This window comes from Rhipicephalus microplus, chromosome 5, assembly GCF_043290135.1.
Source record: "Rhipicephalus microplus isolate Deutch F79 chromosome 5, USDA_Rmic, whole genome shotgun sequence".
Taxonomy (NCBI): domain Eukaryota; kingdom Metazoa; phylum Arthropoda; class Arachnida; order Ixodida; family Ixodidae; genus Rhipicephalus; species Rhipicephalus microplus.
Window position 1 is genome coordinate 170,561,521 of NC_134704.1, and position 132,537 is coordinate 170,694,057.

The window sequence follows — 132,537 nt, forward strand, 5'->3', positions numbered from 1 at the left end:
GATGACAAATCAGCATTTGTTTATTTAGCGAGAATATTTGTCCGAAGTTTCACGGTGGTGATGGCGAAGTGTGATTGTGGGCTAGTTTTTTGTTTGTTTGTTTAGATTGTTTGGAGTACAAAGCAGAGTGAGCGTGTGCCGCTGAAGTGCAGCGAAGAAATTGAACAGATTTCTGCGTTGTTTTTTGTTAGCATCCGTTTTTAACGGGGCCCGCTCGTGCTGCACATCAATTTTAGTTTTAATTATAACATATATGGGGACGGGGCCTTTTAGCTATAAGCATCAACCGTATGTAAGACATATGCTTGGGCATGTCGGTAGTTCATTACCTTTTTTTTTCTGATTGCACAAAAAGACCGAAAACGGAAAACAAGGGCGTGGTGCCCATGTCGTTATTTTCGGTTCTTTTTCGTTTTGTGCGGTAACACTACCGTGATAACTCGGGTGATACATCGGGTGACAACACAGCATATCGTTTCGCGTTAGGTGCGCCTCGCGAAGTTTGCCTACTTGTTAATATATTCAATCTCGTTAAATTTGTCTTCACCGGTATTTTCCTTCACCCGCAACGTAGCGTCACACGGCCGACAGCCGTGCCTATGTAGCGGATCGAGCACTGTAGCTGGACTTTTGTTTGAACAGACCTTTAGTCTGTGTGTGTGGTCGAATTGCCTACTTGAACAGCGCAAACGCTTGTTTGAACATAAATGCTAACGTTCGAGCACATTTTATTCAGATTGTTTCCATCATGTGTAACTTTCAAAATATTCTCGTTATTCTGAATTTTATTGCCATCGTTTCGCTTTGGCGCTTAACTTCGCTAAGTACTTCAGATGTTAAGGTATTTTCGCTATGTGAAGCGTAGTATTAGTTTTTTTTTTGTTGCACAAAAACACTTTATTGTTATACATACTGCACGGTATCTAAGCATGTGTTGCAGCCAAAATATGAGACTGGGCAGCATATTTATCTGGGAACACAACACGCACAGCCACTGAACAGCCTACGCTGCATAGGGAAGGAGTTAGGCTTTCTCACCCTGACAGCATGATTGAAACAAATGGCCCTAACTTAGCAGTATGCAATGGTCATTGAGTGAAGGTAACAGGGTCACTTTATTAGACAATTCCCAGCCAATTTTGCGGCTATGGCAAATGTGTTCGAAAAAAAAGCGTGCTGATTTGATTCACTGAAAACAGTGAACTGCTTGAATATTTCGGAGAGAAAAAAGTTTTTGGTCACGTGGTTGCCTTTCAAACTTTCCAGACTGTTTTTTGAGTGTTGTCTGTGAAAAAAAATATTTCACAAGTACCGCACCTTTTTTATACCAATTTTGGTACACGTTAAGTAAAGGGGCTTAGGTAAGGTGTTTGAAACTCAGCAATATTACAAATTGTCGGCCACATACTTCTGCGAGAATTCAGCCAAAGTGCGTTATGTTTGCATTTTCTCATTGCTATACTGCACTTTGTATGAATATCTGAGCTGTGACTACTTACTTCACTGAAAAGATATTTTGATGAAAAATTATTTTTATACATCTTAGGCTATTAACCTCTACGAGAAAAGATCACTCATTTCATAGAGTTGTCATTTCTGTCCATATTAAGACGCAATTTGCACCATGTGGTGGTCCAATTAAAAATCACCTATTGCCTAAATTGAAAGCAAATAAACAGTTCTTTGTATGTGACAAGTTTCATCATTACAATTTCTATTTCAAGGAGTAAATTATCTTTTGAATTTTTCCATCAACGGCAATGGGGACCTTCTAGGCGTCGGCTGCTGTATGACCAAATGGCGAATGGGGAACTTGGAACTTCAAAAATCATTTAGGGGCACAGCTCTTAAGGCGGTGGGTCATTCCCTCCTCTGTAGTCGTACTAGTATCATGTCGCCACTGGATGAGTTGCACATTAGATAGCGTTCGTGGTTTTCACAGCATATACACGGACAAAAAGATGATTAGCGGGCGAATAGTTCGTCCATACATTTGTGCTTTCGTCCGTTCGTCTGTGCACCCATCCATCCGGGCTTCCGTGGGTCGGTCTGTCCGTGAGTCCGTCCGTCTTTCTGTTTGTCCATACTGGCGTCGGACTGTCTGTCCATCCGTTTGTGCGTCCGGATGAACGAACGCTACGCCCCATCCATCATTATTCACTCCGTGAATATGCTGTGATCTTTTTCTCAAAACATAAATTGCTATGACAAAATTTTGCACATGAAAAGAACTGTTTATTTGCTTCGATTTAGGTACAAAGTCCATTTCTATTCAACCACCATATGGTGCAAGTTGCGTCTCATTATAGACCAAAAAATTATTTTGTGAAATTTGCGTTTTTTTTCGTAAAGTTTGACAGCTTGAGAGGTGTAAATTATTTTTTACTCCAAATATGCCTCATGTGGATTAAGCATTTACTCCTCAGATATTCATTCAATTCAAAGTGCAGTATTGATATAGAAAATGCAGATATAACACATTTCGGCTAAATTATTTGAAGCGTATGTGGCCGAAAAGTGGTAATAATATTACTGAGCTTCAAATACTATACGCAAGCACTTCACTTAACTTGTAGACCAAATTTGGCAGCGAATAAGAAATACTTATGAAATAATTTTTTTCACAAACATACAGACGAGATTCCAGGAAGTTCAGGAGGCAGCCACGTGACCAATAAACTATTTGTCTACGAAATATTTTAGCAGTTTTCTTTTTAATGCAGTAAATCCAGTGTGATATTTTTTTCGAATATATTTGCGGTGGTCACCAAAATGGCTGGGACGTCTGACGTGGAATTACCCGACAGCCAGTTCTTCCATTAAATAATCGTGTCAATGTGAGCCAGTTTAAGAACACTAGTATCATTCGCATTTTAATACGTAACTATACAGTACTTACTTTTACAAGTTACCTGCACTGAATACCTTCTCAATGCGCGTACCGTCGTGTATGCTCAGTGGCATTGTGCTTTTGTGCAATACAGATAAAATATGTATAGGTTGTTGTGCGTCGTACTGTATTCCTTTTAATAAACTAATCGAATGAGCACCATGGTAGATCTGCAGAAGTACACATGCAGCTGTGTTGATGCATACTTAGGCATAGAACTTGACATTCACTCAGATTGGTCGTTGCGTGCAGCTAATGGAACATTATCAACTTGGAGCAGCACCTTTTCTTTTGCCTGCGCGAGCAAGCTGAAAGAGTAAAGTAAGGTTCATATCTACGGCACGAAAGGTATAATGATTTTGCCACAGTGCGCTTGTCATGGCATTTATTGCTCAGCACACCTTTTTTAGCATTTCTCACTGCAGTGGAGCCCGATGCCACTGAATGTGCTTGCTATGCACTCATTTTATACTTACACATAAGAAAGCAGTTAGTTATGCATGGTGCACACTGTATGTTGCACTCTTTGTGAAATTTCAGTCATTGTTCCTTGTGTATTTATTTTAGATTTCCGGGATTGAATTTCCTGTACAGAAAGAACAGCTTCGCCCCACTTCTCTCGAAGGCACCAGTCATCTCAGCAGCTGAAGTTGATTGTGCAAGCAGCAGTGACTTTTGCAGTTAGAAGTATACCAGCACTGGCATTGCATTAAACAACCCCAATTACACTACCTTTTTGAATAATCTCTTTTTTGATGTCGAAACTTATACTGCGAGATGTAATAGGTTGTAAATGTGATTCCAGGATCTCGCTTACTCTTTCTACGTGTTTTTTCTATTGTATAGGTCTCAATTAAACGCCATACGTCTCAGTCGTTTGCCCAACTAGCGCAAATGTTTTGAAAGTTGTGGAGATTCATTGTATTGAAAACAATGAATATTTAGTATAGAGAGAAAGAAACTTGGTCCCGTGACATATTTCAAAATTTATCAGAATGCCTGTTTGTCCTGTTTGTCAGATTTGCAGTTTTTCTATAATAAAGGTAGATGTTAACATATGGGCTTACTTGTTCTTTGCTTCGGCGTTATGTTTGGTTGGACCTTACGCTACAGGTTACTGCTTGCACTATTGTGTGTGTGTGTGTGTGTGTGTGTGTGTGTGTGGTGCCTTCCGCGTCTTTGTCGTTTACGGCCCAGTCAACGTACATATATATACACTGGTCTCGTGCAGCTCATTCAAGACCATGGCACCTTATTTTATCAGCTGCATGCATGCAGGTATAAGTGCAGTGGGTGACACCAGTATCTTCCTTCTTCCTTGTCAGCCAGAGAGAAGGTTCATATATGCTTCTCCCTGAGAACAATTGAGGCTTGGGCCAGTTGGTGATGCATATTAGATGGAATGAAGTGCTATGAATGGCTCTCCTCAACACACAAGCCTAAGCGTCACCTCCTGTGTCTCTGCTTTTGTTGCCCGTTAATTGCGCTTCAATTGATCAAGTATGCTCATCCAAATAACTGCCATCGTTTCAAGGTGGTTTTCAGTGTACACCCCACTCGCATGGGTGTAGCTTCATCCAACACCCATAGTTTAGGGGTGTTCATAAACACCTAATAAAGTAGGGTGTAATGTTTCTTTACACCCCACAGTTTCAGGATGTTTCTAAACACCTTTTTGTTTAGGGGGTTCCTAGACCCCCTAAAATGGTGTTGCCCATGGGACAAAACAAATACACCCTATGAGTGTAAAAAATTTTAAAGTGTGTTTTTCATTTTTTAGAGTGTGCTTTGATTTTAGAGTGTGCTTTTGATTTGACACAGACATTCTCACTTCTCTCACATTGCTATACGACCCAACGCCTCATTGTGCTGTAGCAAAAGTAAACTTTTCATTGTTTTACTGGAAAAATTACTAAATCTGTTTTGTTCGTTCATCTGCAGCTTGAGACAAGCAAAAAGCGAACGGAAACATTGCAACAGCGCGCGATGCGAGCGCGTCATTATGTAGGAGCACCGCGGCTCGCATCGAAGAGTCCTTGTGGTGACGTCATCCACCAGGCAGCGCCACTTCGAAATTTTGGGGCTAATATGGCAGGCAGATTGGCACCCGGCATGACATCGCCGGCATGGCACGACGAAACAAACGTTGGCGCGCTCAAGCGCCGGGTCACGTCAATTAGTATTGGCGCTTTGAGTGTGGTATGTAGACTTCTTGATTGATATGTGGGGTTTACCCTTTAAAAACCACCATATGATTATGAGAGACGCCGTAGTAGAGGGCTCTGGAGATTTCGACCACCTAGGGTTCTTCACGTGCACCCAAATCTGAGCACACGGGCCTACAACATTTCCGCCTCCATCAGAAATGCAGCCGCCGCAGCCGGGATTCAATCCCGCGACCTGCGGGTCAGCAGCCGAGAACTTTAGCCACTAAAACACCGCAGCGGAGAATGTGGTATGTAGTCATGTTCCTAAGTCGCACGCATCTCATGATCATCGTGCTTACACCAGTGTCGTACCTTCAGCATCCATTCACGTCCCGTAATACCAAACTTGGTATATGCGAAGCTAGCGAAACGACCACGAGCGCATCATGAGTGTGGAATGTAGTCATGTTTTTACATGCCACACATGTCATGATTTGCATGTTAGCGTCTGTTGCATTTGTTCAACATGCAGTCATGTCATACCATACCAGTTTCGCAACAAGTGAACAAAAGCACCAGAAGAGCAGAAAGACAATAAAATAAATCATGACATTCATGACATACACATCTTGATTTTGATGTTATGACTTTTTTATGCTCATCATACAGTCATATTATGGCATAGAAGCTTTGGTATCGATGCCATTATTAAAACGGCCAGGACAGCTAAAAGTCATAGATGGCTAGATAGATAGATAGTTAGATACATACGCTCAAAGTCGGCGAAGTTCGCTAAAAAATGCTTGGCATTTATTATAATAAACGCAGCCAGCCAGCGAAGGCGATGAAGAAGTACATCGCATTTGGTTATGGTGACGATGGTTTCTGCCTCAATTTTCCGCGCCAGTTACCATCAGTGCGTTCACATAATTTGGTGCCGAATACATACATGCGGACAAACCTTCCTTTTACGCACAGCGCACAGGTCTTCTACCCTCACTTCGCATCGCGGGCGGTGAGGACTCGACTAATGGATGTGAAGACCGGCGTTGCCCGACGTCAGCCAAGTGTAGTGATCTCAGAATTGATCAACTCAAAGGCAAGCGATCTGCACGACGCACGCAGAACACGAAGATTATTCACGAAGTGCGACTTTTACTTGACCCCACTGGCATCTACATCATGAATCTCACAGCCGTAAAGCTACAACTCTTCGCTAGCAATGATTAGCTGTCACAGATTAACGAGCACTCTTATCAGTATATTCCGGCAGGACGCACAGAAAAGGAGTACAAAACTGTAGCGCAATACCAAGATGAAGCGGTCAGCATGCTCGGCGAGATAGGTTGCAGATTTTCACAAAGAGAACGAGCACGGTCGTGCCATACACAAGCGGCCAGCGGTGAAAGTACGGCAGCAATGGCTCTGAACTACGAGGCTCTCACAATATTTATGACACTCCGGATGCCGCGGCTACCGATCACAACATTCTTAGGCGACATCGCACAGTGGACAGGCTCCTAGAAGCACTTTCAAATGCTGACTCACCTTAATAACGACTGACTAAACTATACCACCAAATTATAATCCACTAAATTATACCACCTCAAGAATCCACTAAATTATGCCACTTCAAAAGTTTCTTGTCTGGTGACGCTGCAACAGTGCTAGCGCGTCTGCCCACGACGAAGCCTGCTACACTCTAAGGCAAAATTACCCGAAAAAGAAGTAACAAAGCCCAATGGGCGCGCCCGAATAACGAATAGACCGTCGAGGAGCAACCATAGAGGGAAGTGGGGACCGCGAAACCAAGAGACGAACCGCCCAGGCATTGCAGGCAGCGCGAAAAGCGTTGCCAAGGTGACCAGGCCTCCCTATTCTCCTATGCTGGCTCAGTCTTACCCCGTAATTTGCCGGCAACGGTTCGCGTTGCGTCGCGCCCAGAGTGCTCGACCACGGCCGCCTGGAATCGACGATCTGAGAATTACGACTTGGTGCTTGTGTGTACGCTTGGATGAGCGTGGGCTGCTGCTTTTGCGTTTCGCTGCACCCATGAAGTGTGGAGCAAGTCTCCACACGTCACCACGCCACGCTATACATTTCTGGCTTCAAGATAGTCACGACCAACACATGCCAGCAACAATTGGGAAGGCTAATATGGCGGCCGAGAAAACAACAGGCCTATAGGATATATACTTCAGTCCGACTCGGGGAAGAAGACAGCGCTGGATTCTAAAGCAAGTAGGTTATTATTTTTTATTCTACTCTACTTATCGCGTGTGCGATACAGATCGCGCTTGCCGGCAACGGACTCGGTGCTGTAGTATATCACACGCACGAAATGCATCGCGAAGGTCAGCTTCAGCGTCTGCAGTTTGCCTGGGCTTTGCGACCGCCAGGAAATCGGCCGCCATTCCCGTCGGCCTCCCGTATGCTCGCTCGTCAAGTACTCGCCTGTCTTCGCCGCCGCGATGAGCTCCGGGCTGACGATATTCGGCTAAGACCTTGTCGATGTGATGGGAGTCATCGAAAACACGTTGCGGGTTCTCGGAACGAGCTTGGTTGTAGTATGTTGCTGGCTCTAAGTGCACCAGCGCGGGCAGGCGCGGCTTTCGCTAGCGTCGGAACTCAGTGAAAAATTGGTCGCCATTACAGTTCACTATCCCGTCAGTCGGTCGCAAGCAGCTCGGCCCCGTCCATTGGCCGCGGCGGCGGACCTGCGTTTGCGTGCTGCACTCGCTCGAGTTTGTGGAAAAGGGCCGCATTACTGTCGATTTCTTCGGCGCTAGCTCCAAACCAGCTCGGCGCTGTTTGTGGCGGCAGCCATGCGTACGCTCGCTCTCCTGTTTGACGTTCGCTGGCGGTAAACAGTCCGCGTGCAGAGCCGTGCTTGGTCTAGCGTTCGCTTGCTCGAGCTGAACGCCGTCGCTCACTTAGGACTCGCCAACTTGTTGGCGCCACAGTGGTTCGCGGAGTTGTGACTGCGGCCGCCGCACCTAAGCTGTGGCACTACGGGGATCAAAATGAGTCTTTGACGATGTGTGTCATCACGGTGAAATTATTTGCATGTCATATCTCACGTATGTTTTCATTCCTCCTTGTACGTATTTCTCATATGCAGTTGTATTCATCTTCCGTCACATGTGACTATTTTACATACTTATTCTGCAGCAGTAGGCACACACCGTGCTGAAGACTGTGTGCTGGCACCTGCGATGCCCGTCATCCATCTCTCTCGTCAGAGCAGCTTGAGAAAGACTGTGCGAAAAGTGTAGATAGTTATTTGTGCGTTATATTTAACGCTTGTTTTATATTAACGTGCACGTACTTGTCATAAGCGTGAATTTTCATCTTCTGTCACGTGTCTAACTATTTTCACTATATAATTGTACGTGCAGCCGTGGGAACACAACAGGCAGAAGGCTGCGTGCACTGGCGTCTGTAATGCCTGTCAACTATCGCTTCCGTCGGAGGAGCTCCCCAAGGAGTGAACAAGATTTGACAACGAGACTGGACTTGTTGGCTTCACAATGAATTCACTTAAAAGAATGTAGAATCTTCATGTGTATGTAGAAAAAAAAAGGATTTCTATATCTCACTATTGTATTTCGTTGTTGCCGTGACTGCGAGAGCAGTTACACATAGGTGGCTAACAGCTTTGTCGCGTGTTCTTTTTTGCGCATTTTGTTGCTTACTGCACAGAAAAATAGGCGAAAAAAAGTATTAGGCCTGGCAGCAAATAAACAAAAAACAATGTTTGAACTGGGGACAAAAAGTTCATCCGATTGGAGTATTTGAGTGGATTGACTAAGTGTCCGGCAAGGTGCAACTGTGAGGACTAACGGTTGCCCGGTAAAGTGTAAATGTGGGGATTAACAGTTGTAAATGTGGGGATTAGCAGCTTAGGAGCGGTAGCTAGGCCACAACTCCACGAACCACCGTGCCGCCAACAAGTCGGCGAATCCTAAGCGAGCGGCGTCGTTCAGCTCGAGCAAGCGAACGCGAGACCAAACACGGCGCTGCAAGCGGAGTGTCTGCCACCAGCGAACTTCGAACAGGAGAGCGAGCATGCGATTGACCGCCGCCACGAACAGCGCCGAGCTGGTTTGGAGCTAGCTCCGAATAAATCGACGGTAATGCAGCCTTTTTCCACAAACTCGAGTGAGTGGAGCCGGCAAACACGAGTCCGGCGCCGCAGCCCGCGGATGGTGCCGCGCTGCCTGCGACCGACTGACGGGAAAGTCAATTGTAATGGTGACCAATTTTCAGTGAGTTTCGACGCTAGCGAAAGCTCCGCCAGCCCGTGTTGGTGCACTTACACCGCGCGATATACTAGAACCAAGCTCTTCACGAGATATCACAACGTGTTTTCGACGACTCTCAACACAGCGACGAGGTCATAGCCCAATATCGTAAGCCCGGAGCCCATCGCGGCGGTGAAGACAGGCGAGCGCTCGAGCGAGCGTACGGGAGGCCGACGGCAATGGTGGCCATTATCCAAGCGGTCGCAAAGCACAGGCGAACTGCAGACGCCGAAGGTGACCTTCGCGATGCATTTCGTGTTTGCGATATACAACACGACTGAGCCCATTGCCGGCAAGCGTGATCCATATCGCACAAGCGACAAGATGAATAGAATAAAGAATGATAACCTACTTGCCTTAGAATTCAGCACTTTTTGCTGCCCTGAGTCCAACTGAAGTATTTATCTGATAGGCCTGTTGTCTTCTCGGCCGCCGTATTGGCCTTCCCAACTGTTGCTGTCGTGTGTTGGTCGTGACTATCTTGAAGCCAGAGATATACAGCATGGCGTGGTGACGTGTCGAGACTTGCTCCAGACTTCATGGGTTCAGCGAAACGCAAAAATAGCAGCCAACGCTCATCCAAGCCTACACACAAGCACCACGTCCTAATTCTTGGATCGTCGAGTCCAGGCGGCCGTGGTCGAGCACTCCGAGCGCGACGCAACGCGAGTCGTCGCCGGCAAAATACGGGGAAAGATGGAGCCAGCAGAGGAGGAGAAGGAGGGGGGTCACCTTGACAACGCTTTTCGCGCTGCCTGCAATCTCCGCGCGTTTCATCCCTTTAGAGCGTGTTTGAAGACTAAATGGTTTCGCGTGGCACGCTTCCCTCTGTGGTTGCTCCTTAACAGTCTATTCGTTTATCACGCGCTCCTAATGGGCTCCATAACTCCTTTTTTTGGGTAATTTTGCCTCAGAGTATGGCGCATGTATCACGGGAGCATTGGCCTTGAGATTTGATTGTAATACTTATACGGTGAGATTTCTAGTTTACATTGTACTTACATTGCACATTGTACAAGTACATTGTACTTGCAGCACATAAGTTATGAACGTCATGACTGTTGTGCAGGAACGCAGTCGCTACAGGCGTGATTCCAACAGTCGCGATGACATCACGTACAAGGTGATGCATTATGGGAGAGTATGACAGCGGCTCAGTGCAACAACAAGTTCTATGCGTACGCAGTTCTTGCTGCTTGTGTTGCTCTTCCGTCGAACGAATGGTTCGCTTTGCGACATTTCGCTGCGTGGAAATCGATGGCAGCGGACAATGAAACAGTAGCGCTCACACTTACAGCACAGCATCTTTGCACAAATGTTCCTTTACCAGTGAATTCTTGTGTGCATGTGCATTTAACTGCTGCTTGATATGTCAAGTTTGAGGTCCTAAAACCATTACGCCTATAACTGCTATTCTGCAGAGAAACATGCAGCGATATTGGCAGCGTAAAAGGGACTCATGCCCTCATTTAAAAATAATATCTTTCCAAAAGGAACGCTGATGGTGCCAAGCAATGGCGTTGTGCTCAGATTGAACGGTGCTAACGTGGCTGCTGCGGTGGGCGCTGAAAGATTCGTTTGAAGCAATGACTGGCGTAGTTCTTGTGGTTTCGTCATGGTGGACTCGGACATTGGACCGGAGCTGCACGCGTTTCGCCTTTACTACAACGGCCTTTTGATCTGTGAAGTGCACGCTGAAAGGTTCTTGTAGACATTTGACATTGAAGTTGGCAAAGACCAGATCGATGCACGTTCTTCTTATCCTGGTGGCTAGTTTCCGTTCCGCTGACACGCACTTCAGAGAGTTCACGTCACTCATGTAATCGATGAGCCATTCTCCTCCTTCTCCGCTGACGTCAAGGTTGAAATCTTCCGCCACTATAAAAAGCGTGCGTCGACACGCCTTGCTGCAATCAGTCAGCGCCTCCTCCTGATAGCGCTGAACCACTTGCTTCGACAGATGGGAAGTACAGCACGAAAATCGCGACGTCGCCAATGCGCACGGCAACGTGCTCAGAGAAAGAGCGTCTTCCAAAGGTTCCTGATCATTCGTCCAGGTCGAAGTTCGATGCGCGTAGTGCACGCCTACTCCGATCGTAAACAGCGACTCCTCCAACATTACGAGTGGTGAATGGGGTGAAGCGAAAGAGATGGCACGCAGCGAGTGGTGATAGGCTAGGAAGAGAGTGACGGCAACGCAAGCGCACTGAGAGAGAAAACGTGACCTACTTGGCACCGCCCCAACACTTGCGACCAGAGAAGCATGGTGCGGAAGGAGGACAGGGTTACAGAGGCTAATCAAAGAGCTGCTTCGCATCTAAACATTTTATGCCTCGAAATAGAAACTCTTCGGAATTGTACGCAACATGGCTCTTCGGGTGTATAGCCTTGTTTTTGAACCTGCTAATGCGTCATCGTGTGAGCTTTCCGAGCTCTTCGGACAGGTATCGTGCGGGCGGTGGTGGTGGTCGCTCCACGGCAGCGCGCCGTTGCGGCGCTGGAGGCGGCATCAAGAAATGTCAGCACAGTCACTTCACCACAGTGGTACAGCGCCATCAGCACTAACTCTTGCCAGAAAAATTTGGCGAATTTCACAAACTTTTGGAATCGATGTTATGCGAGGCGTACTAAAGAAAGGTGACTCTGTCGTAATATTTTATTGGCAGAAACGTAACAAAATGACACTAAAGATATGTATAAATGCTTTACGCACGGGCTTATGTTTACTGTTGCGTAACAATGGAACACCAATATGGATATTAGCCACGCAAGAAGCCGTAAGCTGAATGTACCGCTTGGGCCGACGAGGGTACGGGACACTGCAAGATAAATGAGGTTCAGTGAATGGCGCTTTACTACAGCTGCCGTGAACCCGACGTGACACCAGTATGGTAAGAGCACGTATGTACTGTTTATAAGATTGGATAGCCAGCTGTGCAACTACAATTGATGTTTCACGAACATTACAGCCTACTTGAAAAGCAGTTCCGAGACCTGGCGTGTCTATGTGGGTATAATGCTTGATTGCCACGCAAAATGCTAGGTTTTGATTCCTGTTGGTAGAGAAAACTCTTCATTTAAAAATTTGGCAGATCTCACGTACTTGGGAATCGACGTCATGCGAAGCATGCGGAGGCGAAGTGACCGTGGTGAAATGTTTCTATTCAGCGACACGTCATGAAATGATGCTAAATATATGTACAAACGTTGCACGCATAGGCATATGTTGAAGAGTTGCAGACGTCTATATAAACACCTGTTTGCACTTTCACAACGATAACAACTGGAACATGCATATTAGCAACACCAGAAGCTGATACGAAGCGCTGATGCTCTTGAAGATTCTGGCCCTGGACACTGCAACATAAATCAATTTCACGGAATGGCACCTAACCACAATTGACATTAACCCGACGTCAAGGCTGTATCAAAGGCATACATTTGTACTGTTTATAAAATTGGGTAGGCTGTACTGCAACCACTATTGACTTTTCACAGGATTAGCGTCTATTTGAAAAGTAGTTTTCATAAGGCGTAGCTCTGTGGTAGAATTTCTCATTGCCACACAGAATTCTTTGGTTCAATTCCAACTGGAACCGTTATATTTATTATATGATTTCGTTGGGTCGACGCTGCCGAACTCGGGTATTGCTTAACTCTCACGTGTTAAAATTGCCCACGTGTTTTTTCGTCGTTCTTTGGTAGATACTAAGTATGAATCATCTGTGGCACATACCCTCATACCAGTGGCACATACGCGCCCGTGAGTATGTGCCACAGTCTGGCGAGAATCGTATGAAAACGTACGTGACGGGTATAGTGACAATATTCATGTCTTGACCAGTAATTGATTGATTTGTGGGGTTTAACGTCCCAAAACCACCATATGATTATGAGAGACGCCGTAGTGGAGGGCTGTGGAAATTTTGACCACCTGGGGTTCTTTAACGTGCACCGAAATCTGAGCACACGGGTCTCGACATTTCCGCCTCCATCGGAAATGCAGCCGCCGCAGCCGGGATTTGAACCCGCGACCTGCGGGTCAGCAGCCGAGTACCTTAGCCACTAGACCACCGCGGCGGGGCATGCCTTGACCAGTGCGTCATATTCGTCAAGCCATCTTACCTCCCATGTTAATTTTGGTTCATGCTAAGTTAGGTACGTGACCACAAAAGCACCCAAACGTAAGCGGCTTGACAGCTAGCTAGCTAGCTAGCTAGCTAGATAGATAGATAGATAGATAGATAGATAGATAGATAGATAGATCATAGATAGATAGATAGATAGATAGATAGATAGATAGATAGATAGATAGATAGATAGATAGATAGATAGATAGATAGATAGATAGATAGATAGATAGATAGATAGATAGATAGATAGATAGATAGACCTAAAGTCACCGAAGTTTATTAAAAAGTGCTTCGCATTTTTAAAGCAGATAATTTAGTCGCTATATACAAATCCCTGGCTTGCTGCTTCACGTGGGGAGGAGAAGAGGGCAAGAAAAAAGCTGGGCGTTAAGAAAAAAAATAGAATAAAAATTTAAAAAAAAACGGCCACCTTTTTAGCCGTTTGATGAGGACGCGTGTTGATAGTTTCTCTGTGGTTTCATTGTGCAGTAAACGTTAGTCTAGCTGACCGATAGTCTCTAAGTACGCCAACAAAAGTTTCATAGCCCGCCTTTGTAGCATGGGACAGGCTAAATGTCCCTATACACAATCAAGGAAAAAAGTTCTTTTGATTAAAGAACTCATGAAATGATCATACAGCACGCATACGTTCTACACTCAAGCAAGATGTGTTTCAAAGTTTCAGTAGAGCCACAGTTTTTGGAGTATCGACTAGATGATTCATCTAAATGGTGCCGTAAACAGTTTACATAGGCTGCAGTGTTAACAATGGCATAGCGTTTTCAGATATCTAGAAATTATCAATGAGAGTCTTGTTCCAAGAGAAGGGTTAACTGAGTGAAAGAAGGCATATACATGCGTCGGGTGGTTCCAGATTTTCTTATTTTCTTCGAACGCAAGTTTTTACCATCTAAAAGCATCAGATTTGGTTAAATAACTTCATCTGTAGATATGATGTGGAATAACTTTGAACTTTGCGTGCTTCTTCATTTGCTTTTTAATTGGCCAGAATGCCAGAATGAGCCGGTATCTAATGAAATTGGATATATTTTCCTGCCGAAATGCTCAGGTGGCGTAGGCATGCCATGTTTATTGAAACGGGGTGATAATTTGTTTTCTTCAAGAGAACAAATGTATGTAGTGCTCCCTTGGAGTCGGTGAAAACTGCCCATTGCTCTGGCGTTTGCTTGAGCTGTCAAGGACAGCTTCTCTAGAGCCATGAAGTTTTACTGCTATCGAGGATGTCATCCGCTGCAGCCGAAAAGATAGCTTTCGTCTTACTTCGGTTCAATGGCCAAAGAAATGAATGTCATAGACTGCGCTGCGGCAGACGTCTGTTTTCTCCTTACCCGAGCACTACTCTCAGCATTCACATATTTACAACGATGCCTTAACACTCAAGAGACTTCCGCTTATGGACTTTATATCATGTTGGGACCATAATATTTATTTATGCGTTTAGGGGGTCAACGTTGCCTATGCCAGTTTTTACAGACAAAAATTGTCAGGGCCAACCTAGTGGAGTCTATAACACCCACCAAAACCCAAACTGAAACGAAACACCTCCACAACAAAAAACGAAAGTATATTTCTAAAGAACAGACTTTATGTGTATTCAACCATCTGCGAGCTCATTATATTATCACCCGTGCCATCCATCTGTCCGTCCAACCATCTGTCCATCCGCCCATCTTTCTTTACGTCCTTCTGTGCGTCCGTTCGTCCGTGCCTTCGTGCGTACGATCACCTGTGCGCCCGTATTTGTGTACCTCCGACCATCTGTCAGTCCTTTATACTAGTATTTTATACTAGTTCACGATTTCAACGTAGATATTCTGGACCTTAGGACTTTAAGCTTTGCAGGCTGGGCATCGGTCACTTTGTGAAGATCTACTAATGTTTCCTAATGCTCTCAAAATAAAAGAATTATGTCTATTGTAACCCTTCAATAATTTACATATATTTTCGATCACCCTCAGTGCATTGCGTCTAACAACAGCTGACCTTAACTCGACTTCATGGCTGTATCGCAGGATTACATAAGTTGTTTGTAAAATTGGATAGCCATCACTGCATCCCCAATTGATGCTACGCGAACGCTACGGTCTGTTTGAATAGTAGTTGCGAGACCTGGCATAGCTATGTGGTAGAATACTGTCTTGCCGCGGAGAATGCTAGGGTGTGATTCCAGCTGGAACCCTGACATTTTTCTTTGCGTTGACCAGGTCAACCCTACCAATGTCGGCTTCTTCTTAACGTTCACGCGTTCAAAGTATGTGTGTTATCGCCCTTCCTTGGTGTATATGAAGTGTCAGTCTACGATGGCTCATTCCTGCATACCATTGGCACATACTCGATCATGGATATGTGCCACTGTCAGGTCTAAAGCGTTTGACGACGCATGCGACGGAATTTTGACGTTCATGCAAGGACCAGCGTGTCCTATTTATCTAACCAGATTACTCTCCCATACAAGCTTTCGTTTACTCTAAGTTAAGGCGGGCGATCACGATAGCATGCAGACGTAGGCGGATAGATAGATAGATAGATAGATAGATAGATAGATAGATAGATAGATAGATAGATAGATAGATAGATAGATAGACAGATAGATAGATAGATAGATAGATAGATAGATAGATAGATAGATAGATAGATAGATAGATAGATAGATAGATAGATAGATAGATAGATAGATAGATAGATAGATAGATAGATAGATAGATAGATAGATAGATAGATCCCAAAAAGGCTTACACTACGCGAAAATTGCTTCGCATATACAAGACGGTAAATGGGCAGCATCTAACTTACGTCTCATATCTGGTCTGACCAGTTTGAAAACGGAAACGAACAACAACAACGAAAAAACTGAACGTGTCTTCCAGGTATCTATGCCATCCGACGTTAGTACTGCTACGGGGCCTTGGCACTGCCTCTGTGATTCCGAGCCGGTAGCTGCATCTAGAGGGAAGGACCTCCGTCTTATTGGGCAGTCTAAGTTGTAATTTTAGAACTGCACCGTTGCGCATCACAGTGACTTTGTTATCTAATGCACCGTAGAAAGCGCTAGAAATAGCTGCGCGATTTTGAAATAAAAAATTCTACGGGAAGCGAAAGTTGAGTTAGTTGGTGGTTCATGCTTGGATTGATAAATACAGTGCAATTAAATAAACAAATACTTAAGAACAGCTTTGTTGTCTGTTTTTCAGCCTTTTTCTATTTTGTTGCGCTGTTTTTACATGTAGGCCTACTACGGCATATTTTAGGGGCGTGGTGCCACACTAATATTATAGATGACGTTTCGTTAGCCTTAGTTTTTATCAAACATAATTGGAGCATTTCGTGACGCCTTTAAGTTTGGTACCTTTAGGTACTGGTTATCAATTGTTGCTGCCCAAATAACAACACTTTTATATTAAAACACATGAGAGCTTTGATCCACAACTTCTTCGGTGGTGGACGAGATTGGGCGGGGGGGTGCATAATAAGAAATAAGTTTCGTAATAGCGCTGTGGTGCTCTTGAAATGGTAAATAACTAAAGAGAGGTGAATAGGAATCATTTCAAAAGTGGACTCATATTCTCCATAAACATATTCTCCTGAGCTCATTCACTGTCACGTTTATGAAAACCTTGTGTAGTCTGGCTCGCTATCCCTTAAGCTCACTGAAATCATAGCAACAATCAGTCGGCCTCAGCGTATCACAAGGTTTCCACAGCAGTACTCACTTAGGCTGAAATTCATTACACGTTTCTCAAAGACACACTTTCGAACTCAGACACGAAACTTTTCTTTAACCACACTCACCCAGACTTGGCCCCGCCAAAATTTTCGCCTACCGAACTCACTAAGCCTACGCTTATGAATATTTTTGTCTGCCGGGCTCACTCGTATTAAAATCAAAAATACTTTCACCAGTCTGACTAATTTAGACTCAGGCTGATGAAAATTATTCTCGAGTGGACTCAGTCGGCGCGACAATCGCAATACTTCAACTGGACTCACTCGGACTCCTCCTGACAGCTCGATCTCATTGAGCCTAGGTGAGTCGACTCAAGTGCGAGTTTGCAGATCTATACTAATCAGTGCGCCCACGTTTTTACGTGATGCTGATGCTGATGACCTCGCATAGATAGCGCGAGCCCACAGAGGGGGATGGGTCAAGAACCAGGCGGCAGGATACTTAAATAAAACGAAAATGAAATGCAAGCCAATCTCAAAAATTAGTTTAGAGATAATACTGCCAATAAAAAAATATTTGCTGAGCAAGCGGTCACATTATCTCTTCTTCCTGATAGACATCGCTACGATTTATAAACCAAAGATCTGAAAAGGTAAGGGTTCACTAGCACGATAATCGTTTATTTGCAATGACGTAATCAAACACAGTGGAGCATATATCCCTGTGGCAGTAACCAAATGAAGTGCCGCCAAGTGATAAAAGTACTGGTAGATATACTTGTATTCCTAGCTTTTGTAATGGGGCTACTAAAAATCTTTTTTCTCTGATAAGAGTTACGACGACAGAATAACAAGAATTGTTCAATTGTTTCATTTTCGTTACAAAAAATGCACAGCGGTGACGCCTTGAGTCGAGCTTTGTTAAGGTAATAATTTGGTTGCGTAACTGTACAGTGCAATCTCGTATAACTGACCTTTAACTAGTGAGATACACACCACTGTTTATTACAGCAATACCTTAAATGCTCGAAATCATTAACTTTATTCAAATTACCTATTACCCATTGCAAACAAGCATTTCGGAACGTTATCGCTGTCACGTAAGCCGTATCTGGCAAAGCTGGGATGGTCGGCTCACTCAGGAATACTGCTGCTAAAGAGTCCATCATTTTGTTTAAATATAATCCCCGGTGGCCTGGTACCCATAGCAAATGAAGTATTTTTACGTTTTTTCGGTACTAAATGTCGAAACGTATTCATCAGCTCTGTCCTAATGTCATCAATTTTCGACATCGTCTTTTCGTGTACCTAAAGGAAACAGACTAATTGTAGCTGCATTCGAGAACTTACAAATGTCGTGAGAGAAAAGTTTGATAAAGTGCAGTTAAAATCATTATGTTGCAAAGACGTTTTTTTTTGTCATTTATAATAGTGCTATTCACTTTCCAATACCACGGCAAATGGGTATGCAAGGTGGACATATAGGTACGAAAAACAGAAACAGGAGTCTAGTGCCGTGACCAAAAAAAGTTATAGAATTATCCTTTATTATTGTCACTCAATATCTAAAATGAGTATGAAAATCTAATACAGAAAGTAGCAATTAATATACAAGTACAGAAGGAATCTATATATATTAAAGAAAATATACATAAAATGGCATCCTCCACAATCAAGCGAGCAGACAACGGGAAAACACCCTGTGAGTGCACTTGGCCACTGATGTGCTTTCAATGCTATGGAAAGCGATCTAGGGCAGGGCGTGTTACTGAATTAGGTAGACGGTACTTTTCATTTTTTAGACAAGGTGTGACAATGAATTCGTATTTGTAACGAAGTGATCCAGACAGTTCGACTTCATGGCAGAACATAGACAAAAAAAGAAGAATGCATGAGAAAATAATCTTTTATTATTTATTTATTTATTTGTCATGCTGTTAACCCCCCCCCCCCTTGATAGTGGTTACAGGGAGGGTGAATAATTGAGTTGCACAATATAAGTATTTGAAGAGGAATTGTAAGAGGAACTGAGTAACATATAGCATATTTATATGAGAAACACAGTTACATGGTATTTCACTCAATACATTTACAACATGATATCTATGGCCGATGAAACATTTGTAAGAAAACACATACATGAACACTCATAACTATACATTTTCAAAAAAAATGCCTATCAAGATCAACCTCAAAATCACTTAAAGTTCTGTTTTGCACCATATAATTCGGCAACTCATTCCACATAATAATAGCATCGGGAAAGAAGGAAAATCGGAAGATATCTGTACGAGCATGTATTGGTTGTAAGAATGTAGTACATGTTGTTCTTGGAAACCTTTTGTAAGAATGCTTCAAATAATTATCCCTGTTTATTTCACCTCGGCATGCAGGCTCTGAAAAGAAGTTTCAACCTCTGTTTACGCCTTCTTGATTCTAGCGATTCTAATTTACATGCTTTTAACATTTCAGTAACAGAATCTCTTCTTCGATATATGGAGCAGATAAAGCGAGCTGACATCCTCTGAATGCATTCTAATTTATTTTTAATATCTTTTGGTGTGGACTCCACACAGCGCTAGCGTATTCCAATCTCGGACGGACATACGTTTTGTAGGCAAGCAGCTTGACATGTTCTGTCGCTCGTCCTAACTTCCTTCGCAGGAAGCACAATTTTGACATGCTGATTGACAGATGTTATTAACATGAGGACGCCAGCTTAACTTGTCTGTTATAGTTACACCCAAGTATTTAAAATTACCGACTTTCACCAGCATATTATTCACCAGCATATTCATCAGCATATGCAAACGAATGCACTTTCTTTTTTTTTCTAATACGTGTGTAAGTGGATTTTGTAATGTTAATTTCCATACCCTATTAAAAACACCTTAAGTTTAGGGAACAAACGGGGGTTAAGGATATCATAGCTGAAATCAAGAAGAAATGGACGTGGGCTGGGCATGTAGCACGTAGAAAGGATAACTGCTGGTCGTTAAGGGTAACTAACTGGATTCCCAGAGAAGGCAAGCGGGTTAGGGGAGACAGAAGGTTAGGTGGGCAGATGAGATTAAGAAGTTTGCGGGTATAAATTGGCAGCAGCAAGCACAGGACCGGGTTAACTGGCGGAACATGGGAGAGGCCTTTGTCCTGCAGTGGACGTAATCAGGCTGATGATGATGATGATGATTATGATGATGATGATGATGATGAAGTTTAGGCTTTGTAAGCACTTATTGATACTCACATAATATTCTCTGCATAATACCGGACAATAAATCAGGCAGTCATTTGCAAATTGCTTCATTTTTACTGGTGGTTGGACAACTCATTAAATATCATCTATGTATAAAGGGAAGAGTAGGGGCCCCAATACAGATCCTTGAGGCACTCCCGAATACACCTCCCGATTTTCCGACATAGCATCTCCCACTCTAACTGCTTGTTGTCGATTGCCTAAATAAGCTCTGATCCAACTGAGAACATTCTCACTAATACCGACATTGCGAAGCTTGAATAGCAGCTTACGGTGTGAAACTCTGTCGAACGCCTTCTAAAAATCGATACATATAACATCGATTTGCATACAGGCATTCACAGCGATACACAAGTCATGTATAGTTTCAATCAGTTGTGTGACTGTTGAAAAGCCACCACGAAATCCATGCTGAAAGGGGCAGAATAATTCTTTTTGTTCTAAAAATTGCCTAATATTTTTGCCACTATATGTTCCAGTGTTTTACAGCATACCAACGTGAATGAGACAGGTGTATATTTGTTCAATGATGTTCTATCAACACCTTTCGAAATTGGGACAATAGTTATTCTACGCCAATCTTGAGGTAACTAGTGGCATTTTAAAGATTTCTCGGAAATAATCACTAGGTAGTACGACAGCCACTCCGCAAATCGTCGCAAAAATTGATTCGATATACCGCCAGGTCCACATCATGTTTTGGTATCTAAAAGAAGTAGTCGATTGAATATACCTTTTTGGTTAATATTTATATCATCTTCCTGAAGTTTCACCTTAGTATCTGATTTAATTTCCTCGTTGAGTCTTTCAGCTATATCTGACGTTTCTGTGATTACTTCATTTCCATCTACAATAAGATCAATTCCCTCAGCCAAAACTTACGAGGCGAGTTCTTTAGAAAGTTAGTGAGTGTGTTATTGAAAAATTTTTCTTTGGATTGCGATATCTCGGCTTTCAAGTTTTTCTTAGCACATGATTATTCTGTCGAGGCACTATAAGTTCTGCGCAGTCTTTTTAGTTTACGCTTCATGTGAATTATTTTCTTACTTATCCATGGATTTCTTTGTTTCGTCTTTTTAACGTGTATGGGTATGTAGTTGTCTGAACAGTAACCTAAAATTTTCTTAAAATGTTTCTAGAGCTGTTCAACGGACTCAAGTTTTGATGACTTCTGAAATTCGCCAAACGGCCCTGCCGCGGTGGTCCAGTGGATAAGGTACTCGGCTGCTGACCCACAGGACGTGGGATCGAATCCCGGCTGCGGCAGCTGCATTTCCTATGGAGGCGGAAATGTTGTAGGTTCGTGTGCTCAGATTTGGGTGCACGTAAAGAACCCCAGGTGGTCGAAATTTCCGAAGTCCTCCACTACGGCGTCTCTCATAATCATATGGTGGTTTTGGGACGTTAAACCCTACATATCAATCAATCAATCAATCAATCAAATTCGCCTAGAGACATTTTTAAAAAATCGAGGATTGCCGTATCATGAGCACGATCGTAATCTTTATTATGTGCATAGACATGACGCTTTGCTCGAAAGCCGTTATCAAAAAATACGTAAACTGCAACCATTCTGTGGTCTGATATGGTATGATATGTCAACTGATACGGCATAATCAGTCACTCTACTCGATATGAAAACCAAGTCTAACAATGACTGTGACGTAGGGGTAACACGTGTATAATCTTTTACGATTTGAGTGAGGTTATGGGAAAACATCAGCTCTAATATTCTATCAGCACTACGGGTTTCTGCATGACCAGTTTGAAGGCTTACTCAATTTATATACGCTAAATTAAAGTCACCAGCCATTATCAGCCTTTTTTTTTCCATTTACATGATCACACAAAAACATATTTAATTCTTCTAAAAACTCGGGTGGACTTCCAGGTGGTCTGTAGACGGCTGCAATTAGATGCGTATGATTAGCGCAATTCACCTTGCACCACACTGTTTCTGGCAACTGGCAATGTACTGTTGTTGCCGCTATGTTGTTTTTAATTATCATCGCCACACCGGCATCTCGGGTGTCCCTGTCCCACCGGAAAATCTTGTATCCTGGCGGTAGGATGCAGTTATCCGTTATAGCATTATTCAACCATGTCTCCGTTAAGACAGAAACATGGGGGCTGTGTGTAATCAACAAGATTTTTAAATCTGTTACTTTATTTACAATGCTTCGCGCATTCAGTGAAAGAATTCTCAGCTATGAACGTGCCGTCTCAGATGATTTTGTGCCACTTCTATCTCTCAGTTTTGACACACTCAAGCTGCTAAGAGCGGGAGGTGCAGTGCTGTGGTTACGTTAGTTTTTATCTTTTTGTTGCTTGTGAAGCGGGGTACATTGAATACGAATATTTCGTGCCTGATGCTACCGATAAAACTCGCCGTTCACTTTAAGCTTATCATGAATCAACTTTACTTTTGCTCCCTTTACCCTTTCGATTTCGCAGCTTTGCCATACCTTTTTCCTAGCGTAGACAGTTTCCTTTACGTAATCATTGCTGACACTAATAGTAGTCCCCTTCAATTTTTTACAGTTTTTTAGCACACTTTCTCTTTCGCGTTGATCGTAAAAATTGATGATGACCAGTCTTGAGCTATTTGGTTTTTGCTTGCCGAGCTGGTGAATTTGGTCAACTGATTTTACTCTAATACACAATTTTGCATCAAAAAGTTATGAACAACAGTTTCCATCAGGTCTGACCTGGTTTCACCAGCAACTTCCGGTAGGCCGAAAACGAGTAGATTATTACGTCTACTCCTGTTTCCATAATCAATTAACTTCTGTTCTTGTTGCCTAACTATCGCTTTCCGACTGCTGATTCACTCACTCATTTCTTCAATAACTTTAAAATAGTCCGTCAACTTTTCAGTTTTAGTATTTAAATCGGATATTTCTTTCCACATAGCATCTATCTTGGTTTCGGATGCTACCTGTTTTTCTAAGATTTGCTCCAACATATAAGCAGTCCTTGGCCCCGAATTTTCCTCAACATCACCAGACTTTAAAACATCAACACCGCAGACCAGCAATCAATGACACAAGCAATACAAATGCGAGGGCACGGCAATCACAAACAAAAATCGATTGTCACTATTATAGCATGCTGTGTTAGAGAGGTAACGAACCTGCATAAACAGCAATGCCGACTGAGACATGTTGCCTGCAGGCCATGTGCCGTGCCCTCTGAGGGTTCCTCAGTTGTGCTGCTCCTTTTCTAGGCGAGGTGTTAATGACGTCACTGATGATAGACGAGCCGTCCAGGTGCTTCTCTCAGAGTCCTGATAGTTTTCGTCGAAAGGCAGCCAATTTGTGCCACCAGTTAACACCGATCATGGTTGATCCGCCCACTTGATGCTCACAGTTACCTGATGAGACTCGTGTGAATATAGCCAGTTTGTGCCGCTCGTAGTTGTCGCTCCTATAATGCATGAAAATGCCGGCATAAACAGCAATGCCGACTTAGACATGTTGCCTGCAGGCCATGTGCCGTGCCCTCTATTATGTGTAAATGTTGGTTGCGCGCGACGATGCTGCATAGATGTTCTGTAATCTGTCATTTGTATAATTGTTGTGAGGTAGCCGGGAGAGAAATTCAAGTTTAGTTCAATGTGCTAGCTATGTTTTCTGAAAGGAGAAATGCCTCACATCAGCCCTGGTATTAGCGCGTAGCTCCCCGTAAAGGCATTGGAGGCGAGCTTGTTGAGTAACAGCTTGTCGGCATATGAGGTGCTCTGGCTCTCAACGGTCCCTGTAGTATATTCTGTGTTTGCTCTTCTATAGTACCAGTGATTTTTGTCTTCATTGTACTGTCAGTGTTTCTTTGCGTGCCTTATCCTGTAAAAATGAGCGCGTTACTTAACTGGGCTGAAAAGTTTCTTTTGCGATTGTACGTCTGTACCTCACTTGTCGTTAAGTCAGTGTTGAAAGTCATTGTGCCACATAAGCTTTGGTCCCCCAAAACACGCGAATAGATGTGGCGTAGTCACAATACAACCATTAAAAATTACGTTTTTGAATAGCCTATTGTTTTAAACGTGTTATGTGTCATATCTAAATTATATTATTACTCGCCCGTTTGAGCTATTCATGGCCTAGTCGCCCATTTGAGCTACGTTTGAGCTTGGGTCTGGTTCCTTTAAATATATTTAAATAAACACCTGTCGCATTTTATTGTAACATGTGTGATCATTACTACTGATTCGTGTTAGATTGTGAACGCTAGAATTAAAAACTAATGCAGAAAGTTTTGACTAATGACTGAAAGGAGCACTTTCGGTCTGCTTCAACTTAGATTTGGTTAATTTTAGAATAAACGAAAACACATGTGTTTTCAGTTTTCTCAGTTGCTGCATTGTGCATATAAATGGTGATGTGTCCTCACACTTGACCTTTTCGTTTAGTTTGAGATAGGAGCAATATTTGAAACTTGTCTTTTATATACGCACAAGGACGAACGAGGAGTGCATCCCACGTAATTTGTAAATTTGAAAAGAAAGCAAATAGGTCCATGTCGGTATTGCATTTGTAACTTCAAATCGCACGGAGTAAAACATACAGAACATCTGCACTGAAGCAGGCTGACACACTGTCACCTTTGATTTGGGACAGAAACAGTTTGATGAGCCAGAAGACACAGCTTGTATGCTAGAGATGTATGGTCGCACGATTAATTTATGTCAAATCATAAAATAGAACACACAGTTCGCGATAATTACTGGTTTTTAGAACTAAATACTTACAACACAACGACCACTTAAAAAGTCCACATGCGAATTTCGACCCCGTTTTAGCCTTGTTCGTAGTTTTTCTCAGTGAGCATACCTAAATTACAAATCACCAAGCCACTCATTAACACACGTTTCGTAATGCAGCACTGCGTTCATTGCGCATTTAGCTGATGTCAGAAAGCCAGGCCACTCCTCTGCGCAATGGTCGTGCCCCACTTAGAAGTATGAGTAAATTGAGGCAAGTGGCATATGCACAACACTTTGTATGGGCCTCACGTGGTGGCGCCAGCCGAGGAGGCGAAGCTTCCTCTTACTGTCAGGACCCCCCTGCGCAACTTGAAGGAAGCCCGCGCTGCTCTCGTTAAGGCTTTCTTCTCTTTCCTGCTGGCGCGGCCCACAAGGCGAGCGTGACCCGCGCCCGCACAAGGCGCCGGGCGCTGCACGAGGCCCCGCGGAGAACCGAGCCGACCGCGGAAAAGATCGGCGCCCGCTGGTTTTGCCTGGTTCCGAGGACGTGGTCCTCGCCGTCACAGTAGCAGAGGGCTTGTTTACAGAAGCGTTTGATTTGTGCGCCCAGTGCTTGCAGTGTGCGCAGTATTCAAGAAAGTGGCGAGCTACTTGATGACACCTCCGCTTCGAGAACGTACGTTTGGTTGAATCTACAGGGAATGGAGGACGTGCGATTTCGCTGTAAAGTTCACGCGTCGTTTTGACGGCGGATGCTGTGAGCTGAGTGGCACTTTCAGGTGCGAAGGCATAGACCAAGGCGGTACGATTCAAGGCCTTGGACACACGGCTTACGACATCGCTTCCGGCTGCCTATACCGGACAATAAGTGTGTTGTGTCGTGATTCATTGTACTTGGCATTCGTAAAGACAATATTCAGGCTCTTTGAATGTGTTCGAGCTCTCCAGCGCTGCATCTTATTTTAGGAGCGTTAAAGTTGGTGATAGGGCTGTGACTTGCAGAGGAAGCTGATTTCTTCAGTGGCCGGTAATCGGGCCGCACTGGATGATAAACGCGCGTGATATAGTTATGGTGCTACCATCTGCATGTCTCTCTTGACAACACCGGTTTTGTGACGAGTCTTCCATGCTACAGTAAATACGGTAAGTGACCATAGTGCTCATAAACTTTTTAATTTTCATAACTTTACCTTTTGCTCGTAAATTTTGTTCGACTGCTTTTAAAAATCGATGCCTCTCCAGAGCGGAAGCTTTCGTCTATCGAAGCGCAAATTATTCGCGGCACCTGCTGCTAAAATGTAAGTGTTCCTGCTTCTTTCTTTTGTAGTAACAAGATTTCACATCTAAGGAACAAACTTTCAATGGAGATATTTTGTACATGAACAAGAAGAATTAAAAACGTGCTGTATTAGGCATACGTTGACTGACAAAAAATTAAGAGAAAGGCCAGTACGGCGAAAGAACAACATCGCAAAAGTCATACCACACTTAGCGTTTGCATGGACAAAGTAGACTAAACCAGGAAATTAGAACGACGTATTTAATTAGAGGGATGATGACCTTGTGGTGAAAGTTCTGTGAAAAAGTGCCGTTCTTTGTGTTTTAAATCATTGTACCACACTCCTCCAGCAGACTCAGAATATTCGCGCAGAAAGTATGCACCATATGCTCTTGTGCACCACTGGTGATTTTCTGAGAAAACAGTGGCTCAAATACTTGCCGACGTTCTGTGAACCATTTCCAGGAACGAACTAGGAATATCCCTGGATTTTGACAAAAAGGATGTTTGATAAAATATTTGGTGTTCAAGTCTCAGTATGTCGTGCATAAGGAATCTTTGTGTGGGCAACATTTTTATGAAAGAACAATGCTTCATCAGGGTTCACTGGTGCACCAGTCAGCGACACTTCATTGAAATACCCCGTCATACCTCACGTGTAATTGATATTCACATTTCTAGGATAGGTGCGCATAACGAGGCGTAATTGAGACAGGGTATTCATACAAACAGTGCTGCCAAGCCAATAGTAAACGTTCTAGCACACTCAGGCCACAAAGCGACTGGTTTTACATTGTCTCAACTGGTCTATTTGGTCCAAAGCGACTGTCTTCAGCAAGTCGCACAGTGGCTGTTCTTGCAATCTTTTTAGTGATACATACAACGCCTATAGTTTTTCGATTTGTGTGTTCTAGAAGAAAAATGGTAAACAACTAGAAGCTAAGAGGTTAACCAGACAAATCGAAGCCGGCTTGCTACCCTTCTCGGGGGAAGAGTATCCTAGAATATTCATTACCTATGTCGTCACATGGCCTCAATAGCTGCTGGTGTGAATTTCCTTTTAACCACTTCCCACAGTAGGCTTCGAACAACCATGCAAAAAAGCCTCTATGCAACGTACGCCAGAGATTAAAACAAGGGCTGGTCCGTTGCTTTGCAGCAGCTTCCCGGCACTGACTCGATAGAACAGGGGAAATGGCTGAAGAGATCACCGCGACAGCTCCGCCACCACGGCCGTCATTAAGAGTGACAGTGGATGTTGTGGGTCCCTCTCTGGGCTGCACCTGGCGTACGTGGATGGGTGGATTGGTGAGGCGCTTGGTGGACATAGTGGTGGACGCGACATGCGGTGCCGTGCATGCCTGCCGGCGCCAGCCCGGTCGCGGCACACTGCCTCCCGTCACCGAACCCCTCCTCCTCAAGCCGGCCTCGGAACTGGCGCGCCTAATTGCCACCGGAAAGGTGCGTTAGCAATGAACATATTGGCGTAAACCCGCCTGTGGGTGTTTCCACATTCTGTTCGTTATTTATAAATTATCACTGTTACTACGCCCTAGCGCGTACTTGGCAATAGTCGGTCACACAGAACCTCAACATGCTTCAATGTTTTTGAAACATTTACAAGTGTATTTTTTCTTTAATCTTGAAACACCCGTAGAAAATATGCACTCATAAAGCTGGATCCGCTTTTGAAGGAGGACATTGTTACAAATATGAGAATCACAACTAGATTACTCAAACTTTTCTCTCACGAATCTTTTGTTTGGTTTGATGCACAGAATTTCGTTTACTAGCTCAAGGGACTCTTTGCACGAGACATCTAAATGTCGAGTGACTTTTGTAAGTACTAACTGCTTCCACAGAAAATAAAAGCCACTGAAGGGGAGTAAAAACGAGTGGTTAATTTTGTGTCTTTGATCAAACCTCTTACATCATGTAGTTAGTTTTTTGGTGATACGCTTACAGTGTTACACAAATAATTGCGCTGACCTTATAATTTTGTGTGCTTCGACAGACCCTCCTCTTTTTTTTTTGTCAGCCTTCTTGCGTTCCGCATGTTGAGTGTGGTTTTGGAGTTGCCCCGAAGGATACGTAACAAGTGCTTTGTGCTTTTAGAAAATGCGCATTAACTCCTTTATGGTGAGCAGGCACTGGTGGGACTCAGCGGATGGTGGTTGTAGTGACGGTTTCTTGCGAGTCAGTGTATGAATCCACTGAATGTGATCAAAGTCCGTTTCCTTTGCTCTAACGTATTACTAAAATTAGGTGTGTTTTCACTGTTGACGCATTATTTATGGTGGCCATCACACTCCGGTTGTGCTAATGGTATTTTTTTATTTCATCAGAAACATTTAGAGTACATTGTTTTTTTGTAGTTTGTGTACCATTCGTCATATGCAATAGAACTGTCTGTATGCTACGGGATGATAATATTTACAGCCCTGAAACTTTTCAATGACATGAGCACTATTGAATCGACATTTCATAGATTCTGGAAGGATATTCACACGGCTTTGCGTGGAACGCTCTCATGAGTCTTGACCATTGCTTTGATTTTAATTTCCCATTATTTATTTTTTCTCTCTATTTCAACGCCCTCTTCCCCAATCTCAAGTGCATGGTAGCACACCAAATATACTACCTCCTCGTGAGCTTGCCGGCCTTCCGTTTCTTTTTTATGTGTTTCTCTCTTTTTTTCTGTTTTCTTTCATGCTGGTCACAGCGACTAAAACTCTTACGGCTGTTATCCCTTTCCGCGAGCTGCGCCTTGCATCTACACATGATATGGTCTATACCTTTGATACACAGTCAGCCTAAACCACGGTTGACGTGGTCACGGTTATGTGTAACTGAGGTTCGCTTATGTTACACCGTACGTAAAAGCTCGGTAATGTTCCTAACTAAGGTTATAGAAACCGAGCTTGTCAATGGCGTTTAAGTGGTTTATTGCGAAAATAGCGGCGTCTATGGAGGATGTGCTGGCGGCCATAACCAAGGATATTTTGGCGCTGCGTAACATCGGTGAACCATGGTTGGCGTTAACTGTGGTTCAACGTGGTTAACCATGGTTGGTCAGAACTGTGGTTAGCTTTCCTGTGTAAAGCGGGCATTAAATAGACAGGTCTCCAAGACGCGAACAGGGGAGGACGTTATGAAGCGTACGTGCCAAGCGGTTGTGATTCTCGAATGTATCGTAGCTTGCGTCCAAAACCCAACGCTTTCAACCAAGGATCAGCCCAATCGCAGTGGTCTAGTGGCTAAGGTATACTCCGCTGCTGACCCGCAGGTCGCGGGATCGAATCTCACCTGCGGTGGCTGCATTTCCGATGGAGGCAGAAATGCTGTAGGCCCGTGTGCTCAGACTTGGGTTCACGTTAACGAAACCCAGGTGGTGAAAATTTCCGGAGCCCTCTACTAAGGCGTCTCTCATAATCTTATGGCGGTTTTTGGACGTTACACACCACATATCAATCTATCAATCAACCAAGGATGAGATTATCAGCGACCGAAAACCATTCTAGCCACGACGATTGTACTGCCAGTGGTTTGTTTTGTTTTGTTTTCTCGGCGTTGAGTCAATCAATCAGAAGTTGAATATTTACTGACATGACTCTGGCGTATTTCGTTCGCACTACCATGCGACAGTAATAACTCTCTGACAGAATGTGGTTGATGAAAGGCCTCTGTGGGTATGCTTCGTAAAAGCTATATTTCACGCAAAAACGTTGTACTTTGAAATTCAAGTGTTGTACCCATAGCACACGTTTTCACGTGAGAATTCGCCTTCGCTCAATATTTGTCCTAGAAATTCAAAACATTTTACTACTCCACTTTTACTAGCCGCTGTTTTCCAACCGAAGTTCTCATAATCACCTAACCTCTGATATTACTCCATAATGCGATTACCAATAATGACAATAAATGGTGCTCTCTGCATCGCCCAGAGGAAAAATGCCTGAAACGCATTATATCTCCCTCAGAGCACCACCTGCCTGCTGAATTCGGACCACGTACGGAGAGTGGAATGAAGTGGGGCCCACCACATAGCCGGCATACACGAAAATGCGTGCCACTGCCCTCATTTCATGCCCTCGTGCATGGATACCAGTAGCATTTTTGTTCTTCTTTTTGTAATTTCATGCTTTTAAATGATCTTCTGGGCGAGGCCCACCGACTTCCTACAGGCGGTACCACTAAAGTGAGAGTAGTGGCTGTCCGTGTTGGTGTTATCAAGAGTTCGATTACGGGCGACGGATGTTTATCAATAAGCGTGTGCTAAATATCAATAAGGGAGTGCACCCGAGCTGATAATCTCCTTGCTTTGGCTCCAAACACCTCTCAGCAGCACGAAAATGTTGATGGTATCGAAAAGAAAATCATTTCTTTGTCCAGGTGTACAAGAGGCGACTTATTATTTCTGTAATGCCCAAAAACCTCACAGCATATAAACGAAGTGAATGATGACGAGAGGACGAAGCTCCAGGAGAGTTATAACCCCTGTACAATCTATCTATCTATCTATCTATCTATCTATCTATCTATCTATCTATCTATCTATCTATCTATCTATCTATCTATCTATCTATCTATCTATCTATCTATCTATCTATCTATCTGTCTGTCTGTCTGTCTGTCTGTCTGTCTGTCTGTCTGTCTGTCTGTCTATCTATCTATCTATCTATCTATCTATCTATCTATCTATCTATCTATCTATCTATCTATCTATCTCTTTTATAACGAAGTGCACTCCATTATCAGGAGAGAGAGAAAGCCGGTAGCGAGCGCGTTTCTTTGCTCTTGAGGCGCCGAAGCGAACCAGTGTGCCACGAGCGCACCCGCGATCATCGCTCTCCTCCTATTCTTGCGACTGGAGCGCTTGGAGCGGCCGGCGCTCCCGTGCGCGTGCAAGCCAGGAGAACGGATATCGCAGGAAGAAGGATCGACTCTACGGTGCTTCGTCCCTGATACTTTGAAATTGTGGCATTCTTTTATTTCCTCTTATCTCTTTCCAAGTCCATTTTTAGTGAGCAGACGTTTTGATTATACTGGGCTCTTTGCTCAATCTTATAATGATATCACAAAATAGCGGTTGCCTAACAATGAAATGAGCCCTTTTAATAAACTCTTTTCTTTGGCTAAAGAACTTATTCGTTTGTTTCACGAATATTTGCCTTAATTACAACAGTATCTTCACATATGATAAAGGGGTTTGCATTTTCAAAAATAGTCTAGAGCAGCGCACAAGCATCAAAAGTTGTCTGCGTTTCGTTCAAGTATTCTATTGAATATCTGAGATTAGGATACTGTCCAGACCTGCCTAAGAAAGTTATAAGGATATATCATGCTTTTGCGCATGGTGATGCTGGAGCCAGCGAAGTGACCAACGCATACGTCTGAACGTCAAGTGCTCTGTAGAATAGTCGACAAGTTTCCTACGTTTACTGTTCTGTTAGAAATGCGTATTTGCAGAAAAAAAACTTTAGAGATGCGGAGCATCTTATACTCGCGCCTTGTAGTGCGCCGTCCGCGCCGTCCGCACCGCTTCTCGAACATTCGACAGCTGACGCGCGCGCATGCGCCGTCGCGCCGTCGCCCACTCTTCCACCATCTGTGCATCCCTTCCTCCTCTACACACCGCGCGCGCTTCACTCCTCCACCATCTGTGCACCCTTCCTCCTCTACACACCGCGTTCGACATCTACAATTCTCCTGATTCTCCAGTGGACGCGCATGTGGCGTCGCGCTTCGAGAACATTCAACAGCTGACAGTGCATGCGCCGTCGTGCTGTATATATACTCAAGGTCGGCGCTCCCTCGCTCAGTTGCCGCTCGTCGGTTGGTTTGTACGGCGCGTCGACGTCCAAGGTCGCGGTGAAATGAATTCCAACGAATCCACAAACACAATGATCGACGTCCCTTCGACCAGCGCCGCCCTTTCGCATACGTGTGTACGTGTTCACTCATTTAACACCTCCTCCTACTACCACGTTAACCAATTTAGCCAACGACCCAAGTAAGTCGCAATTTAACACCCCATTTCACAACCACGTTAACCAATTTAGCCATCGACTCAAGTAAGTCGCACTTTAACACCCCGTTAACCAATTATATGGTCCGCATCCTCCTCAGTGTTCCCCCGAGGGAAGCTGCGGGCAATTTTTTTCTTATTGTGCCACTGCTTTTGGTGGTGATGGTGGTGGTGGTCGTGGTGACGATGATAATGATTATAATATAGTTGGCCGGAAGATCAAGACTTGCAAGTTTTGCAGGCTGTTGCCCCTTCTGGTTTTAACTTTTCAGATTACATTAAACGAATGAAATTGAATGAATGTACTTTGAAAAGCGAAGTGTTGGCACGCTATTCAGACATCACGTGAAGTACAACCCAATAATGCATATATACTTTTTTGGGTGACGCTCCTTATGATCAAGGGCAGTCCAGCGTCCCTCCGGCGAAGCCAGCGCAGCATATACACAAACAGACAGATGGGTGGACGGACGGATGGACGGATGGACGGACGGACGGACGGACAGACAGACAAACAGACTGACAGACAGACAGACAGACAGACAGACAGACAGACAGACAGACAGACGGACGGACAGACAGACAGACAGACAGACAGACAGACAGACAGACAGACAGACAGACAGACAGACAGACAGGCAGGCAGGCAGGCAGGCAGGCAGGCAGGCAGGCAGGCAGACGTCCGTACGCTTCGCCCCACTCATCTTCGTTCACTCCGAGGATATGCTGTGATTTTTTTATATGCTAAGCAGCTTTGTCTAGCATGTGTAACGCTGTCCCTCCCTGAGCGCCCGTACTGTTAAACTTGTACACAGGACGCACGAGTTTGTAGAGCATGAAAGTTACTTTCACTGCATATCCGAGTGGAGGACATTATTTTTACTGTATTCAGAAGCAGAGGCATGGCTGTATTAGGAGTGGCATAAACTGGGCCAAGTTTCTCGGGCTATGGCATTGATCGTGGGCAGCAAAGCGAGGCCATTCCACCAACATGCCTTTGACAACAACCTAGATAAATACTTGAGGGTTCCGATCTATTGTTAACAGGACAGTGCCGAATACTGGAAAGGGCAGGCGAAACATTAACAGGAAAAAGCGTTGAAATGGAACGATGCCTCCTGATTCATTTTTCAAAGAGTCACCGTTTGCAATCTGTTTTCTATCACCAAGGTATGATACGTGTTGCAGGTACTTGATTACTCACGCATGGTGGTGCGGAAATTCCACAAAATATTTTCCACGTTTGTCTGGGCGTCAGAGTGGGAATGGTGCAGCTGTACCAACTTGTTTTGGCGGGTAAAGGACAGGGGGCTCGGTTTGGGCCACCTCTTTTTACGTCAGCTAGTAAATCGGTCGGCCCACCATGGTGGTCTAAAGGCTAAGAAACTCGGCTGCTGACCCGCAGGTCACGGGATCAAATCCCAGCAGTGGCGGCTGCATTTCCGATGGAGGCGGAAGTGTTGTAAGGCCAGTGTACTCAGATTTGGGTGCACGTTAGAGAACCCCAGGTGGTCAAAACTTCTGGAGTCCTTCACTACGGCGCTCTCATAACCAAATGGTGGTTTTGGGACGTTAAACATGACAAATCAATCAACCAATTAGTAAATCAGTCTTTGCTTTTCATAGACGTAACAGATCGATTCTTACGCCTAATTATTCCATTAGGTCTGGGGAGGCAGCTTCCGGAATTTGTTGTCTTGACGGAAGATGACTGTGAGGCATCGGGGTTTTTTTCAAAGAAAGTGTCTAGTGTGAAATTTATGTGTGTACGCTTTTCTGGAAAGTTTCTATTCAGCGTAAAATGGAAATATCTTTATTTTGCTTTAATTGACATTGTTTTTTCGGTGCTGCTGTACCGGTCCTTGTGCCGTGGAGCTCCGAGAAGCAGTGTGTTAAAGAGAGTTACAAAGATGCGTGTGTGCAGCCTGGCGCGACAACGTGTTTTCTTAAATTGCACTCGTGCGCCTTTCCAGTGAAAGCCTTTAGAGAAAGCGAGCTTTTTTGTTATGGGGAAGCAACCTGTCATTTACTAATCTCTGGAAATCATTGATCATGATTTTCGCATTGTTGGGAGGGTATCTATATTTTGGATAGGTCGCAGACACCTACGAAGAAAGAACTTCCACTAAAACCGTAAGTAATTCGGTTTCTAAGCGTTGAAAAAGAAAATAGGGTGCCTTTTCACACTGTTATGCTACTGGGTCTCCACTTTTTACTGAGATCGAGAACGGCAGACTAACTCTTTGACAAAGACGCGCGACCTGCGTAAGCCTACTTTCGCGAAAGTGTCATTGGCTTTTTAAAATACATAAAGCTACCCCAGAACCACCCAGCAGGCTCTCAAGGGTATAGTCGCCTGTTACTTTAACCAATTTTTAGTGCGATGATACCAGCACAACGTTCGTCGACTTAACAGTCACCACGCGTACTCTGTTCTTGGTGTGAAGTTATACTGTGAGTGTTGTTGAAGTAATATGTTTATTATCGATGCCAGGCAACAAATAAAAAATAGACCTGGTCGTGCAGTAAGACACAAGGTTGCCACACAATTCGACTCTCACTCAGGCCTTGACATTAGTATTAAACGAGAAGCATTTCTTGGCGAACTTAGGTGACTTTGAGTGTATATATTTATCAATCTAGCGGCTACGATTTCCAGCTCTCCTGGCTTTTTCGATAATGGTATCAATACAAAACTTGGTATGGCGTAACATTACTGTATGAAGAACATATTTGACTAGTCATAACATGAAACTCATGAAAATTATGTCATGAATGTCATAATTCACAATTCACGGTCCTGCAGCGCTTGCGGTGGTTTCGTTCACATGTCATGTTGAAAAACTGGTATAAGTTGACACAATTTAACGGTGAACACAAGCGACAGACCCTAACATGAAAATTATGACATGCGTGTAATCTAACAACATGACTAAATGCCACACTCATGATGCGCTCGCGGCCGTTTCGCTAGCGACACATATACCCGATTCGGTATTACGGTACGTGAATAGATCACGAGGGTATGTGACTGGTGCAAACATGCTAATCACGAGATGCGTGTCATGTAACAACATGACCAAATGCCATGCTCATGATGCGCTAGCGGCCATTTTGCTAGGTTTATTTATACCAAATTTGGTATAACGAGATGTGAATTGATGACGAAGGTATGATACTGGTGCAAACAGAATAAATATGAGATGCGTGTCATGTAACAACTTGATTACATGCTACGCTAAAGATGCACTCACGGCCGTTTCTCTAGCTTCACATGTATCAAACTCGGTATTACGCAACGCGAACGAACGACACAGGTAAATGACAACTCCAAACATGATGATGACGACACGCTTGTCATGTAACAACATGAGTACATGCCACACTCTTGGTGCGCACACGGCCATTTCGCTAGCTTCACAGGCCAAATTAGGTATTACGTGACGTCAATGGATGACAAAGGTATGTGACTGATCGAAACATAATAATCATGAGATGCGTGTCATGTGAGAACATGTATACATGCCACAGTCAAGGCGTCAATGCATTTCGACGTGACTTGGCGCGCGTGCTCATCAGCGTTCATTTCGTCGCGTCACGCCGGCGTTGCCGCGCCAGGCGCCGGTTCTGCCATATACTCGCAGGCGCGTGCCCCGCTGCGTTGCTTTGACACATGCGCGTTTCAGCGCGTCCAGCGACTCTCCGTCACGAAAAGAGGGAGACGCAGTGTTGTCTGGGTAACGCATAGGCACGAAATTTCGCGCCGGTTGCCTTCAAGCAGCGCCGACGGACGCTGGTCGTTCCTTTCGCGCCTGGCATCAATATATAGAGTGCTCGCGTTTCGCTAACGTAGCGTTGCTATACCCAGTGTGCGCACGCATCAATGCTTCATTGGAATATATTCTTACACGACATCGGCAACGAAAGAGCATCATAGACGACGAAGACGATGAAAGTGACCGTGCTCGTGTCGTTGTTGCTGGTGTACCTCCATCTTGGCTGCAGCTGCCTCTGACTCTCCCTGCATAATTTGTAAATATATTTATTTCATTCATTCTCTGACCACCGTGACATTTGGTGGAGGTGCTGGGTACAACATGATATAACGGAGCTCCGCAGTGGCTGACGCTTGGATTTTTCCACCATGGCAAACCAGGGACCCACTCCCGCTGAGGTGACTACAACAACTGTTGTTCTTCCGCAGCTAGAAGATCCTGGCACGTTCTGTAGCACGGATGATGACATCGAAGAATGGTTGCCGTTGTACAGGCGTACAAGTAAGAATTACCGCTGGGATGAAACTTTTATGTTAGCTAATATCCTGTTCTACTTGAAAGGAACAGCAAAAGTTTGGTTCGAGAACCACGAAGATGAAATAGGAAGCTGGGATGCGTGCAAAGAAAAGATGCGCGCCCTTTTCAGCAAGTCTGTGGGTGTAAAGGCAGCGGCCAAGAAGGAGTTGGCATCTCGTGCGCAAACGTCATCAGAGTCTTACGTGACTTACATATAGGACGTGCTTGCCCTTTGCCGAAAAGCAGACAATTGTATGGAAGAAACCAAGAACGTTGCTCACATATTTAAAGACATTGCAGATGATGCATTCAACCTTCTCATATGCGAGAACTGCGACCCGGTCGATGTCATCATTGAGGAGTGCCAGCATTTTGAGGCCGCAAAAAGTCCACGTATCACCCAAAATTTCACTCGACTACTAAACACAGCAGCAACCTGGTCGTGCGAAGACGGGCCTGCACTACAGACGCCGCTAACTGCACAGCACGTGACCAAGATCATCAGACGTGAACTTGAATCTCTGTCTCCTGCGTCCACGTGCTCCCATTCCTGTGACTCTAGCCCCAGATGGTGCCACTGGCACTTGCCATTGTGCGACAAGAGCCTTTTAATGCTGAACTGGCCTCCGAATGCACTACAGCTCCCTCTCAGCTGATCGACCGTCGTCGACCCCCTGCTTTGTATGCCCAAAGCGAAAACCTTCCGGCGCGCCCTCACAATCCAGCCAAGTGGAGGACTGCTGACGATCGCCCAATTTGTTTCAACTGCCACCGTATGGGACACGTGGCCCTCCATTGTAACACTCGGTGGTATTGGCATCAGGCATCCTAAGGGTACACCCATCGGCCAAAGAGGGATCGTGAACGCTTTCAAACTTACCGGGAGTTACCTCAGGCCACCACTGAAGATGTTCCTTCTATGCCGCCATATCGTCGTCGCTCTCCATCTCCGCATGCTTACCAGTCCCGTTCACCGCTTTCCAGTCACCCATCGTCTCGCTCGCCCCAATTTCGCCGACCACCTGCCGCGGGAAAACTATATGATGCAGCTCCCGGAGGTCATGCTGCATCGACCACTTGCCCACCAAATTTTCCGAGCAAGCTGCCGACTCGATGCAGCCTTATTGACGTTGAAGTGGATGACGAACCCGTTGCTGCACTTGTGAACACAGGGGCTTATATATCAGTGATGAATTCAGAAATTCGTTGATGCCTTAGGAAAGTTTTAACGCCACCCACAGTGCCACTCATCCAGGTCGCACACGGCAGAGCGTTTTCTGTGCTTGGAATGTACTCCGCGCGTATAAGTGTGGCTGATCGCTCCGTAACAGCACTAGTTGCTGTGCTCGAGAAATGTTACCATGAACTTATCCTCGGCATGGACTTTTTATTCGCCCACTCTACCCTTATTGATTGTGGAACCGGTATGCTTCAACTTGATTTAAAGTGTTACCATGGCGACCCAACACCAGCTTAACTCCACCTGTGTTCTGCAGATCACTTTCCCCGAGAACCTCAAGCCGTTACTTACGTGAACCTGAGATCTGTCTCTCCCGTTCCCGATGGTGGCTACATGTTGACACCTATTGCTGACGTTCTGCTGGCCAAAAATGTTGCCGTGCCTAACACACTTTTGACAGTCACGGGAAATAGAGCATCTTTTTCGATCCTAAGGTTCAGCTGGTGCGCTCAAGTTATCCCAAATGGTATGACTTTGGCAAAACTTTTTTCTATAGATGCTGCCATTTCGGCGTTCGTTGCCGAATCTTTTTCGTCCTGTTCTCCGTTCTCATCCTCGAAGAGCGCCACGGATGTCACCATCGACAAGATGATCGCTCCGGACCTTCTTTCAGCACAGACAGCTCACATCCGGCACCTGCTGAAATCCTACCGCGACATCTTTGATTTTGATTACCACCCTTTGGGTCAGACATCCTTTGTAACTCATAGGATTAACACTGGAGACGCCAGCCCCATCCGACAACGTCCTTAACGCGTGTCTAATGCTGAGCGACAAGTTATCCTGCACGAAGTTGACGAAATGCTCACAAAAGACGTCATCGAACCTTCCTGCAGTCCATGGGCGTCGCCAGTCCTGCTAGTCAAGAAGAAGGATGGCAGCTGGCACTTCTGCGTAGACTACCGTCACTTAAACAAAGTAACACGTAAGGACGTGTATCCACTGCCGCAGATTGACGATACAGATCTCGACTGCCTACATGAGTCTGCCTACTTTTCATCTATTGACTTGCGATCAGGATACTGGTAGATTTCTGTCAATCATTGAGACCGTGAGAAAACCACAATCATAACACCGGATGGACTTTTCCAGTTCAAGGTTATGCCATTCGAATTGTGTGATGCGCCAGCTACATTTGAAAGGATGACGGACTCTCCCCTGCGTGGATACAAATGGACGACGTGCCTGTGCTATCTTGAGGACGTCATCGTATTTTCACCTACATTTGAAAGCCACCTTAGCCGCCTAACGGCTGTTCTTGAGGTTTTCCGGACAGCAGGACTTCAGCTCAACTCTTCCAAATGTCGCTTTGGCCGTCGGAAAATCACTGTGCTGGGCCACCTTGTCAGTGCTTTTTTGACAACTCGAAACAAAATTCGAGTTGTCAAAAATTTTCCCGTACCACGTTCCGAAAAAGATGAACGGAGTTTTATCGGCCTTTGTTACTTTCGACGTTCCGCGAAAAATTTTGCTGACATTGCCCGACCACTTACGGAGCTACTGAAGAAGGACTTGCCTTATTATTGGTGTACTGACCAAGCACCTGCCTTCAGCGCCCTTAAAACATTACTTACTTCCCCACCCATCTTGGCCCATTTCGACCTGTCAGCCCATACTGAAGTTCGTACCAATCCCAGCGGACATAGAATTGGTGCTGTTCTCGCCCAGCGGCAACGAGGACAGGATCGCGTCATTGCTTGTGCCAGTCGCCTCCTTTCTCCTTCAGAGAGAAAGTTTTTCATTACAGAGCGTGAGTGCCTCGCACTAGTCTGGGCAGTCGGAAAATTTTGACCATACTTGTTTGGCCACTACTTTTCGGTAATTACAGATGACCGTGCCTTGTGCTGGCTGTCGTCCCGTAAAGATCCAACTGGACGACTTGACCGTTGGGGCTTGAAACTACAAGAATACAGCTTTGACGTGACATACAAATCTGGCCAAATGCACCAGGATGCCGACTGTCTATCCCGTCACCCCGCGGACCCACCTGACCTTTCAGCACATGATTCTGACCCTTGTGTCTTCGCCATGTCGGCTTTCATCGACATACGCAAGGAACAGCTAAGTGATGTCCACTTCCGGTCAATCATGCAGAGTCTACATTTGCCCCACGTAGACCCGTCGCAACGCTTGTTTGTTCTACACGACGGCATTCTTTACGGACGCAACACCAGCGCCGAGGAACCAGAGCTACTACTCGTAGTTCCTGCGACACTCCGTTCCGCTGTACTCGAACAGCTTCACGACGCCTCAACCGTGGGACATCTCGGGGTCACGCGCACGTAATATCGCGTGTGGCATAGAATCTTCTGACCAGGCCTTTACCGTTCTGTGCACCGATACGTTGCTGCATGCGAGTCCTGCCAGCGCCCCAAACATTCCACCTTGCCACCAGCTGCTCCGCTCCAACCAATTGACATACCCACTGTTTCCTTCTCCCGCGTCGGTCTTGACTCAATGGACCATTTCCTACTTCTCTCACTGTAAACAAGTGGATAGCCATAGCCACTGATTACGCCACAAGATACGCTATCACACGAGCGCTACCGACAAATTGTACCACTGATGTCGCGGACTTCTTGCTTGATGTCGTAATTCTTCACCATGACGCTCCTCGACAGCTGCTGACTGATCGTGGTAGCTCATTTCTTTCAAAAGTAGTAAGGGACATCCTTCGCTCGTGTTCGACGCGTCACAAGCTCACTACGGCCTTTTATTCACAAAGAAATGGTCTTACCGAGCGCCTAAATCGAACATTGACAACAATGCTCTCCATGTACGTTTTCAAAGATCACCGTGATTGGGATAGTACTTTGCCTTATGTGACATTCACCTACAATTCGTCACACCAGGACACCACTGCCTTCTCCCCCTTCTATTTATTGTTCGGCCCCCATCCAGCGTTACCCTTCGAAACTCTGCTCCCATCAACTACGCAAACGGTTACAGAGTACGCCCGGGATTCCACTGCTCAGGCTCAAGTGGCCCGCCAAATTGCACGGGGACGTCTTCTTGGCTCACAGCTCTCTCAGAAGGCCCGCTACGAGAGCCATCACAGAATAGTTTTCTACTCTACAGGTTCATTGGTCTTTCTCTAGACACCATGCCGCCACGTTGGCCTCTCTTTGAAGCTCCTGTTTCGCGACTCGGGGCCTTACAAGGTTTTACGCCGGTTTACTGAGGTCACATACGAGATTGCTCCGTTGGACAGTCAATCGCCGTCGTCCGCACCCGCTACTGACGTCGTCCACGTGACCCGCCTGAAACCATACATATCCGCATATGATCCTTCTCTCCTTCAGGCACCGAGACGGCGCTGTCAGCGGCGGAGGGTTTTATGTTACACGACATCGGCAACGAAAGAGCATCATAGACAAGACGATGAAAGCGACCATGGTCGTGTTATTGTTGTTGCTGTTGTACCTCCATCTTGGCTGCATCTGCCTCTGACTCTCCCTGTATATTTTGTAAACATTGTTACGGGTAACTCATTTAATAAATTAAATACGAGGCACTGTGCTCGGCGAACAAGATGGCGACAGTTCATAAACAACCAGCCACCAACGTCGTCTTTCTCTTTCTTCCAGACAGGCTCTGCCGGCTGTTGCGTATCATAACCCCCCGGTGGTAGAAGCACCGTCTCGGTGCGTGAGCGACTCGGATGCGGTAGAAGGAGGGTGATAGGGCTTGAGTCGAGCTATGTGCACGATGTCACTCGAAGGTGACGATGATGACGTTGAATCGGCTGGAATGATCTCGTATGTAACGTCAGTCACCTGGCGAACGACGTGGTATGGTCCAGTGTAGCGTGACAGCAGTTTTTCAGAAAGCCCTACACGCCGAGTGGGGGACCAGAGGAGGACAAGGGAACCCGGTGAAAAGTGCACGTTTCGATGATGGGAATCGTACAGCTGTCTTTGGCGCTCCTGTGAAGCCTGCAGGCGGCTGCGGGCGAGTTGGCGTGCGTGGTCGGCTCGCGCGATGGCTTCGCCGACATACTCAGTGACCGAGGGCAGCAAGGTGTCAAATGGTAGGGCGGGTTCTCGGCCGTATAGAAGATGGAATGGTGAATAGCCGGCAGTGTCATGACGTGACGAATTATATGCGAACGTCACAAATGGCAAATGAACGTCCCAGTCCCGGTGGTCGGCCGCTACGTATTTAGAAAGCATGTCGGTTATGGTGCGGTTGAGGCGCTCCGTAAGACCGTTCGTTTGTGGATGGTACGAAGTGGCAAACTTGTGCTTGGCAGAGCAAGAGCGCAGGATTTCATCAACGACAGCTGATAGGAAGGTGCGGCCCCGGTCAGTGAGAAGTTGGCGTGGAGCTCCGTGTATTAAAATAATATTATATACCAGAAAGTCCGCCACATCGGTTGCCCAACTTGTCGGAAGTGCTCGTGTGATAGCGTACCGTGTCGCATAGTCAGTGGCGACAGCGATCCATTTGTTGCCTGAGCTGGAGATCGGGAATGGGCCAAGCAGGTCGAGGCCAACTCGAAAAAAAGGTTCGATGGGAATGTCGATTGGCTGAAGGAATCCAGCTGGTAGGGAAGATGGCTTTTTGCGGCGCTGGCAGGGTTCACAAGCGGCGACGTAGCGTCGAACCGAGCGGGCAAGACCAGGCCAAAAGAAACGACGACGTACACGGTCGTATGTGCGAGAGACGCCCAAGTGGCCCGCCAAAGGAGCGTCATGAAGTTGGTTGAGAATAGTCGCACGAAGATGTGCTGGTATGACGGGGAGCAAGTCATGGCCATATGGATCGAGGTTACGGCGATACAGGATGCCGTCTTTTACCAGGAACATTTGTAGAGATGCGTCGCGAGGCCTTGACTCAAGTTTCCCAATGATGGTTCGCAAGGAAGCATCCAGGCGTTGTTCGTGCCCAAGGTTGAGTAGCTGCGTCACAGACAGAAGGTCTGGAAAGGTGTCAGTATGGGCAGCCTCTTCCACGGGGTAGCGTGATAAACAATCAGCATCTTGGTGTGACCGCCCTGTTTTGTACGTTACGGTGAACGTGTATTCTTGTAATCGTAGGGACCAACGAGCGAGGCGTCCTGTGGGATCCTTGAGTGAGGCCAGCCAGCAGAGTGCGTTATGGTCGGTGACTACCCGGAATGGACGCCCGTATAAGTATGGGCAAAACTTGGCGACTGCCCACACGAGAGCGAGACACTCACGTTCCGTGATTGAATAGTTGCGTTCGGCTGTAGATAGTAGGCGGCTTGCATATGCTATAACACGGTCATGTCCGCGTTTATGTTGCATTAGCATTGCCCCGATACCATGCCCACTAGCGTCAGTGCGAACCTCGGTTGGAGCTGATGGATCAAAATGGGCTAAAATCGGCGGTGTTGTAAGGAGCGTCGTGAGCTGGGAAAAAGATGAGGCTTGATCAGCGCCCCAGAAAAACGGGGTGTCCTTCTTCAGGAGGTTTGTGAGTGGGCGTGCAATGATGGCGAAGTCCTTAACAAACCGTTTAAAATAGAAGCACAAGCCCACAAAACTGCGAACGTCCTTTGTTGACTTCGGAACCGGAAAGTCCGTGACGGCGCGAATTTTCTCGGGATCCGGGCGGACTCCTGCGGCATCGACGATGTGGCCAAGTACGGTTATTTGACGACGAGCAAAGTGGCATTTTGACGAGTTCAGTTGAAGTCCGGCTCGACGAAAAACTTCAAGAATCGCCGATAAACGCTTGTCCGATAGTCGATAAACGCGATAAACGACCGATAGTCGAATGTGGGCGAGAAAACGATAACGTCGTCTAAATAACATGAACAGGTTGACCATTTAAACCCTTGGAGCAACGAGTCCATCATTCTTTCGAATGTGGCCGGCGCATTACAGAGACCAAAGGGCATAACTTTGAAGTGATAAAGCCCGTCAGGAGTGACGAAGGCGGTCTTCTCACGGTCCATCTCATCCACAGCGATCTGCCAATAGCCAGATCGAAGGTCGATAGTGGAAAAATACTTAGCACCGTAAAGGCAGTCTAAGGCATCGTCAATTCTAGCAACGGATAAACATCTTTCTTCGTAATTTTGTTGAGATGCCTATAATCTACACAAAAGTGCCATGTTCCATCCTTCTTTCTAATCAGGACGACAGGAGAAGCCCAGGGGCTACAAGAGGGTTCGATTATGTCCTTTGCAAGCATCTTTTCGACTTCCTGTTGTATGACTGTACGCTCGGACGCGGAAACACGGTATGGACGTCAGTGAATGGGACTCGCGTCACCGGTATTGATGCGATGAGTAACAACACTCGTTCGGCTTAAAGCCGTGCTGGCAAAGTCGAAAATGTCACTATAGGACTCCAGGACGTGACGAAGGGCTTCGGCTTGATCAGAAGCGAGGTCTGATGGTACCATGGGGTCAACGTCGACGCCCGATGAACGTGTTAGAGTTGGTTCATTGTCTGAGGTGCAGCAATCATCCACTCTGAAGGGTTCAACCGTATGGTCTTGTAGAGCAGTAATTTCGGCCAGGGAGATACCTTAATTGTGGAAGAATTTGGGCAGTGAGGGCAAAATTGACAATAGGAAGGCATGTGCGGTTTCCAACGATTGTCAAAATGGTGTGCGGAACAGCAACGCCATGCGTAAGCGTCACGGCATGAATTGGTGCCACCATGTAATCGCCCTCAGGTACAGGTGGTGTAGAGAAGAGGTCGATATGTGTGACACAGTTAGGCGGAAGGCGTGCGAAATCAATGCAGCAAAGGCGACTTTGGGGTGGGTTGGTCAGATCAGCAAGTAGAGGCATTTCAAGGTCAAGACAGCCGGCTGAACAATCTATACGGGCCGAGTGAGCGATTAGAAAATCCATGCCTAAAATTACTTCATGAGGGCAATTTTCTATTACGGTGAAAAGAACAGCAGTGCTTCTATCGGCGATAGTCACACGGGCAGAGCACATGCCAATAATCGCGGCAGTTCCCCCGTTGGCGACTCGAACGGCTCGGTTCAAGGCGGGTGTGATAACTTTCTTTAAGCGGCGACGAAGAGCAGCACTCATTATGGACACATGCGCGCCGGTATCGATCAATGCGCGCACAGGTACATTGTCTAATGTAACGTTCAACAGATTCCGGGTCGTCGGTAATGTTACACGAGGATTTCTTGCAGAGGTCGTCGTCAATGCAGCTTCACCTCCAGAAGCTGCACTGCCTAGTTTTCCGGTCGGGGGCGCTGCGAATAGGTCGGAGATGCAAAACGGCGTTGTGGGGGCGAACGAGATTGACGGCGAGCAGGGGATGGTGAGCGGGCGTAGCGAGGTCTCGTCAGAGGTGCGGCAGAATCAGAAGATGTTGTCGGCATAGGGGAACCAAAATCAAATGTTGAGGACGACTGGTGGTCAGAAGTGGCTTGGGTAGGAGGCCCATAGCGTGCCGGCGGAGCCCAGTGATTGCGGCAGTGGCGAGCAATATGACCGACACGTCGGCCGTTGAAGCAGATGGGCTTGTCGTCCGGTGTACGCCATTCGGACAAATTGCGCTGTCGAGAGTAGTTGGACCCAAATCGAGGAGCGGATGGACGACGATAAAAAGGCTCGGCAGAGTAGACTTGTTGAATGGGGTGTAGGCCGACGTTCGATAATTCTTGACGAACGACGGCTTGTATCAGTGATATCGTGGTCAGTGAAGGATCAGGCGTTGGAAATGGAGTAGCTACTGGTTGGGCTGCCTCGACCTCACGACGAATGATGCGGGTGAGGTTGTCACATCGGGAAACTGGGCGGACGGAGTCATCACAAGAGGAAGTAGCAGCTGTGTTCGGCAGGCGCGTGATGCCGTGGGTGACGCGGCGGGCTTTAGCCTGTTCTAGACGGCAGCACTCTGTCAGGATTGTGTCGATTCTCGTGACATTATTAAAAACCAGCAGGTTGAAGGCATCGTCAGCAATCCCTTTGAGGACATGGTTAACTTTTTCTTCTTCTGACATGCGCTGGTCGACCTTGCTACAAAGCGCCAAGACGTCAAGAATGTATGAGACGTACGATTCAGTAGACGTCTGGGCGCGAGTGGCGAGAGTCTTCTTGGCAGCGAGCTGACGACCAGATGAATCGCCGAAAAGATCACGGATCTTCGATTTGAAAAGATCCCAGCTTGTGATTTCGGCTTCGTTGGTTTCGAACCATGTCCGCGGCGTGCCGTCGAGGTAGAACACAGCATTGGCGAGCATGAGCGTGGGATCCCAGCGGTGGGTAGCACTGACTCGCTCGTACCGGTGCAGCCAGGAGTCAACGTCGATGGTGCCGTCAGCGGAGAAAGTTCCAGGATCCCGCAGGGGTGGCAGGGTGACGTAGGTTGTCGACTCGGATCGAGAGACGGGTGGGGATGAGGCACCGGCAGTTGAAGTAGCTGAAGAGTCCCCGGTGTTGCGACCGCTGCGCGTCTCCATCGAGGTACGGGAGTCGTCCACCTCTACCAATAATGTTACGGGTAACTTATTTATAAATTAAATACGAGGCACTGTGCTCGGCGAACAAGATGGCGACAGTTCATAAACAACCAGCCACCAACGTCGTCTTTCTCTTTCTTCCAGACAGGCTGTGCCGGCTGTTGCGTGCCAATATATTTAATTCATTGATTCTCTCACCCCAGTGACAATATTGGGCCCTTCTAGATGCACTCGCGGTCGTTTTGCTAGCTCCACATAAACCAAATTTGGTGTTACGTGACGTCTATGGATGACAAATATATAATACTGGTGGAGACATGATAATCTGAAAGCGCGTGTCATGTGAGAACTTGACAACATACCACGCTCATAACGTACTCGCGGTCGTTTCGCTATCTCCATATATACTACATTCGGTATCACGTGACGTGAACAAATACCTATGGTAAAAGACATATACAAACATTTTAATCATGGTGGGAAAGTCATATACGGCATCCTTTACGTCCACGACCTGACGTCTGCTGTCCTTAAAGTGACATATAAACCTTTCTCATTCGTGCTTTGCATAACATTGATTCTCAATGTACGTGGGGTTGGCAAATTTTTTCTTTTATTTGCGTGTTTCTCGATTTTACGGTCACAAAAATACGGGCTTATTTTTTGCTCACGCAAAGGTGATCGTTTTTCGCAAACAAGCAATGACACCGACGCTGGAATGTCTGCGAAACGAGCTCTTTAGAGTTATAGCGTTAAAAGCCAATATTCGTTCATTTTTTTCGGGGAAGTGGGGTATGGCAATATGAAGTAGAGCCATATTTCTATTGCGTATTGAGGCTGCGAAAACCAGTAAGCGTGCAGAAAAAGCTGCTCGCATCTTCGCACGGGGAACTTAAGTTATTGCGTCGCAGAGAGAGGGGGCGCGGTCACGTAAATATTGCGTAATTGGGTATGGTTTGGGAATGCTTGTTTGTTATTTTATTTTTATATCCTCAGTTACTGAATGAAGGAGAAGCATTGCCTTAATCGAGTGGTATGGGACGCTGATGTTGGATTGTGCACCACTACTGGGTGAAGGCCTCCATCGCATCTACCCGAGTCCTGCAACAAGCGAAAGCCAAGTAAAGACGCCCTTGACTAAATTTTTAACGTGTGCTTCACCGCTAATAAACACACCTCCCGCGTTCGGGGGAGAGAAGCACAGGGAGAGCTCTACACTCTCACAGCACGTGATCGGCTTGCTGAGCGTGCGGTGGCGTCTTATCCCTTGATGGCTCGTGGAATGACAGTTTTGCGGTTGTCTTCCTTGGTCGGCACGAAACGTGAGCAAGCGGAACGAGACGCGAGTATTCGTAAATGAACCGCGTCCGGAGCCGACGCCGATGAACCACAATGTGCGGCTGGAAATGGTCCTTATTTGAAACAAGCTACAAAAGTGACATCAGGAAATTTGTGTTTTTGCGAGGGTTCACGGTAAAGATGTATATTTCTTAACCATGTTGTCCGGAGTTACAGAATCAAGATCAAGATTAAGACGAGGTTAGCAGGAATAAATCTACCTTTAGACTTCAAGTGTCGTTGGCTGCAGTGACATTGTATGTGAAACCCTTTTTAATTCATATTGGCGATCGTGATATACAGTCATGGCAAGAATGATAGCAAGTCGTTAAAAATACGTGAGCCGTCAGTATGCAAAATCTGGTGAAAATTTTTTTGATGTATTAAGACTCATAATAAATAACGCACTTTATCCAGTGACATCTCATCGAGCTCGGTCACTGACTGGTGTAGAAGTCATAGATAAGGTTTTTTGCAAAATTCAAAAGAAAGAAAGAAGTAAACCGTCGATGGTGTAAAACTAGGTGATGGTAGATTATTTTGATACCGAAAGCTTCCAACATTTTTAAATGTATACATATATTTGCAGCTTGCGAAAATGAACGCGTGTATGTAATGGATGCTCAGCCAGCTTATACAGAAGTGCCCTGCGGTCATTATATTAGCTGGTCAATTGGGATCACCTAGAATACTCTGGAGGCAAACTTACACTCATTCGTAGACACGCAAATCTGACCTTTTCAACTTCAGGTCACAAGCGAACGTTTTCCTACAAAAGAATGAATCTATCGCTTCGAAGCAGCAGCAGCCTAATTAAATCTAGAAGCGTTTGTTTGGTTACTTTTTTTTTATGGAGGGCCGGGGGGCTGGCAGCTTTTGTACGTGCTCCACAAGCGTTACAGCGCCGTCAGCACTTGTGAGCGGCCACCGTGTCTTGGACTTATACAAGAGGCAGGCGTTACACGGTCGCACAATCCAACACAATGCTCCGAACTGTGTCGCAAGCGGTACACTGACTTAGGCGTGGGCTGACTCCCGAGGACAGGTCCTCGTGGGGCGTCGATTTTTTGGCGTCTCCCTTCCGCGGAAGCGAGCGCGGTCTTTTCCTGCTTCCTCCACGAGTTGCACCACGGTGAGCGCCGGCGCACGAGTGGTCTGCACAGCGCGCCGTCCACTCTGCGGTCATTGCTCTCTCGCCGCGTTGTAGCAAGGGGCACCGTATAATTGCGAGGGAGGAGGTCTGGCACGGACAGGCGTTTGTTACACGAAGCCGCAGATCACTTATTGCGCCATCAGCCTCTCCGCTGCACATGCGGGCAATAGACCAGCTCGTGTGCTAGGGTCAGTGGGTCATTCGCGCAAAACAATATGCCACGTAGTAGCACCTGCTGCGAAAACCATTTCTCATAGCATCCGTTATGGCTACGCAGTTCGAGTATATCGACAGAATGCCATCTTTGTAATTGGTCGGTTGCGTGCGCTTCTTCGTGTGTGCTCAGCTTTTTCACCCAGGAAGAGGCAGTGTGTGGCTCCTGAGAGTTGTTTTGTTCTTTTAATATTTGTCGTATTCACTGAGCCGAAGAACGTCGATACACGTTGGATGAATAAAAAAACACAGATCGGACAACCAATCAGTGTTTCATTCGCTACTTTAAAACAACAAAGCAACTGATACGTGACTCGTTACTCTAACGGAAAAGGAACGCATTATTATCCTCTATTACCTACAAAAGAAAGGTAACGCGTTACCATTAGCGGAAAAGTGTAACGGATGTTAGGTAAAAATGTGCCATTGCTCCGCAATAGTGAGTTTTGGTAATTGTGTATTTGCTGCAGGAACGCACAATAACAATTGTTATACTTAAATTTATGTTTAAAGCAAACTGTCTCACCCAGCGAAGGATTGTGCACGTGTATGAAATCTTAGCAAGCTTATAAAAGCATAAAGGTAACTGTACATTTGTGTGTGATGGTCCTTGCCTCTGTGAAGCATGGAAAAACTACCTTATTTCTCAGCGGGATATTATACACGATATAAGATTCAATAATCCATGTTATCCACAAAGAAAGCCTCACTGAACTCTTATGACCAAAATAAGGTCCTGTGTGCTGCTCCAGTTCAAGCCACTGAAACAAAAATAAAAATAACAGTACCAAACTATGACAGAAAACTTAAGCATGGAACAGGTGAAACGTGCATTTATTATTGTTGAATAGTACATTTTACTAGTAAATAATTAAGCTCAAAGGTCCCCTGTAATTTCACATAGGTTCGTTTACGTACGTCTAGCATTTCTGGTCTCAAATCACCCGCGCAGAGCGGACATTTCGGTTTTCGGAATGTCGAGAGAGTTCTTGTATATTTATATTTTCAGTAGATGGGTTATTTGTTAACCAGCACTGTAGTTACTTCTTCACTACTAACTACGAACTACTAGCTGACGTCTGATGTGTTAGAGAAGGTACACTAGGTTACAACATTTGCTAAGTTGATTGAACCAGCAGGGCCACAAACAAAACTTCTGCCTATAGTGCGAACATGGATTTTACTTCATACACAATTCAACCTTCTGCTATCTTAAATAAACATTGGTAACTTTAGGGGCTTGACGCCCTTAAAGCATAATATGACAGTGAGAGGCGCTGTAGTGGTGAAGTCCAGAAATTTCAACTACATCGGTTTTATGTGCACGCAAATCTAAGCAGACGAGCATGTGCTCAGTGGACTTTGATATAGTGTATTCGTATCGCTCTCGGCAAGCAGATTCAAGTACGAACTTGAAACTCGTAAGCAAGAGATAAAAGAAATACTGCTTTAATTGCCGGCTTCATCACTAAAGGTAATGCGCATCATACTATGACTTTGTGTATACGTGAGGGACATTTGAGACGGCTTGAAGCCTTCACTTAGTTTGGTTCGTATAACAGTGCTCCTCCTTCTCTATTAGCAGTGCAGAGCAAGGGAAATATTTTTTGCAAGTATCGGAGGTCCATGAAACGCTGGTAGCTGTAAACACACGTAATACCTCATCTATACACGGCGTTAAATAGATGCAACATGTGCAAAAAGAGTGGTAAACACTTCCCATAAGTGCAGGCCATTGAAATTTTTTGATCCTTCCATTACGGGGTATCTCATAATCGAGGAGATGCTTTTCGAGGTAAAATACCAACAATTATCACGAAACTCATTTTGATACACTGAAAATATTTGATTTCTGATCGCATTTGAACACTATTCAATAATAGCCGAAATTCACCGATATAAATTTTTTGAAATTATGGAATGCGAAACGAGATGAGAATTACGTTGCGTTCACGTCACGGGGCCATGACGTGTACTAAAGCTTGCTCAAAGCTAAAATTATCAATCGGGTGAACCTGTGCCCGGGAAAAACAAATAGCAAAGCTGCAAGCATTTTACGCTACATACTGATAGTGACAAGCAGGGCGTCCACCTCAGGCAATCTACTTATCGGCAGAACGCATCGTCTTTTACACAGTGACCACCAAACCTCCCAGCATTCTTGCTTTTGCTCGGAAAAGCACTCCATTACACTTGACTATTCGTATCGTCTGCGCAACCTAAACAAAATGACCTGCAACAGCCGCAAAGCTTGTCGAACACTCCAACATTACCTGCTCCGAGCGTTGCTAACAGTCTTTTGGGGTGAAATCCGAATACACCCTATAAACACACACGCAGTGTCTAAAACACTAATAAAGGTCTCATAAAATTTCCTTCAACCATTTAGCTTACGTGACCAAATCAGTAGTGCAGGTATTTTTTGCGCGTGTACATTTGCAACACTTACAAAAGTGGGAATAAGCCGAAAACATGAAAGTTTTGGCTTCGTTTTGAGAAGAAACTTGGTGTCCACATATGTGCACGCTGGCAACAAACGCCCCGACGTGGTGGTCTAGTGGCTAAGGTACTCGGCTGTTGACCCACAGGTCGCGGGATCGCATTCCGGCTGCAGCGGCTGCATTTGCGATGGAGGCGGAAATGCTGCAGGCCCGTGTGCTCAGATTTCGGTGCACGTGAAACAAGCCCAGGGGCTCTAAATTTCCAAAGCATGGTATATTTGTCACTTAAAGCACATTAATAAACAGAAATGAAGAGAGGACAAGCGCTTTCTCGCAACTTAACTATCTATTAGAAAGGAAAGAATATATAAACAGGCAATCAACAAACAACGCATGCCTGTGCAGGCAAAAAAAAGGTACACCCGTGGCGCATCTAGAACACAGGACAAAAAAGAAAGATTATCTCAGAACATAATCTAGAAAAGGAAACTCTTTATCATGCAGCAAAACCGAAGGCTGGCTTACGCATTGTTCTTCTCTTTGTCTCATGTGAAAAGCTTCTGTCAATTCACGAGTTAATTGATTGTTAGATCGAACGCGTAAGCCAGCCTTTGGTTTTGCTGCAAGAAAAAGAGTTTGATTTTCTCGATTATGTTCTGAGCTAATCTTTCTTCTTTTTACCCTGTGTTCTCGATATGCCACGGGTGTACTTTTTTTTGTCTGCACACGCATGCGTTGTTTTTCGATTGCCTGTTTATATATTCTTCCCTTTCTAATAAATAGTTCAGTTGCGAGAAAGCGCTTGTCCTCTCTTCTTTTCTGTTTATTCGTGCGCTTGAACTGACAGTTATACCATGCATATCCAACTAGCCCAACTTTCCATTCTGTTGCATTTGTGAAGCCCTCCACTATGGCGTCTCTCATATTCATATGGTGGTTTTGGGATGTTAAAACCAACATATTTATTATGATCATGATGCTGGGAACACGCGCTACAGCAGGTGCATTATCCTTCTTCATCGCATATGGAAACTTATTTGCCAACGGCTCTGTTTCCAGGCATAAATCATCATCATCTTCATTACTTTTTACCATAGTCAAATCTGCCATCATGAGTTCAGTGCTTCCTATGTTAATATAATTATCATAGCATACACATTAATGGCAACGCTTGCTAAAGGCTCTACTGCCACACTTTATACATCATCCTTCATTATCATCATCCTAATCGTCACCATCATCACGCAAGCGTTGATTCTCATAATCAATCCTTCTCATCACCATCATCCTCACAATTGAAGGCCCACGTTTGCACAGCATTCTTGTACAACGTGTTAATCAAAATCTTCAGGCCCGTTTATCATCTTTATTATTGTGTTCATTATTATGTCCAGAGTTAAGAATTTCATCACTATCAATAAAATAGCTTTTTCCTCGGTTAATGACTATGCTACAAGGTGCTAATTATTGGTGTTCTAGAAATTTTAATATTCGCTTAACTATGGATTCTGTGTCTTCACCACTTAGTTTACCTCTAGAATGAAGCAAATCTTTTGTAAACATGACCTATAAAGAGCTCATTGAGCTATATTACAGGTAAAGTTTCGTGCAAAGTCGAATAATAATAAAGTGGGTCCTAGTCTATGCGGAGTTATACCACCATGTTGCACGAACTCGGTATGCCTGCCGTCCACACATGTGGACGCCAAAGAAACTAAACCTAGAAGTGTTTCGTCGCCTACAGTGAAACAAAAGTTATACGAAACGAAGATTAACCATTAATTTTCGCGAATAAAGCCGTTTGAGGCTTCAGAAAAACGTTTGCAACTTTAACGTAAACCTTTAGAAGAAAAAATGTAGGCACACACCTCTGCAGGTGACTTGAGGTAAAGACCATTCTTCTCTGCGTAATTGCCGCATTTTTTTTTCAGTCAAGAAATTCGAACAATAGACTAGATTTTAAGCTAAGTCATCGCTTATCCTCATTACACTTCATTGTTGTTTTGCGCTCACCTATGCGAACGCTGCGATACAAAGGGTTACCGCCGTATCAGGAAGCCGTGTGCAGTAGCACCATGGAAGCTCTGCCACACCGTAGCTCATAGGTACACTTGTAAGATTCAGACACTTTCCCATTGTTCATGAAAATATGAATTGACCGTAACAGAAGTACCAAATATCTACGGGTTATTCTTACTGCACTTTCACCTACACATATGTTTACAGCAAATTGGCTGGAAAGGGCATATTTTCCCCATGTTTGCGTCATTTTCACCACTCGGCTACTGAATCGCAGGTGGCAGGATCAAATCCCGGCTGTGGCAGCTGCATTTTTGGTGGAGGCCAAAATGCTTAGAAACGTGTGCTTAAATTGGGGTGTAGGTTAAAAAACCCCAGGTGGATGAAATTTTCGGAGCCGTGCACTCTAGCGTCACTCATAATCATATGGCGGATTTAGGACGTTAAACCCCATACATCAGTCATCAAATCAAGGATAAGCGATGGTAGGCTCTTACCGACAAAAAAGGCGCCGCCGCGGGTGAATAAAATACCAGAGCACAGGCAGAAACCGACACAGCACCGGCATTTATTATTTTCTTTTCTTTTGGGGTTAACGATAAAGGTGTCATCCTCCTCCTCCCTCTTCCTCTTACATTTCCGAATTCCACGGAGGCTTTCGAGCGAAGTTTAATATTTCTAACGTGGTTAACTACTGTAGTGATCTTGTTTGCTATTTCAGCCTGAAAAATGGCGTTATGAAACAGGTTCTGACGCCACTATGAGCTAGTGTGCAACTCATTACTTGCTGACGAAGTGTTTTATTTTTATAATGAAGTCCATTTTCACATGACGCATTTACACGGCTAGGGCGTCAAAAAACAGTGCCAGTTCTGACGACTTCAAGTACCAGTTGTGATGGCGTCAAGTACCAAGATATACAAAACGGCCGCTTGCGCTTCAACAACGGAACAACACAGCAGAGCAGCTGTGCAAACGTCAGGGTGTCTCGTATTAGCATGAGAATATAAGGCGATATCGTGTTGTGATGTCCGAATACAGTCGAAATTGGAAGTCATGTCTAATAAATCTTAATGATGCATTCACGCCTACCACTACATTTCCTGTCAACTTTAGTACTTGGTCTTTCATTTGATACACACAAAAAAGTAAGACTTGAAATTTTCATTCCAGTATCTAAGTTGAACTAACGCAGGGACAATTACTGAAGGGTAATTTTAGTTCCCATGCAACACTAGTATACAAAAATCTGCGTGGTGATTACGTTGGGACGTGTGATGTGGTGTAACACTACCAAGGAGGAAAGTTGAAGGGTTGGGACACTAGGAATAGATCATGCGTCGTGAAGTCATTGCCACCGGAGCCTTTCCTCCACGAGTTTCTGCGCCTATCCGAGTGAGCGAATATGGATGCGTGCAATAGATAGCGAGGCGGCAAGTGGCGCGTAAACAACAAGTGGCCCTCGCTTCCTTGTGTAAATGCCGATGTGTCCCGTTAAGCCTTCCCGTTTACGATGAGTCTTTGGCGGGGTGAGAGGTCGCCACGTGTACGAGCTGGTCTATTGACGGCTGTTACCTTATGGCCGTCCCAATGTTTTTGTAGAATATGTTTATTCCCCTTCCCCATTTTTATGCACTGAACCTTGACAGTAGTCGTTTGAATGATAGCGAACATTGTCCGCCTTCGAATAACCAGTTTCTCGTCCATGAACGATCTGAGAGCACGGTAACGTGGAAGGGAAACAAAGGGGAATGGAATTTATTCTGTTTCTGTTATGTCTTGACCAGCACGCAAGACATCCTACATTAAAAGCACATATAGTAAATCTCATCCGTATTCACAAAATAGACATCATCAACAAACGCACATTTGCTCTATACGTGAAGGAAAATTTTAATAATACTGGTCTATTTCAATGGAATGAATAAAACGTAATAATTTCACGGCACCTCCTGTATCAAGGTGAACCTTTAACACTGGTATCTTAATCAGCTTGATATACTTTCGTGGCACTTTGATGCACGTAATAGGTCACTCTGTCAGATCACATTCCTCCCGCCAAAAAGATAGCAAACTCAGTGTACATTTTTTATTTTTTTATTCAATAGTGAGTTCTCATAGTTTTCTTTTTCTCTTTCTTTTTCCTTCTTTTAGTCGCTAAGCCACTTCCGTACGCTGAGTAGCAACTTGGCGATTCGCATACGCCGCCTAAATTTTCTACCTTCAATAAATACTTCTCTGTATCTCTCATTCGCAGGGATCCCTACAAACACTGAAAAAAAAAATTGACACTAATGCCATACTGAACAGCTTACGCGAAAATGTAATGGCGGTTGCAGAACTGTCTTCAATTAAAGCCGTCAGTGCATAATAAAGCATTCAGAGTGGCAAAACTTAAAACGCAGATATGTGATATTTTCACTACTGTATCTCAGCAACGCATTAAAAGAAGTGGAATCTATGGCTCGACTTCCTTGTTAGACACAACTTTCACAGAACGCATGAAAAACAATCTCTCTAACAGGACTCACTTAGTGTACGTGAATCTCGAGTTTTTCAAAATCGCCAAGGTTAGGTAAGGCTTTTTTCTGAGTAGCATCGTTGCCCCGATCTTCTTACTAATATTCATCAAAGATATTCCTGGCGTTATCAGCCAAGGAAGGTATTAGAGATTTTATTTGTTGTGATTCTAAAGTAAATTTGAACTGAATAAAGGGAAAGAAAAAATAACTTTCCACTGGCAGGAACCACACCAGTGACTTCAGAGCGCTTTCGATGATCTACCAAATGAGCTACAGTGGGATTACTACAGGCCGAAAGCCGCTGTGTTACACAGATAGTTTATTTACCCAGCAACAAGTTATGAATTGTTAACCACTGCGCGAAACGGTTACATTAAGATTGCCTGAAATATATGCCTAATCATTTATCAAACTTGAGTTCCCTTCCGAGGAAGAACTGAATAAAGGGAAAGAAAAAATAACTTTCCGCTGGCAGGAACCACACCAGTGACTTCAGAGTGCTTTCGATGATCTACCAAATGAGCTACAGTGGGATTACTACAGGCCGAAAGCCGCTGTGTTACACAGGTAGTTTATTTACCCAGCAACAAGTTATGAATTGTTAACCACTGCGCGAAACGGTTACATTAAGATTGCCTAAAATGTATGCCTAATCATTTATCAAACTTGAGTTCCCTTCAGAGGAAGAATATCACACAATCTGGAAGTAGCTGCACCAAAATAGCAATAATCATGGGCTTGTCTAAAGGAAGTGGCTTGAATGAATGCGCATCTCATAATGCAAGCACGCAAGCACGATAGTTGACAAGCAGTGCAACGTTCTCGCCTTCACGCAGTTTTTTCTGACATGGCGACACTAGAAAACGTTTCTCCACATTTCGTGACATCGCCAAAATAAGGGCTTCTGGTGTCGCCGTGCTGCCACTCATGCATTCACTCACGCAATGCGCCGGTTAGTTTCAGCCACTTCCTTACTTTCATTCCTCGCCTTGCCAACCTTTGCCGGACGCCCCAAGAATCGCACGCCACGAGTAGAAACACAAACTGGATGCGCATTGATTGATTTTCGTTGCCTGTACTTGTACGAAGTCGGTTGTGCAAGCGTACGCAGGTGCCGGTCAACGAGGAAGTCTCTGGATCATTTTAGGAAAAGAGTGATTGAGAACCGCTCATTTCGTGAGCGAAGCCGCAAGAAAATATATGCGCATTTTTTAGAAAAAAAAACGCCTCTGGTGGGAGAAAATTTGCACTTGGCCGGGGATAAAGCCCAGAAGCAACGTCTTTCCGGAGTCGTCAGTCTAACCCTCGAGCTAACCAACACGCAGTGACTTACCAGGGCGCGGCCCGCTGTTCCCGTGCTACCCCCCTCCCCCGCACTCTAAATGCGAAGAGCTGGCACCATCCCGAAAATAATCTCTACCGACACCTCTGCCAGAATGCAGTTACGAATAGAGGACAACCACAAATTATTTGACAACCTGAAGTATGCAGAAACAACTCATTGCAATTATCTATACAGTATAACGAAAACGTGTACCAATTAAGGTCGGCAAATGGGAGTATTGCGCACAACCATAAGTGAGTCGTTTCAGGATTGTATTCATTAGCCTGTCCAGCGAAATTCGATTTCTCCTTCTACGTTTTTTTTCAGTTTTACTCTGGTGTATATGCTTGGTCCCTTAGACAGGCAAGCACGGATATATACAAAGGAGGCTATATCACCCAAAAAACACATCTGTCCACACCCCTGGCACCATCATTTCTATCATGGTGGGATCGTTTAATGGATGTTAGGAGTTTGTGTTGTTTGCTACACTTTTATTGTGTGGGTAATATTGAACGTTTTGCACGCGAGAACCACAATATATTCAAAAGCCACGCCGTAGTAGAAGGCATCAGAAAACTCCGATACCAAAGGTTCTTAACTCACGCCTCCGAGCACTGAAAACAATGAAAAATAAAATAACAGCACATCACTGATGAGTGGGGCGAAGCGCTCAATAGTCTTTACCTCCGTCCGCCCGTGCTTCCATGTGTCTGTCCATACGTGCTTGCGTCCGTCCATCTGTCCGTCCAGGTTCCTGTTCATCCGTCAATCGGTGCGTCTATCGTAAGTCTGTGTGTCTGTTTGTCTGTCTGTCTATCCTGTCTGTACGTCTGTCCTCCTGGCCATCCATCTGGCGAAAACTCAAAGTACCGCCATCGCATCTTTTCGTCATATATTCATCATATACAATTACTGCCATCCAGCGACCATTCCAAGGACTAAAGAAGAGGTGGCTACCTACTACTATTACTACTACATACATCAGGTACGTATGGCCCACGGCTTAAGAACGTTTGCCCCTAAAATGATACAGCCCTTTCTGGATTTGGCCCATCCCTTTTTGTGGGTAAGCGCCATTCATACGGGGTGTCATCATCATTCCGTTAATACAGGGGGATACATGCGTGTACACTGGCGAAAATTCCATTTTAATGCGATAGCGATTATATGAACATTCGCGGCTGGAATTTGCTGCAGGCATCGGCGTCGACGTGGGCATCACCATCATTTACCACATATATATATATATATATATATATATATAATATATATATATATATATATATATATATATATATATATATATATATATATATATATATATATATATATATATATATATATATATATATGTGTGTGTGTGTGTGTGTGTGTGTGTGTGTGTGTGTGTGTGTGAAAACGCAAGATTGAAAACTGCAGAAAAAGACTCCAGCACGTGGAATCAAATTAGCCACAGAGCCATGAAAGAGCACCTCCTTGAAAGTTCAAATGGCAAGCTATTCGTATTTACCACTTACCCCTGGTGATGGGCATCTCGGGGAAACAATAAAGCATTTTTAACATTACCTGTGACATGGCGCACTGAGCGCGTATCGCCACATGTTCACTACGCGGTGGCGCGCGCTCTCATCTCCGAAGCATACTTCGTCTCGCGAAGAGGGGACGCTGTCGCTTGCGCATGCCTATCTCTCAGTGAGGACAATCGTAAAGTTCGGGTTTTCAACGGAAGAATTCTGTTGTAGTTACCGGGCGCTGAATGGTCTCTGCACTCGTTTACTCAGTCTCCATTTGCGAAAAGGGCGCGCTTCACAGATGTAGCGAAGAAAGAAGTAAGCGCGTTGATCTGTACCAGTGAGTGCGTTTCGTGCGTCATTTGAGCGTGAGAAACGCAGGCCACGATTCGTTCTGCTTGCTATTGTTCCTTCCAAATGAGCCTTTCGATTTATCGCTATCACGTTAATTGCTTCGCCTTTGTCGCAAAGCAGAGAATTTTAGGGGCGAAGCTGCTTACAGAGGCACCCTTTTGTCCCTCGTAGCCGTTGTAGGATATAACAAGTAGAACATTTCGATCTCCAAGGTGGTGCTGGTGAAAGATTTCTTATGTGCGTTGTTGAAAAATAAAAAAATAGTGCTCAATGTACATGCCAATGGCTGCTATAGGGAAATGAGAGACAGGAGCAACTGGCTTTCAGTTACCGCGCATGCTGCGATCCCCATTAGCAGCCATCGGCATGTATAATGAGCACTATCTGACAGGAAAAGGTTGCTACGTTATATTCTCTGGGCGTAACCTCCTTGGTTTTAGAAAGGTTTAGCGAGCGTTGGGCCGCAGTGTCATAAATACAATGAACAAATATTAACCCTGAACTCGAGGTGTTTAAAGGTGGGAGGTAGATACCAAGCGCAAGCCGTAAGAAAGTGAAAGTCGAGTTCTCCTGTCTCTCATTTCCCATTATCAGCCATTGGCATGTACATTGAGCACTATCCGACAGGAAAATGTTGCTACGTTATACTCTCTGAGCCTGACCTCCTTGGTTTTCAAAAGGTTTAGCGAGCGTTGGGCCACAGTAGCATGAATACAGTGAACTAGTATATACCATGAACTCGAGGAGGTTAATGGTGGGAAGTAGACCCGAAGCGCAAGCCGTAAGAAAGTGTGCGTGTGCCACCTCTCGTTTAGTCCTTGTAATGTCCGCTGGATGGCGGTGCTTCTATATGGGGAATGTATAATATAGGGAATGTATGCGAGATGGTGGTACTTGGAGTGTTGAATAGATGGACGAACGGACACACAGACAGATGAATGGATGGATGCATGAACGGACGCAGGGGTGGAAGCATGGACGAATGCAGCGACGGACGCCCGAACAGAAGCACGCACGGACGAGTGGATGGACACGTGGACGGTCACACAGATGGACGCATTGACGGACGGCAGCAAGAACGTATGGACGGACGAATGCTTCACCCCAATCTTAATCATTCACTCCGTGGATATGCTACCAATTTTTTTTAGAAGAAACAGTCATTTAATGTATTATGCGGACTATGTAATGTATTATGCGGACTGTGTAAACTAAGTACTGATGACACAGGGGGGCTTGAACGTGGTTCTGCTGGGTGGCAGCCCAGCAATATACCAGTGAACTACACCAGTTCTTGGAACTTTCATGACAACTTGTCCTAGGTAGGCTTGATGTCGGGAAGGGAATCGCTTTATCATGAGTAAAAAAGCGTTTTATACCAGCAAAAAAACAAGCGCGCGGCACACAATGCGAATAGTGTAAAGAGTTAGTCGTCCGATGCTCCAATGCACTACAAAAGCTTGTTCTTGATCACATATTAGGTGTGGCGCATACCCACTTCAGGCATAATTCCTCATCGTCGTCAGCAAATGCATGAACAATTGGCACAAAAATCCTTCCAATAATTTAGCGAATACCGCGTCTCAGAAGAATGACGAAGGGTAGCATGGCGAATGCCAGCCTACTCCCCCAAAATTTTTATTATCATTGATTTAGTGGTACCCAGCAAGTGTGCTTGCCGGAGTCACCTAATGAGTATTTAGAAAAAGCTCCGAAATGCTGCTCTTCTAGTTTTCGCTGTGACTGTGCTGCGCCTTCCGCTCAGGCCTGGCGTCTTTTCATTGAGCGACACGTCGCTAAAAGACGCGACGCTAAATATATGTAAAAAGGTTGCACGCACAGACATAGTTTTAAGACTTGCAGATGTCTATATAACCAGCTGTCTGCACTTGCACAACGACGTCAACTCGAACATGCGTATTAGCAACGCCAGAAGCCTTTGTGAAGCGCTGATGCTCGAGAAGATGATGGCCCTGGAAACAGCTACATAAATCAACTTCAGCGCATGCAACTAACCACAATTTACATAATCCCGACGAGACAGCTGTATCAAAAGAGCATATATGTATTGTGTATAAAGTGGGTAGGCAGCACTGCAACCACAATTGACGTTTCCCGAAGATTAGCGTCAATTTGAAAACTAGTTCCGAGATATGGCGTATCTCTGCCGTAAAATGCTTCATTGCCACGCAGAATGGTTGGGTACGATTCCAGCTCGGACTTTGACAATTATTCTTTGCATTTGTCGGGTCGATTCTACCGATGTAGGGTATTTCTTAACACTCACGCGTTAAAATTAACCATGTGTGTTGTCATCGTTCCTGGATAGATAGCAAGTGTCGATCACCTGTCGCACATATCCGCATACCAGCGGCCGATACCCATCCATAGGTATGTGCCACTGCCTGGAGGAAAGTGTTTGACGACGTACGCGAGGGGATTGTGACATTATTCATGAATCGACCAGCACATCGTATTCGTCAAACCACCTTTTTGATTGATATGTGAGCTTTAACGTCCCAAAACCACCATATGATTATGAGAGGCGCTGTAGTGGAAGGTTCCGGAAATTTTGACCACCTGGGGTTTTATAACGTGCTCCCGAATCTGGGCACATGGGCCTACAACATTCCCGCCTAACCATCCTATTATCCCATGTTAATTTTGGTTCACGCCACGTTAAGGGAATGATCTTGAGAGCACCCAAACGCAAGCGGCTAGATAGATACGGTCAAAGTCACCGAAGTTTGCTAAGAAATGTTTAGTATTAAAAAAATTGGCAAATGCCAACTAAAGTGAGAATCGATAATATGCGAAGCACGAATGAGAAGTGTGGATATGTCACTTTAAAATCAGCACAACGTTACGAGGTGTAGTTAAATGTTGCCGTACGTGACTTGTGTCATGATTGTCATGTTTGGATGTGTCGTTTACCTTCTTGATCTATTCACGTCACGTGATATCAAATATGGTTAATGTAGGGCTAGCGAAATGGCTGCGAGCACGGTATGAGCGTGATATGCTGTCATCTTCTCACATTACACGCGTGTCAAAATTATCATGTTTGCACCAGCCATATACCTTCGTCATCCATTGACGTCACGTACGTAACACCAAATTTGGTAAATGTGGAGCTAGCAAAACGGCCGCGAACGCATCATCAAAGGCCCATTATACTCCAAGATATACAGCGGTGACGCGCGAGCACGCTGGGCATAGCGACGCTACGTTAGCAAAATGTGAACATTCTATAGTCTGAGGCCAGGCGTGGCCAACGGCAACCGGCGCGAAATGCGACATGCTGCATTTCACGCCGGTGCTTTACCCAGACAACACTGCGTCTCCCTCTTTGCATGAAGGTGGAACGCCGGACGCGCTGAAACGCCCATGCGTCAAAGCAACGCAGCGTGGCGCGCGCCTGCGAGTATATGGCAAAACTGGTGCCTGGCGTGGCAACACCGGCGTGACCCCACAAAACGAATGCCGGTAAGCACGCGCACCGCGTCACTTCGAAATGCATTGGCGCTTTGACTGTGACATGTAGTCATGTTCTCACATGACACGCATCTCATGATTATCAGGTTTGCACCAGTCACATACATTGGTCATCTATTGACGTCACGTATTAATAAATTTGGCACAAGAAAAGCTAGCGATACGGCCTCGAGCGCATCATGAGTGTGGCACGTAGTCATGATGTTGCTTTACACGCAAGTCGTGATTATCATGTTTGTATGTGCCATTTACCTATGTCGTTCATTCGCGTTGCGTATTATGGAGTTTCATACATGTGAAGTTATCGAAATGGCCGTGAGCACATCATGAGCGTTGCATGTAGTCATGCAGTTACATGACACGCATCTCATGTTTATCATGTTTGCACCAGTATCATACTTTCGTGATCCATTCACGTCCTGTAACACAAAATTTGGTATAAGTAAAGCTAGTGAAATGGCCGCCAGCGCATCATGAGCGTTGCATGTAGTCATGTTGTTACATGACACGCATCTCAAGATTATCATGTTTGCAGGCAGTCGCATACTATCGTCCTCCATGCACGTAGCGTAATACCCAATTTGGCATATGTGAAGCTAGCGAAATGGCCACGAGCGCATCATGAGCTGGCATGTAGTGATGTTGTTACATGACCCGCATGCCATGATTTTTATGTTACGGTCGGTCGCTTGTCTTCGCCATACAATCATGTCATACCATACCAGTTTTGGGACAAGCCATGTGAACGAAACCAGTACAAGAGCTGCAGGACCATGAAATTTGAATAGTGACACTCATGACATCTTTGTCATGATTTTCATGTTATGACTTGTCAAATATGTTTTTCATACAGCCATCTTATGCCATACTAAATTTGGTATTGATACCAATATCGAATCGGCCAGGGGAGCTAAAAGTCGTAGGCGGCTAGATAGATATATACGCACAAAGTCGCCGAAGTTCGCTAAGAAATGATTCGCATTTAAAAAGTTGGCAGATTCCACGTACAGTAGGAATTGATGATATGCGAAGCACGAATAAGGAACGTTGATATGTCACTCTAAGATCAGTACAATGTTACAAAGTGCAGGTAACAGATTCCGTACATGACTTACGTGTCATGATTATCATGTTTGGATGTGTGGTTTACCTTCATCATCTATTCACGTCACAAGATACCAAATTTAGTATATGTGGAGCTAGCGAAATGGCCGCGAGCACGCTATGAGCGTGGTATGTTGTCATTTGCTTAAGCGACACGCTTGTCAGCATTATCATGCTTGCATCAGTCATATACTTTCGTCATCCATCGACGTCACGTGACAACAAATTATTTGTATGTGGAGTTAGCAAAACGGCAGCGAACGCAGCATGAAGCACTCAATGTACTCCTATGTAGCGTTGACGCTCGTGAACGCGGGTGACAGCGACGCTACGTTAGCAGAATGCGAGCACTCGCATTCTGCTAACGTAGCGTCGTTACGTTAGTCTGACGCCAGGCGTCAGACGCCTGGCGCCAGGCGCGACCTGACGCCAGGCGCGACCGGCGCGACCGGCGTCCGTCGGCGTGGCCCCAACGGCAATCGGTGCCAAATGCGACTTGCTGCAGTTCACGCCAATGCGTTACAAAGACAATACTGCATCATTCTTTTCGTGACGGAGAGCCGTCGGACGCGCTGAAATGCGCATGCGTCCATGCAACACAGCGCAGCGTGCGCCTGCGAGTATAATTATGGCAAAACTGGCGCCTGGCACCGGCGTGAAGTGGCGAAATGAACGCCGGCGAGCACGCGCCCCACGTCACGTCGAAATGTATTGGCGCCTTGACTGTGGTACGTAGTATGTGCTCACATGACATGCATCTCATGATTATCATGTTTACATACCTCACATACCTTCGTCATCCTTTGATGTCACGTAATACAAAATTTGGCATATATGGAGCTAGCGAAACGGCCACGAGCGCATCATGAGTGTGGCATCTAGTCATTTCGTTACATGATCCGCAGCTCATGTTTATCATGTTTGCACAAGTATCATACTTTTGTCCTCTATTCACGTCCCGTAATACCAAATTTGATATAAGTGAAGCTAGCAAAACGACCGCCAGCGCATCATGAGCGTGGCATGTACTCATAATGCTACATGGCACGCATCTCATGATTTTCATGTTAGGGTGCAATTATATTATACCATACCAGTTTTGCAACATGTCATGTGAACGAAACCACCACAAGAGCTGCAGGACCAAGAAGCGTAAATCATTACATTCATGATATACATATGATGATTTTCATGTTATGACTATCCAAATATGTTCTTCAGACAGTCATGTTTTGCCATACTGAGTTTGGTATCGATATCATAGATAGATAGATAGATAGATAGATAGATAGATAGATAGATAGATAGATAGATTGATAGATAGATATATAGATAGATAGATAGATAGATAGATAGATAGATAGATAGATAGATAGATAGATAGATAGATAGATAGATAGATAGATAGATAGATAGATAGATAGATAGATAGATAGATTACGCTCAAAGTTGCCAAAGTTTGTTAAAAAATGCTTCGCATTTAAAAACCCAGGGAAAGTGTAGAGACTCTTCGATTTAACGTATGCTTGCATGCAGGCCACGGACTGACGGCGGGAAGACTCCACGAGTATGATACTTTTAGGGCTTTCACAATACTATCCATTCAAAGTCAGTGTGCAACAGGGATGATAGTTCAGAAGAGGGTGACAGAAAATAGCGTAAGTTACGACGGAAAATCTGTATGCAGATGACCCTATACTTCCATTGTGTGAACGGAATAAACTACCGCAATTGCTGTCGAGTTTTAGCCTTGCAATTTAGCCGTGTGTGTTGTCACCTCTTTTATTCAAAACTCAAGCCACCTCAACGTGACGTCTGAACCCGGCCCCCGACATGCCTTTTTTCTAAACTTTTCTCAAGTGCATGTTATTTTCTAGTTCTCGGCAGCTATATTTCTGTTGCAAACATTCGGCTTCACATTGCGCTTCAATTACCGAACGCCCACACTAGTGACATCCTGCGCTGGGAAGCACGGCTGTAGCACACCAGAGCCGCAAATGTAAACACACGGTTCTGTCAGGTACACACATTTGATTTGCACGAAAAACAAATGGCAGCATATCCACGGAGTGAATGATGGACAGTGGGGCGAAGCATTCGTTCGTTCATTCGTTCTTGCTTCCATCCGTCCATGCGTCCCTCTGTGTGACCGTCCATGCGTCCATCCGCTCGTCAGTGCGTGCGTCTGTTCGTGCGTCCGTCCCTGCGTTCGTCCATGCATCCGCCCTTGCGTCCGTTCATGCGTCCATCCATGCATCTGTTAGGGTGTCCGTTCGTCCATCTACTCAACACTCCAAGTACCACCATCTCGCATCTTTTCATCATATATTCCCCATATAGAAGCACCGCCATCTAGCGGACATTCCATAAACTAAACGATAGGTGGCACACGCACACTTTCTTACGGCTTGCGCTTCGGGTCTACTTCCCACTTTTAACCACTTCGAGTTCATGGAATGTACTAGTTCACTGTACTCATGGCACTGCGGCCCATCGCTCGCTAAACCTTTCTAAAACTGACGAGGTCACACCCAACGAGTATAACGTAGCAGGCCTTGCTTGTCAGATAGTGCTCAATGTACATGCGAATGGCTGCTAATTGGGAATAAAAGACAGGAGCATTCGGCTTTTAGCTTACGCGCACGCCACGAACTTTTTATTGTTCAACAAAGCAGAGGAGAAATCTCCCACCGGCACCAACTTGCAGGTCAAAATGTAACACTTGTTGTGCACCACGACTACGACTGCGACTACGAGGGACGAACGGGTGCCGCTTAAAGGAGCTTCGCCCCCTAAAAAAATCACAGCATATACAAGGAGTGAATAATGATTAGCGACGCGATGCGTATGCCTGTGCGTTCGACCATCTGTCCGCTCATCTAGCTGCCTGCCAGCCCGTCTCTCCACGCGTCCACCCATCCATCCGTCTGGTTGCCAGTCCACCGTTGTAGGCCCGTGTGCTCAGATTTGAGCGCACGTTAAAGAACCCCAGGTGGTCAAAATTCATAATCATATGGAGGTTTTGGAACGTTAAACCCCACATATCAAGCATTACGTCCGTTATCTAGCAAAACACTCCAAGTACCGCTATCCGGCGGACATTCCAAGGACTAAACGAGAGGTGGCTACATACCACTACGATGACTACTACTGCTACTTACTACTACTACTGCCGCTAATGCTACTACTACATACATCGCGGACGTACGACCCACGTCTTGAGGAGCTTCGCCCCTGAAATCACAGCATTTCTACGGAGCGGACGATGATGAGTGGGCCGAAGCGTCCATCCGTATTTCTGTTTATCTATCCGTCCATGCTTGCACCCGTCTGTCCGTACTTCCGGTCGTCCGTTCTTCGGACCGTTCATCCGTGCACCTGTCTGTTCCTTCGTTCATCCGTGTGGCCGTCTGTCTGTCTGTCTGTCTGTCTGTCTGTCTGTCTGTCTGTCTGTCTGTCTGTCTGTCTGTCTGTCTGTGTCTCCGTCTATCACTTTCTGTCCATATGTCCGTCCATCCATTCGCCGTCAGTACGTCTCTGTGTCTCTCTCTGTCCGTCCATCTGTCTGCACGGCTGTTCGTATGTCCGTCCGTCCGTCTAGTGGACACTCCAAGTCTTGACTACTCGCATCTTTTCATCGTATATTCGTCATATACAAGTGCCACCACCCAGCCAACATTCCGAAAACTAAACGAGACGAGGCTACCTAATACTACTGTTACACGACATAGGCAACGGAAGAGCATCATAGACGACGAATACGATGAAAGCGACCGTGCTCGTGTTGTTGCTGCTGTTCTTTCATCTTGTCTGCAGCTGCCTCTGACTCTCCCTGTATATTTTGTAAATATATTTATTTCATTCATTCTCGGACCACCGTGACATTTAGTGGGGGTGCGGGGTACAATACGATAAAACGGAGTTCCGCAATGGCCGACGTCTGGATTTTTCCATCATGGCAAACCAGGCATCGGCTCCCGCCGAGGCGACTACAACAACAATTGTTGTCCTTCCGCAGCTAAACTATCCTGGCACGTTCTGTGGCACGGATGATGTCGACATCGAAGAATGGTTGCCGTTGTACGAACGTACAAGTAAGAATTACCGCTGGGATTAAACTCTTATGTTAGCCAATATCCTGTTCTACTTAAAAGGAACAGCAAAAGTGTGGTTCGAGAACCACGAAGATGAAATTGGAAGCTAGGATGCGTGCAAAAAAAAAGATGCGCGCCCTTTTCGGCAAGTCTGTGGGTAGAAAGGCAGCGGTCAAGAAGGAGATGGCATCTCGAGCGCAAACGTCATCAGAGTCCTACGTGACTTACATACAGGACGTGCTTGCCCTTTGCTGAAAAGCGGACAATATGGAAGAAACCCAAAAAGTAGCACACATATTGAAAGGCATTGCAGATGATGCATTCAACGTTCTCACATGCAAGGACTGCAACATGGTCTATTCTATCATCAAGGAGTGCCAGCGTTTTGAGGCCACAAAAAGTCGACGTATCGCCCATAATTTCACTTGACTACCAAGCACAGCTGCAACCTGGTTGTGCGAAGACAGGCCTGCGCTACAGACGCTGTTAACTGCAGAGCATGTGACCAAGATCATCAGACATGAACTTGAAGCTCTGTCTCCTGCGTCCACGTGTTCCAATGCCTGTGACTCTAGCCCTCAGATGGTGCCACTGGTACATGCCTTTGTGCGACAAGAGCGTTTCAATGCTGGACTGGCCTCCGAGTTTCGTATGCCCAAAGCAAACACCTTCCGGCGCGCCCTCGCAATATGTCACGAGTGTGAGAGAATGAATGAAATAAATATATTTACAAAATATACAGGGAGAGTCGGAGGCAGCTGCAGCCAAGATGGAAGGACAGCAGCAACAACAACACGAGCACGGTCGCTTTCATTGCCTTCGTCATATATGATGCTCTTTCGTTGCCGATGTCGTGTAACATAAAACCCCCCTCTGCTAGCAGCGCCGTCTCGGCGCCTAAAGGAGAGTAGGATCATAAGCGGATATGTGCGGTTTCAGGTGGGTCACGTGGACGACGTCAGTAGCGGGTGTGGACGACGATGACTCACTGTTCAAGGGAGCTCGTATGTGACATCGGTAAGCCGGCGCAAAACTTTATAAGGCCCCGAGTAGTGAGACAGGAGCTTCGAAGAGAGGTCAAGGTGGACGATTGGGCGAGTTGGTGATTCATGATCGACGTATGTGACTGCGCGGTAGTAAACACGGACGACAAGAAGATACAAGGACAAGCGCAGGCTGATACAAGAAGATACAAGAAGATACAAGGACAAGGCTGCGCTTGTCCTTGTATCTTCTTGTCGTCCGTGTTTACTACCGCGCAGTCACATACGTTGGTTCGAAGAGAGGCCAACGTGGCGGTATGGTGTCCAGAGGACCAATGAACCTGGAGAGTAGGAGACTCCTCTGTGATGGCTATTGTAGCGGGCCTTCTGAGAGAGCTGTGAGCCAAGAAGACGTTCCAGTGCGATTTAGCGGGCCACTTGAGCTCGAGTAGTGGCATGCCGAGCGTACTCTGTGACCGTTTGCGTAGTTGATGGGAGAAGAGTCTCGAAGGGTAACGCTGAGTGGCGGCCGAGCAATAAATAGAATGGGGAGAAGCCAACGGTGTCGCGGCGAGACGAATTGTACGTGAATGTCACATAAGGCAAAGTACTATCCCAATCAAGGTGATCTTTGGAAACGTACATGGAGAGCATTGTTGTCAATGTTTGATTTAGCGCTCGGTAAGACCATTTGTTTATGGGCGATAGGCCGTAGTGAGCTTGTGAGGCGTCGAACACGAGCGAAGGATGTCACTTACTACTTTTGAAAGAAATGAGCGACTACGATCAGTCAGCAGCTGTTGAGGAGCGCCATGGTGAAGAATTACGTCATGAAGCAAGAAGTCCGCAACGTCTGTGGCACAGCTTGTCGTTAGCGCTCGTGCGATAGCGTATCTTGTGGTGTAATCAGTGGCTACGGCTATCCTCTTGTTTCCAGTGAGAGAAGTAGGAAATGGTCCAAAGAGATAGAGACCGACGTGGTAGAAGGGAACGGTGGGTATGTCAATTGGTTAGAGCGGACCAGCTGGTGGCAAGGTGGAAATTTTGGAGCGCTGGAAGGACTCACATGCAGCAACGTATCGGCGCACAGCGCGGTAAAGACCTGGCCAGAAGAATCTACGCCGCACGCGGTCGTACGTGCGCGTGACCCTGAGATGTCGCGCGGTTGGGGCGTGGTGAAGCTGTTCAAGTACAGCGGAACGAAATGCCGCAGGAACTACGAGTAGTAGCTCTGGTCCTTCCGGGTTGGTGTTGCGTCGGTAAAGAATGCCATTGCGTAGAACGAACAAGTGTAGCGACGGGTCTACGTGGGGCAAGCGTAGACTCTGCATGATAGACCACAAGTGGACATCGCTGAGCTGTTCCTTGCGTATGTCGGTAAAAGCCGGCATGGCAAAGACACAAAGGTCAGAATCATGTGCTGAAAGGTAAGGTGGGTCCACGGGGTGACGGGATAGACAGTCGGCATCCTGGTGCATCAGGCCTAATTTGTATGCCACGTCGAAGCTGTATTCTTGTAGTTTCAAGGCCCAACGGCCAAGTCGTCCGTTTGGATCTTTAAGGGACGACAGCCAGCACAAGGCATGGGGATCTGTAATTACCGAAAAGGTGCGGCCAAACAAGTATGGTCAACATTTTACGACTGCCCAGACTAGTGCAAGGCACTCACGCTTTGTAATCGAAAACTTGCTCTCCGAAGGAGAAACGAGGCGACTGGCATAAGCAATGACGCGATCTTGTCCTCGTTGCCGCTGGGCGAGAACAGCACCAATTCCATGTCCGCTTGCATCGGTACGAACTTCAGTATGGGCTGATGGGTCGAAATTGGCCAAGATGAGTGGGGAAGTAAGTAATGTTGTAAGGGTGCTGAAGGCAGTTGCTTGGTCAGTACCCCAATAGAAAGGCATGTCCTTCTTCAGTAGCTCCGTAAGTGGTCGGGCAATGTCAGCAAAATTTTTCGCGAAACGTCGAAAGTAAGAACAAAGGCCGATAAATCTCCGTACATCTTTCGCAGAACGTGGTATAGGAAAATCTTTGACAATTCGAATTTTGTCAGGATCAGGTTGCACGCATCGAGCACTGACAAAGTGGCCCAACACAGTGATTTCCCGACGGCCAAAACGACATTTGGAAGTGTTGAGCTGAAGTCCTGCTGTCCGGAAAACCTCACGAACAGCCGTTAGGCGGCTAAGGTGGCTTTCGATTGTAGGTGAAAATACGACGACGTCATCGAGATAGCACAGGCACGTGGTCCATATGTATCCACGCAGGAGACAGTCCATCATACTTTCAAATGTAGCTGGCGCATTACACAATCCGAATGGCATAACCTTGAACTGAAAAAGTCCATCCGGTGTGATGAATGCGGTTTTCTCACGGTCTCGATGATCGACAGAAATCTGCCAGTATCCTGATCGCAAGTCGATAGATGAAAAGTAGGCAGACCCATGTAGGCATGTCGAGAGCATCGTCAATCCGCGGCAGTGGATACACGTCCTTACGTGTTACTTTGTTTAAGTGACGGTAGTCTACGCAGAAGCGCCAGCTCCCATCCTTCTTCTTGACTAGCAAGACTGGCGATGCCCATGGACTGCAGGAAGGTTCGATGGCGTCTTTTGTGAGCATTTCTTCAACTTCGTGCTGGATAACTTGTCGCTCAGCATTAGACACGCGATAAGGACGTTGTCGGATGGGGCTTGCGTATCCAGTGTTACTCCTATGAGTTACAAAGGATGTCTAACCCAAAGGGTGGTAATAAAAATCAAAGATGCTGCGGTAGGATTTCAGCAGGCGCCGGATGTCAGCTGTCTGTGCTGGAAGAAGTTCCGGAGCGATCATCTTGTCGATGGTGACATCCGCTGTGCTCTTCGAGGATGAGAACGGAGCAGAGGACGAAGAAGATTCGGCAACGAACGCCATAATGGCAGTATCTATAGAATAAACTTTTGCCGAAGTCATACCATCAGGGATAACTTGAGCGCACCATCTGAAGCTTAGGATCGAAAGAGATGCTGTATTTCCCGTGACTGTCAAAAGTGTCTGAGGCACGGCAACATTTTTGGCGAGCAGAACGTCAGAAATAGGTGTCAACATGTAGTCAGCAACGGGAACAGGAGGGACAGATCTCAGGTTCACTGAAGTAAGTGCTTGAGGTGCTAGGCGAACGTGATCTGCAGAACACAGACGTGGTTGAGCTGGTGTTCGGTCGTCATGGTAACACGGTAAATCAAGTTGAAGCATGCCAGTTCCACAATAAGTAAGGGCAGAGTGGGCGGATAAAAGTCTATGCCGAGGATGAGTTCATGGGAACATTTCCCCAGCACAGCAAATAGCACTCTCGTGGAGCGCTCAGCCACACTTATACGCGCGGAGCACATTCCAAGCACGGGAAACGTGCCGCCGTCGGCGACCTGGATGAGTGGCACTGTGGGTGGCGTTAAATTTTTCCTAAGGCTGCAACGAAGTTCTGAATTCATCACTGATATGTGAGCCCCTTTGTGCACAAGTGCAACAACGGGTGTGTCGTGTACTTCAGCGTCAATAAGGTTGCGTCGAGTTGGCAACATGGTCAGAAGATTTGGCGGGCAAGTGGTCGATTCAGCACTACTACTACTACATACATACATTGGGAACGCACGACTCACGGCTTGAGGAGCTTCACCCCTTAAAAGATATAGCCCTCGCGGAATTTAGCCTATCTCCCCTAGTGGGCGAGCGTCATTCAAATGAGGTCCTCATCATCATTCCGCTTAATACAGGATGACGCATGCCTGCTCGCTGGTGACAGTCCTAAAAATGCACCAACTAGACTAAACAAAAGCTTTACTTCTCTCATGTTCGTATTAATGAATGCATATAATGTTGAGAGCGCTACTTCACCTAGTACAGCCCGCCTGCCAATGGAGCTTGTTGCGTTTTCTCAGGCGCATACATTTGCAATCGTGTTTAAGTGAAGGCCCTCTTAGACGTGAAGCTCCTTAGCTGAAGCTATGTCCGCTGTCGTTCCTCGATGACAGGACGGTACGCTGATGACAATAAAGAACAAGCGTGTTGCAGACCACACGTTCTCTTTCCGCGATCACGGCACAGCACATGCTAGGCACAAACTCACTAAATGTCATGACTGACGACCATCACGATGACGACGAAACAACCATTATGCCACTGCGTCATTCATTATTACGCTGATAAGCGAGGTGCCGCTACACATATGTAACGTACTCTGTGCACTTTGTGCTTTGGCTAATGACGATCAAGGTTAGACAACACATGCTCTTTCGGTTGTGAATGGAACACACACGTGAACAAGCTCTCACCTGCAATACTGCAGCGGCAAGAAAACGGCGGCAAGCCGCTCTGGAGGCGGCGAGGGCTCACGCAGCTGCAGCGAAATGGCATCATCGGCAAACCGACTCGTACTTGAGCGCTCGCGAAGCTGCAGCGAGACTCCCCTAGTCTCCACCGAGGCAGTTTTGCAGAATACATCGACATAGCAATGCGAGACTGTAATAAAAACTACAAGAGCAACCCCTTCATACTGGCTGGTGACTTCAATGTAGATATTATGAACAACGAATGGCTTGTGTAGCATGTGACATCACGAGAACCTTTGAGATGCATTTCGAATGATCGCCCGAAAGATAACCCGGAGCTACGTTCACTCATCTATGCTTGCTGTAATTGTATGACTACATGGATTGAAAAACTGATATATGAGTAACCAAATTAAAAATCGATCTATCTATCAATCAATCAATCAATCTATCTATCTATCTATCTATCTATCTATCTATCTATCTATCTATCTGTCCATCGGTTCTAAGTAATATTCTATAAGGCACATGGCACAGTTCACCGCTGCTCCAAATTTCAAAGGTTTTTTTTTTCTTCTCATCCCAATCTCTTGTGACGACGCAGGTTAGCAGCGAAGCAGTGGTTGGCGCCTTCTGCGCGCGCATCGGTGCCATCGAGCCCCAGTTGGGTGCCGTCGTAGACGAACGCATGAGCGAGGCGCTGGACGAGGCGCGCCGAGTGGACAAGCTGGTCAGGGACTCGGTTGCTCAGCGCGGCATCAAGGGATCGGAGGCTCTGCTGGCGAGCAAGCCACTGCTGGGAGTTCCCTTCACTGCAAAAGACCTGTTGGCCGTCAAAGGCAACCGAATCATTTTTCTCGTCAAGGGGTGTATACAGCTAACATAAAGTAAAGCTTTAGAAGAAATCAAAGAGAAGAGACTACATTAATATAATACAAACTGTGCTTTAGGGCTTTAGAGTGTATTAAAAATAGAAATACAAAAGAAATTGTCTGGTACTAGAGAATGCTGCAGGGTGTTTAGTATGTACTCCGTGAGCGTTGTGAAAAAAATGCAGGGTGTCTGAACCAGCCGTCTTACACGGGGTCATTCTAAAGGGCGTTTCGTTTCCTTTTATATGACAAGCTTGTCTGGTGAAGTGAATAGAGCATACGGTTTCATGAATATAGTCGTTAGCGTCGGCTTTCGTTGCAACAAAAGTGTTTGAGCTCAACCTATAGCTATGGCTTTCCCGCATAAATCACATGCGCACACACGAAAAAATGGATAACCCTTAGACAGGCATGCTAACCGGCACGCACATCGGTATGAACTGACACAAAAAGAGCGCTTGGGATATTCAGACGGCACATTTGATATTTATAAAATGAAAGACCAACATCAAAGCTTAAAGATACACGTGGTTGCCCTAGCAAGCGCCAACTCAACAAGGATGCCACCGAGCAGAAGCGAAATGCCGTCATCCGCCCATCCAATGCTGAGCGACCTATGCTTTGGTGATCGAACCAGAGAGTAGAACCTCAACTTGGATGAACCGAGAAACGCTTGACATCACCTCTAAAAGCTCAGCAGACCGGACTTGTTAAACAGATCGACGACAGGTCATTGAACTTAGTGAATTCAAACTTGTATCTCTTTGAAGCCTCCCTGAGAGTTCTGAGGCGAGCTCACAGAGGTGAGTTCTGCGCCGAGATGTCTAATAATAAGAGCACTAATACAGACAATTTGCTACTGCAATATAAAGTTGAGGTCACAAGTGCACAGCGACTGCTTCCACACCATGTTTTGAAGCTGAAATTGCTATTTCTAAGATCACGCGGGGTCAGCATGACTTAATCAAACCGCCATTCATACAATCCACAAGATTGAGGCATTCATTCGAAAACGGTTCCGAAGTGTGCCATGGCTACACTTGAATAATTACTTTAGGAAATGAGGTGACACAGAACGACGATGAAGTGGTAGCTGTCTTGAACACTTTCCGCCAAAACTTAAATCACATTACCCTTCTTGAAATCTCCTTGTCCATCGTCTTTTCTTTTTTGCCCGATAGGTTTTATTTCAAATATGCCTTACATGCAGGCTACCACTAAAATATAATGTAACGACGTCAACAAGGTCTACATCACGGTTCTCTTCTGAATGACCCGACAGCCGAAGCAATGGCAGAGATCCATGCTACCAGAAATGGCTACATCAATTCAATGAAAATTCGCTAGAAGACTTTCGGGAATGCCAGGGTCACCGACGCGAAGCATGATGAGAATCAACATATCTTCATACCGTGAAGTCTTTTACCTATCTCGTTTGATTTCGATGGCAGTACAATTTGATACACGTGAATGTAAGACCCCGTGTGGGTCACGGAAGTAAGGTCCCTTCCTGCACCGCATAGCGTGGCGAATATTCCGTGAAAGCAATCGCGCATGATGCTATTGATAGCTGTCATATGCACTTAAGGCAAATAGTGATTGTAGCGTACATGAAACAGTGGTAGAGGCCTTTTGCACTATTTTTGCATCAAAGTGGATGTCAGCGGAAAACGAAAATGGCTCATTAGCAGGGTCTAGCAGATAAACTCTGATTGTAGGATGCGGTCGCGAAAATCGACCAACTTCAGCAACAGCTGCACTGAAGAGCACGGCCATTAGAACGTGTGTTTCATTCGAAACATCGTGCAGCGTTAGCTTGCCTTCTGCTTGAAAAACGGGAGATCTTCTCGTAACTGCTCACGGCACCTGTTTCGCGCATACTGCCAATGAACAATTTGATCAGGACTTCCACCACAAGGTCAGTTGCGCACAAGGCGCCAAAGTAATCGTTCACCTATGTCATATAACAGATGACCACGGAGAGTTTCAGTTTATCCAAAGTAGTTCTTCACTATGGTTTATTTGCTGCTGGAGTATATTTTAATTGTTATTATTATTATCATATTATTATTATTATTATTATTATTATTATTATTATTATTATTATTATTATTATTATTATTATTATTATTATTATTATTATTATTATTATTATTATTATTATTATTATTATTATTATTATTATTATAAACACACGACATGGTTGTGAGAGACGCCGTAGTGGAGGGCGTCTTTAACGTGCACCCAAATCTAAGCACATGGGTCAAAAGCATCTTCGCTTCTCACTTGAATGTAACATTCAACAGAAGTCTGCCTGGTTGGGTATGAAACTGGAAGATGATTTAGACTCCAACCAAAACTTTTCATTTGGAGTCTAAATCATCTCCCATCTTCGCTTCCATCGAAAATGCGGCTGCCGCGGCCGGGATCCGACCCTGCTATCTACAGAAGAGCAGCCGAGGGCCTTATCCACTAGACCTCCGAGGCGGGTCTTGGTACGCAAGTAAGCGGCCAAACACACTGCGATCTTGACTTTGACATTCTCCCTAGGACTTCCACAACCATCACTTCTCCTGCGTTCAAGGCATTCCTAATGCCTGCAGCGAACATATTTCATTTTCTAGCGTGTAACAAGCTGGCGCAATTGACAAGGAACTCCATGTACATATAGCAAAATTGAAACACATACGTGAGCACGTCATCCAATAAACTTTATACCTCCGTAGAAATAATCCACTTACTGTGCTAAGACAATGCGAAAATTATTTCTTGACATGATGTAGGTCACGCCGTCCTCACTTGTTCTCACCCCGAGCTAGGGCTGTTCGTCACATTCCTTGCAATGCCCTGAAGCTACACTGCACACCGAAATTCGCATATGAGCCGCATCTTGGTGATAGCGTCCGAAGTTCCGCTTTTTTGTTTTTGCAGATCGTACGCGGCAACGTTAGGTACGATCGTTATTCACGCATATTATTCCCTTAATTCGAAGCTTAAATTCCAGTGGAATTTACTTATGTGTGTGCGTCTTAAGCAATCATTATTTCAAGGTCACTGCGCGACGAAGAATAGACTTTTCACAGTTAGGAATTTTTATGGGGCTTGAAACGAATGGACTCTATAAAAACCCTGGAAATTTGCGAGTATTTTCCGATGACTTCTCCGGAAGCGATAAAAGTGTGTCCACTTTAATGTTATATACACAGTCAAAGCTGACTATATTCAACTTGATCACGTCAAGTTACTTAACTTCAATTATTCATTTATTTCATTATTCTTTACACCAAAGCATTTTTTCAACATCACCGTGTTTTAACGCCAATTCGTAAGAAAGTACATGGCAAAAATGAAGAAGATCAGCCAGAACAATTGCTATATTAATTATGAGGATGAGCAAAACGCCCTAAAAAGCTGGCTTTGCATCATAAGACCGCTTCGTTCACGGAAGAGGACTTTCCTATCAGTATTCGGGTGAGCAAGTCGTGGGATTTGAACGGTGCCAAAGGGAGCGAGTAGAAACTATACCACTTGGCTTCACATGCTTTCTCGCATAACTCCTCAGCTTCGCGCAACAATGGAGTCCATTCGCGGAACAGTCGCGCCTGCCAGCCAGCTGTGCGGAGTCACCGTTTACTTATTGTAGTTAAAAATGTTCATCTTCCCACACATGGAGTGCCTTCCTCGCTTTTTTTCTCTGCGAATATTCATGGGGTTCTTTTCAATTCTATCCGTGATGAATGCAATCAAATATTGAGAAAGCAGTATCACATCACCATGGCCTAAATCATGCAAAGAAGCACGCTGAGTGTCCTACTCGAAGACAAGCCCGCCACTAGGAACAGACAGAATAGCGGCTCCAGGCACCCGACGAGTACGTACATATGCGTATGAAGACGTTCAGGGGTTAGTGACATGGGTATTGTATTTTCTTGTGTATGAGCCTTCGTTGCATATAAATTCGCGCCTTTAAAGTAAAGCCGCAATAAACTGCCAGTTAAAAAAACATGAGTTTTTTGGTCATGAAGGCGTCCTTTTTTTTATTTATCGTGAAAAATTTCCGTGAAGCGAGATTTCGCACCTGAATCCCCACAAGAAATGGAAGCAGTTTTTCAAAAGTTGTGCATGAAGTGATTCGACATATCGAACTCTCGTTTTTTAGTGACTTCAACGTCTCCGAGTTTGGCTGTAACTGTTGAATGCTACTCGCTGATGCGCTTGCTTATCCTGGAAAGCTACAACAACAAGCAATAGACTTTGTAGTCGTATCATAAAACCCTAAAAAATACCCGACGATTCCTTTGAACTTGATTAGAATACGCTGCCTGGTAGTACGCAGTCGAGAATTCCGTGAACATACGTGAGTCAAATATTACAGTGCCGAATGTGGTAGCGAATGTATAATTATGTGCTAACGCCCGCTAGAATTCACTCTTTTTTCACTCGACACACTATTACATAGAAAAGCTCAATTTCAACAAAGACGTATTAACAATGTCTTTGGCTGATTTCAGTATTCGTGTGCTGCATAGTTAGTCTACGCTACGGTGGTCATCACGTGCCTGCACCGTGTTCTGTAGTGCTACGTTAGTGGATCATAAAACTACGCAAGAGCGCTCGCCATCCCAGCGGAATGGGAGTCGATGCGCTTTAACACAAAAACAGAATACGCAGCTGATAATCCTGATGTGCACTGCCAAGGCTTTATGCCTCTCCGGCTATCACCCTCCACCACCACGTGTAGCTTTCAGCTCACTCCTTGAAACGAAAGGAGAGGGAATGTGCTTAAACTGCACGATAAAAACTTAACTTCACTGATACTTCACACACACACACACACACACACACACACACACACACACACACACACACACACACACACACACACACACACACGCACACACACACACACACAACATTTATTACCAATTAAGTGGCAAAACAATTATCCGTAATAATATATAATTAAACGAATACGTACAATATATTGAGTACATCTTTAGGTGAATGAGGAACATTCTATGAGACCAACCTAAATGTGGTTGCTAGATGCTCGGCACGGGTATGCATAATGCATGGCCGAATAAACAATGACATAGTTAAGTCCTTCTGGAGGAATTTCATTTCATGCTACGTACTTCGTGTTGCATGTTCCAAGGCCTCGCAACGTAACTGAATGAAAGCTGGCAGCCTCCGAGTGGGTTGATGCTGATTCGCCACGTTCACCTTAACAAAGTCACAGAGTTTTGAAGGATACTACAAGATATATTGTCAAGTTGCGGAACCATTCCCACATTATAAGTCCTCCCAGGAAGGCGTTGTATGTCGAATATACAACTGGTCAGTAGAGATTAGATTGTTGTGGTCTCCCTTCCCTTTCCAGCGCTTGAGAACTAACGATCTCCTTCGCTAAAGCATGGTGCTTTTTTTCGGTCTTCATTGAATTCTAAAAGTAAAACTTACAAAGTGAAATTACACTTATCAACTTTCACATTGGCAACTGAGGCAACAACAGTGACCAATTATCCGAAGACGGCGACACATTCTAGGATTCCCCTCGCTGATGCAATTTGAGGTAAACTACGGGTGAACATGGGCCATCGCTTTAGGATCGTAGGTATTGCTGCCAGCAAGTCCTGCAGTGATGTATCAACGAATTACTACGATGAGTGAATTTCATTCCATGTTATGCACACTATCTGCACCACATGCGACAGCTGCCACGTATAAGGGTTTATTGAAGGTCATTTATTGGGTGACTCCATGCACCAGAAATAAGTTCTAAGCCAGATTTACGTTTAGGCACTGCTTCTGAGAACCATACATTGGCTCTTTTTTATGCAGGACTGGCCCTGGACGCGGGACTGTGCAGCCGCCGTGGGGCGCTGGCTGAGTGTGACTCGGATGCAGTGGCGGCTCTGCGAGTGGCGGGTGCCATCCCTCTTGCGGTAACCAACGTCTCCGAGATGGCCATGTGGTGGGAGTCCAACAACAGGCTCTACGGGCGCACGCGCAATCCCTACGACCTACGCAGGACACCAGGAGGTTCCAGCGGTAAGAAAATTGCAGACCCCTTGCTTGAGGAACGAAATACTTTAATGATTGGACTTGAAAAGCAGTTAAGAAAGCAGCAGGCATGAAAAAACTGGGCTGTTATTTAATGCTACTCCTGTAGTTTTCTTTTTCCTTGCACCTTCTTTGTTCGTGTCCATTTTCGCCTTTACAGCTTGTACCAGCTGGCTGAACCTTCTACCTCATTGAATATAGGAAGAGTGAAAGAGAAAACTTGAATCAAACAAGAGAATCAAACAGCGAAGGGATACCACGAATGTGTATTGATCTTCTTCACTGGACAGGCTAGAAAGGGGAGTGGGTGGGAGGTTTTTGCTAAGTTATATATCATAAGAGGCTCAAGCAAATCACAAGAATGTATGGCGCCATTATTGACCTTTTGGAGAGGTTCTGAACAGTCTAAAATGTTTTGGTTAAATACAACCTCCTGCAAGGACACGGTGAATAACTTTGGAGAGATCGTATATATATATATTATTATATAAATATATATATATATATATATATATATATATATATATATATATATATATATATGGTTAGAGCATTGAACGCGTTATTCGAAGGTCGTAGGTTCGATTCCTGCTCACGGCTGGTTATTTTTTGATCCACTTTTCTTTCTTCTTATTTACATTCCATTGGTTCTAATACCTTCCCCTGTATATTCCTTGGCATTACTGTCTGTTAGATCTCATTAATATTGGGTTGAAACACGTGAAAACGAGCCCTTAGGTATACACCTCTTTTCCTTATTTCATTGAACGAGGGTCTCGTTCTGGCAGACTTGGTGTGTTCAGGTTGTATAAGAGGGACGATTAATCAGCTGCCCGCTCATAATGATTTCACGTGCTACGTGACGCCAAACATGCGAATAAGAGTGTTTTCACATTCGTTGTTTGGCTTATAAATGGCGCTGACTAGCACTCCTACTTCTAAATTCACATATAAACCCAAAAAAGTAGATGGAGGGAAGTCCGCTGTGGTAGCTCAGTAGTTAGAGCATCGAACGTGTTATTTGAAGGTCGTAGGTTCGATTCTTGCTCACGGCTGGTTATTTTTTCATCCACTTTTCTTTCTTCTTTCTTCCTATTTACATTCCATTGGTTCTAATACCTTCCCCTGTACATTCCTTGGCATTACTGTCTGTTAGATTTCATTAACATTGTGTTAAAACACGGAAAAACGAGCCCTTAGGTATACACCTCTTTCCCTTATTATATTTATATATATATATATATATATATATATATATATATATATATATATATATATATATATATATAGATAGATATTTATATATATATATTATTTCTTTTACATTACTTCTAATTTTTATTTTACTCTGTTTTATGGGACTATTGTGGCTGTGGTATATATACCGCCACTATGGTGACCTGAAAGATGCAGGATTGATACCGGCCGCAGCGGTCTCATTTCGATGGAAGCAAAATGATAGAGAACCGTGTACAGTTTGATGTCGGTTCACCTTAAAGAACACCAGCTGGTCAAAATTTCCAGTTTTTTGTAGCGGGCCGCATAATCACATCACGGTCTTGGCATGTAAAAATGCAGAAATGTTTATGAATAACTCAAGTTTAATAAATAGGTAATGTACCACCAACGATTACAATGGTTTTATTTGGTATTGTTTCTTGTTTCGTTCAGTATTTTGATGAACGGTGTTAAGTTACCAGCAGATCTGTGAAATGAGTAACAGGCATCAGGTGCGTGCCGTACGTGGAAGCACGGCGACGGTGCGTGAGGAGAAAAAAAAATGGCAGCATATCCACGGTGTCAATGATGGAGAGTGGGGCGAAGCATCCGTCCGTTCATTCGTTCTTGCTTCCGTCTGTCCTGCGTGTGTCTGTGTGGCTGCCCGTGCGTCCATCCGCCCGTCCGCGCGTGCGTCGGCTCGTGCGTCGGCTCGTGCGTGCGCACGTCCATCTGTGCGTCCGTCCCTGCGTTCGTCCATGCATCCGCTCCTGCGTCCGTTCATGCGTCCATCCGTCCATGCAGTCATCCGTGCGTCCATCCATGCATATGTCTGCGTGTCCGTTCGTCCACCTATTCAACACTCCATCTACCACCATCTCGCATCTCTTTATCATATATTCTTCATATAGAAGCACCGCCATCCACCGGGAATTGCAAAGACTGAACGAGATGAGGCACATGCACACTTTCTTACAGCTTGCGCTTCGTGTCTACTTCCCACCTTTAACCACCTCGACTTCATAATATATACTAGTTCACTGTATTCTTGGCACTGCAGCCCATTGCTCGCTAAACCTTTTTAAAAGCAAAGAGGTTACGCCCAGCGAGTAAAACATAGCAATCTTTTCTTGTCAGATAATGCTCAATCTACATGCCATTGTCTGCTAAGGGGGAATGAGAGACTGGAGAATTCGGCTTTAGCTAACGCACACGTTGCGAATTTTTTATTGTTCAACAACGCACAAAACATATCTCCCACCGGCACCACCTTGTAGGTCAAAACGTAAGACTGGTCACACACTACGACTACGACTACGCGGGACGAACGGGTGCCGCTATAAGGAGCTTCGTCATCAGCGTTCGTGTTTTATTATGTATGGGCAGCTCTCGCCGACGCGCGCGTCCAGTGTTTCGGTGGCCTCTCTCTGGCGTCTCACCCGCATTCAGGTTCCCCGGGGCTTCGGCTGAGAAGTCGCCGACCCCTGGGGCCCCTTGGAGGATGGCGTCGAGGCCAGTATGCACCCCGCCAAAAGAACATTGTTTCACGTTTACCGTTCCTGAAGGCGCGCTCTCCGTCGATGAGATCATCGAGTGTCTCGAAGAGACGACCGGTAGCGAAGGGGTGTTGTTCCTGCAACACCTCGGCGCTTTGAAGTTCTTGGTAGCAACGAGGACAGCGGAACAAGCCACCAAGCTCATGGTGAATGAAGGTTTGGTACTTCAGAAGAAAAAAAGTTCAAGTAGAAGTCGTCGGCCCACCAAGTGGGTTGGTGAGGGTGTACAGGTTGCCGCCGTACGTACCCGATGACGCGGTCGTCTCTGCTTTCCAGCCTTTCAGCAAAGTAAGTAGGATAACATATGTTAATCTGCAACGACGTCCGTCTACGTTTACCGGTACACGAGTGGTGAAGATGGAAATGGCAAAGCTGGCACCGAACTTCATTTTGATCCACGGGCACCGCGTTATGTTGAAGTACCGTGGCATGCGTCGCGTTTGTGCGCGTTGCCACAACGAAGGCCACATGGCCGTGGACTGTGCAACACCTTTTCGTCATAGGTGCAGCGCGTTCGGACACGCTGTGGAAGAGTGCACTGAAGCCTGCAGAAGGTGTGGATGTGATCACCCGACAAAAGAATGTTTCAAGCGCAGATCATACGCAGACGCAGCTCAGAAGACGCCGTCACCGAGTGTTCAGGACTTCCCAACAATTGAAGAATCCTCTTCAAGCTCCTCAAGTGTGGCCACGCAATCTAGAACCTATGAAGTACTGCGTCCTCAAAAGAAAATGACTCGAGTCAAGACACCAGACCACTGGGATGAAGAGAGCCTGTCCAATGATTTCGTCGACGCGCAGTCGGAAGACGCAACTCGTGTCAAGCCGGCCAGTACGCCAGGCGGGGCAACTTCAGAGGAACAGCCCGCTCAGACGCAACATGAACACCCAAATTGAAGTTCCACGGAAACGCCCAGTGATTTTTCTTCACTAGTAGGCAGCATCAAAACTCTACATAACTGCAGCGCATCAGTGGCGACTGAGAAGCGCCAAACGCCGGACGAACAGGTACCCATCACAAAAGGCATCGCAGAAAGCACTGCTTTGATTTCCTCTGCCACGACAGCGACAGACGCCAGTGACAGCACAGCAAACGCTAACCTTAGAATGTTTACAACCTTGAAGAACATGAAGGCTAGGCCGTCGACATCGATGAAGCAGCTAAGAAGCCGACCACCAACGTGGAGCAAACCGGCGGACACCGAGGTTTCTACCAAATCCGCCCGATCGGCAGACGCATCGAGTCCTTCGAGTTCACAACGCCGATCCAAGCCAGGCAGTGGGAGCAGCGGCAGCGACTCCGCTAAACAGGGAACATTTAAGAAACCCCGCGTGGGATGGCCACCATGGCAAACGTCACCAACTGTGAGCGACGACGATATGTACTTTTATCAATTGGCTCTCCTCTCTCTTACCTTTTCTTTCCTTTAAGCAACTTCGCCGCCTTTATTTCAACAACGGCATCACTTTCTTTTATGTCGTTCAATGTTCGCGGTTTTCGAAAGCCGGTGAAGCAGCAGGCAGTACTTGTCTCACGCGGGCGTATCGCGTAGACATGCTCTTTTTGCAGGAGACAAACTTCCGTACTAACGACGATAGTTATAGCGCGAGAACAAAACGACGACACAGAGACCAGAAGGACACGAAAGACACGAGCGCTAAATTCCAACTGAGTTTATTGCGCAGAGCACGAAAATATATAGAGGAGACAGTGACCATGTGATAAAAACCATATGGCAGAAGAGCAGAACATGAGTAAGAAAACCAAAAACAAACAACACAAATACAAAGGCACTGAAAAACAGCAAAGAAAAAAACTTAGAAGAAAACGAAACAGAAAGGTAACGATAAAATAACTACCTGCCCGCACCGAATCCTTCGAGGAACCTGCGTTCCTTCTCGGACAAAGCCACGGAGGGCTTGCTAATACAAGGCACCTGTTCGCGTGCCATCTGCGCAGCCTCGACAATGATTCGGGTGCTTACATCTCTGTGTTTGTACAACGTCGCTGTGTCCTCGAAGAGGGGAACACAATTGCACTCAGTGCAGTGCTGGGCAAGAAAACCATCTTTCCCGTTTCTAACACTGTTCGCGTGCTCTCTCAGCCGATCGCTCAGACACCTTCCGGTCGTTCCGACATAACAAGCACCACATGAAAGGGGGGTCCTATAGACGACTTCCCGGGAGCAGGCCGCATACCTGTTTCGATGTTGAACTCTGCATTTTGTTGATGATTTCGTTTTCAGGGGGTTGGTAGATTTGGTGAGGCTGATTAATTTGAACGGTGCAGAGAACAGGACACGAACTCCAACACGTTTTCCGATTTTTTTGAGCCTATGTGATATCTAGTGTATGTATGGAATCACGGCTATCCTTTCACGTTCTGTATCCGTGTTGCTCAGATTCTGTACAGCGATGTTGTACAAACACAGAGATGTAAGCACCCGAATCATTGTCGAGGCTGCGCAGATGGCACGCGAACAGGTGCCTTGTATTAGCAAGCCCTCCGTGGCTTTGTCCGAGAAGGAACGCAGGTTCCTCGAAGGATTCGGTGCGGGCAGGTAGTTATTTTATCTTTACCTCTCTGTTTCGTTTTCTTCTAGGTTTTTTTTGCTGTTTTTCCGTGCCTTTGTATTTGTGTTGTTTGTTTTTGGTTTTCTTACTCATGTTCTGCTCTTGTGCCATATGGTTTTTATCACATGGTCACTGTCTCCTCTATATATTTTCGTGCTCTGCGCAATAAACTCAGTTGGAAGTTAGCGCTCGTGTCTTTCGTGTCCTTCTTGTCTCTGTGTCGTCGTTTTGTTCTCGCGCTCTAACTATCGTCATGCCATACCAACTAGCCCACGCTGCCACACTTCTAAGCCACATTTCGTACTAAGCTTGACGTTGCAGAGTTTCAGGGAAGGTTTCATGTAGAGGCCTTCTTCCCACTCACAGATGCACGTGCACGTGGCATAGGAGTTGTTTTCATGATCGCAATGCTGAGGAGGGATGCTCACTGTCTTGTTGACACCGAAGGCCGCATCGTACCAGTATATGTGGTACCTAACTGAAAACGAGTCAGATTTGTCAACGTATATGTGCCCGTAACGAGATCAGAAACGAACGGTTTCTATAAATGTGTCAGAAATTTTTTGATCAAGCCAATATCATATGTGCTTGTCGGAGATTTCAACTGCGTGCTTGATACTACAGGAGACGTCAGGGGTCCCGGCCAAGGCGCCAACAATTATTACGCCAGAGAAATACAGTAGTTAGTTCAAGATCTCAGGCTGTCAGATGGGTGGTTAAGTCTACATGGAGTCGGGTTCGTCGCAACCCGCGCTTGTGGCATTCAACAAAGCCGAATTGATAGAATTTATCTGCCCAAAGACTTTTAGCGAACCTACAAGCATGTGAGGTGGTCCAGCTTGCGCCAAGCCAGCAGAAACTCAGCGATCATGCTCCGTTACTCTTCACGTTTAACGTGAGCACGACAACGAGAATCCACAAACCATGGAGGATGGACTCAAATATTCTTCATGATGACGAAAGCATTCCCGTACTTCCAACTGAGCTGGCGGCCTCACTGGCCGAAGTGGGTTGCATAAGTCCAATTACATGGGACCACTTAAAATCTCGTTGGCGCCTCATAGCTCAACAGCCAGGAAAAGTGTGCCACGCTCGCCTCACGGCCAAGATGAATGAGATTCTCCGACGCAATCAAATTATTGAAAGAGGTGGGTCAACTACGTTCGCTATGCTCGAATACCTTGAAACTTAAAAAATTAAGTATCAAAATCTTCTAAAGCAGAGGTCTCAGGCTACAAGGCTCGCAAGAGAAATACACTTATCGACAGATGAAATTGCAAACTTGACACATGCGCAAAGGAACCGAGATCGTCGATGCCAGCCGAGCTACATCGATGACGCACTGAAAGAGGATGTTACCATTGTTAATGACCCAGACGAAGTTCAAAACGTTTTCCGAGACTACTTTGCAAAACTGTTTACTGCTGACCATGACGCACCTGGCGACGAGTTTAGTGCTAAACTCTCAGCCTTTTGCGAAGGTTTGCCATCGCTAGGCTTCGAAAGCTGTTTAGTATTATATGCAGAAATTGATAAAGAAGAAGAATGGTATGCCTTAAATCAATGAATATGTCCACGTCGCCAAGCCTAGACGGTATACTCACGGGATTTTATCTGCGCTTCTTCAATATTTTGGGAGATGCGATCACCGATCTCGTGAATGTTTTGTTGCGTGATGGCCATAAACCGCAGTCCTTCAGCGAAGGAAGGGTGATTCTATTACTGAAAGAGAGTATGGAGCCGTAAGATCCTAAATCGGGGAGGCCCCTTACCCTTCTAAACATAGACTATAAGTTAGTAGCAACGCTGCTATCACGGCTTCTGCGGCCTTTCTTGGAAAAATTGTGTCCCCCTTGCAGTCATGTGCAGTACCAGGACGTTCCGCATTCGTACCTCTTACAATCATCAGAGACCTGTTTGCATACGCCAAAAAAAAACAAATCTCAGGAGTATATATTTCTCTTGATCTGGCCAAAGCATTTGATAGAGTTGAACATGGGTATCTCTTCGCTATTTTGCGCATATTTGGCCTCCCAGAGCAGTATCTGCGACTGGTAGAAATACTTTATCAGGACCTGTCAAGCTGTCTTTATTTCAACAATGAAGTGACCGGAAGCTTTGCAATTCAAAAAGGGGTGAGGCAAGGCTGTCCGTTGTCTCCGGTATTACTCATTTTGTCTCTGGAGCCTTTGATTAGACAGGTTGCAAACTGCGAGCGCATAGTGTGTTTCCCGATGCCAGACAAGGAAACGTTCAAAATTGTCGCGTACACCGATGATATTTCGGTATTTTTTTCGTAACTTGTCTAGCTATAGTACATTCCTTGACGTTTTCGCTGAGTATTCCTATCTACCTGGTGCTTTTTTAGACACCACCAAATGTAAGGCATTGCACTTTGGAGGCTTCAGAGAACTATTGCCAGGAGACTTAGAATACGTTCAAGCTGTTAAGGTGTTAGGCGTTTACTTCGACGAAGGAGATATATCACAAAAGACCTGGGATGACGTGCTTTGGGGATCTACCGATGTCATAGCAGCAGACACTCAATTTAACCTGTCACTAACGGCAAAAGCAACAGTCATCAAGACACAGGCACACGCTTTTGCGTTTTAAATAGCACACATCGTCCTGCTACGTCGCCGTGTTACAGGATGCCTCGCCGCTTTGGCGGGCACCTTGCTCTGAGGAGGAAAACCAGCAAAGGTAGAGAGGAAATTTTAACAGCTTCCCACAAACTGTGGAGGCTTGAGCCTCCCCGATATACTAACGTTCACGCGAGCGCTGGCTGCAAAAACAACACAGAAGCTGTTTGATGACAGCAACTAACCCGGGTACAGTCTCATGATGTACTGGAACAGTACACTAAAAGGTACTTTCACGGCCAATCCGTACGTCGGACCACGAGCGGAAATTTTGCTTAAGTTTTACAAAGCTGCTAGTGGCTTAAAAAGAACAGCGGAATCAATAGGTTCATGCAGTCTGGAAGATGTTTCATCGCAAGAAATAAGCGAAATGGTGACAAGTAGCACACTGAGCAAAGAGGAAGAAGCAGCATCCTGCAAGAGAAAATGGAAACAATGGCATTGCAATCGCGTAGCTAATCACGCGCGCAAATTTGATTGGTTGAGAGAATGGAGGGCATTGCCTACGCGTAACCGGTTAGCACGCTGGGGAGTCGTTACAAACGACCGCTGCCCAAACTGTGGCAAAAGAGAGACGACCCAACATTCTCTGTTTCAGTGCTCGGTGGCGAGAGGCGTCTGGCACATGGTACAACGCCTCTTTGACTTTCGCACGGCGCGCATGAGAACAGAGCGTGGGCTGTTTGCAAGACTGGTCTTTACAGTAACATTGTACGTACTGTGGCGGCGGCGCTGTTCAGCGGAAGTACGGCACAAGCCGCATAGAGGCGCCTATCCCGCACTACAGAAAATTCGGCTCATTGTGGGGAATTACCTAGATCAGCAGCTGGAAACGCATGGCGAAGAGGCCTTCCTTCGACGATGGCACACACGTTTCTTCAAAGTAAGAGAGGGACAGCTGAGGTTTCCAGTTGTCCCATACTAGCCACGCGCCCACTCTAGCACGCATGCATAAGTGTTATCCTGTTAAATGTGATTGACCTGATTCTTTTTAATGTTCCTCTCACTTGTAACATTTAGATACTCAGTGATCAATTAGATTTTGGTGCTCATTTGTAAGATGTATACACTGTCTTTACTCGTTTTCGATGTTTTGTTTGTGTACGTACAAGTTAAGTGTACAATAAACTTCCCTTTTTCGCCCTTAAAAAGTCACCCAAGAGCACGCGCAACAGCCACATCGACGCAAACGATTTATCGGAACAAGGCTCGTGGCACGTGACCCGAGCTGTGAGAGAAATCCCAGTGGATGAGCTGGCACTGTGCGTTGGGACTACGCTTCGCGAAGACGTGGGAAACGAGTGTCACATCAGTGACGGGGGCAGCATACCTGCCTGGTTCTGCAGGATGTCAGCGTGAGCAGGCTTGGGATGTGTCCGTACACCTCGGAGGTCCCGAGTGATGCAGCCCGAACATGCAGCTCCTTTCCCAATACTTCCTGGTAGACTTGCAGCTATCCCACATTCGGCTAGGACAGGAGCAGCCCAAACCAGTCAGCAGAGTGGACACGTCAGCACGCAAGTACATGACGAGCTAGGCCTAGCGACGCTGAAGATTGAGACGGGAACCGCAACACCGGAAATGAGGACGAGCGGTTCGTGCGGTGGGATCGACTGACGGCGAACGTAAAATGTGGAGCAGCCCGTCAACGACGAAGGACTCGATGAAACGTCGGCAAAGCAAAGGGCAACTATTCGCAACGCCACGAGTTCGAAAACATTTCCACTGCTGCTGCCATATTGACTTTGGGGCAGCAGCTAGAGTAGCATTGAATTGGGACTGGGCTACAGTCAGTTTGCGTTTGCCAATGTGCGCGGATTGATATTGAGTTATTGGTTGTTATCAAGCTATTGATTATTATTGAGTTTTTGAGTGTTATTGAACGTGAATTTTGTCTATTGGTTTTGTCCGTTCAGGGTATAAAGTGTGTTCGTCTTACCACACTCACGTTTCCCGTCTATCTCTAAAATCCATCTTTCGCAAGCGTCCCACAAGATGCCCCGCCATGGTGGTTTAGTGGCTAAGGTACTCGGCTGCTGACCCGCATGTCGCGGGATCGAATCCCGGCTGTGGCGGCTGCATTTCCGATGGAGGCGGAAATGTTGTAGGCCCGTGTGCTCAGATTTGGGTGCACGTTAAAGAACCCCAGGTGGTCAAAATTTCTGGAGCCCTCCACTACGGCGTCTCTCATAATGAAATGGTGGTTTTGGGACGTTAAACCCTACAAATCAATCAAATCAATCAATCAAGCGTCCCACAAGATGAATTACTAAAACAATCTGTCAGGGCAAGACACGTACTATATTGTGGGCGCTATGTGCCGATTTGCGCGTGGAGTGTGCCAGCCAGCGCATTTTAGAACGATAACCTTATGCTGCAATAACCATTGGGATTGTTGAGTTTTAACATTCCTAAACGAACTATGAAAGATAGTGTAGTAGAGGCACCCGAAAATTTGACCACCAGGGTTCTTTAAAGGGCACCTCATTTAGGCACGCGGGCCTCAAGCATTCGTACCTTCGTTAAAATTGCGACCACAGCAGCTGTATTTCATACTTTGAGTCATATGTGAGAAGACACGGCGTTACTTCTGGTACTGTGTTCGCAGCCGCATTCCGGTGGACGCCGTATGATAAAATCTTATGTGCTCAGATATAAGAGGACGTTAACCCCATGTCATCGAACTATCAGGCCCTCTATCTGTCACATTCTTATTGCGTGTTTTGGACGCAAAAGCACCAACATTATTACCGCTTGTTATGCAGTAAGTAGTAGAAAAAAGCTCAAAAACCACGGGGATGACCCGTTACACTACGCTACAAGTTAAGTAACCTAAAACTCAACATTGCGAAGTGCTCGCAATGTTGACTTTCAAGTCAATAAATGTATGTCAACCCTTCAAGATCCGCCACTGTCCAATCTTTTGGCACGGCAAAAAAAAAATGACCGATTCCACGCACCTTGGGAATCAATGTTGTGCGAAGCATGCCGAGGGAAGGTGACCGGGTTGTAATTTTTTACTGAGCAATATAGGTGATGAAAGGAACATAAATATATGTGTAAATGTTGCATGCACAGACGTATGTTGACGAATTGCAGATATTTATCTAACCACTTGTTTGCATTGCACAGGAACATGAGTACTAGCAATACTAGAAGCGGTAGGTATACATGAAGCGCTGGTGCGCGTGAGGGTGGTAGCACTGGACACTGCTATGTAAATCAACTTCATCGCACGGCGCCCAACTACAATTGACGATAACCTAACATTATGGTTATATAAAAAGGCTACATCAGAAGTGTAATATACGGAGCAATATGAGCTCGAACAAGTGAGCGCGTCGCAAGTACCATGAAAACCAAGACGACGTGACATATGCATGGCGCTGCGGAAGTCGTACGGGAAAGCAGGGGGGCCCTTCAACTGTTCATTTACAGTACTTGGCAACGTGGCTTTCAACGAGATGGGGATGATTTTTTTTTGTATAGCAAGTTCTGAAAGCTGAAGGGTTATTTTCTGAAGTCATCCACCGTTTTGTAGAACAAGAAAAACATGTTCTCAGGTCGAGTTTGTATAACATACTGTTGAAATAGATCGTTTCTACCACCTGGTAGACTCACGGCATTAACTGAGTGAGGATATTTAGGGAGCTTATGTTTGCAAGGGGGTGAACCTCGATGTCACTGTGAACAGACTTCAATGTCTGCATGGTCTTCCTGAAGAAAAATCAACTTATCACTGCAGACACCTCAAAGGACTTCTAGTGCAAAGCTCAAGACCATGCTTTATTATATGACGGTAACCATAACGACAGGGAAGACAGATCAAACAAATGGTTATCTAGTGATGTTCTCTCTAAACCGCATAACTCCGCTAGCCTATAGTTCTCATACACTTAATATTGTTTTTATCCATAATTTAATTTCCGGTAGCATGTTTACTTCCTGTGAACGAATCTGTACAATAGACTGCTTAAAAACTTTACAAGCTGTGAGTATTGCCAGAAAATAGTAGGGCACTCCATTATATTACACCAACCCCCCCCCCCCCCCTCCCTCCAAGCCACTATACTAGGCTAGAAGGAAAGCACAGAGGAGCAACAAGGGACAAACCAAGCTTTTCTAGGTAAGATTTTATTGCAAACGGCATCCAAAAAGCATCTGGTCTTAATTTCTTCAAAGCGTCCTGCCTCTTTTGCTGGAAGCTTGTGTCCTCGCAGAGGGCCTACAACAAAGCAATAAGGCGAAAAGTCATACGCGGCGCCGACCGCATATACAGAGTCCATACACACTCTCTCTATAAGCAGTAACTAAAATACCAGTTCACGATATTAAATAATCTCTCAGGCTGGTTATAAAGCAAAAGGACGACAAAAATAACGACGCAGCACCAATCTCCCATACGGCATATTTAAGTTATGGGCCAACAACCGACTTGCTTAGTGCCCATAAACTACATCATTCAGGAGCAACAGGCATACAGAAGGGCGGACGGACACGACTAGTAAATCGGTCCCTTCTATATTATTGAAGCGAAGTCGTTTTTGCCAATCTTGAGTAAATTTCCGTGTGGTTCCGCTTGTCATTGAAGGGAATAACGCATGCCCCATGGCAAGCGGCGCTAAATTTAGTTGTGTTGCAGCTGTGCCTTGAAAAGGGGCTCGATCACACGGCGCTGCCCTTTCAGGGGCGACGCTCCTTAAAGCGGCACCCGTTCGTTCCTCGTCGTAGTACGTACCATGACTCACGCTTTGACCAGCTCGGTGGTGCCGGTGGGAGATTTCTCCTGTGTGCTGTTGAACAATAAAAATTCGCAGCGTGCGCGTTAACCGAAAGCCGAATTCTCCTGTCTCTCTTTCACCATTAGCAGCCATTGGCATGTACATCGAGCACTATCTGACAGGAAAAGTTTTCTACGTTATACTCGCAGGGCGTAACCTCCTTGGTTTTAGAAAGGTTTAGTGAGCGTTGGGCCGCGGTGCCATGAATACAGTGAACTAGTATACACCATGAACTCGAGGTGGTTAAAGGTGGGAAGTAGACACGAAGCGCAAGCTGTAAGAAAGTGTGTGTGTGCCACCTCTCGTTTAGTCGTCGAAATGTCCGCTGGATGGCGGTGCTTCTATATGTGGAATATATGATGAAAAAATGCGAGATGGTGGTACTAGGAGTGTTCACTAGATGAACGAACGGATACACAGATAGATGCATGGACGGAGACACGGATGGCTGCACGGACGCATGGATGCACGGACGGACGCAGGGGTGGATGCATGGACGAACGCAGGGACGGACGCACGGATGGACGTGCGGACGCACGAAGACACGCATGCACGGACGGGTGGACGGACGCAGGGATGGTGACACAGACAGACGCATAGATACACGGAAGCAAGAACGAATGGACGGACATAGTTTTAATTAGTGGCTCCACTTATGTTTCCTTGCTCGGCGTCACAAGGCATTTGCTAAGGTTCAGTCCTCTGTCCAAAACATTGTAGATGCCGTCGGGAAGAGGCATGTCTCTGAGGGTCGAGACACCATCGAATTTAGCCCTTGTAACCTTATAGGTTCGAAAGCACGAAGTTCAGCTAAAGTTAGCATCCACATAAAATGTGCCGTTCACGTTGGAGTGACCAATTTTGTTATTGTTGTAGTCACGTGTGTTTTGCCTGCCAAGATACAAATGTGTTCGCATTCTTAAATATAGAATAGTTGTAATTCAGCGCACCGTTCTGTCTCTTCCTTTACTTTTCTGTTGTTTTCGAGCTGTTTCTTAATATATATGACTAAGCATAGAAAAATCTCAGCTCGGCTTAAGCAGGGTGATTTACAGGGTGATTTCATTAGCTTAGGTATGCATAGCAAATTAGGTTTTATAATGCTAGAAATTTCTTTATAAGGCTCGTCAATGGATACATTGGTTTAGATAGGCAAATAGTGGTTTTGGGACGTTAAACCCCACAAATCAATCAATCATGGTTTAGATAGGCACAGCTGTTCTTAATTTTGCGTGACGCCGCCACCGCGCAAACATGAGCGCGGTTTCTTCTCTACGTCGCAAACCATACAAATGGCGGGCACAACACCATTGCTGTAAGGAAAAAAAGAAAGAAAAATAGCGTACATTTTTTAGAACTCGATTGCTACGCAAGCTGAAAGGGAAAGAGAAGAGAGACAGGGCAAAGCCCAGTTTTCAAGTATGAACCAACTAGTCTGCAAAGAAGTATTGCTTCAAGGAATACGTTTGACTGCCTTTTCAAAAATTTTGGTTCAGTAGGGCAGCATTTTTTTTTTTTGCTTTCTGATGCATAGAACGACTTTTTGTAAAATTGGAGAACAACTAGCCTCTTTCACATTACAACCCGCCGTTCTTAGCTCTGTCACCGTTGACGACGAACGGCGGCGAACCAAGCCAAGTCTTCACCTTTTTCATGTGTGCGTGTGTCTTTTCTTTTTTGCCGCAACGCAATTCCAGATATCACGCGAGATCAAAAAAAAGATAAAAGTCTTGCAGCACGTGGTGGAAGGCACGCAAACTAAACGCCGATGACCACGAAAGATAAATATGCATGTTACCTTGGTGAAACCCAATTACGTGATTGTCAGGGCCTCGAGTTTATATATGACTTAGAGCACAAGTTGTTCCATAATAATTGATGATAAGTGTGCCAACTATTTCCACTGGGTAAATTTAACATTTTTTATACTGCAGAGAAACTGTGGATTCAGGCCGCTTATTGTCGTGTTAGTGTGTTATTGAAAAAAGTTAAATGAGCAAGCTTTATCTGAATGTCGGACAGTGTTAGATCTTTACATTCCCCTTGCTTTTAATTATTCATTGCACAGGTCTTACCACTCCGGTTCCTTCAGTTGCTCTTTTACGTTGTGAGTTATGCCTGTGCTGGACTGCTGATGAACACCAGTGTGCCTTCCGTTCCGCAGGTGGTGAGGGCAGCTTGGTGTCAGCAGCAGGCTCGGCTCTGGGTCTGGGCACCGACATTGGCGGTTCCATCCGGATGCCCGCCTTTTTCAATGGCCTGTTTGGCCATAAGGCGTCTCCAGGCCTGACGGGGCTTGGGGGGCAGTTCCCTCAGGTGCGCGGTCATCACATGGCTTTCGCGTCCTCCGGTCCGCTCTGCCGATACGCTCAAGACCTGGCGCCCACGCTGGTCGCTCTGGTCGGATCGCAGCAGGCGCGCCACAGGCTGCGCTTACACGAGCCGGTAAACCTCCTCGACAAAGAAAAGATCGAACGAAAAGAGAGTTGCTTGAATTTTTCAGTCATTGGCATCGCTGCTAAGTGGAGGAATATCGAGTTCGTAATTGTTCTTCCGACTCTTCAGATAAAGCTATCGGTATTGCTTCCTAAGTCTTGAGCTCCCCTGGTCCTCTCTCGAGAACTACTGCCATAGCAAAGAATACTGTTGGGTGAGTTGGTATTCTGTTATGAAGCAAACTGTGCGAAATAATCGAACCAAATGGGAAAAGACAGCACAAGCACAAGTTCTTAGCATTCGCTAAGGCTGTTGTTCTTTTCTTCCTTCGTCCACGTATTTCGCCCAGTTTCCTTCAGAGAGTGTTAGCAATCAGGGAAGGTTGAACGATTGATACCGCTTGTAAAATCTTCCGCTGAGTAAGAAAAACAAACCTGCGGTTGTTTGAATACGTCCATTTCCCATATATTTTAATCGACTTAGGTAGTATTCTTCAGTTTTATATTGATTCAGTGCATAAAATGACTTTGCTGATGCGTTGGATCAGATGTCTAATTACAGCCGCATCGGATGGTTCATGTAGTCCGAAATCATTCGTACAGAACTTCCACAAATTTTTTTGCCTCACAGTACCGTGACCACCGTAAACTCCTCAGAGAGCACCTCTACAAAGCCTTTAACGCACCTTATAGGCGGAAATCTGAAACATTTTAGCAGAATTATGTATACGGGGTTTCTGTTATTCGCAATGCCTGGTGATTATGGAAGCTGTGCCGAAACTGTATCCCGAAGGACCTTAGTTCTTAGCAGAGACAGTAGGGCAAAAAGCAGTACATTTATCGATAATGAAAGCGCAAAAAATAGGGATATGAAAGGAATAGAACTGGACTGCGAATCAATCGTTGGAACAAAGCGGGAAAGCGGTGGTGCTGTCAAAACTACGTCGTGAAGAAATAGGCGGTTGTTCGTCTTTGAAAACGTTGCTTATTGAACATAAAGCACTTGAAACACTTTGCAACCTTCCAAACACCCCGTAGCAATAATAGCACGTGCAAGACCGAAATAAAATACGGCAGAGCAAAGTACGAGACACACACACACACACGCACACACACACACACACAAAACAGCTGATCCCTCTTTATATGAAATGGCATAACACGAAAGTGAAACGCGTCTTCATAGGTGTAGTTGAGCGTTTATTGTGAATTGTTCCACCACAAGGGTGAAAAACATCGATGCTACAGCAACGAATAGCGATGCCACGCGAGGAACATTGAGCAGTTTGCAACTTGCAGTGTGCACACCAAGCAGAAAGCATGTGCGAAATGAGCAATAACAGGACGAGCGCAGGCTCACAAGTGTCAAAGCTCGACACTTAATGTATGCATTTGTAGCAAAAAGACGCATGAAAATAACACAGAAGTATACCAGAGAGAAACACTAACAGCTGCCACAATTCTTACTTTTTGGTTTGCCAGCAGCGTGCTCTTTCGGTAAACACCGCCACGCCACGGCAGCAAGTGCTCTCCTGAATCACGAATATTATGTGCGCGCGCGCAGGAGATACCCCGCTCCGTCGAGGCAGCGCTGATCTAAACGCGAGGGGACGAGCTTTAAATTGCGCAAAACGCAAGCCTGTCGCCCCATCTCACTACTGTTGACAAAATCCCGCTAACGTTGCGGAGCTCTGAGGACGGCCAAAGGTTGCATGGCGTGTCTAAATAAATTACCCTTTGCAGTTTTGGTGACGGGCGGTTCATGCACTAGTGGCCGCCGCCGCCCACTGCATATGGTTAAGTAGCTGGCTCCAGGCCCCTCAACGGACCTTTATTTCTCGTTTTTTGCAGTCTTTTAGTAATATTTTACGTCGTCATAACCGTGAATAAAATACGTCCACGAAGCCGTGGGGGACCCCGGCATAAAACACTTCAGTGTTAAAAAAAGCTAAACTAACCGTATATGAGGCACTGTACTTCTTCAAACAGTCAAACGCGCCTATAATAATACTGGCTTTAATAGTATACCACTTATAGAAACGAGAAAATGCTGCACTGTTGGCTTTTTAATGTTTTCCATTAATTAACCCGTCTTTTACAATGCCAGGATGTCACTTTATTCATTATAACAATGCAATCTGGCAGCTGTGTTCATGCCACAAGTTATCAAACGTGAATTTTCTTGAATAAAAAAACAAAAACTTCAAGCTGCTCAACCACCGCCCACTTCCCCAACATCAAGTGCACGCCTCATTCGATTTGCGGTACGGTTCACCTCATGTTGCTACGCGCTGCCGCAAAGCCAATTTTTAGAATTCGTTAACCTAATCTGCAGGACTTTCTGCTAATGCTGTTTCATATGGGTAAATGAGCGAAAATTGAGATTTCAAAGTTTTTCAGCACGTGTAACTTGCCACTTTTCCATACAATGGCTCTGTAAGACTTGTGCCAGTGTCTTGAAAGCATTCGAAATATCGGCACCTTTATTATATTTACGAATAATTTCTGTTGGGATATCCAACACGACCGCCGCCGCCGGCGTCATGCACCGAATATGTATGCGTAGCTATACATAGGAAATCTCAAGAAAGAAAAAATCGGCCCAGTATCTGCATGTTACACCGCCAATGGCGTCGAAAGACGATAGTCTTGCGTCTGGAGAGAGTGAACAAAACGTTTATTTGATGTTCTGCGCAAGAAAATCGGTTAATATTATTCAGGAGGCGCTGCGTTAGAGTGCGTCGAGCATGAAGCGGAGGCGAATTAGGGGATCAAGTCACGTCACACCTGAGACATGAGCGCTATCTGGCAGTTATCCTGGAAAACGAGGCGCACGCCGTGTGCGCCCGTCTCTGAGTTGATAAGGTGTAGAACGCGAAGCAACGGGTAGGTGCCGCCACCGCGTCGTCTTGGCAAAGCGTTGGAAACACTTGCCGTATCATGGAAGCGTTGCATCGTCAGCACAGCGTGATAAAGGCTACAATTCTTAAAATTACATATCCATGCCTTTTCTAGTAAATACTACACATACATGATATTGACGTGCTCCTATAGTGCCTCAGATATGCGCAATAGTTGCTTTTTAATTTACAATCGCACAAGTAGGAACGCTGAACCTTGAGCAATATTGATGGCCGCTGCGGATGGAATCGGCCGTTTAAAGTATCGCATGGTCCCTTTGGTGCCCTTTAGAATGCCGTTAAGGGTGGACGAACAGACAAAAGTACAGACAGCCAGATCAAAAGTTCTGTGTCGAAGGTCCCCAAGAAAGAATATTGTCTTTAAAATAGCCGCCATGCTCGACACCTAGCCCGTCGCGATGCGCCAAAGCGATTATCTCCCACGCGTACTTATCTCCCCCTCGGAAGAAGGTGAGGGCTAGGTGCTCGTACGCGTGCGCTTATCCTTCAGTCGGGAAAATCGTGTGCTTTGTCCTTTCACCGGAACGATTGCGTTAGTTTCCTCGGTCACAACAATGCGAGCGATGTGATGGTGCTTTTCAAACACTGTGAAGTAACAACTGGGACACTCGTTCGCACTCATATCCGTACCTGTGTTCTAATTTAGTGCGTCGTTTTTGTTTAAAGAGCACGTCAGGCGTCGAGCTGTAAACGTTGGTACTTAGCTCTTGTCCTGGGTGTGTTGTTTTCGTACGTCATTTGTGCGTGAGCAGCACGTTTAATGTTGTTATTGTTGAAGTTGTTGCTTTTCCACTCATTGCTTCGCCCTTTCGGCGAAACTGCGGCTTTTTTTCCTGTAAATCGCGCATTTGACAAATTTCAGCCATTGAAAAAATTTATTTTGGGGCTTGAGGACATTTCAATTTGCTGGTTATGTTATAGTGAAATTTGTATTTTCTAATGTCAATTTTGCACTACCGTGGTTACGTCCAGTGCGAGCAGCACCTCGTCAGGAGGCAAAACACCTACTTTTGTCCTGGCTGCGGGCAATGCAATTGTATTGTAAAAAAACTAATATTATAAACCTATTCGGTCTACTAAAAGGCTTTGATTTCCAAGTGCGGCGCTCATGGACTTGTGGTGACACCAGTGCCTTTCTCCTCCTGCAGGTGGACCTCAAAAGCATTCGCGTGCACTACCTGACCGAAATAGACAGGTGCTTCACCTTATCGGCTGTTCATCCAGACGTAAAAGTGGCTGTAACGGATGTGAGTTTTCCAGCATTCGCAACAATTATGCCGAGTATACGGCAGAAGAGACCGCCCCTTAAGGCCTTATATTCATTTGTAATCGGTAAATACCGTCTGTAGGGTCATCCACAGAAGGGTGCTGATTCGGTCGGTTCTTATGGTTAATACACTTCTCGTAACTCCCACCGTTTCGAAATGCTGTTCCCAGGTTTTTAATGTGGGCAGTTGTATGATTCACGGTAATTTAAAAAATGAAGGTCTAACGCTATGCAGTTCATTCTAAAGAAGTGTAACGACGCGCGGCAATTTCAACACGCTCCTTGTTGTGGCACATACGTGAGGGCAGGCTATCGCGTGCGTTGCGCATCTGTTACACATAGCGAAACAAGATTGTCTGCCGCGGTAGATTAGCACGTAAATGGAGTGACGCATTCTACTGGGCATCATTTTCATTCCGATTGATAGAAGCGAGAAGGCGAAATCCTAAAAACACCCGTTTGTGTATACTTGGGCGCACGTTCATGAAACCTAAGCTGTCAAAACCAATCCAGGGTGCCTCATTACAGAGTGAATTTCAAGCATATTGTGTTTTGGGCACATGAGACTTGCGTGAATTCAGTTTATTTCAGCACAAGGGAAAATGAAAACGACATTTTTATTGCTGGAGAGCGACTAATAATGATTGGGACATACTAACCTTCCTAAATTGATTTACGTTCAGGAACTGTTCAGACCTCTGAAACAATAATGGATGAGAACAGCAAGCGAAACACAAAGCAGTCGCTAAAGTTGTGCATTTTGACACTGAAATTGCACATTTGACCACCTACGCCCCTAATACGTGTCATCGGCTGAGTACAGACGATTAATATAGAATTGGGATCAGTCCCTGCTAGGCTACATATAAATGTTTCAAATTGCACGCTATAGTTTTTGCTTACAAAAACACCACCTTTCGGCCTCTCATCTGTGCGCAGCGTATTGTGGCATTTCTCACCATGAACGCTTGTGACATCGAGTGATATTACTGAATTGCGGGACATATCTAATCACAAGAAGGAACAAATTTGGCGTCAAAAGATTTTACAGATGAATGACACAGAACTGGTGTAACATACGAAATGATTCATACAATTTTGCGTCAGAGAGGTTCGTAAAGAGAAAGGCACATAGTCAGTGTCGCATACTAAGAATATCATTCCCCGAGTGCACCAAAACAGTGCTGAAACCAGTGTACCATTAGCTTCATGCGTACTAATGGCTGTTTTAATGTGCGTCAATCATTACCACTGAAACATGGTGTAGTGAAATGCTTGATCACATTGATAAGAACATGACCATATTATGTTCTCGTCATATTCATCATGCATAGGTAGGTAACTTGAAAAAATAAGTTGTCAAGTTTCTTTGTTCAGTGTTTAGGACTGATCAGTATACTTTTCAAGAGATACTTATTAATAATATTCGCTGTTTATTGGATTGTATGTTCTCCCTGTGAAATGCCAGTTCTCACTCCCTTAGGTTAATGAACTAAATAAATGAAATAAAATACATTGCGTATAATTGAAAGGTGTTAACATCTGTGATGGAAGATGCATTTTTTACGCTGGTAACCACATTTGAGCAGACCAAGTTACACAAGGACTAAACTGGGCACTAGCTGCCCGTCTCATTCTGACTACGGTAAACATTAAACCAAGATTCATTTCAATGAAAATAAGAATTACACACAAATGGGAAAATTGTAGGACGCAATGTTTCTGTTTCAAGTAATTCTCTCATTGTGCTTGCTAGCGCTTGTCATGAAGTGACATTTGCCATATTACCGGAAAGAGTTGGATTGTGAAGTGTAGCGAAATCAGTTTTTTAACACTGATGACGCGTTACAAAACCACCTCGTAGAGTACGCCCATACGCCCTAGAAAAGAACTATGAACTAGAGGTCTGAGTGATCGTGTGGGCTTCATTATGTGCTTGTTAGTTCTGGCACGAACATAGATGCTTGGCCATTTATCGCAGGTGGCGTCACATCTGCGGGACACCGTGGGCCTCCGGGTGTCTCCCGTGCGTCTTCCCTCTCTGCGTCTTGCCTTCGAAATGTGGGCCGCCATGATGGCTTCGGGCGACGCACCAAGCTTTCAAGAAGCGCTACGAGAGTGTGGCAGCCCAATCTATCCCGGCTTCGAGCTACTGCGTTGGTTGGTCGGCCAGTCCGAGCACACAATCAACGCCATAACGCTCGCCCTCGCCGAAAACATCGGCCCGATCGCCAAGAAGGACTCGTCCAAGGCGCGCTCACTGTGTACTCGGGTCGAGCGACTGAGACTCGATCTGGAGTCTCTCCTAGGAAGCGACGGTGTGCTGTTGCTCCCAACGCACCCGGAACCAGCGCCTTACCATGGCGTGCCCACCCTTAGAGCTTTCAATTTCGCCTACTCGGGCGTGTTCAACGTCCTGGGTCTCCCTGCCACGGCTTGCCCTGTCGGCCTAGGCGCCAGATCGCGGCTGCCCGTCGGCGTGCAGCTGGTGGCTGCCAGGGACAACGACAGAGTGACACTCGCACTGGCACTCGAGATCGAAAATGCATTCGGAGGCTGGCGGGATCCCGCAACCACGGTGACTGACACACAAGCGAATGGTCACGTTCGTCAGGTGTAACAAACAATAAATATTCACACATTAGAATACACCTCGTCCTCGTCCTGATATAGTCACACAAGTTATCACAACTGAACTCCATTACGCCATGAAGGTTCTCTTACAAATATAGAGAGCCTTCGATGCGTGCAGCACAGTTACACTTGCCGTACCAGGTGTATGACTTCATTCTTCGTACAGAGTGCACCACTGTCAATAGCACTTCTGTCGTTCCAGAAATTTTTCATGCTCAACATACCCCTTTCTTGAGTACTCAAATCAGATTGTCTGTGTTTCAAATGATCTATTCTGCTATCCTCACTAAACCTGTTTGTCCAGGTTTGACTTTCAAAAGAAATGGTAATACAGCTGTGCTCAGCCGTCATATTTGAGAGCACCGAATTTTATGCAATGTTTTTATGCTAAGCGTGCAAAACTACTAATATAAAACAGCGAAAGTGTAGTCACCTGTCGGGGAGCTTTTTTCAGGTCAGTATGAGATTTTTTTTACATCTATCGGGTAAATTGTTTTGGTCAGTATGAAGGTAAAGTTTTCATTAAAAAAGTCGCTTTATCCGCAAGCGTAACATACAAAAAACTACCCTCGAAGCTCACGATATTCATCACACACACACAAACATGAACACAGCGCTCGCGTAATGATACAACATTCACACTTACAGCAGCTTCCCGCTCGAAAGCACAGCCTCACTTCTTTTGCCGGGTATATATAGGCGTGGTGTTTCGACCACCCATGTAGCTCTAGAGGGACCCTTCTTTTACGAATAACTCAGCAATAAAGTTTTATGGCGTATATATAAATTTGTGGTGGCCTGATAGCAAACCTTTCAACACACACGCCTTTTATCCTAAAGTCACCTGATATTGAGTACTTCTTTAATTAAAGAAAACTTAATTATTAGATTGGGCTCAGTCGCATAAACTGAATTGACAGTAGCAGTACTGTGTGCGAATCCGTAAAATGAACTGAATCATACGCAAAGCCTGCGCGGCCGTCCATGAACATTTCAACGGCGTGCCTTCCGCAGCGCCGGCGGAAAACCATGACACCGCCGCTATACCACTTTCGATCGCTAGGACTCACTCACGAGTACAGCTCCGCTTTACGATGAATGACAGCTGGAGATCTCTAATTGCTTGCGGCTGTGCAGTTTTCGTCGTCATTACTTTTCACACGCACAGAAAGGGGTGTCCGCTATTCACCCAGTATAAGCTATGGAGCGATAGACATAAACGAACAAGACAGTTCGCAATCGTGGTTCCTGGTGCTCGCAGTGCGCGGGCATGCCGTACGCCGTTTCTCTGTGCCTCTGCCTCGTTCGGTGATAACCTTCGCATAAGTCGTTTGACAGGGCGGCCACATGGCGAAGATAAAATTTAAACTGCTATTCCTACTAGCAGCCTTTATTTTCAGTAAAACTCATTCTTTGCTTCGCCGATGCCTCATAGAGCTCGCCACGGCGGCCGGTGCGGCAGTGCGTGCTCACCACGACGCTTGCTTGATAACGACGGCGTTAGGCGGCCTTCTTGCTGAGAAGTAGCTGCCGCTTGAATAGCGGTAACACTCCGAGAAACCACCGTCGTCGCCAGCGGCCGCGGCAAGCGCGTCACCGCCGCATCTTTCACACCGGCCGCCGGCCAGCTTGTAACCTCCCGAGGTCGAGCGAAGCTTACGTCTGATCGCTTCAAAGTTTTAGTCGGTGAAACTACAAACGCAGCTGCTGGCCATCACAACAGCTTACGTTTGTTACCATGGAAATCATTTCTTGCAATTCTTCTTAACTGTGCTCTTTGAAGCGAGTTATTGCGAGATTTGGTTTAGCATTCTGGCCAATCTCCAGTGCGGTTCAATGGTACGAAATACCTCGAAACGCTCACACTAAACACCGACCAGCCGTTCCAAACCTTCGTGGCACTGATATTTTCATTGTATGTCGACAGACTCTCGAACGATCGCCGGCACAGGGCACTGCAGTTTAACACCGGTGTACTAAACAGACGCCCGTACACACGCACGCGCGCACGTCACGATTAAAAGGGGGTTTTTAAAACTCCCATGGGGGAGTTTTAACCATGTGACCTGAAACTCCGTGGGGATTTTAACAAGGTTTAACAAATCTGTCATCAAGCTAGGGGCGTTTTAAGACGACATGTGCCAAATTCACTCCGCTACCAGGGAGTAAACAATTTAGGCCGTTATGTGGGCTCATATGCTGGAAAAAACTCCCATCTCGGCTAATCTTCGCTTACAGTGTGCTGCGGAACGGCAGGCTGTTATTTAGCTGTTTTAAAACGCTTTATTAATCGTAATAACGCGATTGCTTTCGCAACATCTAGCCTACATAATGCAAGTTTAACAAGAAGTCGCAAGCACCGGTGTATCTCAGTGGTACGATACTGGGCAGTCACCCAGCGGACCCGGGTTCAAGCCCCACTATGTCCTTGGCGCTAGTTTTCTTTTTTTTTTTGTAACTGCGTACGTACAATGTGGTTACGGACACGAGCGGTGGCCGCGGTGGACAACTACGGTGGCGCGTGACCTGACTCGTGCTCTTAAACAGGTTTTGCTGTAAAAAAACAATGTAGTGGTAAACTCTTTACAGCCATGAAGCTATCCTGTCACGGTACGTTTGCAATTGCAAATCAGGTGAGATTCACTCACAGCATGCTTCGTTCGTCTGCAGAACTACGGCCGCGAAGATTTACGTAATCGACACATTTAACGCTGCTACTGGCATATGGTTTGAAAGGACAATTTTGTGCCAGCAAAGCTTAACTTCTTGACAACTGCTTTCTAGAAGCTCATTTCCTTTCGTGACGAACTCCGCCGCGATAGTCTAGTGGCTAAGGTACGCAGCTGCTAACCCGCAGGTCGCGGGATCGAATCCCGACAGCGGCGGCTGCATTTCCGATGGAGGCGGAAATGTTGTATGCCATGTACTCAGATTTGGGAGCATGTTAAAGAACCCCAGGTGGTCGAAATTTCCGGAGCCTTTCGTTACGGCGTCTCTCATAATCACATGGTGGTTTTTGGACGTTATATCCCCACATATCAATCAATCAATTTTTTCTGAAGAGGCCTTGCGTTTCACGCCAACTTGGGACCATATGACATATATTAACACAGATTGAGAAAGTTCACTTATTAGTATTCAACAGAATAGAAAGTTGGGCGAGTTGGTGTATATTCATATTCAAAGAAAAGCGGCGCACAAAAAAGACGGAGCGCTGTGGTGTGGTTCTCTTCTTTGTCTCCGTCTTTTTTGTGCGCCGCTTTTTTTTTTTGAATATTAGTATTCAAGTTAAGATACCGTTCTAGCCGAGTAATAGAAAGAAACGGAGAGTACGACTGGAGGGGCTGCCTTTGAACTGAATGATAACGAAGAAAGGCGAAGTTGCGAATTACTCAAATGTGTTTCATTCAAATGGTGTTTTTATTTTATTAGAGAACACTTCACACGATCCAAAACAACTTTATTGCTGTTATTTCGAAAAATCGGAAGAGAAATGAAACGTAATATTTTACTTTCTTGGCACAACGGACGTCATTTAGACGGCAGTGAACGGGCTCTGAAAACACAAAGTTTGAAAACTTGTGTATTTGTTGAGATCAAAACTATGCAACATGTTTTTCTAGAATATGTTAGTCCAGCCCTAAGAAAATAATCGAAATAATTTTGAGCAAAATTGAAAGTGGGGTTTCTTTATAATAGGTTTTCATTTTCACCAACAGTTTCTTCGATGTTCTGAGCGACGAAATTCGTTACTCTAAAACTTAGTGCACAAATGTTAATGCACGAGATAACTACTGACATAAAGGGCTATCTCTGAACAAGCTATGGGGCTTACAAAAGCGGGAATCGCGGCCCAAAAATAAGTGAGTTTCAAAAAGACACCGTATTTCATGAATCTTTGAAAATACCCTAGTCGCCCAGAATTACGATACACAAAATGACCTATTTCTTCATTAGTTGTGTCTTTCCTACGAGAGATATATTTGTAACATACAACTTGCGTCGCTGTTAGCATGACAGCGAATTCGCGACCACGCACTCTGAGTAAAACGGCTGTCGTCTTCCGGCGATGCTTCTCAATCTTTCCTTGGTTCAATTTTTTTTATTGAAATACAAAATGTTGTTCAGCCATTTGGTCATACGGGCATAATAAGCAAAATTACGATAAAAATCGAAGAGATAAAATATACCACATATTCTGATGTTTCGTGGAATCGACCTATCACAAGTACAGGAATCTATTCACCCCAACTTTTCATTATTGGGATTCACGTCGAAGATAGAAACATAGATATTCGCAAAATCTGAGAAACTTTTTGTTTACTTGGAAGCTTTCTTGTTCTGGCATGCAAATGTGTTTCCACATCGAGTTCCAAACTATTCAACCATTAAACGTCAATATTTTTTCTTTCGTAAATTTTTCTCGTCCGCATTCAACAGATCCAATATTTTAATAACTTATTATCTCGCATTAAAGCACAAAGAAACCAGTCGATCACCCAGAAGAGCTGTAAGGGACACTTTATGACCCAACCAATATTGTTACTTTTTCTTACGCGAACACAATAATCTTCGTCGCTATCAGTTTTGTCTCTTTTTGTTGCAGTAATAAGAGACGTAGTTTTTGTTTCCACCTGCCTGCATCTTGATCAGTTCCACCCAAGTGGGTAGATGTCTGCAAATTCAAGACCATTATCATCACCATATTCGTCGACATCATCACCAGGTGAAGCAGAAGAAGAACAGTGCAGGCGCGTCCAGTACCCACGGAGGATGGCGATGACCAAAGAAGGAATGATTAGTCTTCTAGCACTGTGTTCCGTAAGTCGGTGTCCATTCATACTTCATGAGGTTTTGCTGACTCCTATAAAGAGAGTATCGTGTTAAGTTTGGGCGGCAGTTCTGCGCTTACGCCAATGACGATATTGAGAAGGGCAGAAAACGTCCACTCGTTCGGAGTTTGAATTCCTTGTCGCCGATCTCTTCATAAAACTCTTGCTGCTATACAATACTTGTCGTTTTTGTCGTACCTAGTTCAAGTTCACATCATGAGATGGGGCAACCCAGTTCCACTATATCGCAATATTGAAGCAACCTTTAGTGGAAATAGAATAGACTAGAATAGAATAGAATAGAATAGGATAGACCATAGGAACGGTTACCATGGCTAAGAATACCCTGACCAGTGAAGCGATGGCTGACAGCTCTCCCAATAAGGCATTCATAAACGGGGCCCACCAGCGTCCACTAATTGAAAGCATCATGGCTAGTCCCTCTATCTAGCTGAGAAACAACATGCCGCGGAAAGCACACACAGTTTCAAAGAGAAAAATCCAAACCTCGCAGTGATGCACAGTAGAAAGAGAGAAATTATGAGAGAGGAAGAAATAAAAAGGACACTATATTCTACCTGGAATCGCGGCGGCATGGCTTAGCGTATTTAGGAATCAGGAGGAGGACGTACCGATGAAGCACAGAGATACTGTTTTTTCCGAACACGTTCTATCCATACAGAGGCCTGCTTTCACTGTCCTCTATTGACGTGGCACCTTCTCTGTGAGGTTGACAAACGCATAAAAAAATTGGCCCTTTATCTGCAAGTTAAACTGCAAATGTCATCGAAAGACGATAGTCTTGCGTCTGGAGAGAGCGAACGAAACGTTTACTTGATAATCTGCGCAAGAAAATCGGTTAATGGTATTCTGGATGCGCTGCGTTAGAGTGCCTCGATCCTGCAGCGGAGGCGAACGAGTGAATAAAGTCACGTGACACATGAGACATGAGCATTATCTCGCAGTTTTCTTAGAAAAAGAGACGCGCGGCGTGCACGCCCGTCTATATAGGAGGCGAAAAGGTGTAGAACGCAAGGCGACCGGTAGGTGCCACCACCGTGTCGTCTAAGCAAAGCGTTAGAAACACTTGCCTTTTCGTGGAAGCATTGAATCGTCAGCGCAGCGTGATAAGCTCCACGGCCCTTATAATTACTTATGTATGTCTTTTCTAGTAAAAATACACTCATACAGATATTAACGTGTTGTTACGGTGCCTCAGTTATGCGCAATATTTGTTTTTAATTGACAATCGCACAAGTATGAACGCTAAATTTTGAGTAATACTGGTGGGCACTCCGGATGGGGTTCGCCGTTTGGGCTATTGTTTGGTGCCGTTAGGGTATCGTTAAGGGGGAACAGACAGATGTGCGAACAAAACGCTCCTCTTCCCTTACTGTTCGTCTTTCTGAATTGGGACGGCTCACTGCTCTCCCATAGTTGAGTACGAAGTACTCGAAATTGTTGAACTTTTTTTCTAAACACAGATCTACAAACAGACAGACCAAAATTTTTGCGTTGAAGGTCCCCACTATAGACTATCGTCTTTAAAATTCACCGCTTATCAACGGAGTGAACGATGATCAGGGGGGGGGAGGCGAAGCTTCGGGGGACTTTATCGGTAACCGGATAAGCTTCAGTGCGATTTAAAAGAAGACCAAGAAGACAAGCAGGACACAGAGAAGTGTTGTATGTCTGTGTGTCTCCGTGGTCTTCGTCCTAATCGCGCTGAAGCCTATCCGAATACGTACCAACTCGCCAAAGTCAAAGTGTTTATTGGTAAACCGTGAATCCTTCAGCCACTGGCAGCGTTCATCCGTTCGTCCCTCTGTAAATTTGTCTATCTGTCCGCTTATCTATCTATCTATCTATCTATCTATCTATCTATCTATCAATCTACCTATCTATCTAATCTATCTAGCGGCCTGCGACATTTAGCTCTCCGCGCCTTCACTTGACTTATAATAAATTCGGTATTACGGGACGTAAATGGATAACGAAGGTATGACACTAATGCAAAAAAACATGATAAACTTGAGCTGCGCGACATCTAACAACATGACAACATGCTACGCTCATGATGCGCTCGCGGCCGTTTCGCTAGCTTCACATGTACCAAAATCGGTATTACGTGACGCGAACGGACGACATAGGTAAATGACACATCCAAACATCATAATAACAACATGCGTGCCATGTTAGAACATGACTACATGCCACACTGATGATGCACTGGCGGCTATTTCGCTAGCTTCACATATTCCAAGTTTGGTAGTACGTGACGCCAGTGGATGACGAATGTATCTGACTGGTGCAAACATGATAATCATGATATGCGTGTCATGTGAGAACATAACTACAAGGCACAGTAAAGACGTCAATACTTTTAGATGCGACGCGGTGCACGTGCTCGCCGGCGTTCATTTCGTCGCTTCACACCACCGTTGCCACGCCAGGCGCCGGTCCTGCCATATACTGGCAGGCGCGCGCCACGCTTGGTTGCTTTGACACATGCGCGTTTTAGCGCGTCTGACATACCTCCGTCACGAAAAGAGGGTGTTGTTAGGGTAACGTGTCGGCGTGAAATGCATAAGGTCGCATTTCGTGCCAGTTGCCGTCGCTGGTCGCGCCGGGCATCAGACTAAATAGTGCTCGCGTTTTACTAACGTAGCGTCGCTGTGCCGAGCACGCGCGTCAACGCTACATAGGAGTAAACTGGGCCCTTTATTATACCCTCGAGGCCGTTTTGCTAGCTCCGCCTATACCAAATTTTGTCTTGCGGGACCTCAATGGATGACGAAATAGATGACTGGTGCAAACGTGCATATTCCTGACATGTCATATAAGAACATGACAACATACCACACTCATAACGTGCTCGCGGCCGTTTCGCTAGCTCTACATTACTAAATTTAACATCACGTGACGTGAGTAGAGGACGAAGATAAATGACACATCAAAAGATGATAATCTGGACACTGAAATCATATACGGCATCATTCATTTCAACCCCTCTACGTTGTGCTGATTTCAAAATGACATATCAACCTTTCTCATTCGTGCTTTTCGTATCATCGATTCCCACTGTCCATGGAATCTGCCAATTTTTTTCCGCATAAACTCCTTGAGAGAACTACAGAGCGCGTAAACAGAATGATCGCGTGAGCTCTTTAACGCTATCACGTTCGTGTATTCCACACGATCAGTGTCATCTACGAAAATCACTACTGACCCCATCGTTGTTCACCATGGTAATGCTATGGACAATTTTACCTACCCACTTGAAGCCATAAATTTCGGCAGCGACATAAATGGTGAAGGGTCGGTGCTCCAACCACAGAGAAATAGCGTAACAGGCTGAAGCTGATGAGGAATAGCGCAGAAGATAAGACGACTTGTGGAGACTTTACCAGCAGGGAGCCCCAATCAGCCACTGAAATTTTTAAAGCGAAGCTCCTTATGGCGTGGGTCGGACGTCACGTGTATGTATGCATGCATAGACTAACCACCTCATACCATATCAATGGAGTGAACAGTAATGAGTGGGGCGAAGCTTCGGACTATTTTATCGGCAAATCGTGAATCATATGCTGGCCGCGCCTGTCTGTCTTCTGTTTGTCTGTCTGTTTGACGCATGGATGGACGAACGAACGGACGCGTGGACAGACGCATTGACGGATGGTCGCACGGATGGACGCACAGACGGACGGAAGCGTGGACAGACTGACGGACGCTTCGCCCCACTCACCATCTTTCACTCCGTAGATATGCTGGGATTTTTTTGTGTGTATACATAACGCAAATATATTCTTCTCCCCGTAACAGTATGCAAATAATTATCTCACAATACAGTGCTACATCAGAAAGCACTGTAGCTGCGTAAAAAGATACTTTTACAATAAATTATTAGGGGGTTAAGGATGGTAGTTCTTTCTATATATTTAGGCTATGTGAGAATATTTAAACTCAAAATGTGAGATTGTTTGGGGTGCTTTACTACCTCGATTTTTATTATAAGTAACAGAACTGAGACATGTGCTTCCGGTGTTTATGAAAACATTTGCCCGGAATTTTTTCCTCAGACAATCAACGCGATCAACATTTTCATCTACTTCTTCGATGGCTACAGGAAAATACACCGCAAGTTCATCCACGTTGCTGCAAGTTTAAAAACGAAGTACAGCTCAATCTTCATTGTTGTTAACGACGCATGTTTTTCGTTTCATTGACGGGGACTCGTAGACCAGACCATTTTCTGTTACGCCGCTTCAATAAGCCCGATAGGGGAAGAAGCGCTTATGCTGCAAAATGGAGTGATCCAGGGAGACAGGAGGCGGCAAAACGAGTCGGTCGAAAAGACAGAGTGGTACACAAAAGGTGTACGGATGAATGGCCGCTCAGATGTTTTCCTTGGGATGCTCGCAAGTACGTTTTTGCCTGTAAATGTAAAGTAAATCTATTGTACTCTTATCGATCTGCGCCTCCTCTGATCGACACCTTGTAGAAGAAATTTACTGTATTAAAACCAAATAAAAAGTAAGGCTAAATATTCCAGTGATATTTGCGTCCACGGGGACAGTGCTGTAATAACTGTTTTCGTTTCTAATGGTAAAGCACATTTAGAGCATAAAAAACTGATGGTCACTTATCTAACTAAACACTTTTGTAGTGGATTAAAGGGTAAGTGTAGGACAACTGCTGAGCTCGAAGGAGTAAACTCGATTCCTGACAAAGATAGTTACATTTCCATGCGAATAGGTTGCGTCTGATTATATTTACATGGAAGAAATGGCGCATGGCCTAAAAGTCGTTGGAGTTCGTCTCTATGGCGCACCTCGTAAAGGGTGAGCTCTGCGACCCCAGCGTCATCACCGAACTGCGCAGCGGGCGTTCATGACCACCGAGGACTTGGCTACATCCAATCTAGTTGTCAACTTGGAAGACAGCGCAGTGGATGTTTTCCAGGTGACCACAGCTTCCGATTCCTCTATCCAGCACCAGATATGTTACGGGAGAGATAGACATGGAAGGCATGTACATGTGTATTTACAAATGGTTGGGCGAGTGGCGCTGCCGATACAAACACTGAGCACCACGTGTTCTGTCAACATTTTTTTCGTCCTGTTGATCACTGTTTCACTGGTAAATAGCAATATCATGATTTATGCCCACAAAACCCCACTATTAGAAAAAGAGAAAGAAAAGCACGGCTCAATCCATCGTTCTAAACAATGCGTGGCGCCTACGGCTTCTTTGCATTCTTTCTGGGAGGGCACTGGCAATTTGTGGAAGTACCGAAAAGCAGTATTCAATCGCAGTAACGCCATTCTTTTTTAACGCTGTGGACGTACCATCCTTCCAGCAGCCGTCTAAAAGTCCCGTTATATGAATAGTTTAGTGCCAGTTCTTTTCTATGAAAGCGGGGTTTCGAATCGTTCTGACCTCAAAAAGCGCGTAATCTTGAACTTAGAGAATCGTTCTTCATCTGCGCTGTTAACGAGCTTACGGAGCCAACATTCCTGAATCAGAAGGCGACTGTACCGTTCTCTTTATAAAAAGAAAGCAAGACTCATTTCTCTTTTATCAGAGTGCTGGCTTCCCACATGTATGAATGTTTTTGAGCAGACAAGTCAGCTTTGAAGCGTGGAAACTTGGGCAAATTGGTAAGACATAACTGAACACACGAACACCGCAACGTAGCAGTAGTTCCATCGTAACTAAGGAAACAATGAAGAAGGACAAGGACCTTGCCTTCGTTTCTGTTCTTTTTTAGTGCTTCCATAGTTGCGCTGTCCGTGTATTCAGTCCCGTTAGCTCTCTTCTAATTCACACAACTCTCCAAATACAGTATAATGAGCACTGAAGAGGGCTCACGTGTCTCTTTAAAGATAGTCACGTACTTGACAAGCAAGAACTCTAACATAAAGTCAAATGATATTTTATCTTTCATTACGAGTTGCAAAGGAGGACCTGCAACCTTGGCCGCTTGATGAAAGGCCACTAAGATGACAAAATATCACCCAATACGCCGTGTTGCTTCAACTGGAAAATCTACATAGTATCTAGCCTCCATAATTTTAAATTCGCTTCGCTGATGGTTTCGGGCCACGCAACCAGTGCAAGCGATGCCCTTTTTAAGTGTGAAGCATTTCTTAACGAACTGTAGGCATTTCAGAAGTTCTATCTATCTATCTATCTATCTATCTATCTATCTATTTATCTATCTATCTATCTATCCATCTATCTATCTATCTATCTATCTATCTTTCTATCTATCTATCTATCCATCTATCTATCTATCTATCTATCTATCTATCTATCTATCTGTCCATCTATCTATCTATTTATCTATTTATCTATCCATCTATCTATTTATATATCTATCTATTTATTTATCTATCTATCTTATGGCATTGAAGCGCTGTTTACGCAAACGAGCAGAAACCTTTTTGAAGCCTGATATCAAGAAAGAGTTCCAGCCTACTTCGACATTGTGGCCTTCACTGATCTCGCTTTTTTGTCTACGCGTAAGTTCCAATCAATGCTCTGCATTTCCTAACGACAGATTTTTTTACTTTTAAATGCAGTTTTAAACGCGGAGCATTTCTGAGTTGCACGATGTCGTGCTTCGGTGTCGGCGCCTTCCACACCCTCACTGCGCATGCTCGGATAGTCGCGTGGCTCATGCCTCATCTCGTCTCCTTGGAACGCTGGTGATGTGTCTACAAACGACGCTGCGCACGTTCAGAAGTTAGACAAGGGCGTCTCCTCTCCGTTCAATACAACGATGGCACCAAACAATAAAGACACACTTTATATTTTCACTCTTTGCCTTCGCTTCTCCTTCATTCAATAAATAGGGATAATAAATATAAAATATCAATTAAGCATCCGCAAGTTTTCCCCAATTACGCAACGTTCACTCGATACCCCCCCCGCCCCCCTTAAGAAGATGTGGGCGCCAATTTTTCTTTTACTGTGCGGCGACGTGCTTTAGAAATGCCAAGTAAAGCCACATTGAAGCTGTCCTGTGTGCAGGCTCAGGAGCCGCCTACGATCTCGCCTTCGGTATGGAGACCACGTTCAACCTGTTCTCCGACTGCAGGATGCTCAGCGCTCTCGATTCTGACGTAGGTGACATAAATATCTGAGACATTCTATGGAATGTGTTCAGTAAGCGTTGCGAATGATATTCACGCGGAATCCTTCGAGTGCGTAAAAAGCATGCTTGGTGGAAAGAGTCGTTTGCTCCATGAACGAATTAAGCAGCGATTTGGGTGTTCATAGGTCTGTATGTTGCACAACCACACTCCAGTGAATCTTGCGATACGTCTGATATAAAGTTAAACTCCATCAATGCATAAAATGAAAGAGATGAACCTTCTTGCAAGGTGCCAATATGTAATGAATGAATCACTAAATTATTCAGTGGGCACTTCAATGACAAAATCAATGTAAATGTCATTTCAGAAATCGGGATATCTCGCAGTAACATATGACGAGCTATTTGAAATTAGCGTAAGAGAACAGAGTTGATAGATGGAAAAACTTTATTTCGTCAGAAAGCAACTGAGGATGATTCCGTGTTAGATGGCCATCAACCCAAGGTTGGCGGCGACCTGTGTGGCCCACTCCACGACCCTTAACTGGACGACTGGGTCTTAGCTGGTCAACACGGCCTCCCTTTTTAACTGAACGCTTCGTATGTCTCCCTTAGCGAAGAAGCCTACATTTAGAACCGCATGACGGCTCCAAAACTACTAGAGGCCAAGGCTACATGTTATATGCGCGCATTAAGGAAGCTGAGCAGGGTAAAGAGAGCACCTGCTAGTGCACCAGGTGTTTAGTGAAGGGGACCTTTCGAAATGTTCATTTATTTGAGTTGGGTGCAGATAAGAGGTGAGGATAAGATTTCTAAATATGAGAAATTGATCACGCTTGAATGTATTTTATCAGCTTTCAAAATAATGCTGATTGGTGAATTGTTGTAAGCGAAAAAGAATTTAGAGTCCCGTTTTCCCTCACTTATCGTTACGTCTTCAATCTTAGCACCGTGTTTTAATCACAACAGCAGAGTATTTCGCGTAATATGCGTGTAACAGCGTGGGAAAAGTTAGTATTTTATGAACTGCACAGTAGATGATTCTTCCACGTTGCAGTGCTAATCAGACCTAATTAAACTATCCTAAGATCTGTGAAGCAATTTTCAGAACTTTAACTGAAGGAACAGGACCTTCATTCGTAAACAATTGTGATTTAGCATTTTTTGTGATTGTGATTTAGAAAGCTTACGCTTACGCTACTTCATCAAACAATTTCTTTGTTATAGCTGAACTTTTTATTTGTATTTGTTGTGGGAATCTAGATGCCCCATGATGACGCCATGCAACTGGTAAGCATAAACAAACTTTTTCGCGTATCATCAGTTATTTAACCGAGCAGTGATGAAATTATGAAGTTGAGATATGCAAATAACACGTAGTAGTGTGTAAATTCAGCACAGTAAGTGTCCGTAATTCATATTTCGTTTTGTGCCAAATTAAGCAAAGCCTTTTTTGATAATTTTCATTACCTGTACCGCAGGCCTGAGAGGATAGGTGAAATGGTTGAGCTAAGAGTAGATTATCCTTAGCACAAAGACAAGGTTTTCCCGGCCGAATGACGTAGCCAATGGCGTAGCCAAATACAGGACGTAGGAATGGCAACCTTTCCCTAACAGTTTTTCACTATTACTTGCGTACATACACTTGGTCCCATGTCCCATATAAGCGTGCACACGAATATACATGAAGTTAGGTTGAACTCTTCCCCCCCCCCCCTCCTTGAAAAATATTGCTTAATACAAGCGCAAAGACAGGTTTTGGCTTACCTAGAAAACAGAGTGTTTTATAGATCATATTGCTCGGGCAACTACGCACGTTATTGGTCACGTGCAAGTGTGTAGTCACACTCAGTATTGTTTAAGGTACAATTACAATGGCAGAGATTAATTTTGTGCCACCTTGTTCCGTCTTGAATAATTAGGTTAACACGAACTATCAGCCTGGTTCAAATTTTTGCGTCTATATTGAGCAAAGAGAACTCCAGTGAGTGATAGTGATCTTCTGTTTCCACTGACAAACTCCTGAACTAGATGAAATTTGGAGAAACAATAATTATATTCCTAAGATATTCACCCACGTAGCGTACAGTGGGCTTTTCTTATGCTGACTAATTTTCGTTTCGTCTGACTAATTTTCTCTCTCTTACCCAGTTCGTGCTGCTCAATACTCCACCAAGCGTAAGTGCGAAAGAATGCAAGCAGTGAAGCGTCAGTTTTACAGATAATTTGCTGCAACATTTTTCCCGTCTTCCGCGCTTGCGTGTCCTTCCTTAGCGCTCGCGTCTTGAGATACGGCTAGGCGCTATACTCGGCGACAACTTTTCTTGACAGCACTGAGGAAGCTATAGAGCCGAACCGCCTGCATGCGCGCGCGCCAGGAAATAGTACCTATTTTATTTTCTGATTCTAATGGCTACTTGGCCCGAATAAATAAAACTCTTTTGATTATAAGGATAGAACAAGTATGGGACGCTGTTCATGGAAAAGAAGTTATCGTGCGCCCTAGTTTTTTTTTTTATTTCTTGGACGGCACCACGTTTTCCGCACGCCAGCTGCGTCTGCGGCTTGCTCTTGCTGCGGCGAGCATAGCATCGGCCGTGGAAAAGCTGCTCATCGTTGGGACGCGCCGTCTTTTATACATCACGCATCAAACTTTCCAGCCTTATCACTGGTGGCCGCGCAAGCTCTGAAATAAGCTTCACGTTCGCGTCTTGCGCGCAATCTTAACAACGATCTACAACAATTGTGAGGCTTCTCGAACACTCAGGCGCAGTCCGCGCCGATCATTGCTGACAGCCTTTGAGGGCGTAAACCGAATACAGCAAAACTGAAACAAGACAGGCCCGTGGCCGGATCGTGCCGCAACCGGCCTTGAATTTCGCCTGTACCAGGGCTCAATACCGTAAACGTTAACATTCGATCACGTGTGGCGCGTACCCGTATATACTGGGCTGAACACGGAACCTAAACTTCACTATTATAAAGGCTGAATAATGCTGGTAAAACATTCTGAACAACGTAAAATTTTATATGTACCAGTATATAAACAGCACAGTAACTAGCTGCATGTATGCACTCTCATCAAAGTTTAACTCTGACGTTCCCATTTTGCATGCATACATTTTGCTACACTAGCGCAGCGAGCAAGCGAAAACCAAAACTGGAACCGAAATCGGCTGCAAGCTGCCGGACTACTTGCGTAGTAACACAAATGTGCTGAGGCCCCGCCTCCGTAGCCTTCGCTCCAATGTCGAGAAAAGCTGTCGCCGAGTAGTCTACAGCACTTCTGCTAAACTCTGATAAACGTTTTAAACTGCCATCTCAGCCGTGGCGGCTGCGTTTTCAATGCAAGCGAATACGCTTGATTCCCGTCTACTTAGATTTAGGCGCACTTTATAAAAACCTTGGGTGATGAATATTGTCGGAGCTCTTCACTATTGTGCACATAATTGTGGTTTTGGGATATTGAACCCATACAGTTATAGTTATATAATTTATACTTCAATGCATACACAGCATGGAGAAACAATGGTATGATTCCAATAGGCAGAAGAGCGCATATATAGTACACAACATAAGCTGAAGATACGAAATCGACGTAGGGTCTGCTAGAGGCACATGAAAAGTGAATATTAGAGAAGTGTACTCTATTCCGACAAAAAGGCACCTTTCCCGTTTACAAGCATCCGGCTCACTGCAGAATGGCAGTGATCTTAATCGTAACGCGCGGGATTCTTACTTAGTGTTGTAAACTACCGCACATAATTTCTGAAGTTATTCGTTTTCATCTGCGTGCCATTTATGTGCTATCGTTTCTTTGTTGCTAAGAACTTGATATGTCTGACGCAGGACAGGATTAGTCTAAGAGGAGCTTCACCCCTAATTGTGTTTAACTATTTAGAGTATTGGTACTCTACGATTAGATTCAACGATGAGGATCTGCTTCACACACATACACAGCGATAACTTCACGCAACACGTGCAGCTTGTGCTTCCAGGATCCCTCATAGTCGTAGGCTTGTGCAAGGAACTGGTGCCAGCGTGCGGTTATGCTTTAGGATAAGTATTTTAAATTTGCCTCTTTGTGTAGGCAGTGTAAAATTATAGTAAATGCTAGAGGCATCGTAGCGTAGGACTTTCGTTAAAGAATAATACAAAGATTATGTTACGTCTGCTTATGATGCCTGTGTAAGACATGACGACTCGGCATTTCGTGGTGGCCGAGGTGACTTTGACGAGTAAGAATGCTTTGCTATAATGCGTAGGGATGCTTTACTATTTGAAATTGGTCCGACCTTTGCGGTACCTGAAGCCCACCAGCATTGTCAAGCATCAGTTGTCAAGCGTCGTCCTCGATTGACACGCAGAATAGCTAATTAATATAAACAGCATGCGCGAGGTCCACGGCACTCTGCGAAAGCTCCATAGGGTTTGAAGCTAATTCTGACAGTCATAATAGTAATTCTGAAAATTTTAAATCCCAAAACCATATGATATAATTAGTGACTGTGTAATGGAGGCTCAGGAAAATTCTACCATTTGTTGTTCTTGGGCTTACGTGCGCCTAAATCCAAGTACACGGGCTTCTATCAGTTCACCTTCATAAAAATAAGGATACCACCGTGAGATTGCACGGTGGTATACACACGGTGGTATCCACATCCCACGACCTTCGGGTCCACAGTCAAGGAAAAAAAAAACACAGCTTTGCCGCAAAGGCGAAGCATTGAACACGACAGCAACAAATTGCAAGGTCACGCGCTGAATGGCAAACAGATCGAAGCTTGCCCCGCGTTTATCACGCACAAATAACACACGAAACGTACTCGCATGTACAGATGACCCCCAATAAGCGTCTTAGTTGTAACTTCGCTGTGTCTGCAAAACGCGCTCTTTTCATAAACAGAGACGGCGCAACAATTGCAGTGACCTTTGTGCGCACGGTAATTTACTACAACAGAATCATTCCAGTGAAAGCTTAAGTCCAGTCAAGACGTACGATCCTCCCCACCGCGAGATAAGGGAGCGGGAGTGAGCGACTAGGAGCTTTACGTCCATCCATTCTCTCCGCGAGGCTAAGTACAAGGTATATGTAAACTGGCAGCGTAACTTCCATAGAAGCCCGGCACTGGCTCTAGCGTTCGTTGAAAGCGGACGTGGTGTTCGGAACTCCTGTGTTTGCGGGAGACGCGCCGTGGCGTCTCGTGCAACGCTCCCCGTTCCTTCGCCTGCATCATGTGCATTTTTGGACTGCGAGACTTTTCACCTAAGTGCTGGTGGTACCTTTCAACTCAGCAATTGGCCGTGACCTCACCGAAGTCAAGCTTGTCGCAGAAAGTTTATCTTTCGTCCATCCATGCATGGGACTCAGACGCTCTGAGGCGGCCCTTACGTGGCTGCTGTTAATGCGGCGTGGTTCCCGCGTTCCATACTACGGGTCCGAAGCCGGCATCAGTGCGAAGGGCTCTCAGCCAACTCACGACACTGTGTAGATAAAGCAATCAACCACCGTAACGCCGTCTTCCAATGAGCAAGGCTCGTCGTCGGCGATGGAGAATGCCGCCGGACGTTGCGCAGCAGCAACGACACCCGAGACGCACACCGTGGGGCTGACATTTGATCCAGCTTTACCCGGTTCTTTTTCCCGACAATAAAATGACATTTTGACTGCGGAAAGGATGGAGGACGATGCTGCCTCGAACTCTCTGCTGACCACATCGATGACGACGATGCAGGTGCCTGTTGGAAGACCATCATCAAGAAGCGACGCGCCCACAAAATGAACACCCACAAGGAAACCCAACCAAGCGAGAGCATCTCGGGAGTCTCTCAGCGAAATGTACGCAAGCAGAGTGCGAACCAGCATCTGCCTCGTCTTCCTATACACGATGAAAAGATCATTCTACGCCCTCATGGAGGGCATTGCTTGGATAGGTGAACGTGCCCTGAACTCACCAGCGCTTTCTGGAGCGCTGCTGGTTTGACTACCAACGACCGCTGGGACGTCATATTCCGACTGCGACCACTGCAAAACCTAGCAATCATCAGAACGCCCCAGTCCCATGTGGCCGACGCGTTATACAGGGTGGAGGAGCTGCGACTCAGTGGGCGTGTTTATCCCATCACCACATACTTTGCGGCTCCAGACAACTGTTGCAAGAGTATTGTTCCTGACATCGTGCCCAGAACGTCGTCTTCCCCTCTAGTAGATGAACTTGTGGCTCCTGCAACTCAAATACTTCAAGCACGCATGATGGGTCAGATTAACAATGCGTTGGTCACTTTCGAAGGATTCAAGTTTCCTCGCTACATACGCTTCTACGGGGCCGAACTGCGTTGTTACCCCCATTGCCCCCGACAAGTCGTGTGCGAGATTTGCCTTAAGCTGGGCCATCCGGATGACCATTACCCTGCAGCAGACGTTGTCACATGCCCAACTTGCGGCACCGACAACCCCACCCAGTCGCATCCGTGCACTCCCCGCTGCAGATCCTGTGATGGACCTCACCCTACGACGTATTCAGACTGCCTTCGACGTGAGAGGCAAGTACTGAACAAGGAATGGGTGCAGAAAGCCCTCGAAAATGAACTGCGTGAACTCCAAACCTCCAGTGACTATACCGTGTCAAGCTACACAGCTGAGACCCGCCATTCATGCCCCCCAACGAAAACAGAAGAGTCGTGCTCCAAGATCCGATCCAAATCGTGTCGCATGTCAAAGACCCGCTCTAAGTCCCGGACCCGCTTCCATTCCCGGACCCGCTTCAATTCCCGAACCCGCTCCCAACCCCGGACCCGTTCCCAATCTCGGACTCGCCTCATGGCAAGGAGGCACACCCTTTGTCTGAGCAGCAGTGGGCCCCAGAACGGAACGCAACCAAGGTGGCTCCTCAGGAGGTAGGTCTCGTAGAGGGTCCCCTACAGCTTGCTCCGTCCCGCCAATCACTCGCCACCACGTCCCCTCAGAGTAAATCCTCGACCCCTAATCCTCTCGCGCTCATAGCACACCTACTTCGAGACACGGATGAGCGTTGCGAACGCCTGCAAAAGCAAATGGACGCACTGGTAGCAGAAATCGGCACCAGTAAGAAAGCTGCACTCGACAGAATGAAACGCCGCATGAAAATCCTTCAAATTTAGATGATGGAGCGCGTCCAGTCATGTATATAACGCACGATCGCACGTGCCACTGCCATGCCAACTACCGAGACTAAACTTAATCAAATCTCTCGGCCGCTGACATCCAATGCGAGTGCACGGTGCTCACACCATTACACCCGGCCTTCCGTTTCCTCCCGCGATGAAGATGGCGTCGTGTGACACGCCACGACCAGTGGTGTGGCAGTGGAACTGCTGGGTCATCCTCAAAATAGGAGTTCCCTGCAGCAGTACGTACCCGCATTCACTGATGCTTCTGATGTTATGCTCTTACAAGAACCACTTTGTCCGCTGTCTTTATCAGGCTACAATACGCTCTTGGGTGCCTCATCTCTTGTGGGAGCGCTAGTTTCGAAACATGTCACATGTCGCGTGCATACCACTAGTAGCGACATCCCTCATCAAATAATGAAAATATTTATGCAAAGCTCTAACAGTAAAACCTTCTTTTTACAAAATATGTGCACTTCCCCCCGTTCACATACCAACTGCTTTCACCGCCTCCTCACGGAATTTGGGACTGTTGGGGGGGTTCATGTGGTGGGCGGGGATTTTAACGCTCCACATAAAGTTTGGGGTTATGTCAAATCGTAGGCCAAAGGAACATGCTTGTGGATTGATATGTGTAACTTGAGCTACATTTTACTTACTGAACCAGAGTGCCTCACACATATTGGCAACAGTATATCACGTGACACCTGCCCTGACCTCACTTTTGTACGTGATTAGGGCCCGGTGGTAGCGCATGGTCCTCTAGAGGAGCACTTTTGCAGCAACCACTATATTTTGGTGACCATTCTACCACTTACTGGTGCCCGGAGGACCAAGCGGCAATTACGCATTACAGACTGGGTCTAATTCAGGGAATGTCGCCAGGACCCGCTTGAGGGGCAATGTTCCGATCGATGGCTTGACTCTCTAACTCAAGATAAAGAGGCCACCACGCGCACAATATGTACTACCACCGAAACACCAGACATTGAACCACATTTGCTTCATCTTTAGGACGCACGGAGAGGACTGACACGGAGATTAATACGCCGACGTCTGAATCGTAAACTGAGAAAAAGGATAGATCAAATTACGCGATAATCTCAAGAATACGCAGCGATTCTCAGCAGAAATAACTGGTGAGGATTCTGAAAACGGTTTTCAGGAACATTAGACACCGCATAAACGAGGTTGATTCTTCAATCCCTCGACGACCCCACAACCACGAAAACAAAAACATTCCAACAGTTACACATCCCAATACGCGAGTATCGGGACAACCCCTCGAGACTTCTCAGTGAGCTTGAAAAACTTTTCATTCCGACAGGCCCAACACCGAATTATCCTGACTATCCGTACGTACGAGACAAATAAATTGTTGGATGCAGATATCACGGTAGAGGAAGTGTAGTGCTAAAGAGCTACTCCGAGACAAGGCACAGGGAGCCGACCACATTCGGTTCACCACACTCCGCAACCTAAGTGATGCGGATATCACCCACCTCACCGGTATATTCAATGAACACTGGCGCCAAGGTGCGCTTCCCCAAGCGTGGCGACAAACCGATAATTCGTCGATTCCCAAGCCGGGCAAAGAAGTTCGGGTTCAAAACCAATGACCCATATTCCTAATCTCCTGCATTGGCAAACTGATGGAGCATGTTTTCTTGCGACGCCTGCAGCCCTTCTTAGAACATATCCCTAACCTCCTGCAATGGCAAACTGATGGAGCATGTACTCTTGCGACGTCTGCAGCCCTTCTTAGAACAGCAATCTTTCCTGGCGCACTCTCAATTCAGATTCCGAGCTCATCTATCGGCTGAAGGTGTACTGTTACAGCTACGGGAGTAAGTCTTAGGGCCTCCATCTCGCGCCCAAACGAGAGCAATCATTGTCTTATATTTGAAGCGGGCGCCTTCGATCATGTTGAACACGACCTCATCTTTCGCAATTTAGTCGAGTCGCATTGTGGAACATGAATGTAAAACAACATCCGCTCATTTTTTCAAGATCGTACGGCCACTGGGGGAATGGGACCGCATCGGTATGGTACGATGCACCCTACAGGACGTGGGACACCACAGGGCTCTGTTCTTTTCCCTACATTATTCAATATCTCACTGGCAGGGCTTTACCACTTGCTCTACTAGATCGCCGATGGCGCCCATGCTATTTTTACGGATGACTAACATCACTATCTGGTCGACACGGGGCTCGCTGATGGAGCCATCCAGGACCGACTGCAAAAAGCAGTGGATAGGGACGTTGAGTACGCTAAAAGAGGAGGCTTGCAATAGGCTCCTCAAAAATCAGAGCTCATCGTTATTTGCTCCCGAAGCAGTAGCCCTCCACCCCAAAATATTGTGCACGTGGATGGCATACGTATACCACATGTCCCTCGTGCCCGCATCGTTGGACTACATGTTCAAGTGGGTGGCAAAGCTAACTACATCGCTGGCTTTTTATCTCGACCAGTTGACCAAACACTGTAAGTGATCCGGCGGGTTTCAAATCGGTGCTCAGGGCTTAAAGTAGAACACCTGCTGCATTTGGTGGAGGCCTGCGTGATCAGCCAGCTGACATATCACTTGCCCTTCCAGCAGTTGACCCAATCTCAACAACTACGCATAGATGTCATGATCCACAAAGCGGCAAAGCTGGCCCACGGCGTTCCGAACTACACTTCCACACGTCTTCTTAAGTTCGGAACACACAACACACTAAGCGAGCTGCTCGAGGCAGATTGGGTCAGTCAGTGCCAACGTCTCCTACTCACCCCTACTGGCCGCAATCTCCTCTCACGCCTCGGATATCCCGTCCCACCACATAAGAATGAAACCCGCCCTACATCCCTATCGCCTGCGATACGTAAAACTGTTCATCCCTTACCACGTAACGTGCACCCCCAGCATGTCAAAGGCCGGAGCAAATCCCGCGTTCGCTACCTCAGCCGTATGCTCGAAGACATCCCGGAATTGCATACTCTTTACACGGACACAGCCCGAACTCGCGAAGCTACACCTCGGTAGTGTTAGATGACACAGATTCCCTGCAGGACTCAGCTGCAATGCGTGGGACACATGCCGCTCACGGTGAAACTTCTGGAGTCGCTATAGCGATACAATACGCTATCCGTGTTCACCGCGAGGTCTACATATTGACAGATTTGCAACAGGCATGTCGGGCCTTTTTATCAGGGCATGGCATCCCAAGAGCGGTTCACCAAATTCTCAATCAAATTCGACTGAGTGAAACAGTACTAATCGCATCCACTTACTCTGGACTCCTGGTCATGCCTCTTTGCCGGGGAATGAACGCGCACACGCTGTTGCTCGCGAAATTTTCCTCCGGGTGGCCCGACAAGGTGAGGCAACCGTTTCGGAGTGAGGGGATCCTCTTCTCACTTACAAAGACATTCTTCGTCACTACAGGAACATCCGTCACACTCAGAGCGCTACACCGTCATCTTTCCCGCGAGAGGAGGCAGTAGGGTTACGCCAGCTACAGACTAAAACATTTCCGAATCTAGTATCACTTCATGAATTCTACCCGCAGTGCTATGCAGACCGTTGCCCCGGCTGTGGAAACTCGCCCATGACCTTCCATGTCTCGATTGAGTGCACTGCGAACATCTTTCTTCCCTTACCTGCTTTCCTTCACCCTTTAACGTAAAGGCTGGTGCACACCGGCGACTATCAGTGGTGACGCGACCATTCGCGAGTGGCGACCAAAAAGCGAACTGATGTTCACACCGGCAGAGGCTTCATGCGAGTGACTGAAGTCTCAAAACCGGAGAGTCACGTCCGGACCTTGTTAACAGCGAGAACTCTGGAGACCGGTGCCGATCAGCTGATCGCCGCCAGCTGAGTGAGCGGAGCAAACAAATCGCGCCGCATTTATTGTTTTTGTCCGTTCTCGCACAGCGTTCCCAACAGCGTCAAGCTCGATTTAAGCGACGAACAAGACATTGACATGGAGCTGGTGCGCTGTGCTATGGTGTTAGCGCTGGCATCACATATGCCTCCAAAGAAAAAAAGCCGGTAGTGGGTGTGACCGTCCTTTCTATCGCAAGAATTGACCGGCCATGCAAGCCGCCTGCCTCTCGAGCTGCGCTGAGAGGACGAGGAGTATTTCCAAGAGTCGTACGTATTCAGAAAGGGTCCGTGAGTTTAACTTGACTTGCCACAGCCTCCAATGCAGCACGGACGCGTCTCGAACGCGGTGTCTTAACTCGTTGCCAAGGCATGAAGCACACACGCGTTCCAAATGCGCTGCTTTGAAGTCAGCGGCAAGACAAGTTCAAGATAAAAAAAGGTTTCTGAAAACGGGGAAAAGATAGTGCACAATTCATTTTATTTTTACTTTGACGGTGTTTAGCTTCTTGCGAATGCGCCACGTAAATTCAACACTTTGCTCAAGCTGCTGTGCCCCGTCTTCTCCAAGCCAAGTATTCCTTGGTGGCCAAGGTGTCACAGACCCAGAGGAACGCACTCGTTTGTATCTGGCGGCAGGAAGCCAGCGCACTGAAAAAACAAAAAAATGGCAGCATATCCACGGAGTGAATAATTGATAGTGGGGCGAAGCATCCGTCCGTCCATTCGTTCTTGCTTCCGTCCATCCAAGCGTGCGTCTGTGTGGCCGCCCGTGCGTCCATCCGCCCGCCCGTGTGTGCGTCTGTTCGTGCGTCCACACGTTCATCTGTGCGTCCTTCCCTGCTTTCGTCCATGCTTTCGCTCCTGCGTCCGTCTATGCGTCCATCCCTCCATGCAGCCATCTGTGCGTCCGTCCATGCATCTGTCTGTGTGTCCGTTCGTCCACCTATTCAACACTCCTAGTACCACCATCTCGCATCTTTTCGTCATATATTCCTCATATAGAAGCACCGCCTTTTATCGGACATTCCAAGGACTGAACGAGAGAAGTTACACGCACACTTTCTAACGGCTTGCGCTTTGTGTTTACTTACTACCTTCAACCACCTCGAGTTCATGATATAAGCTAGTTCACCGTATTCATTGCACCGCGGCCCAACGCTCGCTGAACCTTTCTAAAACCTAGGAGGTTACGCCCAGCGAGTATAACGTATCAACCCTTTCTTGTCTTCTGTGCGTAGTTGAACAATAAGAAATTCGCAGCATGCGCGCTAACTAAAAGCCGAATTCTCCTGTCTCACATTTCCCCTTAGCAGCCATTGGCATGTACATTGAGTATAATCTTTTATTGTTCAACAACGCACAGAAGAAATCTCTCACCGGCACCACCTTGGAGGTCAAAATGTTATACTTGTTACACACTACTACAGTGGCTACGAAGGATGAACAGGTGTCGCTATAAGAAACTTCACCCCCCGCAAAAAACAAAAATTGAGCGTCGCTGATTTGTTCAAGCTGCCTTGCGACTGCCATCGCGCGACTAAAAAATTGGTCAGGAAGCGACTAGCCAAAGCAGTCGCTTTGCGACCGTTTTCGACCGTTCGCGACTGTTTCGCGCGACGGCTGCTAGTCGCGCGAAACATGGTCGCGCGACGGCTGCTAGTCGCCGGTGTGCACCAGCCTTAACGAGGAAGTGTGGGATGATGCTCTCCGCGATGGACCTCCCGAGGTACTCCGAGCTCTGATACAGCGGGCCCGGCTCATTGCTGGAGTCGTCCTAGGGACCCCGGACTAGGGGTTGCTTCCACGCCCTCCTTTTCCATGCTTTTGTGAATAAAGACCTTGTTCTCACGCTCCATAGAAGCCCATGGATTTAGTGGTCGGCTGCTCGTTGCCACCGTCGTCATACACGGGAGGACAACCAACAGAAAATATTTTAAAAATGAAATATGACGTCACAACCGAAGGTTGTAGCGAGATTGCGCAATTGCACTACATGGCGCGAAATTTAAAATTTCTTAATTGCTGACCTGCTACGCGCGTTTATTATTACGCAATTTTATTGCGCCCACATTGCGTCTCGCTAAGTGCATGCGAGAGAAAAGAAAGAAAAAGAACAAAGTTTGATGAACGAAAGTTGTTTTATTAGCCAAGTCACGTACTTGCAATATGCTCAAGAAAGTTCGCAGAGGCGATTGTGGGACAACTGTTCACGAGAACAATAGCACAGTAGTTCGAAAGCTCACGCTGCCCAAACGTTGAAAACCACTGAAGTGAGCCAGCAGTTTTGAAAAAATAGCTTTGGTGGCCGTAAAGTACAGCGTCTTGTTGCTTAGGCTGTCGCGTTCACATTCACCAAAAGCGAGAACATGCCTGCCGTGCGCCAGCGGAAGCAGACGGCAGTCGCGGGAATGGCTACATTCTGTGAGCTGGTTAAGCTATGAAATGCACATGAAAAATAAGTAAACTTCTGAAGCTACGCCCAAAACCACTACGGAAAAGTGAGCGATGCCTCGTTGACTTTGTAATGTGTCGAACCAAAAACACGCCGAACTAAACACACGCTCTGATAGCATGTTGCCTGGAGGCTGCAGATACACCCCCGAATGCGTTGCCCTATGTTACCAGACTGCCTGCATGTGTCCGCTGTTTCTCAAACCAAACAAAAAAATGGGTGCTCAACCACATACCAGAGACGAAAGCTTTATTAAAGTGATCTACTAAGTTTTTGTAACAAATAAAGTAAGAAAAATTGAGAATAAACGTTTAAATACTTTTTTTTGTTCTCGTTGTTTGTCCCCCCTCACATAGTCGCGCTTCAATCATCACGCGGCTGTTGATGTCTGTCGCAATATGTTTCAGACCACTTTTCTTTCCGACTTTCGTGACCTATTACATTGACCTTGGCTAGGTACGCGTGGGAGGTGAGAGCTCCCACCACCGCGTCATGAAGATATCGCGGTGCGCGGTCATTGCGCCATCTCGCTGGTTATTCTGAACACACTATAGTTTCCCCACCCCGCCCCCGAGATGCCTATCATCAGCGGTAAGTGGTAGATTTGAATAGTTTGTCGTTTGCATAGAGAAATAAAAAAAAGGTCAAGAGTGGACACTCCCGCAGACACCAGCGGCACAATCGACCCTAGCACACCTGGTGGTTGGTGAGAGCAAGTGGCGTGCGCTTTCTTTTTCGGTTTTACTGGCGCAAATTTTGAATTACTTTGCGTAACCGACGTTTGGCCATGAAAAAAGTTCATAATTTCAGGCCACTCTTCATCGCCCAAATGGATAGTTTTTGTAGGTCGTTTTGATTTAGCGATTGCCTGTTTTGTTTTGTTCAGTGGTTCGTGCGAATCGGTCGTGACGTAATTTTTATTTCGATTAAGTTGTAATAAAAAGAGATGCAGATAATGATAATTCACTACGGTTTTATTCATCGCGCTTGTGTTTTTCTTTTGGAACAAGTGATCAATGTATATATCAGTCAAAGAGACAAAGTATCCGCAATGTTTTATTCAAAGGCAAGGTAGAGTCTGAGAATATAAAAAGCACAATATTGTAATATGACAAAGGTAGACAATAAATGCATCTCGCCTCACAAATAAATTGTAACAAATATTGTAAAAATACAGAGCAAATACAGAGAACGCACACATCGCTAGAGTTGGCAGAAGCCGAGAAGCTGGTGAAGTATGACACGCCGGGCCAGTAGGTAAGTAAGGATCTATGGCAAAAACACAGCGCACAATGCTGATGAAGAAGGAAGAAGTGACGTATATACAGCAATGAACCCGTGAATCACGCCTGGGGTTAACGGAAATAATGCATAGAAAAAAGAGCGCACACAAACCACACGGCACAATATAGCAGAAAGGCAAAGGTGCAGTGCTTAAGAACAGCTAGCACAAAATGAAAAAAGCAGACTTGATGCCTGCTTGTCCTCAGAAAGGTAGGGCTTTGCAGCTTGCTCACTACGTGAATGACAAACTTTACGCTACAACACTGGCAGGTCTTGTCGCTCTTCTTATGCGTCGCCTTCATCAAAAACTTAAGATCCCAAGTGATTTGCGCCTGGGTGTTGCTGTGACACTTGCGAGCTAAAATAGCTTGTAGTCATCATTTATTCAGAATTGTGGACCCTAATTGGTGCTATGAGAGCGGTATTACAGGGCTAATAAATTGCAGAAGGAAACCACTTTGGCTCATCATTTTTCACAAAGGTTCTACATCGTACGTTATCACTCACAAGCTATATAAATTAAAATGGCAGCGTCCGCAGCCCCACCAAACGCTACAAGTTTCGGTGTTCTTTGAAAATTTTGATGGGCGAAATGAGGTGGTTGACGAGAAGCTAAAATTCGAAAAGCGTGATAACGTCAACCGTGCCCACTTCATACTGTGTTCCTTACCCGCTCGAGGACATTTCAACAGGCGGTTTCGTTATCGATATATTACTTGATCTGGAGAGATAAAGCATACACAGTGACCAAGCGACCCACAGTAAATTGTACAGTTCGCCCGCATTCGCTACGAAAATGCAGGCAGGATACCCAACATTCTTTTTAAGGTTATGCAAAGCATTTCGAGCGAATACACAGTGTCCCTACTACTCATAGCGTGTCCAGTTGAACTGAATATAAGCATATAAGACCATAATGAAGTCTGCTGTAACGAAGTAATAACATAACAAAGCTATTGCAGGATTCGGCTCAACTAGAATACTTTAGTGTAAACCCGCCGCTAATTGCTAACCTTTGAACTTGTCAAGCTGTATGCCTGAGATTGAAGACTGGAACCTAACCCTATCTAAATTTTGGTTCACAAAACGCACATGCCAACATAAACGAACCCGGCAAAACATTTTCAGAAACTTCGCGCGACACCCAGAAGAGCAGAAATAAAAATCGCCAACACATGACAGATGGTGATACAAAACATCGCACACTTTAGGTGATGTGCAGTGGCTTCAATCATGGCAAGAAAGTGAGATTCAAGTTGTTGTACGTATGCGAAAGCTGGTTCTAATGGCACAGTGAGATTCCCAAAAAATTTGCTGGGGATGTGGTATGCTTTGAGCATTGCGAAATACTGGTGGGTACCCTTAAGCGTCTCGCTGTCGTCTTTCAGTAACTGAGGGCAACTGCAACCGTCACATGCATTCCGCAGGAAGTGTTTGATGAAAAAACCAGCTACATAATATGCAGCGGAGTCATCGATAATATGGGAGTGAATGTTGGTCGCAAGTTCAGAGAGATCGTCTACAGCGGGAAAGTCGTCATGCTGTGGCTGTGCACACTGCTCATTATCCACAAGAGACGCACTGGTGAGGGAGAATGGCGAGAGCTGCTCCTGGAGGAGGTCACATTCATCATTCTCGACATTTCCGTATTCTGAAAGCTTGTATAGTTTTCTTATGCAGATTTGCTTCAGGCCACAACTAAATTGTGCTACATTGGGGTTGGTGTTGCAACCCTGTTTTTGCCTATTGTGGCCAAATATTTTCTCCAGAGGATCCTGTTGAAGCCTGCGTGTTAACAGGTATTCAAAATTGTAATTTTAGAGAGGTCGTCCCATAGTTGACAAATGGCCTGAATTGTAATTTGCCAACCTACGATGGTTTTTGGTTGACGTCTGCAAACAAACTGCTATGATGCAATCCAGGGAAGCTGGCCTCGCAGGAAGTCAATCAGCTCTGAATCATTTTTCATGATTGCATGCCGCAGCTTTTGCAAAGTTCTTTTTTTACTCGGGCTGTTCAAGGCATCGAAAATCTTGTCCATACGATCACAAAATTGAGCTGTATAGATGGCCCAGGCAGGCAGCACCTTCGCATACACCATTGCCATGATAGAATCAAAACTGATGCACTGAGAACCTGAGTAGCTCTGCTGACCTTTATATTAGAAAAAGGTTTCTGATGAACGTGCCGTTCACTCAACTTTGGAGCCAATCGCAACCACAACTCATGCGAGGATTGCTAAAGGCTTACAATGTGCGACCAGTTAACGATGTCATCCCCAATGTACAACTTCTGTGCTCAGACAGTATTGCGCGTTGTTTTAATTAAATGCGGAACATCAAAAATGTAATACACCCTCTCACCCTTAACTTCACAAAAAGGCTTTGCTACAGTCACTCTTAGTTGGTTAGCGAAACTTACATTTGAACTGCCCTGGTCACAAATGACTGCTTTCACTGCAATATTAATGCTCCTAAGCTCCAAAATAGGTGACACCAGCCAGTTATGCATAACAGATGATGGTGTTGATGTGTGCCCTATAGTAAAGGAACCGGTTGAACGCACTTTCTCGAAACACCAACAAGAAGAAAAACCACTGCTAGATCAGCAAAGGATGAAGTGCGATGAGTGCCATCATCTGTAAAACCCTGGACAAAGTATCTTGCAGCATCATAGTAAAAATTCTTTTTGAGTGCTATTTTGTCAAAAACTAAAGCGCACACTCGGTCCCGTTCATTCCAAGCTTGAGTATTTGTTGCAATGGAAGAAAGGATTCCTGGAATTATGCCTGAAGTCATCTTTACATTAGCTAGCCACCTCCTTAATGAACGCCGGAAGGGCAGAGAAAAATATGGAGCCAGAAATCGGTATGCTCGCGGACCTCGGAAGTGTAAGTCAAGAGCGAATTTCTTGAACCACATGGGAAACCGCTTGCCCTTGCGTTTGGGCCTCAAGCAAACACGTGCGGAAAGAAGTTTAAAAACCTCCTCGGTGACGTGCGGGTCGGATAACCCCAAGGGCCTTTGAAGTCGATGACGGTGCTTGGTGAGGCTGTCTCCGCAGTCTTTTGATAGTTTTCCGCTGTTCTGCTACTTTGACTTGCAGATGTTTAATGCTTTGCTTGTACTTCATTGATGGACACATTGTCGCTGGCACACAGGAACGCACTGCAATAAACAAAAAAATGGATGTAAAAGCGAAGAACAACTAATCCCATACGAGCACTTTCCTCGCTCTTTCAGACCCAAGGTGCACAACTTTCTGTGGTGCAAAGTTTTCGAGAACACTACCCAAAAACAAACCAATCACAAAAACAAAACAATCACAAAAAAATGAAAATCACTGAGAGCCCACCCTTACATTTTGTAAGTGCACACGTAGGGTCCTTTTGAGGATAGTTTCCTCAGAATGTCGTAAACATAAAATAGCACATTAAAAACAGCTGCAATAAAAGCATAGCTACCATTTTCTCTAGGGCACTCAGGCGTAGAGCTGTTGGCGGAGACGTCTTCTGGAGGGTCTTGTGAAGCTTGTTCAGTGCCTCGGACAGTGCTGTCGGAACAATCTTGCGAGCGGCCTGCGGAAGTCTCTATATCAATCCACTCTGGTGTTGAAGTGAACATACAACTTACCGGTCACACAAGTTCTTTTTGTG

General features: G+C 45.6%; 1 protein-coding gene and 2 long non-coding RNA genes across 4 annotated transcripts in view; all 3 read left to right on the forward strand.

Moving 5' to 3' along the window:
• The window catches only part of LOC142818021 (uncharacterized), a 4,422-nt gene extending 476 nt beyond the window's left edge, over positions 1–3,946 (forward strand). Inside the window, exon 2 of the long non-coding RNA XR_012895482.1 lies at positions 3,458–3,946. This is a non-coding gene — a long non-coding RNA (uncharacterized LOC142818021). The remainder of the gene's footprint in view (positions 1–3,457) is intronic.
• Positions 3,947–25,549: 21,603 nt separating this feature from the next.
• LOC119174124 (fatty-acid amide hydrolase 2-A) lies at positions 25,550–102,204 on the forward strand. 2 transcript variants are annotated; one of them, XM_037424933.2, is made up of 7 exons: positions 25,550–26,259; positions 27,555–27,856; positions 73,833–74,067; positions 79,942–80,151; positions 95,099–95,379; positions 99,439–99,537; positions 101,539–102,204. In XM_037424933.2, the coding sequence occupies exons 2-7, from the start codon at positions 27,590–27,592 to the stop codon at positions 102,175–102,177; spliced, it is 1,731 nt and encodes a 576-aa protein (XP_037280830.2). In that variant the 5' UTR covers positions 25,550–26,259; positions 27,555–27,589; the 3' UTR covers positions 102,178–102,204. The 2 variants fall into 2 exon arrangements, with proteins under 2 accessions (XP_037280830.2, XP_075752308.1); XM_075896193.1 differs by having other exon boundaries at positions 27,558–27,856.
• Positions 102,205–114,064: 11,860 nt separating this feature from the next.
• On the forward strand, positions 114,065–116,304 carry LOC142817437 (uncharacterized). Its single transcript, XR_012895232.1, has 3 exons — positions 114,065–114,150; positions 115,386–115,412; positions 116,274–116,304. It is a non-coding gene; the product is annotated as an uncharacterized LOC142817437 (long non-coding RNA).
• The last annotated feature ends 16,233 nt before the right edge of the window (positions 116,305–132,537 follow it).

Coding starts and splice junctions, on each gene's coding strand:
- LOC119174124 (XM_037424933.2), top strand. CDS start 27,590: ATGGCTGAAGAGATCACCGCGACAGCTCCGCCACCACGGCCGTCATTA. Junction 27,857..73,832: donor GCCTAATTGCCACCGGAAAG/GTGCGTTAGCAA, acceptor GTGACGACGCAG/GTTAGCAGCGAAGCAGTGGT. Junction 74,068..79,941: donor AGACCTGTTGGCCGTCAAAG/GCAACCGAATCA, acceptor TTTTTTATGCAG/GACTGGCCCTGGACGCGGGA.